The sequence below is a fragment of the Leptodactylus fuscus genome, chromosome 5, assembly GCF_031893055.1.
Source record: "Leptodactylus fuscus isolate aLepFus1 chromosome 5, aLepFus1.hap2, whole genome shotgun sequence".
In the NCBI taxonomy this organism is placed as follows: Eukaryota; Metazoa; Chordata; class Amphibia; order Anura; family Leptodactylidae; genus Leptodactylus; species Leptodactylus fuscus.
This window is the reverse complement of record NC_134269.1, coordinates 196178949-196323127: the sequence shown is the minus strand read 5'-3', so window position 1 is coordinate 196323127 and position 144179 is coordinate 196178949. Positions and strand designations below refer to the sequence as shown.

The 144179-nt window shown below is 41.8% G+C and overlaps 2 protein-coding genes across 2 annotated transcripts; both read left to right on the top strand.

The window, feature by feature from the left end:
* The first annotated feature begins 32493 nt into the window (after positions 1-32493).
* LOC142203087 (phospholipid-transporting ATPase VB-like) lies at positions 32494-37660 on the top strand. Its single transcript, XM_075273547.1, has 3 exons — positions 32494-32756; positions 35414-35597; positions 37655-37660. Exons 1-3 carry the CDS (start codon positions 32494-32496, stop codon positions 37658-37660), a joined length of 453 nt encoding a protein of 150 aa, XP_075129648.1.
* A 13299-nt stretch (positions 37661-50959) lies between these two features.
* Positions 50960-129130, top strand: ATP10B (ATPase phospholipid transporting 10B (putative)). Its single transcript, XM_075275004.1, has 21 exons — positions 50960-51690; positions 76920-77124; positions 86365-86450; positions 89806-89912; positions 95170-95301; positions 96121-96248; positions 96376-96628; positions 97963-98192; positions 106525-106716; positions 109985-110564; positions 111409-111515; positions 112607-112733; positions 113879-114063; positions 117490-117802; positions 118035-118111; positions 118759-118884; positions 123242-123442; positions 124368-124448; positions 125444-125548; positions 126355-126539; positions 128191-129130. Exons 1-21 carry the CDS (start codon positions 51284-51286, stop codon positions 128576-128578), a joined length of 4215 nt encoding a protein of 1404 aa, XP_075131105.1. The 5' UTR covers positions 50960-51283; the 3' UTR covers positions 128579-129130.
* The last annotated feature ends 15049 nt before the right edge of the window (positions 129131-144179 follow it).

Sequence of the window (144179 nt, the reverse complement as noted above, 5' to 3'; positions counted from 1 at the left end):
ACATAGCTCACAGCTGCTGTACATTGTACCATCTCTCGGGCCTTTGTTAGATTTGTTCCAAAAATAAGAACATATTCATGCATGAAGATGCAAGCGCTGAGTGCGGCACGATCCTTTCCACATTCCATAAATAGAGAGAGATTTCTATAACTGGCACATTATGTTACAGATCACTTTATCTAAGAAAGAATACAAGAGGAGAAAATGTCTTAAAGGAAAGGTCATCAATATCATATCGGTGAAGGATTGACACCCGGCACCCCAATTTTTTTCAGTGTTCACAGAAGCTGATGGACAGAGAATAGAATCAGAAGCAAATAACTTTGTTTTCTGTGTAGTGGCCAAATCAGGTACTGCAGATCACTTGAGTAGAAGCTAAGCTGCAGTGACTCACTTCTGCAGAACTGTCTACTTTCTGCTTCATTCCATGTGTATCCGCTGCGGAGAACAGCAGCCGGGTCAACTGTCGGGTCTCCAATTCCCTCAGATATGATATTAGTGACCTAACTGTAGGTCATCACTTCTTTTGCCTGGACAATTCCTTTAAGCTATGTATTAATGGCTACTAATGAAACTGAAGCTATATGGAGGCCATTGCGTCTGGTGCTGTCAAAGTAATACTGTGGTAATTTGCTGGCTGAATTGCTCACAGGGAGGGGTACTGAGTCTGCAAACTAAACTTGCATCTTTTATCATTTGATCCTAAAAAAATGGCCCAAAATAGTACATCTTAGTATTTGATAGACCGTTCAAATAGCCCATTAAAAATTGAATGTGTTAGTAGGCCCCTAGAATCGCATGTACATTTGTTTAGATATGTTGCTTTCTTTTTGTGAAGTTGTGGCTTTAGACGTGACAAGGATAGACCGGGGATACTGTTGGTTTTTTTTTTTTAAATAACTTTAATAACATGAGAACGATTCAGACTTTGCCCTTCAAACACTTTTCTACAAGGGGAATTGTGGCCAAAGGTGTAATTGTCTGTGTTAAAGTTCATTTGGATTTTTATTCACTCTAATAACGTATTGATCTGTGTCACTGAAGGTTTCATTGTAAATAACAAGGGAAAAGAATGGGATCTTACTTTTGACGTGAGCTGCACTTCAGTAGCATGTGACTTTTCTACAGCCTTACCTAGCTATTGTATGTCATTAACTTTATTACTGTGTAATATGACAACTCGGATGACTTTACGTGACCTAGCCAGGAACTTTTTATAAAATTTTTAATTTGTGAACAGGACATAAGGAGAATAACCAATAGTAAATGTTCACTCCCCCAGAGGTCACTGTGGTTTCTTCCTTATCTGTTATGCTAGATTTATACCTGTGTTGGGTTTCCATGCTGACCCGAAAAACGGAAACCCAATCAGCTTAAAAGGCGGTTACCCACGGAAACCCGCGGACGCCGTAGACTATAATAGGGTCTGCTGGGTTTCCACCCAAATGCGTGCAGGACTTTTCTCTCCACATTTTTCAAGCCGAATCCCCGAACGGACACCTAACACGGGTATACCTTAGTAAGTACTGTGATCTGTTGCTTAAAGGGATTCTATCATTAGAATATCTTTTTTGGCTAAATCCACATTGGAATAGCCTTAAGAAAAGCTATTCATCCCCTACCTGTAGATGTCTTCTCCGTGCCGCTGTTCCTTCGATATCCCAGTTTTCATCCATATGCTAATTCGTTGTCTCGCAGCACTGGGGTCGGTCCCCAGCACTTCAACAACTGGGGGCGTCCCCTGTACTGTGAGAAAACTATCCAGCACTGCCTTCTTCTGTTTGCAGTGGAAAATGGCCGACTGTGCCCACTGCGCATGGCCTCTCCTGTTTGGCCGCAGGAAAATGGCGACGGACATGCACTGTTGGGGCTTTTTGAAGAAGACATGATGGGACAAGGAAGAAGAGGCAGAGGAGGTGAACAAGAAGAAGGTGGTATGGATAGTGTTCTCGCAGCACTGGGGATGCCCCCGGTGCTGTTTGAGCGCTGGATACCGCCCCTTTACTGCAAGAAAACTAATTAGCATATGGATGAAAACCGGGATATCTAAAGAACGGCGCCGCGCTAGAAGACATCTAAAGGTAGGAGAAGAATAGCCTTTCTTAAGGCTATTCCAACATGGGTTTATCTTAAAACGGGATTCTAATGATAGAATCCCTTTAAGGAAATGCTTGGGGTAAAACTGCTGATAATCCTGGACCAAGACTACTACTTTCTAACAAAACATTGGTGATGGATCTATCTCCTAAGACACCCATCACCATATTTGATGGTCGTAGACTTGCTATAAAACCATGGAGACTAAAGTCTCCTTTTCAACACCTTAGGATACTTAATAAAATTGCTAAATTGCACCATCTCTATCTAACTAAACTATCTAATAATCTGAAACCATCTTGGAGCCGAGAGTGAAGAATTATAAAATATGTGGTGCAGTAGATCTGGTTCTTACTTGTTGAAGTATGTGACCTGGATGTGAAATGTAAAGAAAGTGTGTGTAGAACTATATGGAGCTATAGATAGCTCTACTTAACGGAGATCTGTCTCAGGATAACACAGATTCTCTGCTTAATCCTCTAACCCTATTATCTATCCGCTGCTATAGGCTTTACCTCATCTTTATCAATGTGGCTCAGCAGGTTAATAGTGCACTTGGTCATGTTAAAGATATTTTGTTTCTGACTCTACCATTGTATATCCCTGAATCTGCAAAGAAGGGCACAGTGTTTGAGAATAGAATAATATCCTAAAATTAGTAATTTACTGTATATTGTTTGAGTATCGGCTGATCTTAAAACTGGCCATACACATAAGATAAATATTTGTAGAACATAGTTACATAGTTACATAGTTGATGAGGTTGGATAAAGACATTAGTCCATCAAGTCCAACCTATAACCCTACAATCCCTACAGTGTTGATCCAGGGGAAGGCAAAAAACCCCATGAGAACTTTGACAGATTCCTCTAAATTTTGCAACCTGTACCAGGAATCTGATGTCGGTGGTGGTCATATATATAAGGTTTACAGCAGATTCTATTACCATAAATTGGATCGGCCAATGGTCGGCAGAGAAATATCTCATGTAGGACTCAAACTTGTTGAAATCCAGGGACTGATCTAGAAACCTACAAGAAGTAAAGCAAGCAATTCCTTATGCATCTGAAAATAAACAGTGATATCACTACAAGGAAATAATAACTATAGTGATGTCACAATACAGAGATAAGAAACAGAGTCACAGAGCCTGGGCGATGACCTGAGGTTACAGAGATAAAGTTCTCTGGTTTAGAGAAAATGGGCACAGAATATCATTTTACAGGAATAGCGCACCAAGTGAATTCACAAAACAGTGACGTATATAGGATATGGTGTAAACTGTGAAACTATAGGAAAGGATTAAGCCCAAGAATGTGTTAGCCATATTCTGTGGTCCAACTATGGCGCCAATGATGAAAGGCGCTATGCAGGACTTCTAAAACATGGCTACTTTCTTAGTCACATGGACATGATGCAGCTCAGTCCTGTCCTATTCATTATAATGGGATGGAGATGTGACATCACCGTGTGACCAACAGACATGATGTCACTTCCTGAGAAGCCTCCATGTTTTGAGTCCTGCACAACCTCTTTAAATGATGTTGTAAATTCAGATCATCGGAGCCACAATCATTCCGGAAACTATATCTGATGCTTAGATTGTTTTTTTGCCTAGATATTGTCATGGGAAAGGTTCCATATATAAAGACACTAGAATTATAAATGTCATGTGGTAGGTGGAGGCCTCTGGCCCAGAGACTTCTAGGTGTAGGTGACAAATTTAGACAGGAGATGTATCTTTTGATTGTTTTAGTCAGGATTGAATCTACCCCATGGACACCTGGTACCATCCTACAACAAATGTGATGCAGTTGTGAACCAATAGTGAGAACCAGCACTAGATACATTGATCAAAATGGTAAATACCAACACCCCCCGGGACGCGACAACTTCAACTCCACAATGATGTTCACCAGAGCCCCAGATGGTGGTGATGGACTTGGCTGCACTGCTGGGCGGAGTGGTATTGGTTGGGAAACGCCAAACACACAGCACACCACAAACCTGACACTGAGAACTTTTACCAGCAAGTTTGTTGGGTAGCAGTGCAGGTCCAAGGATGAAGAAGTCTGTGGCGGGTGGTCAGCAGATGGCAGCAGAGAGTAAAAGCGTAGTCATACAGTCCGTATCATCAACAAGAGGGCAATGCAGTACAGTGGGAAATCTAAAGGGAACATCAGGCAGGCCAAGCTGGTAACAGGAGTGGTAGAGCAATACAAAATGGTGTTCAGGAAGCTGAAGTCTAGAGATAAACTGGGGGTCGTAAACAGGAGCAGGCACAGTACACAAATCAGGAAGCAAAGGCAGGGTCAGAGGTCAAGGCAAGAGGGTCAGAATACAGGAAATCAGGACAGGAGAACACTACCAGGACAAAAGAGTACAACTGAATAGCCAGCGGCGGCCTGGAGCCAGAGCCCTCCTTAAATAGGCTCTGATCTGCTGCTTGGCCGAAAACTGGTAGTCCCTCCTCCGGCTCAGGAGGAGACCGGAACCCCCACACAACTCGGCGGAGGCTCTGGCCCTGTTCCTGACAAACATATGCTATTAACAGATGATGCTTCCTTCTTTTGCCAATTCCATGCTTTTCATGGCCCTGCCATAAGTCTTCTGTTACAGCCTGCTCTCCTGATGTCCTGACTCTTCATCACTTGACTGATCTTATGGCACTTCTGCTGCTTGGCAAGGTGGGTCATATCATGAAGAGCCAGGGTATATGGAGAGTAGGTTCCAATAGAAGGCCTCCATGAAAATTTTGGAATAAGCACGACGGGGGACTAGCATCTCTATTAGTAAGCTGGTTACACTGGCACACTATGTATACTGCCGTAAGGTTTTTTTCTTCCCATAACTCTTGTACATGTGATCTGGTATACGAAATGGAAACAGAAGAGAATGATCCCAAGTTGTATTTTCTAATATGTGTTGCTTTTACATAAAATTTATTTTACTTTAAAGAAACGATTAGAAATAAGAAAAATACATTTAACTATGTAAATTCTCTTTTGTGGATTTGACAGCACATTGACCCGCAGTGTCCATACGCCCGCATCCTACAGAATTTCTTTCTTCCACTCTCTTGATTTCTATTCAGCGTTATTTTAGAACTGCCTTCATGATGACTTTTCTAAGAAAGGAAATAATTGGAAATTCTAACCTTTTGGATTCATGAGTTGCGTCTCATTTGTATGCTCCGGATGCCTGTTGCCACCTATTCATTTAACCTGCTCAGCCTCTCTGGTTTATATTTTCTGATTAAGAAGAATCCTTTTGAGAAACAAGCTTTTTATTCCTTTGTTCTTTCGGCAATTCTCATTTTAAATCCTAAGATCAAAGCAAGTGTGCTCGGTCTAATATCTGTATATTTCCAAATTGTATGAGTGCCTCGGTCTGATTACATTTTACATTGTGAAATGGACCAAATGTTATCTGTGCTGGAGAGTGATCGATGCGGAATAGTAGTTGGATGTGGGATAGATTAAAAATGATCACCTCTGGGAAATTTTTCCAAGCACCTCCTGACTTTATCATTATGACAGTGTAATAATCTTCTCTAGCTCCAATTGAACTTGATTACTTGTTCTCTACCGGGTGTCATTTCTAATATCTATATAATTTTAAGGGGTATTTTGTGACAAATTCTATATATTAAATTATTTCCTGCACCAATTGTGTCTTGATTTATTTGTATGAAAAGTCTACATGTATACATATATCATTATATTAAGAATCATACCATGGTAGTGGAGCTTTTCCATGTAACATACAGCTAAACACTGGAGTTTGTGTGTTCCGGGGTCAACATACTTATTTGGAGATAGATACAGATAGATATGGTATGTTAAATAGGACCTTTCATACCCTCATCGATATGCGGTATTATATACTGCTAGAAAGTCGACGATATGCTGAATTCAGTTCACTGTCAGCTTTCCCAGTGTGCGCCCCAGTGCCATTAATTTCGGTATGCACCCATTTGATTCCGTTAAAGGGATTCTATCATTAGAATCCCGTTTTAATGGGGTTGAGCCGATCTTGAGATTTCAGGATCGATTTTAAAATCCAATTTCCGATCATTTTCCAGCCAATCCTGATTGTGAAATTTGCTCGATCGCCGATCGGAATCCAATCTTTTCCAATCCCGATCGCTTAACCCTAGTCAATGCTTTTCTATGGGAAAAGTCACTTTTAGGGTTGAGCCGATCTTGAGATAACCTCCGACCTCGATCCCGCTGGAAAAGATCGGAATCGGAATTCCGATTGTAATTGTGAAATTTTACTCAATCACCAATCAGAATCCAATCTTTTCCAATCCCGATCACTCAACCCTACGTTTCACGCTAAATCCATGTTGGAATAGCCTTAAAAAAGACTATTCTTCACCTACCTTTAGATGTCTTCTCCACACCTCCCTTCCTTAGTTCCCCAGTTTTCGTCCATATGCTAATTAGTTTTCTTGCAGCACTAGGGGCGGTCCCCAGCGCTCAAACAGCTCTGGCTGTGTCCCCTGTTCTGTGAGAACTATCCAGTGCCGCCGCCTTATTGTTCACCACCTGACACGTGCAGTCGGCGCTTTTTAAAGAAGACGTTACAGGACAAGGAAAAAGAGGCAGAGGAGGCAAATAAGAAAAAGGCAGCACAGGATAGTTTTCTTGCTTAAACCTGAGATATATTGTACTGCAATAGGGATATGCAGTCAACAGACCATTGCTCGGTCTCCTGGCTGCCATGGCAACCCCTTGGAGGACTCAGTCTCATCACAGGGTTCGAAGGGGCGTGGAATGGGGGGCAATCTTGCCCCAAAACCACTCGGATGCCATTATCACTATTGATCTAGCCTTAGTAGTTTAGAGAACCTAAAACACTCTTTTTCTGTTGTATTTCCATGATAAAAATACTCATTTATTTTAAACAAGTGACTGCTTTAATGGTTGACTTCTATAAATCCAGCATGTTTTGGGTTTCAATACGCTCTGTCTGTTTGATATACCATATGAGAATTTTGGTTTTTTTTATCACCTCTTAGGATCCTCTCCTATTTCTAAGTTGATTTGCCTTCCATTACCCCTGATGTGTCTTAAACCCATAATTTTCCTCTTTTACAGGACACACAGCTCATCATGGTGAGACAGTAGATACCACTGCAGACTGCTCAAGTTCAATTGATATGTACCTTTGTAAAGATTTCTGTGAATCACAACATTTTCCAATTGAGAAGTAATAAAGTTTTGGTAAGTTAACTTCCATTAAAATATTCTTCCATCTTTGGTACATTGACTGATTTGATATATTCTGTAAAGTCAATCATGTGAAGCTTTACAATAATATGCAAATCTATTCTCCAGGATGTAATTAGGAGAACAGTGCCTCTGTATGCTGCCCTCTAGGGGCAGCCCCCTTAACATCATGCATGACTCAGTTAATAAGCCTACTGACATGATGCGGGGTTTATTGCCAAACTGGTACTTCTATTCCAAAAGGAACAGAGTCCCAGCTATGGACAGCGCTGTTTCGGTCTTTTGGACCTCCTCAGCATAGCACATACAGAGTGCACTGTTCTCCTAATTACATCCTGGAAAATAGATTTGAATATTTTTACCCAGAATCCCTAGTGGAGCAGGAATGACTTGAAAGTCTCCATACGCCGATGTAGACACACACTCGCCCTAATGTGTACAATTATCCCCTGACCCTAAGCTTTAGAATAGGATTATTATTATTATTATTATTATTATTATTATTATTATTATTATTATTATTATGCATTTTATTTATCTAGCTCCAACATATTCTGTAGCACTGTACAATTTGTAGGGTTACTATAATTAGTCTTTTTTTTTTGCTGTATTAACTAGATGCTTATTATATGACTGTTGGGGGGTAACAAATACACCCCTTTTATGGTACCTGTTTCCCCCTTTAATTGTTATGAGTTGAAGGGCTGCTATTCAATATGGCACCAACAAACTATGATGTGTCTTGGACACATGGGCAGATTTCTGACGACTTTCTAAAAGAAAAAATTTGTTACCTATAGCAACTATCACAGATTCCATTCCAAGAGCAGAGTATGAAATGTAACCTGAGATGTGATTGGATGCGTTGGACAACAAAGACAGTTTTTCTTTTTTTGGCACTTTAAGGGTATGTTCACATGGAATTTATTGGAATCCTCCTCAAAATCCACTGCCAAAAACGGCTCCCATTGCCTTCAATAGGAGCCGCTCGCTTCTTTTTTCTGCTAGCTAGTAGCAGAAAAAAGGAGTGGCATGCCCTATCTTGCTGCGGATTCCACAACTGACTCAGCCGTAGCGTCCGCAGCATGAGACTCCCTCCCAATTAAGCCCATTCATTCAGGCCTAATACAGAGTGGAATGCCGTGACGGGATGCCGGTGCACTGCATCGGCATTCCGTCGTGGCTAGCCTTGCGGTATGTTCACATGCAGAATCCATTTTCCGCTGTGTGAACGTACCCTAATAAATATCCCTTGTCTCTATTATCAGCACATGTCCAAGCAGGACTCAGCACACAATCTGGTGGCACAGCCTATTGTGTGGACCTGCAAAGGATTTGGGCAATTTCTAAAGAAAGTGAATGATGTAACCCTGCAAGTGCTGTTGGGTGGGGCAGACTGTAGTAGAGAGTAACCTCTCAGAAATGCATATCAAAGAGTCACACTCTACTATGAGAATAAAGTTAATTTAATTGTTGCAGCCTTTTGAGAGTCATCCAAAGGGAGCCCCTCTTACATGGTACTACTGTTCTATATTTAAGAAGAGAGTAAATGGAAGCCAAGAGCAGCACAGTTTTATTTCCTGCACCCCCACTACTTTAGACAACTTTGATGGGTTTCAAGAAGACTTTTCACCACCTCTGCCAAGTCAAGCTCTTTGCACTGCGCCACTCACTCTGGCACATTTGGAAGCTTCCTCCAGCTTCTCAAAATTAATATTAAATTAATTCATCACTATACAGTACGTCTTGGTCAAGGAAGGAAAGTGACATCCTCCTTGGAAATTATACATATAATAGTTTTAACGCTTTCCATCAGTGGCGTTACTACCGTGGTAGCATGGCCTGGTACATTAGGGGACCCGGCAACAACCGCTACCCCTGCGGGTTTTTTTTTTTTCTTAACAGGCTGTTACCGACTGGAGTCCAGACGGTAACAGCATAGCTCCCTGCATGGCCTGCATTTATACTGCTGTCCGCACAACTCCCTTTGGTGTTTTACTTATTTAAAAAACTTTTTATAACAGACTAAAGTTGTAACTGCGATACGAGCCGGGGAAAGCTTGTAGGACCTGTAGCTGAAGGACCTTTGTGTGATGTCAGCTGTCACATGACTAGGTGGGCGTGTCTTTAGAGCCTGTGCAGTCCTGGAAGAGATGAAGAGAAGGGGAGATGTGATGCTAGGTACTGAAGGGAAGGGGGGGGGCTATGAGATGCAGGATGGAGAGTATGTCTGTGTGAGTGTGTATGTATGTGTGGTGTGGAGCAATTGAGGAGCAACAGTAGCCTAGGGGCAGAGATGGAGGGAGAACATTATACTGGTGGCAGAGATGGAGGGGAGGACATGAAATGGGGATAAAGATGAGGGGTGCATGAAACTGGGGGTAGATGGAGGGAGGACATGAAAATGGGGGTAGAGATGAGGGGTACATGAAACTGGGGCAGATGAAAGGAGGACATGAAACTGGGGGCAGATGGAGGGAGGACATGAAACTGGGGGCAGATGGAGGGAGGACATTAAACTGGGGGCAGATGGAGGGAGGACATGAAACTGGGGGCAGATTGAGGGAGGGCATGAAATGTCATGTGACATCTGTGTGTTATTAAAGATGGCCAACACCACCAAAGACTGCAGCGGAGCCGGAGACAGGTAACTTTTTTTTTTTTAATGTATGTATCTCCTCTGGGTCTCCAATTATTATACTCTGGGGTCTGAAAAGACCCCAGAGTATAATAATTGTTCATGGGTGTTCATTATGGGGCATAATCCCGTGTGCAGGGGCCACAATGAGGCATAATACTGTATGCAGGAGCCACTGAGGGACATAATACTGTGCAGAGGCCACTATGGGGCATAATACTAATAATAAGTCGATCAAGGTCTCCAGTGTCGGTCAGGAAGGAGGGGGGGGGGAGGCCATGTCAAACGTTCACCACGGGGCCCCGCCATTCTTAGTTACGCCACTGCTTTTCATGCATTTACTGTAAAAGGACCAATATGTCAAATGCTAACATGGATACACAGCATAATAAAACCAACAGAATGCAGTTCATGTAGTTCATTTTTCCAGTACTCTTTTACAATCGAAGAAACAAACAAGATATACAAAAGCAAAAATCACAAATCTTTTTAGGTTTTAAGCCAAAAGAAAAACATTCCAGCTTTTTGAACCAAACATATCGTGTCCTGTTTGGCCATTCTTCAGTAGATAGTCCTTAGTTTCTTAGATTGTGTATTAGGATAGTAACATTTTGTGACCACATTATTTCTGCTTATTTGAGATGTGTGAACATTTTGTATGGACACAAATGGTAAAGACATTTTTATCACCTCTCTGTGACTTATTGCTTACTTTTATATTTCAGACGTAGATGGTGTTTTGCAAATGTTGTCATCAGCTTTATGGCTGCGTAGTTAAACAAAAAGACACTTCAGGTTTCATATAAAACTTTGCATTTTACTTGGTCAAAGTTTAAGGATATGAGCGGCAAAACTTTATGATATTTATGCTTGTCCCATACAATCAAATTACATAAAAAAAGATGCAAAAAGATACTTTAAAACATAACTTAAAGTAAAAAATCTACACATTTATCAAAAATAAATCAAACAAGACTCTGATCCGTGTTTATTACCAGGCTGGCCAACTATCAGATTCATAGAGGATTGCTTTGTGGTTATCTAGATAGGAATCCTCCTAATTTAGGTTAGCATCTGGAGGGAAATCCAATATAGGGGACCACAAACTGGGTAAGCTGGTTCACATTTACTGAACACATTGGCAGTAAATGTGACACATTGGAAAGTGGTGAGCAATGAAAGCACATGGACCCCTGACTCTATATTGACTATAATGGGCTCTGTGTGCTTTTTGCGTGGTTTCCGCACGAGTCATGCGGACGGGAAAGTATATTGTGAACTACTTTTCTGTCCATATGCACACGGAGTCCATTATAACCTATGAGGTCCGTGTGCTTTCATTGCTCACCAATGCGTTCGGTAGTCTGTTTGGGGGGGTCCTCATGTGGAATCCCTCGAACGGATTATCGACACAGATGTGAACCAGGCCTAAGAGACTAGGGCAATTTAGTACAAATTCTAGGAAGAGAAAGTACACTGACTATTTTAGCCAGTGACACGATACTAATGGTCACCATATTGTATCCAGCAATGATCCTTCGTTATTGTCACAGAGAAAACTACTGACTAAGTTCAGAGTGTTAGTAAGAGACTACAATTGTATTCCTTCTATGGGCACTAGAGCAATGTATTACCTAGAGTGGAAAATGTCCATTCTGTAGCCCCTCCTAGCCTAAGGAATGACCTAAGTAAAAAAGGTGAATAGAGTTTCTCGATACAGTGATGTGGTGGTCACTGCAAAGACCCTAAACCTCTGTCTTTGAGAACCCAGACACCTTGGTGGTGTTAAGTTTTCATTCCAATTCTGTTAAATGTCCCATACAATCCATTCATTTAATATTACATTTCTCCTACTGTGGGCAAAATATTCTGGGCACTTTAGTGGTGGGGTTTATTTAGGCCAAAAAATTGGCTATAATTTAACAATTCCCGAATGCAGTACTATTATTATTATCATTCTCTATAGCAAAAAGTACACGTGCAAGAACTGCCTACTTTACAGATCCCTACTGATCCCTATAAATCTATATATAGCCACAGAGAGCGCTAAAACTGCCTGAAGTCCATTTACAGGCTACGTGCTGCCATGTGCAGACGGATTTATAGAGTTACAAGGAACTGGCATTTTCTAAGAATACTTTATGTTGTAAAGGGAATTATTCTTATAAGAACAATGAGTCTAGAGAATTCTAATTAATGTAATTCCCATATTTATTCATTGGGGGGCCTCATAAGAGAACATAGGTTTGGCGGTCTTATTTTAGAGTTTTGCTTAATAGGCTTTTTTTACTATTTAGCTTACAGACGCGACATGACGTGGGTAAGATTTTACTACCTTACAAACCATCTGTGGGTTATAGTTTTATAAGCTGCTGTCAAGGCAAATAAGTCCTTTGAATGATCTATCTGGCCTTTCCTGAAGCTTTTGAGCAGAGCTGTAATATCTGTATCAAATAGATTCTTACTACTAGCACCTCTGGCATAAAGTGGGCAATATACAAGATCAAAAACCCTATTATTCCTTCTTATGTGGGTTACTATAACTTATGTTATGAGGGCACTGTTAACATTTATGACAAATACCTGATGTATTCAGGATGTTCTTCTTTTATCTAGAGGAAAGAATTAGAACGATAAACATCTCTCACTCCAAAGAAATCAAGATGGTCCTTGAGTAGATGATCACCATAGGGTATCTGGAACGGAACAAATACAAAATGTGGAACAAAGGAAAGGGCATAAACAACACCATTAGCTAGTGCATGGATTAACAATCAAGCCCGAGAACAGGTATAGCGAGGGGAAAACAGGCGTGAGAAAAAAGGGAAACAAAAAGGTACTAGGGGATATAGACAACAAAGGAGGAAACAGAAGGAGGGGGTGGGGGAGTGTGCTTGTGGGGGGGAAGGCGGGCAAAAACCGCCAGGGCAGTAAGAGGGGGACTGGGAAAGCTTATGAGAAGAAGCTGGTGAACTCTGAGGATCCCTTAAATACCACCCACGGCTTCCAGAGGGCCTCAAACTTATTGGAGGTGGAGGAATCCTCCGCGACCAGAACCTCCATCCTCCTGATGAGAAGGAACTTCTGTAGCCATTCCATCAATAATAATAATAATACATTTTATTTATATAGCGCCAACATATTCCGCAGTGCTGTACAATTTGTAGGGTTAAAATACAGACAGATACATTACAAAGAGAATCATTTCACACAATGGGACTGAGGGCCCTACTCGCAAGAGCTTACAATCTATGAGGTAGAGGGGGTGACACAAGAGGTAGCAGGGGCAGCATTACTTATACAGGGGTCAGACACTTCTGTAATAGAGGTGACTGTCATTACACAAACATAAAACTTTATGAGCCGTCGACAGTCGTGTCCTTTAACATGTGGATGGAGCTTGGACCTATAAAGTTATCCTGAGATGACATCATATCATGTGGGGTAATGTGGGAGCGGGGACAGAGGACGGTTAAGGGTTTACGTTAGACATTGTGATAGGCTTGTCTGAAAAGATGCGTCTTTAGTTTGCGTTTGAAACTGTAGAAATTGGGAGTTAATCTGATTGTCCGGGGTAGAGCATTCCAGAGAAGTGGTGCAGTTCGGGAGAAGTCTTGTATACGAGCGTGGGAGGTTCTGATAATAGAGGATGTAAGTGTTAGGTCATTGAGTGAGCGGAGAGCACAGGTTGGGCGGTAGACAGAGATGAGGGAGGAAATGTATGGAGGTGCGGCATTATGGAGAGCTTTGAGGGCCAATGAGGGTGTTGTAGTGCTTCCCCAGTGACGTGGGATGACTGTTCTAGTGGCCATGAGAAAGTGGCGTAGGAGGTTGCCGTTGACCTGGGATATCTTGCCCAGGATGAGGCAGAGTTGAGCCAGTTGGAAAGAGGGAACCAAGTGACGACCGCTGACGTTTGTGTATAGAGAGAACACAGAGGACCAAAAGGTCTGGACCTCCCTACACTCCCACCAGATGTGGAAGTAAGAGCCCATAGCCGATCCACAGCACAAGTATCAGAGACAGAAGGGTAGCTCTTGTTGAGGAGGTTTGGCCACCGGTCAGGATTTGAAATTTTTCTCCTGGGCACTACAGGTCAGCAGCAGTTTGTGTGTAAGCAGGAAGGAACAAGCCCAATCAGCAGGAGAAAGACGTAAGTCAAGGTCCACTTCCCAATGTCTGATGTAGGGGAAGAGTCCCAGGGTAACGGCCATCAGTAGAGTACTGTAAAGGAGCAAGAGGATACACGTCGGAGGCCCGGCCCAAAGGAGGACACTCTCCAGGGAAGTGGGAGTAGAAGAGAGCAAAGGCAGCAAGGAGAACGTGGAGGAAGGCAGTAAGTTGGTTGTATTCCAGCCAGGAAAGTGGGGTACCAGGAGAGGACACTTGCAGTTGACTGAGGAAGGTGAACGGTGTCAGCCCTGCATATTGCCCAGCCTAAAGTCATCGCTGGCAGACCAGCAAAGAAACCGGCTGGGTATCGGGCTTTTAGGCATTCATTTTATTAAAGTGAAGACTTGGCAAATGGAACACTATAAAGAGTTGAAAAGAATAAAAAATGTACATGTCCCTAAAAATAAAATGTATTAGAGTAAAATGGAGAACATGGTGATAGACCGACAGCCTATGTCTAATATAAGCAACACTGATGTAAGCTCTCAGTATAGGAGCGCGGCTTGGATTTACACGTGTAATTAGCCATATAAGAAATACCAATGTACTTAATCTAGATTATATGCTGTCACTAAATGATTGGTGTGATAATTGTGCAATTATTTTACTGTTTCTAATTGTGACTGGTGCAAGAGAGGTAAGGTAAAAATGAAAACCAATGCTACGGATATTATCAAAGATTAAGAAGGAACGTGCCATATATTCTTTATTTACATAGCACTATTGGTAATAAAACCGTTGATAAATTGGCATACATCTCCCTCACCCATTCACTAATATGAAAATAATAAATTAATATTTTTAAACATTTTTTATACTAGATCAAGATATGTATAGCTTATTTATATACCGTATATACTTGAGTATAAGCCGACCCGAATATAAGCCGAGGCCCCTAATTTTACCACAAAAAACTGGGAAAACTTATTGACTCGAGTATAAGCCGAAGGGGGAAATGCAGCAGCTACTGGAAAATTTCAAAAATTAAAATGGTCGGAGTGTTTGGGTGCAGTAGATACTGGGGAAGGGGAGGGGGTGTTTTGGATGTCTGTCTGCCCCTTCCCTGAGCTTGAGGACTGAGTTTTTTCTTCCCCCACTTGGAATTCAGTCTGGCTGAATATAGGGTATCTGCAGTGCTCCTATTAACCCCTTCCCGATGGAACAGGAGCACTGCAGATCCCCTATATTCAGTACACCAGGCACTTTCAGACACAGGGCACCTAATGTGTATGTGTGTCACAGTCATTTTCTACTTTTATATGTATTCTAGGGAAAGGAGGGATTTACAACTTTTTTTTTTTTTTTTAAATCTTCTTTTTTTTTTTTTCTTTGCACTGTTTTATGGGAGATTCTATACATTAATATTTTGGCTGGTCATAGACCCCCCCCCCCCCCTCCTCCTTAAAAAATAAAAAAAATAAAAAAATAATTTGCTGACTCGCGTATAAGCCGAGAGGAGCTTTTTCAGCACAAACACTGGGCTGAGAAGTTTGGCTTATACTCCAGTATATACGGTAGCTTATTTGAAAAGATTATTATTATTTTGCCATTTCACCTCGTTAGATGTTACTAGTTTTGTGGACGTTTTTGTTTTAAGGGCTGAACTTTTTCTTTGCTGAGCTAGCAATGTCATGTGTTTCATTTTTAATTACCACTATGGTAGTTTTATATGTTTTTGTTTTATTGAGGATAAATTACGCCAAACGTAAATCCAATCTCTCTCTCTCTCTCTCTCTCTCTCTCTCTGTATATATATATATATATATATGTGTATATATATATATATATATATATATATATATATATATATATATATAAATTTTTTCATTTATTTCAATTTGCAAATCAATATTGCATTAAAATTGGTTTTCTATTGTGTTCCGAATGTTAAGATATGTTTAGTCTTGGATGGAAAATAAACCTTCAACAGCAAATACAACTGTGTGCTTCTATCTGCCTACACATATTTCCCACTGATTTCCTTATTTGACTATATACTAACGTTATTGCTACTTTTTCATTAAAGGCTTATTGCCCTTTAACAGAGTAGCCGGGTATCTGACACACTGTTATCCTAAATCTCATTTACACCAAGGGGAAAGGATTTACTATCAAAAGAGATCAAAGTCTTGTGAAAGGAGGCCCCCCCTCCCTCCACAGGCCCCATAGCTATTGCCTACCATGTCTTCATGGTAGGTACTCCATTGAATATTGGTGAAGTAGCCTTGCATGCTCGACATTCTCCATTGACTACTAGAGGAGTTTCCAGTCAGACAAGTGTACTTGCACAGATGTTCTGACACAACCACCACTTTGTTCACAGCAGTTATAGCATCAGTCGGAATGAAAATAGGTGCAGGTCCTAGAGCTTGAACTTGCATCTATTGGCCATTTATGTCATATTGTGTGATATGATTCTGCAAATAATATTACTTCTCTACTGAATGTGCTAAGAGTTACAGGAAAGAACAGTAAAGGGAATACGATAGCCTGATATTTTATTTCAAGTGGCTGGTTGTCTACCTAACTAGTTGAACCAGTGTAAGAAGTGTATGAGAGGTCTTAGGAATCCCAATTATTGAGCACATAAAGGAAGGATATTGAAAGCACATTGTGGACTGCAGGTAAATAAATCCAACCTTTACATATGATATGTAAGTAAATGAAAAATCTTCTGGGTCCAATGGGGTCACCACTTTAGCATATTTGCACGTCTTATTCTCAGGGTGGTTCCTACATATTGTACATTTACCACAAGTTATTTTATAGAACTAAGTTCATCGGTTCTGTAAACAGATTGTAGTTCTTCATATCAATCCCTGTCCCTTGTGAACCTCAGACACACAAGGGTCCATTGCATGGAAGCCAATTGATTTATCAGTATGTTTCTGGAGTTTGCTTTGTTAAGTGTGTTTTGTTACCTATGGGCAGTCCCACCATGATCTGACCTGCCAAGCTAACAACACAACCCAAGAACTTGTTCTGCATCATTTAATAAGGATGATGGTTAAGGGGCCCATCTGCTCTAATGAGAATGAAATCCTTTCCTGAGGCTATTGACAAGCATAAGCAAAGACATTGAACAGTGTTTTGCACAACAAAGCCATAATTTTAAAGTCAGTCTTCATCCAAAAATGGAAAACTCAGTTTTGGCTCGAGAATAGATATAGCACCACCATCCAAACTGGACTAGTGCTCTGATCTTAGAAGCAATATCTTCCACGTAATACAGTCCAGGGGGATAGATGGTTGGGCCAATTATCCAAATCTAAGTCTTTCTTTACTTGTGGTTTTCTAACTTTCTTGATTCTTTAATTCCCATATTCTGTTAGGTTTCCTACAGTATGTTAATTTGTTAAAATTGGATCAGATTCCGTAATATGAAATGTCAATACCAGATACAGGTCATGGTCACCAAAGAATTTCTTTAGGAGACTTAAAGGATAAGTCATGTGTATGAAAATATAATCTGGGGCAACCGCTTTAAAAAATATACCCTGGGGCTTAATGCGTGAAATACAAATTTGAGTGCAGTTTATCCCATGGACCCACGTGGCAGAGAAGCCGCGGTTTCACTGCAGCATAAATGCCATGAAGAAAAACGCAACATTTTACAGTCACATTTTATAGTCTATCGAATCCCATTCAAAACTGCGGTAAAATATACACAGCAGATATGCTGCGAATTCCAAAACAGTCACGGTTTTGGAAATCGCAGCATGTTAATTATCTGTACGGAAATGCCTGCGGTTCCCATTATAGGTATAATTGAAGCAGAAAGTCTGCAGAGGAAACCTCCATGAATTCAGCACTAAAGACAGGTGAACTTCAGGTTTGTTTTGGCCTGAGTTTGGATGAAGTAAACCCCCACTTTGGACCAAACTTTTTTGAATAGAACCAGAAGGGAAATTATTATACTCTGGGGTCTCTTCAGTCATGTCCCACATTATCCTCTCCAAGTCCCATAGTGGCCTCCATACAGTATAGTGTCCCATAGTGGCCTCCATACAATATAGTGTCCCATAGTGGCCTCCATACAGTATAGTATCCAATAGTGGCCTCCATACAGTATAGTGTCCCATAGTGGGCCCTCTACATAATACAATGTCCTTAGTAGCCTTTATGGTGTTTGTTATGAATTTTCACCATCCGCTAACTATTATTATATTTTCGGGTCCCCTCAGACTATAATGAGTGAAGGCTCAGAGGAGTTGATCAAACGTCAAAACAGGGACCACACGGTGGCTCAGTGGTTAGTGATGCAGCCTTGTGGGGATGGAGTCCTTGGTTCAAATCCTGCCAAGGGCAAAAAACCATCTGCAAGGAGTTTCTATGTTCTCCCCGTGTTTGCATGGATTTCCATCCCATACTCCAAAGACATACTGATAGGGAAAAATGTACATTGTGAGCTCTATGTGGGCTCACAATCTACGTAAAACCTAAAAACAGTGTTACCTCTCCTGTTTCTATATAAAGGTTCTGAACGTAAAACTTTGTCGTTTCCAGATATAATTTACCGGAATGTCTAAACTGTTTTCGAGCGCCCTGTCACACACGTAATTCTCTCCTTTTTTAAGGGAAATATAAATTAGCCGTTTTGGGGGATCATGTGTATAAATAGTACCTTCTGCTTTTATGATTTACTTTCTGCATTGCAAAGATAATATCCTCTCAGGGAGTTACAGGCCGTATCAAAGATAAGCAGGATTTATTTACACACTGCTTTCTCCTATCCAGATTTATGTTACGCCGCAGAATGTTCAATGCGCTATCGAGTTCTTCATTCCTTACGGTTTCTGAGTCGCCCTGATGAATAATAAAGTCAAGGAATTATTTTTGCGAAAAAAAGAGACTTTCTCATTTTTTCCTGTTATATGTCAGAGCTTTCCTAACCAATATTCACATAATAGAAGACACATTTTATAATCTGTTTATTAAAATCTTCACTTCCATATAATGATGAGAAATAAACACGTCCTACAGCCGTCTCGCTTTCACAAGTCAGATTCTTGGGCTGAGAGGCATCATGACAATCCCGATATTACCCCCGCAACTCTAAAATAAGTATCCGCCCCAGCTATTCTCATACTGTACATACAGGACTAGGAGGAAGTGAACTCTTGTTTTCTGTAACAGATTTCTACACACATTTTTGTTTCAGAACATATCTGGAAAAACAGAACATGTCACTAAAAAAAGGACATTGTGTAAGACAGAGAGTTCATTCTCGAAATACTAGACGGTAGTGGTCTCAGGGGTGCTCACACTTTTTGAGCATGTGAGCTACTTTAGAAACTGACCAAGGGATAAGATCTACTCCCCACTTCTTGTGGGCGGGGGTGGGCAGGGCTGGGGCCAGGGCCTGTGAGCGGGGTGGAGCGGGAGAGCAGGAGACAGCTCTCCGGTGCCCTGACTGCGAACGAGTGCAAGGCCCCGGCCTGCCAGTGTCCGGAGATGATTCTCAGCCTGCGCTGTCAACAAGAAGACACCAATCCCGCGATCGACCCATACGTCCTTCGCGATCGACCGGTAGATAGTGATCGATGTATTGGGCACCACTGGCCTAGATGATCCAACAGGTGCAGGGCCCTGTGGTGGACTTGAAAGGGATCTTATATGATCATTGAAGAAATGTGAAGATAGTTGCTGCAAGTGAGGGAGAGCTGACGTGATATACAGCTGAGGGGTCCACAAAGACTGATCTGTAGTCCGCAAAGAAAAAAGATGTCTGCATTACATCAGTATCTTATCACTGCCTCCCAAGCATGGGCCAAAAGAGACAGGGATTAGCCCATAAAATGAAACCAGCTACAATGCCATGGCTGTCACCAGTCACCCTGACACCCTGGGAGTCTGCGACAGGAAAGGTGACCATTATGAAGGCTGAGTAGTGGAGGCAGCAGAGTAGCTGCCATTGCAGCAGGACTGATCAGCTGGAGACATCAACGTGTTCGATGAAAGAGAGAAGGAGACTCCCCTGGCTCAGTCCTGGTGGCAGAAGTTTACATTTTGTTTCCACTGTCAATCTATGTTAAGATAGATTCACACTACTGTTGTTAATGTCCATTGCGCTTATCTGTCACAGGATGAGAACAAAGGGCAATTAAATGACAGATGTTGATGGAGCAACTCCATCGAGAGTCTGTCTACATTCACCCCAATGTAAAAATATGATGAGCGCTTCTTCCGTCATATTTTTTACTTTTATGACAGATGAAAAGTCATGCATTTTCTTCCATTACAGACATAAAAAAACCCATAATGGAAGGAAGCATCCGTCAAAGCCAGGAGTGGCTCAATCAGAAAGGAAAAGTTTAAGAGCTTTCTATATACTGTATAATCATAAATCCATGCAAACACATGCAAACATACAAAGTCCTTGCAGATGTTTTTTTGCCCTTGGCGGGACTTGAACACCAGGACTTCAGCGCTGCAAGGCTGCAGTGCTAACCAGTGAGCCACCGTGTGGCGATAGATAGATAGAGACAGACAGACAGACACGGTGGCTCAGTGGTTATATATATGTCTCTCCTATTCCTTTTATAGCTATTCTTGACTTTGTCTTTAAAAAAAAAAAAACACAGAAGATCTGCAACAACAAAAGCTGCGTTTCCGCAACGTGGGGACTCAGCCTTGAGGCTGAGGCCCCCTTGAGGCTGAGGCTGTGGTTTATTGGCGCGGCTAGCCGCGACCTGACGGCATCCTGATCCTGATTAGGCCTGAATGAATGGGCCTAAACAGAAGCGTGTCTCGAGCCGCGGACACAATGGCTGACTCAACCATGGAATCCACGGCAAGATAGGTCATGTCACTTCTTTTTTCCACTACTAGTTAGGGCTCATTCACACGTCAGCACAGGGGAGGTTTTTGACAGTGGATTTCGCATCAAAAACCTCCCCTTTACAATGGTGGTCTATGCAGACCGCCAGGCTTCTGGCAAAGTGACATGCCCTTTCTTCAGTGCTTCCGCCTCCCGGCAGCACTCTCCTATGTCGGCTCAGGCGGGTTTTAATCAGAGAGAGACGCGGTGTCAAAACCCGCGCGGGCAGTTCACGTGTGAACTAGCCCTAGTGGGGAGGAGGGAGTGAGCAGCTCCCATTGAAATCATGGGAGCCATTTTTGCAGGCGGATTTTGAAGCAGGTTCCACGTCAAAATCTGCCGGAAAAACTCTGTGTGAATATACCCTTAGTGGGGACAGTCTTTTGTCTTGATCAGTTGCCCATGGATATGACCACAAATGCAGGGACTTTCTATGGTCTGGGATGTGTCAGATACCCAGCCATGATGTCCTTAATATGAACAGGTTAATTGGCAGGGACAATGGATGCATGAGAAGGTAACCTGGTCACAATAAGGAAACAATGGCTAGGTTTCTGACATTCGTTATATCCATTGATAGCCTATCGAGATTATCACCGCTAAGAGAAAACCTTTATAACTCTGCAAATATTTTAAATATTTTTATTTGCAAAAAATATTCGTGTGAAAACCCCTTGACTCTCGATTTTCAAGAAAAATAAAGTATGATGGTAGAGTGGTATAGTCACAGGGGTGGCGTGGGTGTTTCACTAAGTGATGGAGTCATGGCTATTACCCCACCCATTCATTTTTGATTGACAACCCCCTGGGTGTGACTTCAGTGAACCTATTGTTGGGGGGATGTTATTTAGGCTGAGGCCCCACATTATGGAAATGCAGCTTTTTTCATTGTTTTTTTTTTTTTTTTTTTTTCTTTAGCCAAAGCCAAGAATGGTTACAAAAGGAATGGGGGATATATAGAAAGTAGAGATGAGCGAGTAGTGTTTGATTGAGTGGGTGTTCGATCGAATACTACGGTATTCGAAATACTCGTACTCGATCGAACACTACTACCTGTTCGAAGTTTAAGGTTCGATGCAGAACCAGCGTTGATTGGCAGAATGCTATACATTCTGCCAATCAACGATGGTTCTTCTCTTACCTTTAGAAGTCTTCTCCGTGCAGTGTCCCCGCGGCGTCTTCCGGTTGGAATTCACTCTGCCAGGCATCGGGCCCGGGCAGAGCCGACTGCGCATGCCCGCACTACAAACGGCTGCGTTTCCGCAACGTGGGGTCTCAGCCTTAAAGAGGAATGGGCATGACAACAGCGATGACTGAGCCTCAGCTATACAGCTATTAAAATGTTTTGGGTTTTTTTGGAAACTGTGTAACTGAGGATTTTAACACTGGCATTGCACAAATTCTGTCTTCAAGCCCTACAGCACAATGTTGTTAGTTGAACATGAAACATCTGATGACAAGTTCCCTTTAATATTATGTATAATAATTTCTTATTTCAAGCACTTAATACTGGCAAGAATCTGGCACAATCAGATAATATTGATAATTATTTTTCTCTCTCTTCTGGTTTGCTACCGATTTAGATGAGAATTTCTCACTGTGTGATTTTCGTGTAACCACATCTCTGCAGGCGGATCCGTTCCTTTATTTATTACATGTAAATAAGGAAAGCAGAGCAAAAATAATAGTATAGCTGTCACCTGAGGCTCTCCCATAGATTTCCAAATAGTCTTATGTTAATAAGAAAATAAGCCCCCTTGTGAATGTAATATAACTTTATTGTGTTTGAGAATCCCTGCTATACTGTGTATTGAATTTCATGTGATTTCTGAGAAATAACACAACGTATTGAGGAGGCTGCAAAATGCAAATGTCCATTTTAGTGATTTGGATTAAAATGTTGGTGATCAGGAAATTTTCAGGTAAAGCTTTTTGACTTTGAACCCATTACAGTATTTCCGTCTCTGAGCACCGGTTACAATTTATAGATAGAAATAATGTGTAAATAGTTTACTATGTAAATACTTTGCAATAGTGATCATGGACTGTGCTGAGTTACTACCAACATGAAGGAGGCCATAAACTCCCCCATAAACATACACACTCGGTGTGACAGTAGTTAGCCTTCTGCTCTTTGGGTGGATGGTAGCCATACTGATCAGCTTGCTCTGGCTCTATGGTTTCATTCTTGTGGGTAAAACATGTTGAGATTTTATGTCAGCATCAATAACAACTAGAGATGTACGAACAGTAAAATGTTTCGAGATTCGATATTTGTTTCGAGTAGCCCCTCAATATTCGACTACTCAAATCGAATATCGAACCCTATTATAGTCTATGGGGGGGAAAATGCTCGTTTCAGGGGTAGGCAACATTCGATCAAATTATACTTACCAAGTCCACGAGTGAGGGTCAGGCTGGATCCTCCGAGAAGTCTTCTCCTTGCAGCGTCCCCGCGGCATTTCCAGCTCTGAATTCACTCTGCCAGGCATCGGGCCTGGGCAGAGCCGAGGAGAGCGTCGGAGGGCTGTATGAGACTTCATTAGCATACCGGTAAGTACCGGTATTTCTAAGGAACGGTGCGACGGAGACCACATCTAAAGGTAGGAGATGAATAGCCTTTCTTGAGGCTATTCCGACATGGTAATTAGAAAAAAAAGTTGCTTAAATGGTAGAATTCCTTTAAGGCTGAGACCCCACGTTGCGGAAACGCAGCTTTTTGTGTTGCAGTTTTTGTTGCGGTTTTTTGAGCCAAAGCCAGGAGTGGATTGAGCAGAAGATAGAAGTATAAGAACTTTCTATATATCCCTCATTCCTTTTGTAACCATTCTTGGCTTTGGCTAAAAAAAAAAAACACAACAAAAACTGCAACAAAAAAAGCTGTGTTTCTGCAATGTGGGGCCTCAGCCTGAATAACATCCCCCAACAATAGGCTCATTGAAGTCACACCCAGGGGGCTGTCAATCAAAAAGGAATGGGTGTGGTAATAGCCATGACTCCATCACTCAGTGAAACACCCATGCCACCCCTGTGACTGTACAACTCTACCATTATACTTTATTTTTCTTGAAAATTGGGAGTCAAGGGGTTTTCACACTAATATAATTATATATAAATTATTAGACAATTAAAAGTTAAATATTTTTTGCAAATAAAAATATTTAAAATATTTGCAGAGTTTGAAAGGTTTTCTCTTAGTGGTGACAATCTTGATAGGCTGTCAATGAATATAACAAATGTCAGAAACCTAGCCATGGTTTCCTTATTGTGACCAGTTTACCCTCTCATGCATCCATTGTCCCTGCCAATTAACCTGGTGCGCATGCCCGCACTACAAGCGGGCACTTCTAAAGGTAGGAGAAGAACCAGCGTTGATTGGCCGACTGTATAGCATTCGGCCAATCAATGCTGGTTCTGCATCAAACTTTTCCATTCGAATAGCGAGTGGTACTCGATCGAGTACGAGTATTTCTAATACCGTAGTATTCGATCGAATACCTACTCGATCGAATACTACTCGCTCACCTCTAATAACAACTTTATAGGTTCATTGTAATTGTTGGAGATTATAGGCTAATATACAGTGGCGTAACTAAGGTCTTGTAGGCTCCGATGCAATCTTTAGTCTGGGGCCCCCTACCTCTTCCCTAAAGAGAATTCTTGATAGTGATGGTTACTCTAATAAAGAGTTTAATCCACCTTAGTGTCGTTAGGGTAATCTGTGGGTCTCCTTGGCTTATGGGCCAGATGGAAGCTGCAATCTCAAAACTGATGCCAGTGCTTATGGGCCCCCTAAGGCTCCTGGGCCCCGGTGCAACTGCACCCTCTGCACCCCCTCAAGTTACACCCCTGTTAATATATCTACAGTACTTCATGTCTACTATATGTCAGGCATTCTGAACAGTGAATGGATTTGTTTTACATACTGTATTTAAAGGGATGTGAAATAAGAAAATGACCTATTATTAGATTTATATATATATATATATGTATATATATATATATATATATATATATATATATATATATATATATATATTAAAAATATTTTTAAACATTTTATCTTTTTTTTCCCTATTTTTTTTTATTTCATAATTTACTCTCATAGTTCATGCTAAAAATTAATCCTAAAATCTTGCAGTTACAGAGCCCTTAAATAGGTTGACACTTCCTGTTCTGGAGAAATCACTTTTCAACAGTCATGTCATTGTCTCCACAGGCAGGACTATAATTAAAAATGTCGTAACACCTTTGTTATAAAGCTGTAGGCAGATAATGCCACGGTCGATAGACAATGGTGATGGCCACGCTTCTTCTCCTCCTTGTACAGGGTTGCAGTGACCTTTGGACAGGTTACAGTGCAAGTCTAGGATAATTTCCATAGAAGTTGATAAGTCTCCAAATTAATGATTTGATACATCCATTCTGGCCAAAAACAGAAAATGGTTGTCAATTACCGGCAATAGTTATGACTACCGATCCTCCCGTCTCTTCCATACAAATTCACATTTGGCTGAAAGGCTCCTCTAGCAGAGGCTTATTTCCTCAAGAACAAGGACTGGGCAATGGAGCAATGCACAGGGCCCCATACACATAAGGTTTTACACAATGTATATTACCCGCTTATGGCATATCCCTGTACTACTGTTAACAGTGCATAGCAGAAGCTCCCTCAAAATAGTTGACCCCATAATTATGTTTTTAATTGAAATAAATAAAATCTAAATGTATTTTTGGTACCAAGATTTTACATTTCAGGCCTGGTTCACATCTGTGTTTGGTATTCAATTCGGGTAGTCCACATGAGGATCCTCCAAATGGAATACCGAATGCATTGACAAGTGGTGACCAATGAAAACACACGGACCCCATAGACTATAATGGGGTCCATGTGGTTTCCACTCGGTGTCCGCACGGGATATGCGGACAGAAATGTACTTCATGAACTACTTTCCTCTCTAGATAACACGTGCGGACACCATGCGGAAAACACACAAAATCCATTATAGTCTATGGGGTCCATGTGCTTTCATTGCTCACCGCTTGTCAATGCGTTCGGTATTTCGTTCAGGGGGTCCCCAAGCAGACTCCCCGAACTGAATACTGAATGCAGAGGTAAACCAGGTCTCACAGTTCGAGTCGGTTAAGAGTTAGTTTTACAGTTTTAAAATTCCGATTGCCTTTTAATGCCTTGTTGTCAGCTGTAACTTGTAGGAAACCATATAAATATTATCATCTCTGATAAATATTATTAATAGAGATGAGTGAACAGTAAAATGTTTGAGGTTCGATATTCGTTTCACGTAGCCCCTCAATATTCGACTACTCGTATCGAATATCGAACCCTATTATAGTCTATGAGGAGAAAATGCTCGTTTCAGGGGTAGGCAATGTTTGATCAAATTATACTTACCAAGTCCATGAGTGAGGGTCGGGCTGGATCCTCCGAGAAGTCTTCTCCTTGCAGCGTCCCCGTGGCGTCTTCCGGCTCTTCATTCACTCTGCCAGACATCGGGCCTGGGCAGAGCAGAATGCGCATGTCCGCACTATAAGCGGGCATGTGCAGTCGGTTCTGCCCAGGCCCAATGCCTGGCAGAGTGAATGCAGAGCCGGAAGACGCCGCGGGGAAGCTGCAAGGAGAAGACTTCTAAAGGTAAGAGAAGAACCAGCATTGATTGACTGACTGTATAGCATTCGGCCAATCAATGCTGGTTGTGCATCGAACTTTTACATTCGAACAGTGAGTGGTACTCGATCGAGTACGAGTATTTTGAATACCATAGTATTCGATCGAATACCTACTCGATCGAGTACTACTCGCTCATCTCTAATTATTAACGTCTCCCAATTTCTTGTTGCGCTGGAAGATCACAGATGAGCTGCGCACTATACATGATGTGTCATCTCCTCAGGAATCCACATGGAAAGCCTCCTGTCCTGTATAAGTAATGATGGAGGAATGTCACTGTGCATAGTCCATATATAAGATGAAAGGATATGAAAAGAAGACAAATACTAATTTCTACAAGCACCCCATACATATTCGTTCACATTCATTGACTATCACATAAGAACTGCATTAAATATTGTACATAGTCAGTAGGTCTATGGGGCAAATATTCTACACTAAAATCACTGTATCACTGAAATGGGTTGTCTGACCCTGACAGGTGATATAAAGAGATTAAGATTACCATCTAGAAGGCATAACCAAAATTTACATTGTAAGTACAACCTGAACTGTGGTGGACCAGGATGGTTCAGGCATTACATATATTCATTCATTTGAATCAACTGGCAAATATTGTTACATTTATCTCTATAGTAACGTCTTAACCTTAGGGGTTAAATACTCTGGATTTAGCACAATGGCTTCTATTAACACAAGGTCTTCTATATGAAACAATTGCCATATAAAAGAGAGATGAGCTTCTATAGCTTTGGTAGATGTTTATAAAGGGCCGCTATAGAGTTTAAGACGCGCCAATGTCAGATCGGTTATTTTTTTTATGTGCAGGTTATGGACAGATATACCAGATGGCCAGCTGTGAATTACATGTATAATAATCACTATTGCGAGGCTTAGGCCTGGTTTCACATCAGCCTTCGGTATTCTGCTTGGGGACCCCACGAATGGAATACCGAACGCATTGACAAGTGGTGAGCAAAGAAAGTACTTGGACCCCATAGACTATAATATATATTTCTCTTTCTTTTTCTTTCTCTCTTTATCTCTCTCTCCCACTTTCTCTCTCCGTCTCACTCTCTCTTCCTTTCAATCTCTCTCTCTCTCTTTCTCTTTCTTTTCCTCTATCTCTTTTCTTTCTTTCTTTCTTTCTTTCTTTCTTTCTTTCTTTCTTTCTTTCTTTCTTTCTTTCTTTCTTTCTTTCTTTCTTTCTTTCTTTCTTTCTTTCTTTCTCTTTCTTTCTCCCACTTTCTCTCTGTCTTACTCTTTCTCTTCCTTTCAATCTCTCTCTTTCTCTCTTTCTTTTCCTCTCTTTTCTTTCTCTATCTTTTTCTTTCTTTCTTTCTTTCTTTCTTTCTTTCTTTCTTTCTTTCTTTCTTTCTTTCTTTTTTTCTCTCTCCTTCTCTTTCTTTCTCTTTCTCTCTCTCTCTTTCTCTCCTTTTTTTATCTCTTTATTTGTTCAGACAGTAAAAATTATTTGGAGAACATCTGAGACTGTTAAATAATAAACTAATAAATGACATAAGAAGTCTCTCTCCTTCTCTTTATTTCTCTTTTTCTTTTTTTCGTTCTCTCTCTTTCTCTCTCTTTCTCTCTTTCTTTCTTTTTTTCTCTTTTTCTTTCTCTCTCTATCTCATTTTTCTTTTTCTTTCTCTTTCTCTCCCTTTTTCTTCTCTCTCTCTATTTGTTCATACATTAAAAATTATTTGGTGAACATCTGAGACTGTTGATAAATGACACAGGACGTTCCACCGCTACTTTCTGCACATGGACAGAGAACCACTGCAGTCAATCACAGGATTAGTGAGTTATCACCGTTGTCAGTGATATATATATAGTCGTTATATGTCCAACATCATAGCTGGAGTAGGAGGTACAGACCGACAGGGGGCCAGAGAGGTGTCCACACCAGTGCAGCGGAGGATTGGTAAGGTGAGTATGAGCATTTTATAACATGCTCAATTGTTTTCTATTTTTTTTTGGTTGGACAACTCCTCTTAATTTGCATCCCCTTTATATAGTGTACAGTATTTTTGTGTTACCAGGAGCAGGGCAATTATGACACGAGGAATAAAATTTCACAAATGCGTATTGTTCCATAATAGCCAGCTAAAGTCTAATTATAGATATTGCATTCATCTGTTCGCTTTTCTGTGGTTAAGTTCTTAATTGATTTGCATAGGTCGGTGAACCCTTAATTATTTCTAAAATGGTTCGTAATGGGAAAATTTGCAAGAGGAGCAGAATATACTCTGATGTTTATATTAAATCCATTGTGACATCAGGTGTATTCACTGAACAATAAATCACGGAACAGCAGAAGACCATGTCGTAAGAGCGTGAAAAGCTATTATTAGTCTACAAATGACAAAAAATGATTTACGAGCTCAGCTGTCACAGATGAAGAAAGGATATTAACTCATGTTTATCTGAAATGAAAAGTTTTATTCTAAATTAAAAAACGGTATAAATTGTCACATATTTAGATCAAAATTTGGGGAAATAGTATCTTTGTTTTGACCTTTTTTAATCAAAATTAGAAAAGCCCTTCTTTTTCGGAAGTTTCGCAGCTACAGATTCCAGAGAGGCAGTCACCCAGCTTTCAATAAAGTCAGATATGGTAAATCTGTGTGGTTATGGAGTAAATATGGGCTGGAGCTATATCCTATATGGCTCAAAAGAGTTGGCATTGAGAAAAAGTTTGGCTAACAGCTCCCATGGTGGTGCAACCCCAATCCCAACCTATATTACCAAGAACAAATATAGCTAATAGTGTGGCTGGATGGAAACTCCAATCATTTCACGAATAGGCTTATAGTATTTGTCCATGATTTCTGGGTTTAAATCCACATAAGATACTATACTCTGGATTCTACACATGTGTATAGTGTGTTCACAAGCCTATTCACATGCATTACAAAATTGGTAGGTAAATATACAGCTGCTATGCTATATTACTTATTTCAGATGGGAACTCCAGGAATTGGCTCCAATGGGTGACAGTGCCAATCCACTGAGGACCTGAAACACATCCATGGCAGAAGCCAATGTCTTCAAACTCAATCATTATATTCTACAACAACCAACATATACAGACGCAACCATGTATTCAGTATCAGCCAATCCAAATGGGCTACAACGTTTTACTCTACAAATTTGTTGTAAGAGAATCTTTAGGGTATGTTCACATGGCAGAAAATGGATTCTGCGTGTGAACATATCATGCGGCTAGCCACGACGGAATGCTGTGCAGTGCACCGGAAACCCATCACGACATTCCGATCCTAATTAGGCCTGAAGGAATGAGCCTAATCGGGAGGGAGTCTCACGCTGTGGAATCCACGGCAAGATAAGGCATCTCGTTTCTTTTTTCTGCTACAGGCTAGTGGAAAAAATAAGTGAGCGGCTCCAATTGACTTCATTTTGATGCGGATTCCACGTCAGAATCCGCTGCCAAAAAACTCAGTATGAACTAGCCCTTAAAGGGATTTTCTCCAGGTGATTCTAAGTTGAATGTATATTTGCAGGGTTTCTTTGGCACTATGTCAAAAAATAAAAACTGAGAAAATGTCAGCTTTGATACCTACCTGTACCCTCTTATGAAGATAAAGTAGATTTTTTCTCTAGGTATATGATTGTAAACAAAAATGGTAGTCACTGCTCTTCTTTAAGTAATAACCTTACCAAGTGAGCTTACTGCTGTTAGTGAGGTGAAGTTCGGGATGGGCTAACACTGAGAGGTGAAGTCAGGATGAATTGGAGACAGGGCTTAACCCTGTAGTTTTGGTTCAGACTGTGTATCAGCCTGATATAATGTTTTGGCAATGGAGAAGAGAGTTTGTGCTGCTCAATCTGCTTCTGGTATTAGTGCAGCTAATACACAGAAAGCACTGTGTTAAAGGGGTATTCCCATGTCGCATACTCACCAGTCTTCACTGCTGTAAAATCTTCTTTCTTCCTGGTTTCTTGCATCATTTGGTGGGCGGGGGTTCACATGCAACCTGCCGTTTAGCTCCACCCCCAAAATTAGCATGTAGCTCCGCCCACCCATATTGGACTATGAAGTACAGGCAGCAGCAACTCCATTCTGTGTTACATATAGAGACTGCCTGTCTCTGCCATAATGAACACAACTGAATTAGCTAGCCTGATAACTGGGAGAACAGAAGAAATGAAAGCAGCTCCTCTCCTCTATCTCATAGCAGGGAGCTAGGTCACGTGGTGCAGACACAGGAATAGCTAGATACACAGGCTCACTCCCTGCACTTAGCCCCTCCTCCCTCCCCCCTGAGAGCAGCAGATACATCACTTGACTTTTGAGCAGATAAGTCAGGGCTGTGGCCACAAAGAATTGAATAAAGTAAGATAGTGGACAAACAAAGCAGTTTTGCTGAAGCAGTGTATTTAGGAAAAGTCTTAAATCCACATTAACAAGCAGTATAGATAGAATCCTTGTGATGGGACAACCCCTTTAAGCTTCACTCCCGCTCCCTGTCCAGGTTTTATATAAAGAATATGTTTTGTTTTGTTTTCTCTAGCCTCCACTGTTCCTGTACAAGAAGTGCAGGTAGTTTTGGTGCCTGATGTGTTATTTAAGCTCTGTAATGTCAGAAGGGCGGTGTCAGGCAGGGGGTGTGATTCCGAGCTCCAATCAGAGGCAGCCAGTGTCAGAGCTTAGAATCACCCCCTAGTCTGATCACTGCTAACTGTACTAGAATCAGTAGAGCAGCTCCTATTAATTGATATAAAGAACTGGACTTGTTGGAGGAGGTGAAAGTCCTCTTTAAGTGATCCAACAGGCACTCAAGCTTGTTATATTCCAAGTTGCCCTCCATACAAGCTATCCTTCAAGCCAGACCATTCCCATTGCATGTAGGAAACAGGCTCTTATGTAGGGAGCTATTGCAGCCATAGGTAACGCATGCAACATCTGACGTCATTGAGTCTCACAATGGGAGAGCAACAAACAACTTAACCTGCGGTGCAAATCTTAGGTGCAACTTTGTTGTACCTCTAAGAAGTCTGCGTGCGATACAGCCTCCAGGAGACACTGCACCAGTTAAAGTGGCGTGAACATATAGCACAATATAAAGTAATTTTCTGATTATTATGTAAAAACATAACAAAAAAACACGAAAACATTCTCTGTGCCAATGGACTGTGCTGCCACCATAACTGCGTGTGCAATCAGGACAGGAATTTAACCTGTCCCATGCAACAAACCTAAAGTTCAAGGTGTGGGCCCACACCACCATGATACCTAAAGAAGAGTGGCGAGCCAAAGCTCAAGAGAGTCAATTAGTTTAATAAAAGGTAAAGAAAAGAGCTAAGGATGCCTGCGACAGAGTCCTGTACAAAGGAGGGGCGGGTATGAACTGAGCTTTGGGATCTTTTTAGCCGTTTTGAGTGACTTAAGCTTATAACTTGACTTTTCAGCAACAGAAAACGTAGTAGGTGGCACCACAGGACTCTTTATTACCTAATACTGCACATGCTGAGACCCGTTTAGGATGGAAAAACTATGTGACAGGTTCCCTTTCATTTTTCATACTTTTTTTTACCTAGGAGTGTTGCCTAACCAATACTTTACACACGTGGAATGATAGAATGTCTACATTATGTTATTGATGGCTGCAACTAGATGTCGGTGCAACACATCGGCTCATTCTCTTACATCTACTAAATCTGCATATCTTGAGATAACTTCTCTATGTCCTGTCTACAACACTAAAAGTGTATGTACCATATAATGGGTAGTCCAATGACCATAAATCTAGACCTTATGTAAGGTTTAAATATTAATTGTGTGCCCCTTTGTATCCTCTAATCCAGCAATTTATCCATGGATTCGAGCTTTTATCGTTGGAAGCCAGTTTTACAAAAAGATTCCTCCTCGTACCCTTCTGAAAGAACTCCTCTCCTTCCACCCAAGAAGAAAGGTCCAGTTTACAACTTGAACAAGCAACGGGTGGTGTATGCCAACAACACAAAATGGGAAGGCGACTGGAAGAGAGTATCCAGGTTTTACGCTGGAAACAAGATTCACACTACGAAATATACTCTCTTAACATTTCTACCAAAGAACCTCTTTGAACAGTTTTACAGGTAAAACCGTTTTGGAGAGTAAAATCCTAATACAGAAAGCACCTCAGTATTTTTTCGGTATAGTTACTGTAACAAAAGAAAAAAAAATTACTAATAGAGATAAACTGTAACTATGATTATAAAATAACATCTTACAGGTATTAAATAATCCTTAGGATGGGGGTAGCAACACGGTGACTCAGTGGTTAGCACTGCAACTCTGCAAGGAGTTTGTATGTTCTCCCTGTGTTTGCGTGGATGTCCTCCCATTCTAGCAAGACATACTTGAAATGGAAAAAAAAAAATCCTTAGGATGGGCTACCAATATTAGATTTGTTGGGGTCCAACACAGAGGACTGCTTCAGATTAAAAGCCTTGAAGCTCAGTCTCTGTACAAACTGTAGTGGCGACTTTAGGTACTGCAGAACTGCTCCAAAGATTTGGGGCAGTGCTGTAGTACCCAAAACGCCACTACACTTTATTTGGCAAGTAACTGGTGTGGCTCCTGGCATGTAAACAATACTTCAAGAACTACTTTCCTCTCCACATGACTCGTGCGGACACAGCATGGAAAACACATGGACCCCATTTTAGTCTATGGGGTCCATGTGCTTTCAATGCTCATCACTTGTCAATGCGTTTCAGTATTTTGTTCGGGGGGTCCCCATGCGGACTCCCCGAATGGAATACTGAACGCAGATGTAAACCAGGCCTAGTGTGTGAAGTCTTCTAAACAACCTCCCAGCAATCCCTTTATTTTATTGTAAATCAAAGAGGTCTTATTTGCTTTTTCCTTAGCCAAAATTCTTAGCAGAGCATTCATGGTCTAGTAACGCCATGTACCATCTGTTCCTAATAAGACATAGTACCCCTTTGAACCCATGTGCCAGCCAGTACCCTGCTCTGCACTGGTGAGAGAAGGCAACCTCAAAACAGCTGTCCGCAGATGGGTCCTGCTTCCTTTTGGAGAAGTGATTCTGGCTTGACTATTATTCCCAAATTATGCAATTAGGTTCTATGAAAACCATGCATTGATCTATAGCAAACTATCTTCCAAAAGGTGGCGCTAGAGCAAGTTCCTCTTTTACCCCAAGGAGGTCTTATTTACAAATTCCTTACCCTTCTTTTGTCAAAACATTCATTACTTAACCAGTTAGATTTATATTAAAGAAATTTGGAGGAGAATTGCCTTGGGAGGGTATAATGGCGGACCTGTTGTTGGCTCCTAGTTTTTCTTTTAAATCTAAGTTTAATTACACTTTGCCAATTTATCATCCCAGAGATTTGAGGCATTTATATTTACCAACGTCTATATTTATAAGGATATACACGTTCATTTTAAAGATCAGAACAGAAACATATTAGTCTTCATCCTACTAATCCATTTTTATGACTTGTGATTATAAAAATTCTTATATTTTCATGGAATTAGTGAAATTCAGTTTTACCAAGTGGTCTTTCTGGCAGAAAGGTTATTTGTTAGAAAAAATCTTCCAATTCCAAGGCTTTAATTCCTTAGTTTTATCAGTATAGATCCGGATTATCTGGAATTATGTTTCATGCATCTTCTGTTATTTTCTTGGCTGATCCCAGGAAGTCATTTGAACATATAATCTGGAATTGTGCGTTATCTGTCTGGTTTCTATATTTTTTTTTTTCTTATAAGAAAATATACTTTTAAACTGAAATATTATTAAATATATGATAGTTGACTGAAAAACTGTAAGTACACAGCGTGAACATATTCCTAGGAGTGAAAGACTTAAAGGGGTTTTCACATGTCAATGATCTGTACTGGTACCTTATGTAAATTGAAGCCTTTTCCTAAATATATTGCTTTAGAAATTCTGCTTTGTTTGCCTGCTATGTGCACATATTCTTCCCATTGTTTACACAGTGTTGCTATAACCACGAACCTGTGAGTTAGGAAAAGTGATATCACTCACTGCTCTTACTGATAGGACAATCGTTCAGTTAATTGCACTTTGCTGATAAAGCCCAATCTGTTATCTCTCTATGTAAACACACAGATAACACTGAGTCTATTCTGTACAAGCATCTGCATATTATCTGACCTGCATAAGTATTGTGTGTTCCATTCAGCCAGAGGGAGGAGGAGGAATGAAATACAGGAAGTGAGAAGCAGACACTGCAGACTTCCTGCTGCGACACTGAGATGGGAAAACCCCTTTAAGTTTATCAAGTTTCAACAAATTTGGCTGTATAAGCAAAACCTTTAACCCAAGTGTTTTGTTTTTTTTAACTCTGTATGTGCTGCAAATTGGGGGAAAACTGTATTTTAAAAATATACTCGTCTCCTCAGTCCCTCAATTTCCAGCAGCAGCTTCTATTTGCTGGTCCTGGCTGGTGCCGTCAATCACAGGTCTTGGTGGTGACCTGATCACAAACTGAATGGGATTGTCTGACCCCTGGTAGTGACATGCAAAAAATTTAGGTAAGGTGTGTGACCATTGCCATAAGGTAACACCGCCAATGAAAAGATCCATTGGTAATATTTCTGGATGAATCCATAGAATTGGCAAATGACTATCAATCTGTAATTCCCATAAGACTATATATATGATATACTGAGATTTCTTTTGATTAAATCCAGTTTTCTATACCCTTATTGGCGTAGTTAAAATCCATGTTGATGGCTTCATCTTTGTCTCACACAGATCTGCAAACCTCTACTTTCTTTTTCTTGCTATCTTGAACTGGATGCCTCAAGTTGAAGTGTTTCATAAGGAGATCACTATGGTGCCTCTTGTCATCGTGATGCTTGTAATTGCATTCAAAGATGGAGTGGAAGATTATAAACGATACCTCAATGACAGGAAGATCAATTTGATGAAAACTTATGTATATAACAAGTAAGGGAGACATTTACAAGTCATTATGCCTATGCTACTTACAGAATATTGATTTTCTTTATACTAAAAGACAAAGACTTTGTATCGTATCGTAGAGGCAGATTATGCAGTTACTATGGGGCTATTGGAAAGAACTGACTCAGCCATGGTTCACCCTTCCAATAGTGACAGCATCCTGTCCATTCTCTGATCAAATAAACAATTATCAGTTATAAGGTATTAAAGGAGTTGTCTATCTATACTATCTACCTATCTATACTGGTAACTTAGGTAAATTGAAGACTTTTCCTAAATATATTGCTTTAGAAATTCTGTTTTGTTCTCCTGCTATGTGACCCCTTATTCCTCCCATTGTTTACACAGTGTTGCCATAAGCATGGACCTATAGGACAATTGACGTCACTTACTCACTGCTCTTGCCGACAGGATAATGTTCACCTAATTGCAGTTTGCTGATAAAGCCTGGTCTGTTATCTCTCTATGTAAACACACAGATAACACTGAGTCCATTCTGTCCAAGCATCTGCATATTATTTGATCTGTATAAGTGTTCTGTGTCCCCTTCAGCAAGAGGGAGGAGGGGCAGAGAAATACAGGAAGTGAGAAGCAGACACTAAAGGCAGCATGCTGAGACACTGGATGGGAAAACCCTTTTAAAGGGGTTGTCCAGGATGACCTGTTTTTGGTAAGGAGACCAGGGAAGGTGAAAAAACTAAAACATATTTATTTGTTCCTGATGCTCTGGTGTCTCCCACCATGGTCCAGTCCTGTAGCTCCTTGGGTCTTGCTTTGGTAGCCACATGTGGTCTAAGGAACATCACAGGGAACGTATGTGAGTGACGTTCCGGTTCCTTTACTTAGGCCACTGAGGCTGCTGATTTGCCTCAGTGGTCACACCAAAACATGACCCCTGGAGCAACAGAACTGGACCATGGTGGGATACACCTTAGCATCATGGACAGGGATGTTTTTGAGGTTTTTTTAACCTTCCCTGGCCTCCTTGCCAAAAACTGGTTATCCTGGACAACCCATGTAACTATTGTTACTATATCCAAAGGAATATGTTCCTTAAAATAAAGAAACCATGAGGACTTAGTAAGGCCAATAGAATATAGCAACTATCTGACCAGAGCAGATGACGGAAAGTGCCATATACATGTTTCTTTAAACGTTGTAAGGTCGCGTTGGACCTTTAATATGTCCATGTATCTTCTGTAGACAGAGCAGTGGGTCAGGGCTTCTGCCACAAATGGTTACAGGTTTGACCTTCGGATTATGAGAAAACAGATTGTCTCGGTCATATATAAAGACAATATAAGAACACGAAGATAGTAACAAAGATGTAACTGCTGAAATGTACTTTTCTCTGTATTTGGTAGAATTAGCATTACTTTAAGAAACTAATATGTTATCTTTTACTATTTGTGATGATTGACAGCAATAGAAGTAACTTGATCTTTTGCTGAAGTGTATTATAGAAACCAGAATGAACATAAAATGTCATTAAATCTCCTCGGGCTATTCATTAACCTGTGCAGGGAATGTGATATTTTAGAAATAACAATTGCTACTTAAAATGCAGGAAGGTGAACGTTTCCCAGCAGTGAGAGTGTCTGTCTGTTTTTTCAGATTTTATCCCTGCGTATGTTTCTCAAACCTTCTCCATATGGTTGTCAAGTTGTGTTCTAGCTGTCTCTTGCTTCATACCAGTTGTTTTTGTTTGCTGGGATCCAAATGACGGGGATCCGGGTGACAATAAAATGAACTGCAAACGTTTTGTACTTGAGTATTGGTTATTCTAGCCAGGCCGACAAATAAAGCTGAGTTTATTCTACGTGCGGTAAACCAATTATCCTCATTTATCCTATATTCACATTGTAAATGGGGTGATAATATATAGGTACAGCAGAAGTCATGGTCCACTCGCTTTAGGTTGTCTCAGCGGCAGCTCTCTCTTGTGTCAATGTGACACTAAAATCGTGATTTGTGAAAATCTGCATAAATGATATGTCTTGTGTTTGTTATAATTCTATGCTTTTTGTTCAGGTTTAATCATTTTCTACTTAACCCCTTCCTGCCGCGGACATGTTTCATTTTTGAGTCCCCTCTTTCCAAACCTCATAACTTTTCTATTTTTTCGCTCTCAGAGCCATATGAGGTCATAGGGAGCCTTCACACTGAGTTTACGCTCGCTCATTCTGAACGTAAAGTCGTTCAGAGTGAGCGGCGTAAAAAACAGATCCCATTGATTTCTAGGGGTGCCGGCATACACGCGCTCCCCATTGAAATCAATGGGAGGCTTTTTTACCTATTGCTTTCAATGTGATACTCGCGTATGTCAGCAACCATTTAAGTCAATGGGATCTGTTTTTTACGCCGCTCACTCTGAACGAGTTTACGTTAAACTCTGTGTGAAGGCTCCCTTATTGTTTGCAGGACAAATATTTCTTCATGATGCTGCCATTAATTATTCTGTACAATGTACTGGGAAGCTGGAGAAAAATGCAAAATGGGGTGGATTTGACGAAAAAGTGAATTTGTGCGACTTTCTTACGGGATTCATTTTTACGGCGTTCACTGTGCAGCCAAAATGACGTGATCTGTATTCTATGTTTCGGTATGATTCTCGGGATACCAAATTTATATGGTTTTATTTACATTTTAACCCTTTAAAAAAAATCCAAAACCAGGCCAAATTTTTATTTTTTTCTAAAAGTCGCCATATTCTGACACCCGCAAATTTTTTAAACTTCTGTTTATGGGGATGCATAGGGCATCTTTTTTTTTTTTTTTTTGCGGGGCCGGGTGTGCTTTTTAGTTATATCATTTTGGGGAAGGTCTATTGCTTTGATCACTTTTTACTCAAATTTTTATCAGAGGCAAAACAGTGAAAAAATGGTGGCTTGGCACTTTTGACTTTTTTTCCCGCTATGGTGTTTACCATACAGGAGAAATATTTTAAAGATTTGTAGAGCGGGTGAATTCGGACACAGGGATACCTAATGTGTATGTGTTTCACAGTATTTAAGTACTTTTATATGTGTTCTAATGAAAGGGGGTGAGTTTAGTTTTTAATACTTTTAAAAAAAAATTCACTATTTTTTTTTTTTTTTTTTTGCATATCTTAGACCCCCCTAGGGGTCTTTAACCCCAAGGAGTCTGATCGTTAATGCAATAGTCAATAGCATTACAATACTACTGCATTGCAAAAATCCAGCATTTCTATTGCAGGCTACATAGAGTAGCTTGCAGTAGAAAGTATAGAATGACAGGCTGGAGATCCTTCACAAGGCTCCTGGCTGTCATAGAAATGGGACGCAGGACGCTTACTCCAGGTGCCTGCGATCCCGGGGAAAATTATGCTTCGGTCGACTTAACTGGCACCGATCGCGGACATTAGCGCCGGATGTCTACTGTATAAAACAGCAACCACCTGGGGGACATGGCAGCCACCCGGCTTCCGGGCAGCCGACTTCTCTAAACAACCAGGAGTATTTTCCAGGAGTAAAAAAAAAAAAAAAACCTCTCAGAAATACTCCTTCAAAAGTTAGGAAACCCCATTTTACAACAAAAACATATGCAAATTTGTAATCCTTAGGGCAGATTTATAAAAAAAAATTGTCTAGTCGCTCTTACCAACCAATCAAAAAAGAGCTTTTATTTTTTTGAAAATACTCAATAACAATCTAATTAAGTAGCCTAATGTAAAAAAAATAAAAATAAAAACAATTCAATATATGTGGTTATAGATTCACATATGAAAGCTATAAGTTAAAAATAGTCATCACTTACACAAATAGTAATCGTCAACCTTTGTACTTACACTAAGGCGTAGGTAATAGATAGCAGTATTGGTACAACATTTATCTACATGTCGATGGTGATTGTTTTATAGTTGTGTGACTACTTTTCTAGTGTCCATCATCATCATCATCATCTGGTTCTTATGTTTTTTTTCTCCTCTTTATCCACTTATGGTTACTCTTTAACTAAGGATCAATCTCTAACATCGAATTTCCAATGTGCTAGGATACTAGGAAGTTGTGACCACTGTTGTAAGAGCACTGCTTATTTATGGCATGAGTCTGGTTGTTATATTGACTATTGGGTTTTGTTTGGTATGGTTGATCATCTGTGTTGGTGTCAGGATCTATATACACTCACCGGCCACTTTATTAGGTACACCTGTCCAACTGCTCGTTAACACTTCATTTCTAATCAGCCAATCACATGGCGGCAACTCAGTGCATTTAGGCATGTAGACATGGTCAAGACAATCTCCTGCAGTTCAAACCGAGCATCAGTATGGGGAAGAAAGGTGATTTGAGTGCCTTTGAACATGGCATGGTTGTTGGTGCCAGAAGGGCTGGTCTGAGTATTTCAGAAACTGCTGATCTACTGGGATTTTCACACACAACCATCTCTAGGGTTTACAGAGAATGGTCCGAAAAAGAAAAAACATCCAGTGAGCGGCAGTTCTGTGGGTGGAAATGCGTTGTTGATGCCAGAGGTCAGAGGAGAATGGCCAGACTGGTTCGAGCTGATAGAAAGGCAACAGTGACTCAAATAGCCACCCGTTACAACCAAGGTAGCCAGAAGAGCATCTCTGAACGCACAATACGTCGAACTTTGAGGCAGATGGGCTACAGCAGCAGAAGACTACACCGGGTGCCACTCCTTTCAGCTAAGAACAGAAAACTGAGGCTACAATTTGCACAAGCTCATCGAAATTGGACAATTGAAGATTGGAAAAACGTTGCCTGGTCTGATGAGTCTCGATTTCTGCTGCGACATTCGGATGGTAGGGTCAGAATTTGGCGTCAACAACATGAAAGCATGGATCCATCCTGCCTTGTATCAACGGTTCAGGCTGGTGGTGGTGGTGTCATGGTGTGGGGAATATTTTCTTGGCACTCTTTGGGCCCCTTGGTACCAATTGAGCATCGTTGCAACGCCAAAGCCTACCTGAGTATTGTTGCTGACCATGTCCATCCCTTTATGACCACAATGTACCCAACATCTGATGGCTACTTTCAGCAGGATAATGCAATGCCATGTCATAAAGCTGGAATCATCTCAGACTGGTTTCTTGAACATGACAATGAGTTCACTGTACTCCAATGGCCTCCACAGTCACCAGATCTCAATCCAATAGAGCATCTTTGGGATGTGGTGGAACGGGAGATTCGCATCATGGATGTGCAGCCGACAAATCTGCGGCAACTGTGTGATGCCATCATGTCAATATGGACCAAAATCTCTGAGGAATGCTTCCAGCACCTTGTTGAATCTATGCCACGAAGAATTGAGGCAGTTCTGAAGGCAAAAGGGGGTCCAACCCGTTACTAGCATGGTGTACCTAATAAAGTGGCCGGTGAGTGTATATACAGTATATAAAATTGCTGTGACTATGAGGTCTTTCCGGGGTCTGTAAGGGCTGACTGCTGGCTTCAATCCTCACTGGTTTTCGTGGTTTCCAGCTAGGATTCTTGGCCCAGTTTGAAAGGAGAGTTTAGTTGGAGTAGTACGGCTTCTGGAGCTGAATTGGAAGTGGTGTGAGTTGGGTTATGTGTGAGAACCTGTTTTCCCTCAAACATTCCTACTCTACCCCTGTGTTAGTGAGTTTCTGTTTTGGGTTTCAGGTTTGTTTTGCCCCTGTCCTGTGATACCCTTTCCTCACTACTCCACTCCTCCTCCCCTCAATTCTTGTTGCGTATTTAGTGGTCATGCTGCACCTGTTAGTTCTCCAGCATGTCCCATCCTAGCTTGTACTGTTTGTTGCTGCACTTGTCCTTTTGCTAGGGGGTGACCGCCTTTATTTTTCAGTCCCTAGCCTCTTTCAGCTCTCATCCAACCTGTCTGTACGTCTTCGCGTTTTGAGAGCCAGTAGTTGTCAGGGCTGAGCTTAGCTCGGGAACAGCTGACCAACACCCTCAGGCAGGAACTAGTTAGCTGACGCAGCACTAGAGACAGCTTTCCTACCCCATTTCCTAATAGTGCAAGCATCATTCAGTACCACGGTTGATGGGCATCTACATAACCGTGACAATTGGGTCCTCTGGCTATCTTGTGCCATATAGAATAGTTGTATATTTTATGTGGCAGAGGGACCTTAGGGATCCCCTCAGGTCCTGGGCTGGAAGCAACTGCTACTGTTGCAACCTCTATAACTAACCTAACACTGTAATGACTTATTTTACACCTTACGGTGAATGCATTAAAAAAAAAAAAAACTAAATCCAAAAATCAGTGGTCATTTTTTACAACCTTGTCCTCATAAATATATAATATAATAGAAGTTATACAATCCTACTAATAGTATAAATATGAAAGTTTGTGTGTTTGTTACTCAATCATGCAAAAACGGCTGAACGGATTTGGATGAAATTTGGCAAGTAGATAGTTTGTAACCTGGATTAACACATAGGCTACTTTTTATCCCAGTAAATGACATGGTTTCACGAGTGTTATGAATTTATGTTCACATACTATATTAAACTATTCTTGCCAGCAGGACCAATCAGCTAATTGTAGTTTGCTGATAAAGCCAGGTCTGTCTAAGTAAATGCACAGATAACACTGAGTCCATTGTGTACAAACATTTGTGTATTATCTGATCTGCTCCAGTGCTGAGACACTGACATGTGAAAACTCCTTTAATCCAACTTGGCAGTTTGCCAATTTTAAACATGCCGGGAAAAAAAAAAAATCTAGTTTGTTGCAAAATTCTAAAACAAAGAGAGCTATGAAGGTAGCCAGAAGTCAACAGAGTTCTCCTCAAATGGAGCTGAGAAGGATTGAGCAAGCTAGGCATCAAACAGCTCTTAGAGCAGCCAAAACACCGGAGCAGGCGGATCATCAACACTCATTATATGACATCCCAGTGAGCTGCTGAGATGCTGGAACAATCACGGGCATGGCGTGAGGAACGAGTTCAGTGGCATGCCAGCTTGACAGCTGACGAAACATGGGAGCAGGCGGATCATCAACACCAACAACACACTCATTATATAGTGTCCCAGCCAGCTGCTGAAATGCCGGACCAATTACAGGCACGATGTGAGGAACAAGTTCAGCAGCTGGACAGCATGTGAGCTGCCGAAACGCCAGAGCAGGAGGATCATCCTGAATGTAGGTGGATCATCGACATCAACAACACAGAGATGAAGTCGCAGGCAGAGGCTAGTACATCATATATCCTTCAAGAAGATGCCTTCAAAAATATAACTCTTCTTGTAAATGCAAGCCCCCATACAGCTACATTGATGAGTAGGTCATAGGTGAGTATGACTTTATTTTGTTTCACCGCCACCCTGGCCATCCCTGAGTTTCCTAGAAATTCCCTTTAAGAGGATGAAATAAGTCCAAGCAGGAAGGGAAGGCTTTGTTAAAGAGATTCTGTTTTAAAATATGCTTATTTTGGCTATAAATATGGATAATAGCGTAAGTTAGTTCCTGCCAAGGCTCCTTGTCCTGTCTCTGCCTTTAGTTAAGTGCCTCTTCTTCCCTGAGCTGAAGATATGAGTAATGTGATTAATATTCAGGCAGACAGCTTAGATCTTATCAATGGCTTCACTGGGGCTTCCTCACATCGCACAGAACTAGAAGACTGCGCAGAGAAAAACAATTACAGAAGACCTTTGATTAAAAGACAGCGGCGTGTTCTATAACGGCATTTTATCATAGGCATTTTATTATATCTCTTTTATACTCTTATGATATATATATATTTATATATATATATATATATATATATATATATATATATGTATTTATAGTGTGTGTCTATATGTGTGTATATTTATAATATATGATGGGGCCCCGTGGCGAACTTTTGACATGCCCCTCCAACCGATGTCAAAGACCTCGACCACCCCACCACTCTATCATACCCCATAGTGGTCCCAGTGCACAATATTATGCCCCATAGTGGCCCCTGCACACAGTATTATGCCCCATAGTGACCCCTGCACACAGTATTATACTCCATAGTGGCCCCTGCACACAGTATTATGCTCCATTGTGGACACTCATGAACAATTTTCAGACCCCTGAGTATAATAATCAGAGACCCAGAGGGGATAAAAACATAAAAAAATTACTATTACTTGCCTATCCCCAGCTCCGCTGCACTCTCCGCCGCTGTCAGCTATCTTCAATGACATCCAGGACGTCATGTGACCGGGGGCCCTGCAAATGGATGCAAGCCTACTTGGAGAGGTAAGTAACACTGCTTTTTATGTTCCGTTACCTCTCCTGGGCCTCCGATCATTATACTCGGGGGGTCTAAAAAGACCCCCGAGTATAATAGTGCTTGTGGGGCCCGTGGCGTCACTTACCGATCCCGGCCCCTGCCAGGATCGGTAAGTAAGTAGGGCCCGTTACTGGCTGGAGTTACTTATGTAGATTGTGAGCCTCATATGTACATTTTTCCTTGTGTGGAAAAATGTGCATATGGGGCTCACAATCTATATTTAAAGAGGACCTTTCACCATATCTGGGCACATGCAGTGTTATATACTGCCAGAAAGCTGACAGTGCGCTGAATTCAGCTCACTGTCGGCTTTCCCGATCTGTGTCCGGTGTGAAGAGCTTACGGTCCGGTACTGTAGCTCTTCTATGGTCAGAGGGGCGTTTCTGACCATTAGCCAGAGACGTCCTTCTGCCTCGCGGAGCCTATCGCGCTGTACTGTGTGAGCGGGGAGGAACGCCCCCTCCCTCTGCTCACACTGCTCGTCCATAGACGAGTATTATCAGGAGAGGGAGGGGACGTTCCTCCCCGCTCCACAGCACAGCACGATAGGCGCCGCGAGGCAGAAGGACGTCTCTGGCTAATGGTCAGAAACGCCCTTCTGACCATAGAAGAGCTACGGTACCGGACCGTAAGCTCTTCACACCGGGCACAGATCGGGAAAGCCGACAGTGTGCTGAACTCAGTGCACTGTCAGCTTTCCGGCAGTATATAACACTGCATGTGCCCGGATATGGTGAAAGGTCCTCTTTAAAAAAAAAATCTTGTGGGCCCAGGTACAAACCTGGATCATGGTCCGCTAGCCCTCCCTATAGTGTATTCTTGGTAGCGATGGTTATGGGTGCTGCGGCTGTAACTCAGATACTTGAAAGAGATACAACCACAGTTCCCACAACTGAGATTATCAAGAATACGGTGAGTGGTGCCCAGCTTGAAAACACAGATGCGTACTCTGGGAAACATCTGATCTGCAGTGGTCCTAACAATGTAATATATCAGTGCGGATCCAACACCCAGGTCCTTGCTTATCAACTGTTTGAAGGTACTGTGGTGCTTTTGTGAGCACTGTAATGTCTTTGCTATTTACATTGCACAGTATCGGTTTGATAATGACCGTGCAATGTAATTACAACCTCTAATAATAGTGTATGGTGGCTATAAAACAGATTTCCTCTGACCTCATGGTAGGTGATTAAAATAACAAACACTTATAACTCACCTTGCCTCACCTCTCTGGGCATCCTCGCTCCATCAGCTCTCTCCAGCTCCCTCTTCAGTCTTCTGTCTATGAGGTCAAACGCCCCAGAGGACCCTGCTGTGATTAGGCCTCAATGGTCACATGTAGCACGCTGATGTCATTAGGCCGATATGCTCCACATCAGTGGTAACTACCGGGGTAGTAGCGGTAGCAGCTGCTACAAGGCCCGGGATATTAGGGGCCCAGTGACACCCGCTACTGCTGCGTGTTTTTTTTTCTTAATAGGCCATTACCGGCTAGAGTTACTACAGCCAGTAACGGGCCCTATTTACTTACCGCTCCTGGCAGTGGCCCAGATTGGTAAATGACCCTGAGGACCCCACAAACACTATTATTATACTCGGGGGTCTTTTCAGAGAGGCCTGGGAGAGGTAAGGGAACATAAAAAACAGCGTTACTTACCTCTGCACTCCAGACAAGTTTTGGGCCTAGTTGTGTGACAGCCCTGACGTCACATGACCGGGGCCTGCGTCCTGGGCCATGTGACGTCCGCATGTCATTGAAGATGGCCAACACCACCGAAGACTGCAGCAGAGCCAGGGATAGGTAAGTAACAGTGTTTTTTTATGTTGGTTTCCCCTTTCGGTTTCCGATTATTATACTCAAGGGTCTGAAAAGACCCCAGGGTATAATGGTTGTTTATAAGTGTCCATAGTGGAGCATAATACAGTGTGCAGGGGCCATTATGGGGCATAATACCGTGTGCAGGGTCTACTATGGGGCATAATACTATGTGTAGTGGCCACTATGGGGCATAATACTGTGCGCAGGGGCCTCTATGGGGCATAATACAATGTGCAGGGGCCACTATGGGGCATAATACCGTGTGCAGGGTCTACTATGGGGCATAATACTATGTGAAGTGGCCACTATGGGGCATAATACTGTGCGCAGGGGACACTATGGGGGATAATACTGTGTGCAGGGGCCACTATGGGGCATAATACTGTGTGCAGGGGCCACTATGGGGCATAATACAGTGTGCAAGGGCCACTATGGGGCATAATACTGTGTGTCAGGGCCACTATGGGGCATAATACTTTGTGCTGGGGCCACTAAAGGGCATAATACTGTGTGCAGGGGCCACTATGGGGCATAATAAAGAGCGCAGGAATGCGGTGGGGTCGTGGGTAGATCGAGGTCATCGGTGTCATTCGGAAGGGGGGCCATGTCCAAAGTTCGCCACAGAGCCCCACCATTCCTAGTTAAGCCACTGTTCCACATGACCTCAATCACATGCCAGAATAGTCTAATAGTGTATGGTGGGGATCTTTAGAAGCCCAGGAGAGGAGAGTATAAGCATTTGTTACTTTTATTCACCACCTCTGGGCAGGCTACTAATGGAAATGGACCCGACATCATGTATAAACATCACATAAAGCCAGGCCAGTTTCCATTAAGGAAATGTATAGCGGTCAGGGAAAGAAGCTTCCACCAACCACTGTCATAGTGCCTCGGGCCCCATCCCCCTCCGTTACGAATAGACGGTAGAGTATATTGTATAGCACTCCATATTTCTCACAGGGCCTCAAATTAATGTATTGAAAACTCCGGTTTGTAAGTATTTGGCTTAGGGAACCACAGATCCTTGTAATAATCTGGACCATGAGCTAAAGCGCTAAAATAAACAAATGTAAGAGTGTAATGATATAAAGTGCAGGGTATTATATGGTGTCATTATAAATCATTTATCCTGCAAAAAATAACCCGTCATATGGTGTTATAGGAGAAAAAAATAAAATGGATTATGGATTTGGGGAGTAAAAAAAAAAAAAAATTAAAAAAACACTGTACTTAAATGTAATCTGTTCCCAAAAATCCTATTGGTCTATAGTTTTGTTTTTTTTTTTCGTTTTTTTTTTAAACTAAGTTTGTGTGAGACATTTTGTAAGAATGTTTGATGATTTTATTTTTAATTTTCCATGTAACTATGTATGTCTTTTATTTAAGTACAACGTCCTACAATTTTCACTCCATCCACTAAGCCTAATAACTAGAGATGAGCGAGTACTGTTCGGATCAGCCGATCCGAACAGTACTCGCTCATCTCTATTAATAACCTTACACTTTCTAATTGTATAAGGGTTTTCCTTGAAGCAGTGACCTCATATACCAAAAAATAATTTTAGGCTTTTTTTTTTTTTTTTTATACTTGTACATGTCATACGTTAGTCTTCCCTTCGGCATCATTACTTGAGTAAATTTTTCTTGCCCGTTTATGACCGTGACTAACCCACTTGCTTTGCGACCATGACTAACCATGTTTAACCCACTTACTTGAAAAAAAAAAAAAAAAAAAAAGTTTTAGGCATGTGATGAGCAAAATGTGTGCACAGCATACAGTAAGACCAGATTAGTAGGCATTAAGATACTTATCATCTTAAGATTCTGAATTGTATCAAGGTGTTAATTAGGGCTCTCATGACTGTCTCAGAATATGAAGCCCAGTTATCTAGGATGAGGTGCACCATATCTTTGTGTTGCTCTCTATAAACATACAGAGATGATGGCCCAGAATAATATAGATAAGCAATGTCGGCCTCTCCCTCTTGCTCAGAATGAAACTTCATGCTGAGAGACGAAACAGAAAGGAAAGGATTCCTGATCTGCACAATGTTAATGGCTGGCCTGCTTAGACATTATTGAGCTAACCCCCTGATTTTTATTTTTAGAAAAGTTAAGTGGGATACCCTGCTCATTTTAGCTCCTGCTCTGCTCCAGGTTAGAGGTTAGCAGAAGATGAGGGGTTGTCTGATGGTCCAATATATTGTAGTGTTGATATTGGTGAGAGGTGTAATGGTGTATTGCTGGTGTAATGGTGGGACTAAAAGAGGTTGTCCGGGCTAAACGATATTTTGTAATTAGGCCAGGGAAGGTGAAAAAAACATTTGGTGTCCACCCAGTTTGGTCCAGTCTAGTCAGCTGCCTTCTTACTGATACATTTCTTGACGGCTGTGTCGTCCCGGTTCACTTCTTGATTGGCCTCCACTGTCACGTGTGTAAGTTCTTATCCCGGAAGAAAACAACGGAGAAGCAGGACCAGACTCGCGGGGAGGGAGTACTGGGGACAGGTATGTTTTTTTATTTATATATTTCCCCTCCCCGGTCTGACTAATAGATAAAATTTTAGTACTGACAACCCATTTAAAAAATTGGTCTTAATATTACGTAATTTGAGGACTTTTGTCAATTTTTGAAATATGTGGTACAACCCATTTAAAGTTAACTTGTCACCTTAATTTCTCCACCTCATCGATCACTTGTCCACAGGTATCTTTTAAACATACTCTGCAAACCTCTCTAAACCACCTCTCCGTGCTGCCTGGTGCTGGTATAGTTTTTACCTGAACATTTCCCATGTCGGTGAAACATTGAATCCACGATTGCATTCTTTTTGTAAGTTTTTACCTAAATATATTCAGTAACTTAGACCTGGTTCACATCTACTTTTGGTATGCCGCTCGGGGAGTCCGCTTGGGGTTCCCCAAACGGAATACCAAATGCGTTGAAAAGTGGTGAGTAATGAAATCACACATACCCCATAGATTATAATGGGGTCCGTGTGTTTTCTGCACGGTGTCCGCACGAATCATACGGAGAGAAAAGTGCTGCAACACAGTAATGACTCTGTACGTTACGGCTCTCTTCTGATCAGGGACCACTCTTTATTCTGACTTTGGTTCCTGCAGGTTCATCTCATTTACCATAAGGTACCCACTTTCATAGGTGGTGGCAGTTAGGCTTGCCCCATTCTTCCCATCATTTGTATCTGCCATGGGACCTGAACGAAGGAGAGCCCACCCGCTAAACCAGTGGTAACTGGTGGACACCCACAGACCCCATAGACTATGATGGGGCCTCCAGTTTTATATCGAAACCATTTATATGGAGACGTCCATGCAGGACTTGATTTTCAGCGGAATCTGTGACAAAGTCTCTTATAGAAACTCCTATGCAGATGTGAATAAAGTCTTACCAAACCCTAAACAACAGTGTTAAAAAACAAATAAACAAAAATATTTTTCATTACGATCTGAATATTTTTGGTTTTTGTTTCCAGATTTTTGTTTTCAGTTTCTGTATAAAGTCATGTACTCCAGTAAACAGACTACAGAACAGTTTAAGCGCAGTGTCTCACAATACCATTCATGGTGTGTCATTTATGCACCATAGACAGTGTCTAGGGAGTATACCTCTACTCGGGATTTTTTATGCTCATATATTAATAGTTTTTTTGGGGAATTTTTTGATAAGTGGAATTTTTTTAACGTCTGTTTTACTGGTGTTGGCGTTGTTGTAATTTGTGCTCGCTTTATCAAATAATGTTGATGTATATTTGAGGCTGAGGTCACAGGTCGCAGAAAAGCTGCTTTTTTTTCTTCATTTGTTTGAGCCAAAGCCAAGAGAGTGTTCATAAAGAATGGGAAATATAAAGGAAACCCTTATACTTTACCCTGCTGCTATATATGCAATAAAAATTGTAGTATTTTTCTAGTGTATGACCTTAGCCTAAAGGGTTATATAGGGCATTAAAAATTGATGTTAAATATCGAAGTATCCAGGGCCACCACAGATCAGCTACTAGAAGAGATGGCGAATCTGAGTTCCAGTGAGCCCTGCAACATCTTCATACCAGGCACAGCATCATCATACATTGCTCGGTGTTGCAGCTCAGCCCCTATCACTTGAATGGGACTGAGCTGTAAGCAGACAATGTGACAAATATGCATAATGTTAGTGACCTGTGTGGTGCGGGTGATAATCTATGTCAGAAAAGAGACTGCTGCAATTTATTATTATTATTATTATTATTATTATTAGAGATGAGCGAACACTGTTCGGATCAGCCGATCCGAACAGCACGCTCCCATAGAAATGAATGGAAGCACCTGTGACGCCGGCCGGCCGCCGGCAAAGTCAGCATCACAGGTGCTTCCATTCATTTCTATGGGTGCGTGCTGTTTGGATCGGCTGATCCGAACAGTGTTCGCTCATCTCTAATTATTATTATTATTATTATTATTATTATTATTATTTTTATTTTTTTTATAATTTTATTTAATAAAATCATATTTCATAAATGTACATCAACTGACTTGCTAAACAGACCAACAACATTGGAATGAGTGGCAAAAAAAAAAATACAAAATATTGGTAAATTTTTGTGGAAATGAGCCTATAAAGTTGCAATTTTTTTTTTTTTTATTAAGAATTCTCCACGCCCAAAGTATGTTTTTTTTTTTGGGGGGGGGGGGGGTTTGAAGAGAAAGAACAGCATGGACCGAATAAAAAAAAAACAAAAAAAAAACAAAAAACAGAAACATAATTATTTTATATATTTTCACTTTAGCAAAAATCTGGCTACAATGTATAAAAAAAAATGGACAAAATGCCCAGAAAAATGCTGCAAAAGGTGCTGCATTTTCTCCAAATAACCTTAATCCTAATCCTATCTATTTCTATCATAGATGTATACATGTAATATATCTATATTAGAGAGAGAGAGAGAGAGAGAGAGAGAGAGAGAGAGAATTATCTTATCTTTTGAAAGGCACACAACCTATATCTGTAATCTGATTTGAGATTGTACAGAGGATGATTGTACTGAGAATCTCAGTTTCTATTAATATACAATCCTTGGTACAAAGTGCACAGTCACCAGTACCGTCTTCCAATATCCTGCCCAGTAAATACAGATTTCCCAGACTTCCTTGTATTGGTGTTGATTGTAAGCAGGCACATGGCTCGCTGCCACACCATTGTCTTAAATGCAAGTGAGCTGTGACTACTTCTCAGCATACCAGTCAGGTGAGCAGGTCATGGCTGTGACTAAGGTAACTGGCTGTAGGACCCAGAGGTAGCTGTCCTGCCTTAGGAATAACTGGTTTATAGTGTGACACACAAGGAGCCGGTGTGACGTCTGCATTCAACAGGTGCACTTTGAAAGAAGTGAAAAAGGAACTAGTCTGCCGGAGTTCACCACACACGAAGGACCTGCTCAGCCGTCTTGGGATTTTTCAGTAGAATTCTTGTGATAACCAACCCAAGGAACCAGGATTACAGAACCATTATGCTGACCAAGGATTCTGCTTGCTATCCCAATCTAGGAAGTCCTTGAGTAACTTTTTATTTCTTCACTTCTCATCTTGACTATACATGTAGAACAATGGCGTCAATTGTCACCGAGATCTGGGAGAGAGTCATCAGAGGTAGACGGAAAAAGGACGACGGCAAGCGAATTATTAAATCCAACTTGCTCTTCGAAGGCTCGAGATGGAAGGAGAATCCCAACAGTATTTATCAGACTAATGAAATTAAGACTACGAAGTATACGTTCCTTTCTTTTCTTCCCAAGAACCTCTTCGAACAATTTCATCGCTTTGCAAATTTGTACTTTGTGTTGCTGGCGGCTCTTAATTTTGTACCAGTGGTCAACGCCTTTCAACCTGCGATCGCCATTATTCCAATTTGTATCATTTTGGCTATCACCGCGATTAAGGATATATGGGAAGACTTCAGGAGATACAAGTCAGACAAGGAGATTAATAACATGCTATGCATGGTATACTGCAGGTAAATATTGGCTGTGGGAGTCTTTGATGTCTAGAAGATATGATATTTTACGTTGTACGGCGAGAAATTGTAGGGTTATTGGAATGGGCTTGAGTTTTTTTTAGTTTATAATGGCCGTTTCATACCTGGCGGAACTTGCTTTAGTGTACATAGAGGACACCTGCTTCTCAAATCTAAAAAATGAGACCCTTCAGATGCTGTGTGACGCTACGATATGCCTAACCAGATGGGCTGGGACTGGTAGATTTCCTATGTAAGTTGTCATCACCTTTTAGAAATCGAGATTTCCAATTTGAACTCGTTCTGAACTTTCAAGGCTCGCCATAAGAGCCGTGTGGTTACCCCGTATATAAAGAGGACTTGACATGTGTAGGCCCTAGTTTTTATTCGTCCGTCAACGTTGCCCATAATGGAATTGGTTGATGCTATAAAGGAGTCCGGTCTAGAATGGGACCTGTTCTATTATTTGCTCGCCTTGCAGTTTTTTCCCTTCTACTAAGATTCCAGGTATACAGTAGGATGACCCATGGTGCATTGTCTGGCCCAGAATTCCTTGATTTTAATTATTTTGTGAATTTCACGGATACATAATGTAGTAGAAATGGTTAATATCTTCATATCTACAGTATCCCTGCTCAATGCCGGGTTTGGTTGTTGTGCTCTTACAGAGAAGCTGTTGCTAAATGACACATAACACAAACATATATACCCGTGCGAGTCATAGCAGTTTGTCCAGTAACTGCACGGTCTGGTTTATTCCATACTTCATCATAAACGTAAGCTATTAGCAGGAATATTTCAAGAATTTCAGGTAAACACCTGTAACTACTAGACAACAAGGCATCTTGATGTTCATGGACAGGCACACATGGCTGGTGTGTAGCTGGTTAGTTAAAGGGGGGGTTCTACAATACTTGATACTAATTCTGTCAATTGGCTTATTTCAGGGTTCAGCAATACAATAACATTTTCACATTCATGTTACAATGAAAACATTCCCCAACTCCCCCCCAGCTCTACTGAACCAAAGGGTCTTTTTCCTAATGCCAACATGACCCGAGTGATCATTAGCTCAGATTATCTCCAATCCTTTTACGGTGTAAAGGACCAGAGATATCCCCTTGTTCTTCTGTATGAGCCCATACCTATAAGCCCATATCTACCTGCCATGCGTAATAGATACAGTATCAGAGGAGGGAATATAAATGCTTGTGTGAACAATCGCCGCCATGAAGAAAAGCGATATTAATTTAACATATGGATGGAAGTCTATGAACGTTAGAGATTTGCTAATATTGTTATCGGTGCTCATTGTACCAAAATATTTCATATAAAAGAAAATAATAATCGATACTCACGACTTCTGATCTAAGTCTGGATCTATAGTGCTATGGGGGGTTCTTAGGTCTTGTAGGAAATGAAATAGCCAAGACCAGTTGCCTGTCATTTGATCATTCCCATTGCATAGAAAGGCCTTCCATGACAAGCTACAGGATCCCTCCATGTATATACCCCTGGACCTCCACCAATATCATTTTTTCAATATATAATGGGATAGGAACGGGATGGCAACTAATTTCATTTTTTTTTTTTAATCTTTTTTTTTTTCTTGGACAAGTTGTACAAAAATCTCAGCCGCCATTTTTTTTCTGGGCAGTTTAGAAAACCACAATGAGTCGCTAAGATATGTGACGTACCGTAAGTACGTAGTCTAAACAGCAACTTAAAAACAGCAGTAATATCAACCCACACCGGCTCCAGCCTTTTTATATATATATATATATATATATATATATATATATATATATATATATATATGTTTGTAATTTATAATATATTAAAATGTATTATATTTTATATAATATATATTATATTTCCAGTTATTTAGTAATAATTGTGTACTTGTGGTTTTCTATCTATTTATGAACTTTCTATTCATGTTACATATTATATAGAACAATACATGTCCATCAAAATCTAAAAGCCCATATAAAAATGATCCTACAATGTAGTAACTGGATACAGGTTTAATAGTGTACCTTGAATAACCTCTTGACAGTCAGCCGCCCCTCTATATGAACCTTGTTAATGTTATAGGGACCTAATAAGTTCATATTAATAAGGTTGACTCAGTCCGTCCCTGACTAGTGTATCATCTTAGGCCATTGCTGAGTATTATAGGAGCTTTACAGAACACTCTATCAGGCGACGTTAGTCCCTACTTAAGACATTGTGTGGTCACCTTGTAAGTATATAATCTATTGACTACAAGAAATAATTGTGCAATGAGTGTAGCCTGGCAGAGCATGCTGAGTTACCCTACATCTGGTGACTCGTACTCGTACGATATTACGCGAGGAAGTATGTACAACGGCAATAGTCATCTTGAGCAATATTATCCTTACAGGCACTCCACAATTACAGAGCGAGCTATTAATACATATATATATTCTGTAAGTGGAATAGGAAATGATCCAGGCAAATCATCATCGATTTTAATAGTTCATAATTGCTCATTCATTTGCTTCCCTGTAGATGTGGAATATTGTCATCCCGGTTGCTTCATTGTTGGGTGAACATGTCATAGAAATGAATGTCTGAATTACTGCGGTGCCACTTAGGGATCTCCACATTAACCACTTGATTTCTCTGTAATTTAACTTTGATATGTTGAGTTTTCTGCTCCATTTCTCAATATTGTATTTTCTATGCAAGAGTAAGGCCTGGTTCACATCTGCTTTTGGGTTTCCGTTTGGGGACCCCCTGAACGAAAACCTATACTCCGATAAACCTATACACCTATACCGTACGGAAACCACACGGACCCCATTATAATTCTATAAACTAAATAAATAAAATGTTACCCTCAAAAAAGTGAGCCATACCTATAGCGGTTGGTAATCGACCATTGACAAGTCTGGCTCATCATCGATGGCCGATTACCAACCGCTATAGGTATGGCTCACTTGCATATAGCTATGTATGGACATGTCTATATTCATGGACTCCTACATAAAGATTAGAAGGTGGTCCATGAGTAAACAAACACAAAGCCACCATATAGTAGGGTCCTCGAAATCCCGTTCCAAGGATTACCTTGTAATGTAGTGCGCATTGCGTTTCTGCGGTCTCCCATCTGAAATGAATTAGCTTTCTTCATTAACCCCGACAAACCCCTTTAATCATAATTAAAAATATGACTCCATATAAATCATTGAAATGTTGTTTACCGATGTTTATCAGGGTTGATTTACAGCTTCATTAATACGTAATTATAGATATAAGCCCTCAAGGTCTGTGTACACATTCCAAAAATAAAACGTTCGTGTCTTTCCACCAGCTGCACTTCAATATATATTACCGATAAATACCTGAAAAAAGAGGCCGATTACTGAGAAATGCTCAGGGAAAATAAATAGGAAATTTGATAAGAACCTGCAAGTAACATTTCTGCTTTCCCACGTCTCAAGCTGCAAGGGTGTGTGTTACTTTGAGCGGAGCAGGTATTATTAGACTCCACAGAGAGTGCGCCATTTCTCAAGCTTTTCTCTACATTGCTTTTTACGACACCGTACAACATGACTAGAGGGAATTGCTACTAATGCTAAACCTAATATATGAAGTTAGGGGTGATTTGTGTTCTTCTAAGCCGCCAGTGTCTTATTAGGACTGCACTGTGTATAATATATGCTGTACGAGTGTGTGTGTGTGTGTATATATATATATATATATATATATATATATATATATATATATATATATATATATATATATATATTATGCTTGTTAGACAGATTTTGTTATGCCCTTGTCTACAATGAAAAATTACAAAAAACCACCAGGTAAACAAGTTTAAGCAAAAATAGAAAAAGGTTTTATTACATAAAATCCACATATAACAATACAACATATAACATACAAAATATATAGAAAAAATGGAGGAGGCAACGGAGTTACCCAATGAAATAGGAGTGAGATTGTGCCCCTATTATCACATGCACTATGTTTATATTTATATATATTTTTAAAAAATATACATCACATTTTGGCTATTTATACTACTATCAGGCATATGCACTAAGATTCTATATACATGTGAACTGAGTAGTATTACTTCAGTGTGCATCTTGTATTAAGATCTACATACACGTATTTGTCATTTGTATCGAGTTGGTTGCTCAGTTTGTATGCAAGTGTTTACTTAGTGGCCATTTTGTTTGAGTCTTTACTCATAACATTTTGGCCTCTTGGGGATTAAACAGTCTGCTGACAAATCTTTCCAGTAAACATACCTATTGTTATCCTATGTGCATACAAGCGCAGTGGTGGTGTTTTAGTGTGGCCTGTATATTCAGCTTTATATATACGCTTCAATCGCTATAGGTTTGGCTGGTCGCGCATCGATTTTTTGATTGTGCGCATGCGCAAATTTGGCGGCCATTTTGCTTGAGTCTTTATATGAACATTTTTTCCTCTTGTGGATTGTATTACCTATTTGCGCATGCGCATTTGCTAGCGACGCGGCCGTCTCATGAAGACGCTACTAATTAGGTATGTGGCCTGATGTATGGACCATACAGGTTTATGGAACACAGCTGAATGTCATTTTTTAAACTATATATATCCCATGATATCTAGCTTTAGTATCCCTTGACAAAGCCCTAGCGGGCGAAACGCGCGTCGGGTGTGGAGTGGTCTGGGACATTTGGCCTTGTGGCCTACACGGTCTGTATGCTAATACCATTGCAGTAAAGTATTTTTTGCATCACTCATGGGCCTATATGTTTACCATATCTCTGTAGGAGGGTTACAATTGTGGCATGTCATTTCTGCTATTATAGCTACATATTTAGTCTTGTTACGCTACATTTGTTATATATCCACTGCTCTATATATATCTTTGGGCCTATGATCCTGCTAAATATATTCATTTATCTTTTATGGGCATACTTTCCACCTTTCCCATTCTCACTCCTATTTCATTGGGTAACTCCGTTGCCTCCTCCATTTTTTCTATATATTTTGTATGTTATATGTTGTATTGTTATATGTGGATTTTATGTAATAAAACCTTTTTCTATTTTTGCTTAAACTTGTTTACCTGGTGGTTTTTTGTAATTTTTCACTTAACTACACCAGAGATTGTACCTATTCATGGTATATGTTTACTTAGCTTGTCTACAATGAACTGCACATAGACCCACAGTGATGTTACATATTATATATCAGGTTCTATACATGATCTGAGTGAAAAAAAAAAAAAATGCAGCATGTACTATATCAGTCTTGCAGAGGACTTGGAGACCACCTCCAAGATGGTCTCCTCTGCTGAAATACAGACCTCAGATGAAAAAATATCTCATTGTAGACTCCTCTGTAAACTTCATGTACTCAGGGGAGGGCATGGGCAAGGTGGTGTAGCCGTCACTCTAGGCCCTGGACATTGAAGGCACCCCATAAACTTCATACACTCTGGGTAGGGCATGGCCAAGGTGGTGTCGTAGTCACTACTAGGCCCTAAACATTGAAGGCACCTCATAAACTTCATTTACTTAGGGAAGGGCAAGGCCAAGGTGGTGTAACCATCACTACAAGACCCTGGACATTGAAGGCACCCCAAAAATTTCATATACTTAAAGGAGGGCATGGCCAAGGTGGTGTAGCTGTCACTACTAGGCCCTGGACATTGAAGCCACCCCATAAACTTCATATACTCAGGGTAGGGTATGGCCAAGGTGGTGTCGCAGTCACTACTACGCCCTAGACATTGAAGGCACCCCATAAACTTCATTTACTCAAGGGAGGGCATGGCCAAGGTGGTGTAGCCATCACTACTAGGCCCTGGACATAAAAGCCACCCCATAACCTATACCACTATTCTAAGGGGGAGTGGAGCGCAATCTGGCACGTATACACATGCCGGCAGATGATGTGCTCAGAATACTCCCGCGTTATTTTGCGGCCGTGATTTTGCCGCAAAATAACACGGCGTATATGATCCAGGCTCCCATGAAATGAATGGGAACATTTTGAGTGCATCATCTGCCGGCACATGTATATGTGCCAGATTGCGCTCCACTTTCCTCCGTGTGAACTTACCCTAAGGACACAAAGTAGGTAGAGACCCCATACTGAGTTTGTATTCGGTAGCAGGAACTTCAAGTTATGCTTCTGATTATACTGTAATGGGGCACTGCCTCCATAAGATTACCACTTTCAAGCATTCTTACAAAATATATGGTGAAATATCTTAGAACACAAGCTCATTTCAAGTTAAGGAATGGAGTGTATTTACAAAGTTGCTCAACATTTATCTTGACTACTTCCTTATGTAAACTGCTAAGATATGTTCACCTTTGAACACTACTTATCTTAGTAGAAGCCAGGAAGAGTTTGATAAAGATATATATATATATATATATATATATATATATATATATATATATATATATATATATATATATATATGGCCTCCAGAGCATTGAAGCCTGGACTAAAGAGTCTCTGTCCAAGAGAGACAAGAGACCCTTTGTATTTATGTAGAGTCTTGTCTTTTCAGAGACTTTGAAGAACCATCTCCACCTTCTAAATACTGATAGTTAAAACTACCCTAACATAAGTCCAAGTCCTAAATTAAGTGATTTTTATTCCGTACATCTTTGGTTCGAGGTATATGGAGTACAGGTAACACTTAAACAGTTAAAGGCAAAGAATTTCTAGGAGAGTTCATATGTCTATAGGTAATCCTTCTATATGATGACATGAATATCCATGCTAAACACTCTTAATAAAAGCCAGGATTAGCCTACAAAGGCTTCCTTTAAAAGACCTACTGTCTGCAAGTAGTTGTCAGCAAGGACCAGCCAGACAAGAAAAATAGAGTCAAGATTAGTGGTCATCCAACAAAACTTGCTCTATTTATATATCAACAGTATGTAGGGAATTCTCCAGTAAATAGTCTATTTACAGATAACAATCCATGGGATTCCTAATGCTGGCATTCCCACAGTGTCATCGACCATGACTGGTTCAATAAACTTTAAGGCCAGGGCTCTACGTTGCAACAAAGCCATGATTTGACTGCAAAAAATGAAGCATTGTTTCGTCACTGCAAAGTGGTTGGGAATCTGGCTAAATCCATCCACACATTGCAGAAAAATATCTGCAGCGGAAATGCTGCGATTTCAAAAACAGTCACGTTTTTGTAAATCGCAGCATGTCTATTATACCTATTGTTTTCCATATAAACCTCTGCAGACTACAAGGTGAAAAGTGCTGTGGAAAAAAATGTGATGTGTTTCTGCTGCGGTCTTTTCCACAGCGCTCTTTGGCTGCAGCTCTCTATGTGGGACTTTAGCCTAAAACCTGTTTTTGTTTTTTAAACCTATTCTGAGACCAGAATAACTACAAATAACCACTGTGGGGATGGTAGCTCAGTAGCAGTGGTGGTGCAGAGCCAACCAGTCAGAGACAGGGACACAAAACTGTAACCAAACAGGTTTATTTAGATGAACAGCAAAAATAAATAAACCTTTACTTCAGGTAAAAGAATGAGAAACCAAGACCCTGCTCGTCCGAGCTCTCAGTAAACAATAGTACTAACTGTACGTGGGTCTTACTATCAACCACACGAGTAAACAAAAATGGCGCAATACATTCTCAGCAGACTTCAAATATAACAGGACAGACCTAGGCACCTCCTTTCGCTCCCAGGATCTGCCCTGAAGTGTAGGCTCTGCAGTATTTTATGGGCCAGGAATGAGCCCAGGACCCATATCTGTGGCTGAGGCCTTCTCAAGATCTACCCTAAACCACACATAAGTCAGGGAGCTTGGGGATATATATTGTGACACCAGTAGGGTTGAGCCGATCCTGACTTTTCAGGATCGATTTTAAAATCCAATTTCCGATCATTTTTCATTCGAACCCGATCTCGATCTCAATTTCAATCCCTATGCAAGTCAATGGGATTTTTTTTTATTAATCGGAGATCGGATTTTAAAAGCAATCCTATTCACTATACAGCATGAAATCTAAGAATTGTCAGAATCCACGCTGTGTAGTGAATCACTAAGTAGCCAGAGGATTTTTTTTTTAATTCTCTGGCTACTTAGTCCCCCCTGGTGTCCACTTACCTCTAGAGATGGCTGCTCCTCCTTCTTCTTGTCCTCGCTGCCGGTCCTCGCTGCAGTCTTCTTGACGTGACGTCTCCCCGCCCTGTACCCGCCCACACTCTCCTAACCTGACAGGGAGGGGGCCGCGAGGCAAAGAAGACTGCAGCTGGACCGGCAGCGAGGACAAGAAGAAGGAGGAGCAGCCATCTCTAGAGGTAAGTAGCTACGAGACATGTTAGTTTAGCCTCCCATTAGAATGAATGAAAGTGTGAAGGCATTGTGGGAAATACTACCGATCCCACATAAAAAGATCGTGTTCGGAATTCTGAACACGATCGCTCAACTCTAGACACCAGCACTCTGCCTGTCCCCTTCTCACACCACCCACAGTTATTAGTAGGTAGTTTTACAATAATACAGTCGCTGAGTCTGGATGATAAATCTGGTGTATCTTTCGATTATCTATTCGTTTGTTCCACCTATCAGTTAGTTTGATTTTGGCCAAAATTTTTGGTCTAAATGCTGGCACACTACTGAAAAGAATCATTATGAAAATGCAGTCTCTAACGTTTTGGCAAATTCTTATCAAGGTCGAGAGTTACAGCCACAAAAGTTGATCTTCCCCTATGTATGTTTTTGTGGCCAGGCTGGATTAACACCTATGCCCGGTTTCCGTTTGGGAATTCCATCCCCCATTCCGCTCGACAAATGCAGAGAAAAAAGTCCTGCTTTTTTTCGGGCAGGTAACCGGTTTTTAATTGGATTGGGTTTCCATTTTACGGGTCCCCAAGTCAGGTGTGAACGTAGTGTCACTTGGTTGCAATGTTGTTAAAAAAGTTGGATTTCCAGTTGGCATGGTGTAATTTGAGTCCGCTTACCTAAACATTGTTGAGTGTTCTACTGACGTGCCTATGAGGATTGGTTATTAATGTTTTACATGTACAGCACTATAGAATTAAAAGTGCTCAAAGATTAATTAAAAATTAATAAATAGAGATGAGCGAACAGTGTTCTATCGAACACATGTTCGATCGGATATCAGGGTGTTCGCCATGTTCGAATCGAATCGAACACCACGTGGTAAAGTGCGCCAAAATTCGATTCCCCTCCCACCTTCCCTGGCGCCTTTTTTGCACCAATAACAGCGCAGGGGAGGTGGGACAGGAACTACGACACTGGGGGCATTGAAAAAAATTGGAAAAAGTCATTGGCTGCCGAAATCAGGTGACCTCCATTTTAGACGAATAGTGGATTTCAAATCCGGGTCATATGAGAATGTGAACTTTGTGACTATGAGACAGGGATAGCTGTACAGGCAGGGATAGCTAGGGATAACCTTTATTTAGGGGGGAATGTTATTAAAAATAACTTTTTGGGGCTCTATCGGGTGTGTAATTGTGATTTTTGTGAGATAAACTTTTTCCCATAGGGATGCATTGGCCAGCGCTGATTGGCCGAATTCCGTACTCTGGCCAATCAGTGCTGGCCAATGCATTCTATTAGCTTGATGAAGCAGAGTGTGCACAAGGGTTCAAGCGCACCCTCGGCTCTGATGTAGCAGAGCCGAGGCTGCACAAGGGTTCAAGCGCACCCTCGGCTCTGATGTAGGAGAGCCGAGGGTGCACTTGAACCCTTGTGCAGCCTCGGCTCTGCTACATCAGAGCCGAGGGTGCGCTTGAACCCTTGTGCACACTCTGCTTCATCAAGCTAATAGAATGCATTGGCCAGCGCTGATTGGCCAATGTATTCTATTAGCCTGATGAAGTAGAGCTGAATGTGTGTGCTAAGCACACACATTCAGCTCTACTTCATCGGGCTAATAGAATGCATTGGCCAGCGCTGATTGGCCAGAGTACGGAACTCGACCAATCAGCGCTGGCTCTGCTGGAGGAGGCGGAGTCTAAGATCGCTCCACACCAGTCTCCATTCAGGTCCGACCTTAGACTCCGCCTCCTCCGGCAGAGCCAGCGCTGATTGGCCGAAGGCTGGCCAATGCATTCCTATGCGAATGCAGAGACTTAGCAGTGCTGAGTCAGTTTTGCTCAACTACACATCTGATGCACACTCGGCACTGCTACATCAGATGTAGCAATCTGATGTAGCAGAGCCGAGGGTGCACTAGAACCCCTGTGCAAACTCAGTTCACGCTAATAGAATGCATTGGCCAGCGCTGATTGGCCAATGCATTCTATTAGCCCGATGAAGTAGAGCTGAATGTGTGTGCTAAGCACACACATTCAGCACTGCTTCATCACGCCAATACAATGCATTAGCCAGTGCTGATTGGCCAGAGTACGGAATTCGGCCAATCAGCGCTGGCTCTGCTGGAGGAGGCGGAGTCTAAGGTCGGACCTGAATGGAGACTGGTGTGGAGCGATCTTAGACTCCGCCTCCTCCAGCAGAGCCAGCGCTGATTGGTCGAGTTCCGTACTCTGGCCAATCAGCGCTGGCCAATGCATTCTATTAGCCCGATGAAGTAGAGCTGAATGTGTGTGCTTAGCACACACATTCAGCTCTACTTCATCAGGCTAATAGAATACATTGGCCAATCAGCGCTGGCCAATGCATTCTATTAGCTTGATGAAGCAGAGTGTGCACAAGGGTTCAAGCGCACCCTCGGCTCTGATGTAGCAGAGCCGAGGCTGCACAAGGGTTCAAGTGCACCCTCGGCTCTCCTACATCAGAGCCGAGGGTGCGCTTGAACCCTTGTGCAGCCTCGGCTCTGCTACATCAGAGCCGAGGGTGCGCTTGAACCCTTGTGCACACTCTGCTTCATCAAGCTAATAGAATGCATTGGCCAGCACTGATTGGCCAGAGTACGGAACTCGACCAATCAGCGCTGGCTCTGCTGGAGGAGGCGGAGTCTAAGATCGCTCCACACCAGTCTCCATTCAGGTCCGACCTTAGACTCCGCCTCCTCCAGCAGAGCCAGCGCTGATTGGCCGAATTCCGTACTCTGGCCAATCAGCACTGGCTAATGCATTGTATTGGCTTGATGAAGCAGTGCTGAATGTGTGTGCTTAGCACACACATTCAGCTCTACTTCATCGGGCTAATAGAATGCATTGGCCAATCAGCGCTGGCCAATGCATTCTATTAGCGTGAACTGAGTTTGCACAGGGGTTCTAGTGCACCCTCGGCTCTGCTACATCAGATTGCTACATCTGATGTAGCAGTGCCGAGTGTGCATCAGATGTGTAGTTGAGCAAAACTGACTCAGCACTGCTAAGTCTGCATTCGCATAGGAATGCATTGGCCAGCCTTCGGCCAATCAGCGCTGGCTCTGCCGGAGGAGGCGGAGTCTAAGGTCGGACCTGAATGGAAACTGGTGTGGAGCGATCTTAGACTCCGCCTCCTCCAGCAGAGCCAGCGCTGATTGGCCGAATTCCGTACTCTGGCCAATCAGCACTGGCTAATGCATTGTATTGGCTTGATGAAGCAGTGCTGAATGTGTGTGCTTAGCACACACATTCAGCTCTACTTCATCGGGCTAATAGAATGCATTGGCCAATCAGCGCTGGCCAATGCATTCTATTAGCGTGAACTGAGTTTGCACAGGGGTTCTAGTGCACCCTCGGCTCTGCTACATCAGATTGCTACATCTGATGTAGCAGTGCCGAGTGTGCATCAGATGTGTAGTTGAGCAAAACTGACTCAGCACTGCTAAGTCTGCATTCGCATAGGAATGCATTGGCCAGCCTTCGGCCAATCAGCGCTGGCTCTGCCGGAGGAGGCGGAGTCTAAGGTCGGACCTGAATGGAGACTGGTGTGGAGCTATCTTAGACTCCGCCTCCTCCAGCAGAGCCAGCGCTGATTGGTCGAGTTCCGTACTCTGGCCAATCAGCACTGGCCAATGCATTTCTATGGGGAAAAGTTAGCTTGCGAAAATCGCAAACTGACAGGGATTTCCATGAAATAAAGTGACTTTTATGCCCCCAGACATGCTTCCCCTGCTGTCCCAGTGTCATTCCAGGGTGTTGGTATCATTTCCTGGGGTGTCATAGTGGACTTGGTGACCCTCCAGACACGAATTTGGGTTTCCCCCTTAACGAGTTTATGTTCCCCATAGACTATAATGGGGTTCGAAACCCATTCGAACACTCGAACAGTGAGCGGCTGTTCGAATCGAATTTCGAACCTCGAACATTTTAGTGTTCGCTCATCTCTATTAATAAATTAATAAAAAATTGCCCTATTAACGAACAGGAGCTAATGAATGAACAGGACAATATTTACAGTGATGACATCACATGTCCACTAATCTGTTTGGATAAGTTTTAATGTTATTTTATTTGTATTTTATTTAGTGTTTTTTTTTTTATTTTAATAATTTCAATAGAGAGACCTCCAGTAAATTAACTAGTTTCTTAACGTTACAAAAATACAGAGAATCTTATTAACTAGGGAGAACTTGTCTCCTCGCAGGCACTCGGCAATGCATCAAAACTATCATGGCCACTTTGCTAAATACAGGATATAAATCACATCTGAAAACCCTTGTAGATCTTCACATTTCGTCAGTCAATCCTCGGTTTTTAACACATTTGAATTGACAACTTAATAGGTATTAAAGAGATGAGGCAGATTTTAGGTGCTGTTTTCCCACATTTGTAACTTGTAAGTTTAGTTAGTCGCACCACGGAGCCTCCGATACGTTCGAATTAATAATGCTCTGGTGTAAATGGAAAATGAAGCCGAGAGTGTGACATTATGCTGAGTAGCATTAGAGCAGACACAAATCCGTTGCAGATTTAAAGGGGTTGTCCAGGTTGGAGGTGGGAAAAAAATACTCACCTGTCCCTGGTGCTCTGGTGCCTCCCCACACAGTCCAGTCCTGCAGCTCTGTTCCTGTCTTCTGGGAGACGTACCCACCATAAGTGACCTCTGAGGCCAATCAGTGGCCTCACCAGAAGGGAACGGGGATGCCACAGCTGATGAAAATTTCTGTAGCAATAAGGTAACCAAGCTGCAGGACCAGATAAACCTGGGAGGACATATGGAGTAGTGGGACAGGTTGAGTATATTTTTTGTTTTTTGGGCAAGCCGCCTCAAATCCGGCCCAAAAAAACGACTAGCCATGACTGGATGCTGGTGCAGTGCATACAGTACATTGGCATCCAGTCATGGCATTCCGCTCTGGATTAGGCCCAAATGAATGGACCTAGTCAGGAGGGAGTGTCGAGCCATGGATGTCCGCCTGAAGAAAGGGCATGTTGCTTCAAACAACCAATTGAATTCAATGGGAGGCGTTTTTTTGAGCCGGATTTTGCCACGGAATCCGTGTCAAAATCCAGGCCAAAAACACCTGTGTGAACGCAGCCTTAGGGTATGTTCACATAGTTTTTTGCAGACAGAATTTGATGCGGAATCTGCCTCAAAATCTGCCTGAAAAAAGGCTCCCATTCATTTCAATCGGAGCCGCTCGCTATTTTTTTCAGCTAGCGGGAAAAAGAAGTGACATGCCCTATCTTCCTGAGGATTCTGATCTGACTCAGCCACGGTGTCCGCGGAGCGAGACTCACTCCCAAATAGGCCAACTCATTTGGGCCTAATCAGGAGCAGGAGTTTTTGCCGTGTGAACTAGCCCTTATGGTAAGGCTGTATGCAGTGAAAAACACAACAAAAAACACATTGGGAAAATGATGTTGAGGTACACACTTGGTGCAAGGCCGTTTCTTGAGCCAAATATGCTCCTCATGCCCCTATCCGCAGCTTACTCTCCACATTCTGGAAAATGTAGAGCGGGCCACACCAACTTGAATTAATTTACTAAATTCATTTGGTGGTGTGAGATAGAATGGAAATCTATGCCAGTTCTTACCTGGTTCCGGAGCTTCCAACAGATTAACGAAGAGGCCACAGCCCCTGTGCAATTTTGGCTATTTATTAAGACTGGTGTACCATATGCCAGTCTTAATAAATTTGCCCCACTGAGTCTTTGTCCAGGGTATTTTCATTCCTCTTTGGTTTTTCCCACTATTAAATCTATAGGTAAAATGGTATTGTAAAACTAAGGGTAAGTTCAGATGGAGTTTTTTGGTCAGGATTTTGAGGCCATATTCGTATTCAATGGGAGCCGCTCAGGAGTTTTTTCCGGGAGCCGGCTTATTCCGGAAAAAGAATTGTGATGCTCATTTTTCAGGTTGTTTCACCTCGCGATTCGGCCTGAAGACACTCCCTCCTCCAGACTAAGCCCATTCATTGGGCCTAATCCGGAGCGGAGTGCGCGGCTGGATGCCGGTGCAGTGCTCCGGCTTTCAGTCGCAGCTACACAGCTTTTGGTCCGGAACCTGAGGTGGCCTCCACTTCAGGTTCCGGACCAAAAAACTTGGTCTGAACTTACCCTCGGTGTTCTTTGCACTGCACTTCTGCAACATAGGGCTTTAGCCTGAGACATATTTTCATGTACTAGAAGCAAACAATGAAAATTCCCATTAATTGACTGTAAGCACAAACCCTGAACACCATGCAAAAGGTATATTAGAAAATTGTACAACGTGTCATCGCGCAAAGAATGACCTTTGTTAAAACTTTAAAATCACGTTAAATAATTGCATGTATAATATTTATGGAACGGCTTGTTCCCTTAGTACTCTTTAATCTGGTATTTTATTATAAATGTATTTAATTCTGTGCAGAACAGCCTGGATAATTAAAAAAAAAAAAAAAATGAAGGAAGTCCTAGAAAAATTACCATAGAAAAGATCATCTTTACATGGGGGGACGTTCTAAATGGAAGCAAAGTTTAAACACTCCCAAGAAGTCTCCATAGGATTAATTAAAGGAACGAGACGTTTGCTTGGGCTAAAAACACAGGAAAGACATGGAAATCTCAGTGGAAGTGAAATGAGGCATAGAGGAGATCAAAAATAGGGCGATGTACGAATGTATTGTTCTGATTAAAAAAAAGCTTTCAGTTTTTCTAAGATCATTATTACAGATCATTAAGGAAATGCTTTGAATTAACTCATTTTATCAGTTTTTTTATATTAATCGGAGCACAAAATATTCGGCAATTGGGTTAGTCAATTTTAATTTATGTATTTTTCTAGTTTACCTTTTATCGTGAATTTTCAATTGGTTGTCTCTAGAGATGAGCGAGTAGTATTCGATGGAATACCTCCCCGCATAGGAATGCGTGTAATTGACCGAACACCAAGGGGTTACACGCATCGAATCCTCAAATTGTTTAACCCCTTGGTGTTCGGCCGATTACACGCATTCCTATGCCGGTGAGGTATTCAATTGAATACTACTCGCTCATCACTAGTTGTCTCATCTTGTCAACTCCAAGGGGTTAAACGCATTGAATCTTTGAAGCGTTTAACCCCTTGGTGTTTGGTTTGGCCGATTATACGCATTCCTATGCCGGAGAGGTATTCGATGAATACTATTCACTCAACACTAGTTGCAGTACAAAATCTGGAGCTGGGCCCTCACCTATTGTGCGTGATTTATATTACTGATGTCTTCTTAGGCCAGCTGCAGATGACCGTGCTGAAACCAGACTGCCATGATTTAAAAGCATGGGCTGCACATGGGTACATGGGATGGCAGCTGTGTGCGGCCCGTGCACGGGCCGTGCTCCTTTCATTAACTGATTAGGAGCCACGGAAGCACGAGCCACAAAAAAGGACAGGAACAGGATCTGTCTAGAGATGAGCGAACACTGTTCGGAACAGCCGTTCCGAACAGCACGCTCACAGCAAGCTCCCATAGAAATGAATGGAAGCGGCCGGCATGCGGGGGGTTAAGCGGCCGGCCGCCGGCAAAGTCTGCGTGCCAGGTGCTTCCATTCATTTCTATGGGAGCGTGCTGTTCGTATCGACTGATCCGAACAGTGTTCACTCATCTCTAGATCTGTCCTATCTGTTGCGGTCCGGACCGTCACCCACACACGGGATTGTGAAAATTATGATCTTGTGTACGGACCCATAGAAAACAATGGGTCAGTGTTCTATCCATGAAATACACAGATAGCACACTGACCCACGCCACGGTCATCTGCAACCGGCCTTACGTGGTAGCCCCTTTCATCATCCATACATTTTTTTTCTAATTTTTTTTGTTTCACTCTGCATTACGAGTTACACAATGGTATCATTGTATGTGAAGGTATGTGTATTATTTTATGTGTAACGTACATGTGCAGATTGATATATGTGTGTCTTTGGGATTAATGTCTTCACATAAAAAGAGAATCCTTTGTTACATTTTGGCTACTTTGTAACAAGAATAATAATTTCCTTTAATAATGATATATTGCGGTAACCACATACGCTGCAAATTAAACTTAAGTGAATGTCATAGAAAATCTTTGTTTGCAATTATTCTGTGCTATCCCTGCCAGGTAGTAGAGCAATATACGGAATAATTGGCCTCGGGGTGACACAACTAGATAATACATTTAGTTGCCTCAGCAATACACATGCTTGGGCTCTTACTAATATATGCCAATATGTTAAAAATGGATTTTAGTGCATAATAATCATCTAAGAAGAGGTCTTTAAATGTGATATCATTTGTGTTGCCATCCTTGTTAGCTGTGTAATTTGTCGTAATATGGGATTTACATTCTATGCTATGGGATTATTAGATTACCAGCAGTGACATACATGCTTAATCATATATACAATGCTGTATTACAGATAAGCACCACTGTACATGTTTCTGTTTGACAATATGCACAATGTACACTGGATTTGCCATTAGCATTGACATGGGGTACTGTTGCCTCTGCCAAAAAAAATATGAAATAACATTTTATAAATCTACCATTCTCCAGGGCGTGTATAATGTGGATTTCCTTCGGATTTTCCAAAAAAAAGTGGAAATATTTAAGAAAATTAATCAACCCACCATTTAAAGGGGTTGTTGGACATATGGACACCTTAGGGCTAGTTCACACGGAGTTTTTTGGCAGCGGATTTTGATGCGGAATTCGCCTTAAAATCCGGTGCCAAAAATAGCTCCCATAGACTTCAGTGGGAGGCACTCGCTTCTTTTTTTTGCTAGCTAGTAGCGGAAAAAAGAAGCAACATGCCCCTTCTTCCTGCTGACTCAGCTGCGACGTCTGCGGCGTGAGAATCCCTCCCGATTAGGCCCATTCATTCGGGCATAGTCCGGAGCAGAATGCCGGGACGGGATGCCAGTGCACAGTATCGGCATTCCGTCTCGGCTAGCCATGCGATATGTTCACATGTGGAATCCAGTTTCCAACGTGTGAACATACCCTTAGAGGGAGATCCCGTGCTCTGGCAGTTCTGATCTGTTCATACGTTTCACACAAGACCAAATAAATGGGAGTCCAGTGGGCTGTGTCACTCAGAGACTGGTAGTCGTTCTTGTGTGAGACCACTGCCAGTCACAGACAAAGTCAGTAAGCCGGATGACTAGGGTCCTAAACTCAGAAACCTCAAGGGCTTCAGTCAGTAGATAAGAGGTTATTCTGACTTTCTTGTTTTCTGGCCAGTGGGCTAGAAAGTCTTGTGGGCCCGGTGCAATCTTTTGTCCAGGGCCCCCCTACCTCATCCCTACAGCAAATTCTTGATAGTGATGGTTACTGTGTTAAGGAGTTTAATCACCCTTAGTGTGGTTAGGGTAATCTGTGGGTCTCCTTGGCTTATGGGCCAAATAGAAGCTGCAATCTCAATACTGAAGCTAGTGCTTATGGGCCCACTAAGGCTCCTGGGTCCCGATGCAACTGCACCCTCTGCATCCCCTCAAGTTACGCCCCTGCTATTCAGACAAATCATAGGCTTCTGCTCATTGGTGTGATCCTTAACTTGTAACTCTGTAAAATCTGTAGACCTGAACCCTACCATATACCATTTAGAACACTGAGGTCTTACCATGTGAACCTCCGTCCCAATCACCACTTCTTCTGTCCATGAGCATCTGCCAAGTGGAACCTCGATAGCACTTGTTCTTGTGTGATCCATTTGTTTCTTACCCATTAAATAACCACATTTTACAATTTAATCATCAAACGCCCTGATCTTTCTTAACTTGGTAACATAACATCTGTGATCATTGCCTCCTATTAGTATAATATTAGGACATGATTGTAACTTAGGAGTCTCTACAATTAGTGTCTCTTATCAGAGTAATAGAGAAATGCTTTGACCTTTTCAGAACTAATGGCTGTGACATGTGTCTGATAACAAATCTACATATATTACCTTTCTGTGCCGCGTTTCAGCAGATAACATGAATAAGGTTAAAAGTGTAATAGATGGGGGCCACACGGTGGCTCAGTGGTTAGCACTGCAGCCTTGCAGCGCTGGAGTCCTGGTGTTCAAATCCCGCCAAGGGCATAAAACCATCTGCAAGGAGTTTGTATGTTCTCCCCGTGTTTGCATGGATTTCCATCCCATATTCCAAAAAAGACATACTGATAGGAAAAAATGTACATTGTGAGCTCTATGTGGGGCTCACAATCTACATTTAAAAAAAAAAAAAAAAAAAAAAAAAGTGTAATAGATGGTACAAACAAATCCAAAGTCCTGGTGGCGGGAATATATTTTTCTTATATTATTTGATATACGTTCTTTTCTGATTTCTCCTACTAAGATGTTATTCCCATACATCTGGTAATCCCCCACTAATTTAGTAACAAAACTCCATAAGCAGAACTGATTCTTGTGTATGGGATCATATCTGGTATCTGGAATACCAGTTTTTATGCCATATATCTCCCTATATGTGAATCTGATATTGTGTCCAACTCGAGTATAAAACAACTTGACGGACATAATTTATATAGAATAGATGGACAAAAGTATTGGGACACCCTAAAACCGCTCCCACTTGTCGGTGAAGGTTTTGTTTGGAGTGTGTCTGTAGGAACGTTGGCCCTATTTCATCCAGAAGAACATTTCTGAGGCCAGGTACTAATGTTAAAAAGAGAAAGTCTATCTTCAATCTCCATTCTTGTTCATCCCAAAGGTGTTTGATGGGGGTGAGGTCAGTGCTCTGTGCAGGTCAGTCAAGTTGTACCACACCAAATTGACCCACTCATGTCTTTATGGATCTTGCTTTGTACCCTGGGGCACAGCCATGTTGATACAGAAAAGTTCCCACAAAGTTGAAATCTTACAATTGTCTAAAATGAGTTTGTAGTCTTACGGTATTAAGACTTCTCGTCACATCAGGTCTTAAGCCAAACTTTACAGATGGCATAATACATTAAGCAGACAACATTCTTGCATTGTCTAAACCTAGACTCATCCATCATGCAGCCTGATAGAGACGCGTGGTTCAGCACTCCACGGAACATATTCCCACCGCTCCAGAGTCTGGTCATCGTGTGCTTTACACCACTCCATTCACCAGCCATTTTGCTTCATGATGTAAGGTTTGCATCTGCTTTGCCAAGGAAACCTATGCCATGAAGTTCCTGGTGCATGGTTCTTGTGTTCATGTTAATTTCAGAAAAGATTTGGAACTCTGCCATCATTCTGTTACCCGAGCTCTGTAACTTTATCCTGTAGATTGGTTATTAATTATTAGCCATTTCTTCCATCTTGTACCCATGGAGGCCTACCTCACCAGCCAATGTTCCCAACCAGATGGGTGGATTCTCCATATCAGCCCATAGTTCAAATGCTGGGCACCTAGGGGGTAATTCTCATTGTAGGATACAGTTTTTGATTCATAATGTCAGTCATATAACATTTGTTATGGTGGATAACAATCCTGTTTCCAAGGTCACATGCTTCACCTTGATACATTATACTAATTTTATCTCTTCTCAGTAGCCAAAAAAGTGATAATATTCCCAACAATATATTTCCCTATTGTGCTATATGCCCTCTTAACCCCCAACCCCAGACATCTTGGGGCTTAAAACACATGATCAAGATGCATCCTTTACTGCTATGATTATCATTGCCTGTATATTCATCCTTAGGCTAGGTTCACATTTGTCTCTGCTAGAGACTTCACTGCACCAGTTTCAATATAAATACCACGGAAGGCCAACAGACACCCAGTGGACCCCATTATAGTCTATTGGATCTGTGAGTGTCCGCAGGTGACCTATGTTTTAGCAGTCTGGCTCTCCATTGGTTAGGTCCTCCAGGGGACCTGTGCGCAGATGTTAACCTAGCCTTAAGCACTCATTTCATAGAAAGACACAGTGAACGTGATCATTGGGTTGAAAAAGCATTTTGCCCTTAGTGTTGGTTTTCATGTAAATATAGCATTACATGGAATTCTAAAATGCTGACTCTATTGTAAATTGGCACCCAAAGGTATAATCACTATTTATAACACACCCCCACTACCTCCTTACATACATTGCTATGAGTAGACGCACAAGTATGTGAATAGGAATGTTCCCTTCAAGGAGTTATTTCTCATTGTGAGCCATGTGCCTCCGTATATGTCAGATAGAATAATGAACTTAAATTAAAGCTTATTCTCGGGTGTGGTCTGTTTTGTGTGTGTAACATAAGGATTTCTTGATGGCTCTTCTATTAAGGCAATATTCTTCAGGCCATTCACGTGAACACTTGAGCACTGAATAAGTCATTGGAATGTTTCCGAGATGACAGCAATGATGTCATAGCTCACAAGTCACACCATTCGATCGGCAATTAATTATGTCTATGGGATAAATGTCATGCTTATGTATACATGCTGTTTTGGTATAATGTATGCAACGTCTTCTGAGTTTTGTTTATTGCTACATTGCTATGACCAAGTAATATCTTATAGCATGGGTAATATTATAGTAATAGTATAGTGTGTGTGTATATATATATATATATATATATATATATATATATATATATATATATATATATATATACACACACACTGTCTACCAATTAATATTTGGACATCCAGTAAAGTTCAGCAGAGGTGGAGTTATGGTCTGGGGGTGTTTCTCCCTTGGTCCCAGTACATGGTAAACTCAACGTCGCCGCCTATTGCACTATTTTAGATAACTGTGCTTCCTACATTATGGCGGTTCTATGGGTTGGACCAATGTTACTTCCAGGATGACAACGCCAGCTGTCATGTAGCGAGGTCTACCATGGCTTGGTACAGTGACAATCACGTTAACTGACTGGACTGGCCTGTCCAGAGCCCAGACTTGAACCCTATCGAGCACCTCTGGGACAAGTTGGATCGCCGAATTAAGGGGTGCAGTAGCCGTCCAAAATAAGTGAAAGAACCTACCTGTCTTCTCCAAGCTGAATGGAATAAAATAGCACTAGCCGTCATACAAGGACTTGTGGAAAGCCCCGGAGGGTTGAGGCTGTGATTGTCACTTGTGTCGCTCGGACCACAGGTGTCCAAATACTTATTGATAGACAGTGTATATATATATATATATATATATATATATATATATATATATATATATATATATATATTTGTCTTCTTTTTGTCCATTACTAACATATTTTTACTGCATGTCGATTATTCGCCAATACCTTTTCATTTTGATGTTCACCTTTCTGTGCTTAGAGGTTAAAACCAAAGAAAAGCGGATAAGTTGTCATTTGCCTTTTATGCCGTCAGGTAATTGTACTTTATTATAGCAGTTCAGCAATTACATAAAATGGAGGGTTACTTTACTCTTATACTCCCTTATAGGCAAGCAAAGTAATTAAAGTGAGAGTTCACTTCTGTTCTTTGTCTTATCTCCTTCCAGAGATACAGTATGTTCTTTGCCTTGTGTCTTTCTTCTCTAGTTCACAATAGAGCTCTATCCTAGCGACTATCTCTACGTCGTCTTCCTATTCACTCTCACTATACTGCTAGACGAGTGACATTAGAAACGCGTCAGCTTCAGCTGCTGGCTACGAGCGTTTGGACAAGGCTGTCTCTTCTCCTTTGTATCCTGCATTACTTCAGGATAATAGCTATATTGTGTCTTATTTATTTCTGACACACTGCTGACTGTCATCTTGATAAGCCGAGAAAATAAGTAAGAAAATATAAAGATTGTGTTTTTTCATGTCATGTTGATGGCGCAGATATAGAAGAAAATTCACTTGTCAACCGCCTCATTTTTCAACTAAAACTTATAACATGGCTATCTGACCATTATATATCATTTACTTATCTTGTGCTGTAAATTTAATGCTGCTATCCCATGTCATAAAACTAATAACCCACCAGGGTAACCATATAGATAACCGGCAAACAGGAAGGACAACAGGTTGTATTTAGGGAACCATGTCATTTGTAAATTTGGTTCCCAATTCTTTGTTGTATTCAGATTATTGTTACATGGACTACGAGACCTAAAGTAGTTATGTGAGGTTTATTTATTTGTATAAGTAGTGCCAGTGGTGTAAGTAAGAATGGCGGGGACCCGTGGTGAACTTTTGACATGGCCCCCCAAAGGTATAATCACTATTTATAACACACCCTCACTACCTCCTTACATACATTGTTATGAGTAGATGTACAAGTATGTGACCCCCACTGAAGACCGCGACGGAGCAACTTCCCCCCTACATTGCTGCATGCACTATTATGTCCCATAGTGGCCCCTGTACTCAGTATTATGCCCCATAGTGGCTTCTGCACACAGTGTTATGCCCCATAGTGGCTCCTGCACACAGTGTTATGCCCCATAGTGGCTTTTGCACACAGTGTTATGCCCCATAGTGGCTCCTGCACATAGTATTATGCCCCATAGTGGCCCTTGCACACAGTATTATGCCCCATAGTGGCTTCTGCACACAGTGTTATGCCCCATAGTGGCTCCTGCACACAGTGTTATGCCCCATAGTGGCCCCTGCACACAGTATTATGCCCCATAGTGGCCCCTGCACACAATGTTATGCCCCATAGTGGCCCCTGCACACAGTATTATGCCCCATAGTGGCCCCTGCACACAGTATTATGCCCCATAGTGGCCCCTTCACACAGTATTATCCCCCATAGTGGCCCCTTCACACAGTATTATCCCCCATAGTGGCCCATTGTGGACACTCATGAACAATTATTAAACAATGCGGTCTTTTCAGACCCCAGAGTATAATAATCAGAGATCCAGGGGACGATACAAACATAAAAAACACTGTTTATTACCTCTCCCTGACTCTGGTGCAGTCCCTGCTGATGTGAGCCATCTTTAGTAACGTACAGGAAGTCACTTGAGCCGGGACTTGCGTCGCGACACATAATGACGCAAGCCCCGGACCATGTGACATCAGAGATGTCACACAAGTAGGCCTGAAGCCTGCCTGGAGTCAGGAGACATAAGTAACAGTGTTTTTTATGTTCCCTCACCTCCCCTGGGCCTCCGATCATTATACTGGGGGTCTGAAAAGAGCCCCCAAGTATAATTATAGTGTTTGTGGGGTCTGCCGCCTCACTTATGGATCCTGGCTCCTGTTCACAGCAGCCTCCGCAGAAGGAGAAGCTATGGCGGCCATGAGCAGGAGCGGTAAGTAAATAGGGCCCGTTACTAGCTGGAGTTACTCCAGCAGGTAATGGCTTATTAAAAAAAAACAAAAACTACCCCGGTAGTTAAGCCCCTGAATAGTGTCATGCTTCTTCATAGTCTGGTGTAGTTTATGGCATTGCAGTTCAGCTACTTTCATGTAGAAGGGGCAAAATTGCAATATCAAAGAACAGAACTCTATAAATGTCCCTTAGTCATAGCATATCAGCCTGAAGAAGCATGGAGTAATGAGAATTGAGAGAGCAATAATGCTCTTTGCCATATAACTCACAATTCATTGTCTGTGTGTAGGGAGCATTATATAATGTGCATAGGTGCTGACACTCCCGTATTACAGTCTGCACAGCATTGAGAAACTTGAAGTTCTCAGAACTTGTTCTGCTATTGTTCTTTTCCTTTCCTCTAAGATGGTTAAGTTGTCCTGACCCAAGAAAAAGAATTCTACAAGTTACCGGTATATAAGCGGATTTTGTGCACTGTTCTGTGTTCTCTTCTCAATGCCTGAGAATATTTTCTCCTTTTGTTGTGATTTATGCTTTTGGCATAAATTTCCTATATATCCTCATTGAGCACTAAAACCTTATTACTGTCTATGTGTAAATACGACACTTGTGGTTAGTCTATTATTATAGGTTATAGATTTAGGGGGTGCAGAGGTAGCAGTCACACCAGGGAGGAGACTCAAAGACCCCCTGCAAAATGAATCGTTATATATGGCATATCCCTACTGGTGGCCGCCTTACAGTGGCTTGGGGCTCAAGCAGTGTTGGACTAGCCCACCAGAGTACCCGGGAATCCTAGAGTGGACCCAGTTTCTAACATTGTAATGGTCCAGTGGAAGGAACTCAAATTTGAAGGGTACTGTGGTCTATTTCCTAAGGGTTTTTGAAGGGTAGGCCCCCAGAATTATGTAATCTGATGGGTCCAAGGAACCTCAGTCCAACAATGGGTTCAATTTATGCCTCTGCAATGACAATTTTATTTTAAAACAGTTACGGTGACAATTGGAAGAACCCAACACTATCCTTATGGCACTACTGTAGGGCAATGTGACTATTACACACTACTGGATTAAACCAATGGAATATGTGTGTGACATTAGGTCCATCTGTGTGATATATTAGGTCCACATTAGGTCCATGGCTTTGTAAGGAAACTAGAGATTTGTGATTCTTGTGGTGATGATGAGTGTAAAGAGTATATAGCCGTATACATTAGAGCCAATAAACTTGAAATATCAGTTTGACTGGTTTTACTACGTGCACAAGGCTTGTAAACTGACAAGATCATACAGTTTATAAGATAAAGAGCAATACCATAGATGGCGACTCAAGCTCTGTAATAAGTAAGATGGACATTACAGTACTGGCTACGATCCCCTATAAATCCCCTATAAATCTTCTTTATAGTTTCTTTGACTTCTCCTATATAGATAATATATCAATATATTTTTATAAAAAATATTTTATTAACATTTATTTTTTGCCATCGGTACTAGGGTTGAGTGATCAGGATCGGGAAAGATCGGATCCCGATCGGCGATCCAGCAAATTTCACGATCGGGATCGGCTGGAAAATGATCAAAATTTGGATTTTAAAATTGATCCTGAAATCTCAAGATCGGCTCAACCCTAGTGTATAATAATCTGGAAATAATTTCTGTTTTCTTTATGTTTTTGAAGGAAAGACAGGAACTATGTGGACAAGTGCTGGAAGGATGTCCGCGTTGGAGACTTTGTGAAGCTGTTCAGCAATGAGATCATCCCAGCAGACATATTACTTCTCTATTCATCTGACCAGAATGGGATATGTCACATAGAGACTGCGAATTTGGATGGAGAAACAAATCTAAAGCAAAGACGAGTGGTGAAAGGTTTTTCAAACCCGGTAAGTATGCTAAAGAGTTTTGTCTTATCTAGAATATATTTGTAGGTGGAGAGATAGAGTAATTCAGTATTCTTCAGTCCCTATTCACAGTTTTGTAGGACTTCACTGGTCAGTATGTTTTTGTAAAATGGGAAAAAAACTTAACATGGAAATTTCAGTAGTAGTTCCCCTGGTTAAATTATGCTAGTGCCACATAGTATGATCTGATGCTGCTTTGGGACATAATAGGAGGTGCCCCCTGGAGGCTTAAGTAGAGGTGACTTTGGCAAGAGTGGGATTAGGTAAGTGAAATTGGCCATTTGCCGGAGTACCTCTGTTAGGGCCTCTACTGGGGGGCACTATATTGTGTGGGTCCTATAATGGGAGAATGACCTATAGTGGGGCCCTGTAACAGGAACCCTTTCTGTCTGGGGGCTGTAATGGGTACCATATACTGCATGGGAGGCAATATACCAAGGCGCTGTTATACCATTTGGATGCCAGTAAAGGGGGCATAATGCAATGAGGGGCCTTAGTCAAAAGCTGGGTATGGGGCCTCATTTTTCAGAGTTACCTGTCTTGTTTTGTCTGCAGAATAATCCCAATCCTAATCTGAAACGTTCATCAAATTCGCCACTAGGGAATGCGGTAGACCAGGGATCCTCAAACTATGGCCCGCGGGCCACATGCGGCCCACCGAGGACATTTTTCTGGCCCGCGCGCTGTCACCCGGATCGTTAGAGAGCAATCACTGCTTTCAGTTGTATGTACAAATGTGGCCTACACTGACTGCAGAGTGTGACCTCTGCCCTGACGCAGGCGCAATGACGTAAGTCATCAGCTCCTGCAGTTAGTAGAAGGAGGATGCCCGGCGGCTCTTCAAGTATAATACTGTTGGGGGGGGGAGTGTACTGAGGAGCATATAATACTGTGTGTGTGTGGGGGGGCGTACTGAGGACCATATGATACTGTGTGGGGGGGATGTACTGAGGAGCATATAATACTGTGTGTGTGGGGGGGCGTACTGAGGACCATATGATACTGTGTGGGGGGGACGTACTGAGGAGCATATAATACTGTGTGTGGGGGGGGCGTACTGAGAAGCATATAATACTGTGTATGTGGGGGGATGTACTGAGGAGCATATAATACTGTGTGTGTGGGGATGTACTGAGGAGCATATAATACTGTGTGTGGGGGGATGTACTGAGGAGCATATAATACTGTGTGGGGGGTGTACTGGGGAGCATATACTACTGTGAGTGGAGCAGCCTGCTGTGGAGCATATTATACTGTGGGGGTCTGCTGTGGAGCGTATAATACTGTGGGAGGAGCTACCGTGAAGCATATAATCTTAACTTTTTTAAAACTATTTTGGCCCTCCAATGGTCTGAGGGACAGTGAACTGTCCCCTTATTTAAAAAGTTTGAAGACCCCTGCTGTAAACCCTTGCCTTAATCAGTTTTGCACATTGGTAATATTAAGTATATGAAATATAGACCATTTCTTTAGCATTTTGTGTAAAGCCTTTTAGTAAAGCTGTCATGTAAATTACAATTCCTCCTTGTGACGACTGCAGAATAGGTCGATCTACTTTGCATGCATTGTCACATACGATTCAGCTAACGTACATCCAAGTGCATTGCTACCAGGTGCTAATAACTTGTCCTTGTAATTCCCTTGTGTAGAATAATATTACACGTAACATAGAAAAACAATTCCATTAAATTGGTTTAATGAAAATTGAAATTGGACCTGCAAAGCTTTAAGATTAGTTTTTGCCCATCACAATGCCCCTTATTCATTTCGGATACAACTGTGCTCTGTTAATGTACTCCAGCCACTCTTCCATAGAAGTTTAATACTTACTTAATAAGATAAGCTCTTTGTGTCTTTCGATGCAGAAGGTTAAAAGAGTTTGAAGGTAGCTTCTCCGCTTGCTATAAGGGTATCTTTGAGGTGACCGAGAGATTAACTTTTCCTCTGACATTTTGGAAATTTTCTCCTGAGCTGTGAATATAAAATAGGCTCTAATTGAATCTACACTTTCAATACTGTTTAACTTTGGAGGAGTTCTGTTATTTGGCAGATAAATGCCACCTTCAACATCTTACAGACAAATGTCACTTCGGAGAGGGAGAGAGAAAGAAAAGAAGACTTCGTAGGAGTTGAACTTTGCGTTCAAAAGGCGTCGTCATTACCATTGTGCTATAATTACACTTCAGAATGGAAGTCACGAACGGAATTGTAAAACCACCCAGGCTGAAGCAACATTCCTCCCTGACAACCGCAAAGAATCAATGTCCTATCATTAGTGATTGTACAACACGGTTAAATAGATGTCAGCAGTGTACAGTACTTGCTGTTATTCATCTCTAGATGGTGGATAGTAATGGTAAAAGTTTCGAGAAATAGTGTCACGCTTGTTCCGGTATACTTACGTCTGTAGATCTCAGAATTCTTTTGCATAGCACAATGTGTCCCAGGTGTCAAAGGTAGCAAATTTTTTTCAATATATTTTTTTTCTCCATGAATCCCTTTTCGGAAGAAAATAAACTAAATACAGGGTGTTCCGACTGCAGCGTTAGTCATCTATAGGGAAACCCAGCAATAAATCAGGTCACCTGCAGCGCCACCTAAAGGGTAATGAATAGGGTTGAGCCGATCTTGAGATTTCAGGATCGATTTTAAAATCTGATTTCCAATCATTTTCCAGCCAATCCCGATCATGAAATTTGTTGGATCACCGATCGTGATTCGATCTTTCCCAATCGCTCAACCCTAGTCAATGCTTCTCTATGGGAAAAGTCACTTATAGGGTTGAGCCGATCTTGAGATTTCAGGATCGATTTAAAAATCTGATTTCTGATAATTTCCAGCCTATCCCGATTGCGATTGTGAAATTTGGTCGATCGCTGATTAGGATCCGATCTTTTCCAGACCCGATCGCTCAACCCTAGAAATGAAGCATTACATGATGGGCCCTGAAATTACACCTACTAGGTCCTTCAACAACAGCTATGTCTAGTTATTCTCTGCTATAGCTAATAGATAAAGACTGGCTGAGCCCTAACCTGCACTTCACCTATGACATTATCAAGAGCTATAGGTAAAACTTACATCAGGGCCTACCCAGGCTGCAGGGTATTATGTATTCTAGCACGCTTATTACTGAAGGCCCTGTTTGCTATTCCTTATCATAGTAACTCAAATAAACCCCTTGGTCTAATTTACACTTAATTATATCAATTTATTATATATTTGGAATGAAATGTAGCTGTCCTTATATCTATTGTAGTGTCGATAGGAGCCCATAGGTTGTATCATGAGTTGTAGCTGACTTAACTTATGATTTTACTTGTGCTTCAAGGCTCCTTCATCAGATCTTACTAACAACTACTAAGGGCTCGTTCACATCTGCGCCCGGTCTCCGTTCATACAGGTTTCCATTTCCTGCACAAAACAGAGCAGGAAACGGAAGCCTGCAGGACTCTTTCATACCCATTCATTTGAATGGGTTTGAAAGATGTCCGGCCATGAGCACCAGTGAGCGTTTTATGCTCTCCGCCGCAAAGCCGGTTTCTTTTAAACCGGACACAGAGTCGGACATGCAGTATTCTGTGTCCAGTTTAAAAAAAACGGTTATGCGGTGGAGAGCATAAATCGCCCACCAGCGCTCACGGCCAGACCTGGTCTGACAGCTTTCTGTCTTCTGCATGCAGAAGACGGAAAGCTCAGAACGGAGTCCAGGCGCTGGTGTTAACCCAGCGTAAAGGTTCTTTTTAATGACTTCTAGTCTGGCTTTCCATCGATCTGGGATGTCCTTCTTTTATAGAAGTTGTATTGATTTAGCTATTATTCCCAGATTATGCATTAATCTATAGGGGTACACCTAAGGGTATGTTCACATGGAAGAAAAGGTCACACAAACCTTTTCTGCTTTGTGAACATTCTGCGGGGCTCGCTGCAACTGAATGCCGATGCAGCACTGGTCCGTCGCAGCATCCCGCTCCTGTGTAGGCCCAAATGAATGGGTCTACACTGGAGCATGTCTCGCACCATGGACACTGCGGTGGATTCAGCCGTGGAATCCGTGGCAAGAAGGGTCATTTGGCTTGTTTTTTTCACTACTAGCTAGCGGAAAAAAGAAGCGAGCAGCTCCCATTGAAGTCAAAGGGAGCTGTTTTTGGCAACGGATTTTGAGGCGGATTCTGCGCCAAAATCCGCTTCCAAAAAACCCCATATGAACAGACCCTTAGAAACGGCGGCTATAGGAGCAAGTTCCTCTTTTCCAACAAGGAGATCTTATTAGCATATTCCTTACCCAGAATTCTTAGCAAGGCATACATGGTCTAAGGGCCCCTTCTCATGGCGTAAGCGCTCGGCTCATTCCGAGCTGTACACACAAGCGCTTCTAAACACTTCCCATTCACTTCAATGGAAGCGCGCGTCGAGCCGGCTTTATGAGCGCTCCCATTGAAGTGAATGGGAAGTGTTTAGAAGCGCTCACGTGTACGGCTCGGAATGAGCCGAGCGCTTACGCCGTGTGAAGGGGCCCTAATGAGACCCCTTATGACTTTTTCAGATCTAATTCTTACTTTTCATCCAAATTTGACTTTTCCCTATCAAAAATACTTAATGTTCTTCTGTAAATGCATTATATAAGTAAAGATTGCAAAATGATAAAACCCACAGACGTCTCAGAATGACGGAGTGGACCAGATAGATAACCATCCATCACATGAACAATCCTTTTAACCACTACATAGACGTAATCCATGCCGGAGCCGCGCCGTGTGATTTATTTATATTTACCATGGGTGTGATTCATTAACAGATACAAGTGAATTAATTTGCACTTGTGGTGTCTAAGACTTAACTTGGTGAAAACGTTGAAGTGTGGAACCAATTTACTGTTTTCTCAGTCACTCACATTCTCTTTTTTTTTTTCCTTTTTATTTATTCCACATTCGCTGATCTGCTGACAACCCACGCAGATATATACTTGTCCTTCGCTGACACCGGTTGCTATGCAGAGTGAGATGTTTGTTTTTTTGTTTAACATGTACCTATGGTTTTACATAGTGTTAGGAACTTGCATGCAAACAATTTGCTAATATATCATTCACTGACACGGTGTCGTGCGCTGGTTATCACTTTTTTTATTATTCATTTGGATAGATTTGTATGCATTTGCTAATTGTATAGAGATGTTGCCGCTATGACTTGTATATAGAGGAATCTGTATTCTAGTGTATAATGTGACGCTCTTCATGCATCAGGGTTGGAATACAGTTCTGCAAATACTGGAAGATAAAATACTTATTTCCACCAGTCTGTCTTTCAAAAGTCACATCTCCTCCTCCCAAATATCCACATTTGACTAAGCTGACATGTCTGTAACAAGGTGATGTTGCCGGTGGTGCATTGTGCATTTTTCTCCTTGCGTTTTAATGCTTCAAATGCTGTCATTACGGAGGACATCACCAGAAGAAAATCTAATTAGTTTTATGTGGATAAGATTTCTCACTTGTGAATTATGTGTTGGATCTCTTTGTTGTTCGCCTGTTCTGTCTGTGCCAATAAGGACATGTCTTTGCTTCTGATGCTTTGTAAATGATTTTCGTTGCGAGTATTACATTGAGATACAGCTAATTAGATGCTTCCTATTGGATTAGTATGCTACATTTAACCTTCCTCGCGCTCCCAGGGTGTAGTAATTCTTTTAGAAAAAAAAATCAGGTAACAGGCTGTAAAATTGTTCCTGTGTCAGAAATCTGAAATTATATTATGCAAGGGAATGATAGGAGCTGTCTGCGCGCTAAGGAGAAATAAGAGAATTTCTGGAGATGTCTTACTGGTGTGCGTCAGACCTTCCCATATAGTAAGATATCATCAGGACTTAGCTAGCTTCATTGGTGAGTACATGACACGCAACAAATGGAGAAAAGTATAGGTAAGGCTTAAAAAATTCATATCCTTCAATCAGTGGCGTAACTAGGAATGGCAAGGCCCCGTGGCGAACTTTTGACATGGCCCCCCCCAACCGACGCCAAAGACCTCGACCGACCCCCTCCTACACATTCCTGTATGCTCTATTATGCTCCATAGTGGCCCCTGCACACAGTATTATCCCCCATAGTGACCCCTGCACACAGTATTATCCCCCATAGTGGCCCCTGCACACAGTGTTATACCCCATAGTGGCCCCTGCAAACAGTATTATCCCCCATAGTGGCCCCTGCACACAGTATTATGCCCCATAGTGGCCGCTGCACACAGTATTATCCCCCATAGTGGCCCCTGCACACAGTATTATCCCCCATAGTGGCCCCTGCACACAGTATTATACCCCATAGTGGCCCCTGCACACAGTATTATCCCCCATAGTGGCCCCTGCACACAGTATTATCCCCCATAGTGGCCCCTGCACACAGTATTATACCCCATAGTGGCCCCTGCACACAGTATTATCCCCCATAGTGGCTCCTGCACACAGTATTATCCCCCATAGTGGCCCCTGCACACAGTATTAACCCCCATAGTGGCCTCTGCACACAGAATTATCCCCCATAGTGGCCCCTGCACATAGTATTATCCCCCATAGTGGCACCTGCACACAGTATTATGTCCCATAGTGACCCCTGCACACAGTATTATAGCCCATAGTGGACACCCATAAACAATTATTATACTCTGGGGTCTTTTCAGACTCCAGAGTATAATAATCGGAGATCCTGGGAATAAAAACATAAAAAACACTGTTTCTTACCTGTCCCCCAGCTCCTACGCTGTCTTCTCTGCTGCCGTCCTTCTTCTATGACATCGGACGTCACATGACCCGGGATGCAGGCCAGGTTCATGTGATGTCAGAAAGGACGTCAGGAAGGAGGCCCTATTTAAAAGCCACCCATACAGTCGGCCCCAAAGGTCCCTTATAAAATATACTATTATCCTGAATGGCATACGTTAGATATAGGCCTCCATTACAGATGTTCATCTCAAGATCTGGTCTCGGATGAGTTTTGCTGAGGTAGTGGGGAAGAAGGAGCTAGAAGTTGCGAAATACGTTTTCTGGAATACTATTATTAAAGAATAATTGGGCTTTTAAGTATCTTGTATAAGGCCCGGTTCACATCTGCGTTCGGTTAATTCCGTTCCCCTCTCCGCATGAAAACTGCAAACAGCACTTTACTCTCCGCAATTTTCATACAGAAATTGAGCAGAAACCACACTGACCCCAATGTAGTCTATGGAGTCTGAGGGTTTCCTAAGGTAACCACTTTTTCATGTGGATTAGGTTTCCGTCCAGCAGGTCCTCAAGCGGATTTCCCCAAAGGAAACCCATCTGCAGATGTAAACCAGGCCTAATATTTGGAAAATCCCTTTACCTATGGTCCCAACCAAACTGATCAACCCTACCTGTATGTGAATGACACCCGAGTCTATAAGGTAGTAGTTGTTCAGACTAAAAGTAGTGGGCCATATACAGATTTCAAGGCTCCTGCAATGTTTGTGTACATTGGTGGGACGTTGCTAATATTTTCTACAATATGATTATGGAAAATATTATTCATTGTTTTGTCATGGGTTTTTCTTATGTGTTAATGAACATTTCTAAACTAAAAATAATAATAAAAGTAATAATATAGTATTCTTGCTGAATTGAGGTTTTCGGAACAGAACTGAACTTTCGTACCTGGGCAACTATCATAGTAAAAAAAAAAATTATCAACACTTCTATTCCAAATCATGTTTGATGAAGTCATGCGCTCAAGATCATACCCTACTTTCTACACTTGCAGACACAGACAGAACATAGACATGTAGTTGTAACTTTGCTTTTTGATTTTACTCCAGTACAAGGCTCCAGTCCATCAATGCAGAAGCACAGTATGATGGTTACTATCTGTCGTAGTCTTACATGGTTGACGATTGAGGCCATTTTGTCCAAACCAGCCTTGCACCCTTACATACCTACTTATGTTAGTCTCATATTCTGCCAATGTAACCCACCTATAACATGAGGGGAGGAGGCCAGTGTCTGGAGATGGACGTTTGCACTCTCTGGTCCACAGATTGAAGTGTTGAAAAGGTTACCTACCTGGCAAGAAATTCTTAGCCTGAAGAAGAGCTTGTGGAGCTCGAAATGTGTTGTGAAGTACGTTTTTGTATAATAAAAGTCATATATTTTATTCACCTTGTCAACACTCCAATCTGTGGACCAGAGAGCGTAGACTTCCATCTCCAGCCGCTGGCCTCCTTCCTTTCCTTTACCGTCTGGTCCTCTGTGACCAGTCTGTGGATTCTGCAGCCACCTCAACCTCTTTGCTTCCATCGGTGTTGTGACTCATCCACAACACCTGAAGGTGAGGGACCAACGGGTCCATTTCTCGGGTACATTTTTAATTCCAACATCCATTGCAAACTCATCTACACTATAAGCACGCTCAGTGTTCTCCCCCTCTTTGTTCATCTATAACATGAGGTCACTCAGATTTTTTTCCTTGGACCACCTTAAGTTCCCAATTTATCCCTGCTTGGTAAAGTAACTCTTATTTCCTTGTGATCGGGTCCATGTTGTTTCAACCACAGGCAGTTTCAGTAGATCAGAGCTGGACCGAGGGAGGGCACGGATACAAATCTGCTTTATGGCTTCTAGGCTTTATTGATTAGTCTATCCCTGTTTGCATGTATGGAGAAGCCACACAGTGGACTCGTACACCTATGTAAGTCTCCCAAGTATGTGCACATGGCACAATACAAGGGCTCGTCTGGGAAACTGCGGTAAATATTTTATCAAGAATAAGCAGGATATTGCAACATTTCAGGTCAAAGTCCAGTTCAAGGCTTTCTAATGACAATTAGAATAACAAACAGTCTGGTTATCTGATGGGACCATGAAGGGGCCAAATAACAGAAAATGCCAAAAACAAGGAAATTACCTTTGCGGGTGGACACTTTAGCAAGGAAGCTTGCCAGATCTTAAGAGCAGGACTTCTTCAGTTCTTGTATTAGCAGGATCGCCACTTATCTCTGCAAGAAGATTAGTAGTAGAATTTCTTGGCAATAGATATTTAGCTCTTGTTTACAAGGACTTGTAGTTATTAGTATTACCTTTTCAATGAATAGAGTTAAAACTGTGTGGATTTGTCCACAGAAATGTAATGCCCATAACCAGCTTTAGTCTACAGCGACATATCACGCTATGACGATAAATAAACTATTTTTATTGAATATGAATCTTTTTTTTAATTCTAGGAATCTTCGTTTGATCCGGAGGCCTTTAAATATACCATTGTATGTGAGAAGCCAAATAACAATCTGGGCAAATTCAAAGGTTACATGTGAGTATAATATGTCGGTATTACAATGTAAAGCAAATATCCGTTTCCAGGATTCTCCTTTACATCTTCTCATTAGGCCCAAAGGTTACGAGTTGAATTTTATTCAAGGAGGCAATACAGAAGAAGGGAAGGATGAATTACGGTGGTGGTAGACAACGTGTTAGATATTTAGTTAACTTATAGAGATGAGCGAACACTAAAATGTTCGAGGTTCGAAATTCGATTCGAACAGCCGCTCACTGTTCGAGTGTTCGAATGGGTTTCGAACCCCATTATAGTCTATGGGGAACATAAACTCGTTAAGGGGGAAACCCAAATTCGTGTCTGGAGGGTCACCAAGTCCACTATGACACCCCAGGAAATGATACCAACACCCTGGAATGACACTGGGACAGCAGGGGAAGCATGTCTGGGGGCATAAAAGTCACTTTATTTCATGGAAATCCCTGTCAGTTTGCGATTTTCGCAAGCTAACTTTTCCCCATAGAAATGCATTGGCCAGTGCTGATTGGCCAGAGTACGGAACTCGACCAATCAGCGCTGGCTCTGCTGGAGGAGGTGGAGTCTAAGATCGCTCCACACCAGTCTCCATTCAGGTCCGACCTTAGACTCCGCCTCCTCCGGCAGAGCCAGCGCTGATTGGCCGAAGGCTGGCCAATGCATTCCTATGCGAATGCAGAGACTTAGCAGTGCTGAGTCAGTTTTGCTCAACTACACATCTGATGCACACTCGGCACTGCTACATCAGATGTAGCAATCTGATGTAGCAGAGCCGAGGGTGCACTAGAACCCCTGTGCAAACTCAGTTCACGCTAATAGAATGCATTGGCCAGCGCTGATTGGCCAATGCATTCTATTAGCCCGATGAAGTAGAGCTGAATGTGTGTGTTAAGCACACACATTCAGCACTGCTTCATCACGCCAATACAATGCATTAGCCAGTGCTGATTGGCCAGAGTACGGAATTCGGCCAATCAGCGCTGGCTCTGCTGGAGGAGGCGGAGTCTAAGGTCGGACCTGAATGGAGACTGGTGTGGAGCGATCTTAGACTCCGCCTCCTCCAGCAGAGCCAGCGCTGATTGGCCGAATTCCGTACTCTGGCCAATCAGCGCTGGCCAATGCATTCTATTAGCCCGATGAAGTAGAGCTGAATGTGTGTGCTAAGCACACACATTCAGCACTGCTTCATCACGCCAATACAATGCATTAGCCAGTGCTGATTGGCCAGAGTACGGAATTCGGCCAATCAGCGCTGGCTCTGCTGGAGGAGGCGGAGTCTAAGGTCGGACCTGAATGGAGACTGGTGTGGAGCGATCTTAGACTCCGCCTCCTCCAGCAGAGCCAGCGCTGATTGGCCGAATTCCGTACTCTGGCCAATCAGCGCTGGCCAATGCATTCTATTAGCCCGATGAAGTAGAGCTGAATGTGTGTGCTTAGCACACACATTCAGCTCTACTTCATCGGGCTAATAGAATGCATTGGCCAATCAGCGCTGGCCAATGCATTCTATTAACTTGATGAAGCAGAGTGTGCACAAGGGTTCAAGCGCACCCTCGGCTCTGATGTAGCAGAGCCGAGGGTGCACAAGGGTTCAAGTGCACCCTCGGCTCTCCTACATCAGAGCCGAGGGTGCGCTTGAACCCTTGTGCAGCCTCAGCTCTGCTACATCAGAGCCGAGGGTGCGCTTGAACCCTTGTGCACACTCTGCTTCATCAAGCTAATAGAATGCATTGGCCAGCACTGATTGGCCAGAGTACGGAATTCGGCCAATCAGCGCTGGCCAATGCATCCCTATGGGAAAAAGTTTATCTCACAAAAATCACAATTACACACCCGATAGAGCCCCAAAAAGTTATTTTTAATAACATTCCCCCCTAAATAAAGGTTATCCCTAGCTATCCCTGCCTGTACAGCTATCCCTGTCTCATAGTCACAAAGTTCACATTCTCATATGACCCGGATTTGAAATCCACTATTCATCTAAAATGGAGGTCACCTGATTTCGGCAGCCAATGACTTTTTCCAATTTTTTTCAATGCCCCCAGTGTCGTAGTTCCTGTCCCACCTCCCCTGCGCTGTTATTGGTGCAAAAAAGGCGCCAGGGAAGGTGGGAGGGGAATCGAATTTTGGCGCACTTTACCACGCGGTGTTCGATTCGATTCGAACATGGCGAACACCCTGATATCCGATCGAACATGTGTTCGATAGAACACTGTTCGCTCATCTCTATTAACTTACTATCCATACCCTTAGGACTGATTCACATCTATGATCAGTATTCTAACTTGGGGACCCCCCCAAATGGAATACCTAATGCATTGACAAGCGGTGAGCACTGAAAGCACACAGACCCCATAGACTATAATGGGATCCGTGTGTTTTCCGCGCGGTCTCCACACGAGTCATGCAGAGAGGAAAGTCGATCGTACAGTACTTTTCTCTCCGCATGACTCGTGCGGAAAACACACAGATCCCATCATAGTCCATGGGGTCCGTAGGCTTTCATAAGCTCACTGCTTGTCAATGTGATCGGTATTCCATATGAGGGGTCCCCAGGTGGACTCCCTGAACAGCATACCAAACGCAGATGTGAACCAGTCCTAACAGTGCATTAAAAGCCTCTGTCCTATTAGTTACTGTTGTATAAAAATAGGGATTTCTGTTCAATGTGTTCTGCTGTACATCTAACGGAGTGTAAATGCAAAGCTCCAGCTGATTCTTCCATATCGATCTTTCATTCTCTTAGCAATATAATAGACAAATGAAGAAGCTGCAGTACAAGTCTTATTGTTCCGAGCTCTAACTTTATTTGTTTCTATGTTTGATCATTAATTTTCCTTGTGTATTGATGTCAATGTTATTTATCTGAGAAGACTTTGTACCTTCCTTATTACCTTTCAATACTATGCCAGGCACCAATTGTTGTTTTGCTCTCCTCCTAATGCCTCACACAATGAGAAAGCCATAAAACATATCAAGTATGTTAAAGGCCATGTCTATAAACAGGTCTTTATCAGTTGCTGCGTTTTAAAGCAATGCACTGGGATCCATGGCGAGAATTTATAAAGTGTTTCCCCGCAGGCAAGGATAGGGAGCAAGTTCATGTCTCCATGTGCATATAATATTTCATATATAATATAAAAAGATAGATAGATAGATAGATAGATAGATAGATAGATAGATAGATATAATATATCTGAGTCACCTTGGGGAAGTAGGTTCTTTCGACATAACCCATGACCGTCCAGGATTTAGGCTTCAGCTTAGACTACTACAATAAAATGGAAACTCATTTCGATTCAATGAAATTATTATTAGAATTTCCCACTTTAGCTATCTTTATGTTTATTTGCAGGGATCAGAACAATGGACAACGCACAGGTTTTGGTACTGAAAGTCTTCTACTACGGGGATGCACAGTGCGAAATACAGAAGAAGCCATCGGAGTTGTTGTCTATGCAGGTGATTACAAATACGGTTGTCCAAGTTGCAAACCCATTTTATATACGATATTGGGGAAGTTTGAGTTATAGTAATAGAGGAGAGTTAAGATCTTCATCTCTTGGTCAAAGGAAATGTGATCACAAGGAGTGACTATCATTCTGGAATTACTCATATTATTCATTTGTAATACTAAATCTCGCCTGCGGGGGCAGTGTAGGAAAATTGAGCACTTTGCAATGTTTCTTCACACATTAGACCTGGTTGCTGGGGGTCCTCACACTGGGACACTTGGTGATCAGCCCATTGTCCAGTTCACCAGTAAAAAAAAAAAAAATTTCAATATCATTCCTATTTGTTGGTAATATACTGTAGAAGATGATAACAAGCACATTAGCCAACATGGCAATTTTTTAAATTACTATGATGAAAAACTCCAACAAAAGAAAGTATGCACTTAATACATTTCCTGACGCTTGACGTTCCAGATACATTTATCTTCTATTGTGAAATGGGTGCAGCAAGTCACTTACTGACAATTTCAACACCCTTCCCATAGACAAATACTTCCTCATATTTCCTTCAGTGCTTTTTTTAACGTCACTGCGAACATGTTAAGAAATAGGTTATTAAGCATATTACGAACTTTCCCAAAATATACTTGTACAAAGTTCAATTACATCAACAGATTCCCATGGAGAAATTGTGTCATTTATTAGTGGGAGGCATCGAGTCAATACAATGGCCAGATAGACCTACGGGAATTGGACATGTTCTATCTATTACTGTATAAATCTGACTCTGACAGTTCGCTTTTCACAGCTGTCAAAAAAAAAACGATATGCTCTATTTTTGGCCACTTTGATAGACATAAAAATAGCCATGTGAATAGACCCGTAGACAGTCTTAGGTTTTAAAACTACCATGCTGTGGCGGTTTGAGAACTGGACTTTACACAGTGGTTATTCATTGTTGTGTGAATAAGCCCTTTCAATCGATTGACTTGCCAAATTTTCATTGAGGTAGGTGTGTGACAAGTGGCAAAGTCGTGTGAATCTTGCCTAAGGCCTCTTGTAGACAACCGTGGGCTAGTTCAAGGCCACAGCAGGCTCTACCTGCTCAGGAGGCTGAGGGCCTTCAGAGTCCAGGGGCCACTTCTTAGGGCCTTCTTCAACTCTGTGGTTGCTTCAGCCATCTTTTTCAGTGTGGCCTGCTGGAGGAGCAGTATATCAACCAGGGACAGAAATAGACTTGACAGGCTGATGAGAAGGGCCAGCTCTGTCCTGGGGAGCCCCCTGGACCCTGTACAGGTTGTGGGTGACAGAAGGATACTGTTTGTGGTGACCTCCATGCGGGAGAACAAATCCCACCCCATGTATGGGACCTTGATGGCACTTGGCAGCACTGTAAGTGGCCTTCTGCTTCACCCCAAGTGTGAGAAGGAGCGCTATCGCAGGACCTTCCTTCCAACCGCGACCAGGCTGTATAATCTACATCAGTCCAAGAGAAGATCACTCCGCACAGAGAACTAATGATTATGATCCTGAAGTCTTCCTTCTTTCTTCTTCTGTTCATTAGCTGCTATGGACTCCTAGTATATCTTCTCTTCTCAGCATATGTGTGTCTACGTCTTTAATATATTACTGTGTACTATCCTGTATCTGGATCCCCACATAGAGCTCACAATGTACATTTTTCTCTATCAGTATGTCTTTGGAATATGGGATGGAAATCCATGCAAACACGGGGAGAACATACAAACTCCTTGCAGATGGTTTTATGCCCTTGGCGGGATTTGAACACCAGGACTCCAGCGCTGCAAGGCTGCAGTGCTAACCACTGAGCCACCGTGTGGCCCCTTGTATCTGTATTATTATGCTGCTGTAACATACTGAAATTTCCCCACTGTGGGACTATTAAAGGATTATCTTATCTTATATCCGGGTTTTTCCCAAATACTATACTGACCCATTCATTTCTGACGGCCCACGCACACGACCATGTATTACATGGTTCCATGTGCGGGCCAACATTTCGAGCCACAAAACTCAGGACAGGTCGTATTCCTGTCCGGATTTGTGGTTGTGCTTCCACGATTGGATGAATGGGGCCGCGGAAGCATGGCTAGTACAATAAAGGCCAGCGGCCTGCCTATGGTCATGTCAAATAGCCTAACTGTTGGATGGTCCCTTTAGTGGATAGCACCACATGTTCCTGTGACGCACTATACATAAATTCCTATCTGCGTTCCTGATTATAGGGTTAATAGTCGGCCCTGTCACTGACTTTATTGTAGCATTTTATGTTGGGAATTGTGCCATATGACCCATCTCTGAACCTTGGAATGGCACTCAGGAACTTGAACCAAAGGGGAATTGCAGCAAACTTTCCCGCACCATCCTGAACTCTTCTGGCCACAGCTCAGTCAGTATCTTACTTTATCTCCTGTCCCTATTTTTTTTAGATTTCCAGTTAAGGAGGGAAATCTGATATTTAGTAATACAGACACTCAAGCTGTAGTCTCCAGTGTCCCAATTACTTTTTGGCGGTGACATTTAGCACTTATACGTGACATAACCAGATAAGTGCAGTGAACAGTCTCCTCCATAGACGCCACGCTCCCTATCTGAACACGTGTAATGTATACGTTCATTTCCTAATCGTTGTTTTATTTTTATAACTGTGGCTTATCTCGCTCTCCTATATTCAGGCCTGCTCGGTGGCTGATATCATTATTTCATGATAGTTCCTATCGGCGTCCATAGTATTTATTCCTGCTGTAGGGAAGCAGCTAAATGTATTTCTAGTGCCAAGTGAAAATGGTTCATGACTGAAATTAGAGGTAGATAAATGACGCTGCTATACCTTGCTGAGATCAAGCAGAGGGCATCGCATAGGCAGTAATGATCACATTTAGTCCACTTGATGAAGCGCTGCAGCAATGTCCAGCTGCCGCCACCCACACCGAAGACTCTCGAGGTCACGTCTTTTTCTAGCTTACTTACCAATGACCTATTAATGCGTGAACCAATTATAAAAAAGAGAAAATGTTAGCTTTAAAAATTCCATTTTTACGGAATTAAAAAAAAAAAAAAAAACATTTATTTAATTTCACTTTATTAATAAATACACTAGTGAAAGTTATACCAGCAGCTTTCTTTAAGGAGCGCTGCCACTCATGTTGGAAAAGCACTATGGTGAGTTACTATAGGCAGTGAAGACTGCAAGAAACAGCGTGTTTGTCCCTCAGGCCTCTTCTTTACTCCAGAGTTAAATTTTTCAAAAAAAAAAAACAGGGTAAATGCACAGTACAGAATACAGGCAATGGTGCGAACAAGAGGGTGCTAGTGGACATGCAAGTCCAAAAACAGGCAAGGAAGGAGAAGAACAGGGGTAAGAGAAAGAGGGAGAGGGGAGACAAAAAGACATCGGGAGGCACACAGACATCGAGGGAGGAAACGAGAAGAAAGGGCAGCGGTTGCCAGGGCAGAGGGGAGGGGGGACCAAAGAGAATCATGAGAATAGATTAGAGAACTTGGATGACACCGAAACACTACCCATGGCCGCCACAGGGTCCCAAACTGACCTGCTCATATTAGATACTAGTCTATAACTACTCATTCTAGTCACATTCCTCAAAAGCCAAGCAGGGACCCTAAAATAGTTTTTTAGAATTTATAAGAATTTACCCAATAGTAGGGTAAAAAAGACCCATATTCCCCTCTTCTTTCTTTTCTCATTTTGGTGGTCTCTGCTGGTCGTTGCTTAAGTGCAATATATTATTCATGTGACCCCTATGGTCAGCCACCGGTCACTTGCCAAACATGGAGTCATTACAGGTCTCCCAGGTGAACCCTTTTGAATTGCTAGGGGCACACACAGAAAGGTAGCACATATATGACAATTAGGGCTGAGCCGATCTTGAGATTTCAGGATCGATTTTAAAATCCGATTTCCAATCATTTTCCAGCCGATCCCGATCTTGAAATTTGCTCGATCGGATCCCGATCGCTCAACCCTATTTATGGTATATACATGATTATGGTTGAGCCGATCTTGAGATAACCTCTGACCTCAATTCCGCCGGAGAAGATCGGGATTGGAATTCCGATCGCGATCGTGAAATTTACTCGATCGGTGATCGGAATTCAATCTTTTCCGATCCCAATCGCTCAACCCTAATGACAATAGGCTCCTACTTGCCACTTTGTAAGTGCAATACTCTATATAGCGGGATTAAGAACCATTCTAGTGACAGGTTCCCCTTGGATTCTATGAGACAGACTAATCATATAGCATTGGTGAGCTAATGATGACTAACTTAGGGCAAGTTAATATTTACAATGGTATGCTATGAGTAATGTATAGCCCTGTAGCCTGAGTTATACATGTGCGAAGATTTCATCATACAGGTAAACCAGACTAATGAATGTTTGTCAAAAACATGTACAAAATACACAAACAATGGAGATCAGGTCATCACTCCCTGGCGGTGCAAACGCAGAGTAACATCAGAAGCATGGCATCCAAGAACTGGGTCACTCTCCAGGCATCATGAATGCACAGTAAAAAGTTGCTCCAGTTTCTCAATCTAGTGAAAACATAGGGGCCAATTCTCAAAGCCACTCTGTTTTTTTTCCCATTTCCAAAAAGGAAGCGTAGTGCTGAATCAGCAAAAATTATGTCTGAAAAGATGGACAGCATAGCCCTGCATAATGGGTAGAAATGGTTCCAATTTCAACAAGCCCGATCTTCTTTCTCTGAGGTGTCTGGCCACGTCTTGTCCTTACCCTTGTCCATTGAGGACATATAGACAGCGTGCATGGTGGGATGGTGGAAGGAACACAGTGGCTGTGGGTTGAATATTTACTAAACACCTAGTTTTTCCTACAATAATTTAGGTAAATTAGGCAAAATCAGAAGTTTCTTTTTAGAGTTTCTTTTTTGTAGCCCATTCTTATATAGCATATTATTGTAAAATCTGGGTTGAATGTGTAATGAATTCTAACATAATTTTCATTAGTCTTAAATCCACAATAGTTATGTTATAATTAGACAAGTAATCTAGATCTGAAGAAGAAAAAGTCTTAAAAAAGGCGACATGCAAATCTTGCCATAAAAAGTTGCTTTATTGGGTCAAAATGGTTAATTAAAACACTTGATTGTTCTTGATTGCTAAGAATCAGCAGGCGGCTCCATGCTGAGCCCGCTATGTAAAATGCATCCATATAGAAAGATAGTTATTAAAATCCTGCTATTTGTATCTTTTCTTCCCAAGGGCATGAGACCAAGGCGATGCTGAACAACAGCGGTCCACGTTACAAGCGTAGCAAACTGGAAAGACGGATGAACATCAATGTATTCTTCTGTGTCGCCATCCTCATCATCATGTGCCTCATTGGAGCGATAGGTTAATATTTTACAACTTTTTTTTTACATTTAGCCTGTTTTCTGTTTAGTCATACAGCTTTTTAATTATTCTATATTCTAATTAGGGCTGAGCGATCGGGATCTTTTCCGGTGGGATCGAGGTCAGAGGTTATATCAAGATCGGCTCAACCGTATTCATGTATATATCATTGATAGGGTTGAGCGATCAGGATCGGAAAAGATCGGATTCCGATCGTCGATCAAGCGACTTTCACGATCGGGATCGGCTGGAAAATGATCGGAAATTGGATTTTAAAATCGATCCTGAAATCTCAAGATTGGCTCAACCCTAATTCTGATATAAATACATTTCTGGACAGATTATGGCAGAAGCATCTCGTGTTCCTAGCAAAGACGGACTATGAAGCAATATCCGCTTTGTGAAAACGCAGCTTTTTTTGTTGCAGATTTTGTTGCAATTTTTCAAACCAAAGTCAGGAGTGGATTGAGCAGAAGGAAGAAGTATAATTTCCTATATATTACCCATTCCTTTTGTAGACATACTTGGTTTTGGCTACAAAGAACGCAACAAAATCTGCAACAAAAAGAAAAAAGCTGGGTTTTCGCAACGTGGGGTCTCAGCCTTAAAGCCGGTTCTGGCTTTGGCTCAAAAAACTGCACCAAAAATTTAATATGTGATTTTAGCCTTACAAGTCATGCAAAAATATTTATCCTGTATCCATCGTATAGAGAATAAATAGCTGATCAATGGGGGTCTGACCACTGAGAACGGGTGTTTTTTGCCCCCCGTTGTAAATGCAAAAATGTAAAATTTACTAAAATTGTATTTGTTTTTCAGGTCATGGCCTTTGGTATCGTAAGTTTGTAATACATCCTTTATTTGATGTTCCAAATCCTGATGGAAGTTATACTGCTCCGGCTCTTGCTGCTTTTTACATGTTCCTTACTATGATTATCCTGCTGCAGGTAAGTCGAGTTTATTCAATTGTAAACCACCTTCAACAGTATAATCCCCATTATGGCTCATTCCTCAAAATTCTCACATACAATGATACATTGCATTTTAATGAGATAAAGCCATGTTTTCTTACAGATCTTGATTCCAATTTCTCTATATGTATCGATTGAACTGGTGAAACTTGGCCAGATCTTCTTTATACATAATGACCTTGATTTATATGATGAAGAAATTGACTTATCCGTGCAGTGTCGGGCATTAAACATCACAGAGGATCTTGGACAAATCCAGTACATCTTCTCAGACAAAACTGGTACTTTGACGGAAAATAAAATGGTGTTCCGCAGATGCACAATTGTAGGAAATGAGTTTTCACATCAGGAAAACGGTGAGTTATTGCTGTCATTGCAAGGGATAAACAACCTAACCCGGCCTTAAGAAATTTATGGAGAATCTGCATTGCTTTACTTGGGGTTCGAGAGAGGAATAGTATAGAAAATTATTGGTGCATGTGGTTTGGGATAGACCCCTTATCTGCTTTTCCTTTTACTCTACACCATTTCCTATCCATTACTATGTTGTCTTTTACTGGGAATTGTCTTACCCTTAGTTCACATCTGAGTTCGGTATTCCGTTCGGGGAGTCCGAATGGGGACCCCTCCCTGAAGGGAATACCAAACGCAACTGCAAGCGGGGTCCGTGTGCTTGCTGCGCACTGCCCGCATGAATCATGTGGGCAGGAAAGTAGGTTGTGAACTATTTTCCTGTCCGCATGATCCCTGTGGAGATCTGGTGGTAAGCACACAGACCTCATTATAGTCTGTGGGGTCTGTGTGCTTTTACTGGCACACCACTTGCACTTGCGATAGGTATTCCGGTAGTCCTCATTCGGACTCCCCCGGACAGAGGCCTTAGTTTTCTTAAGGAGGATCATGTCATCCCTCCAGGTTGTCTTAGTTCATACTTGTAGTTCCAATAAAATTATTTTTGAGTATCTTTTATTAGAACTCTAGAGTTTTGCCATTCCTTTACTATTTCTTCTGAAAATCTATGAAAAACATACTGGGTGTTACAATTCCATTTGTCAAGGGGGTGTGTCCAGCATCGGCAGCACTGATTGGACAGTGTCAGCGTGTAGGAACACAACCGGATCTGGTAGCATGCACTTGGCAATTTTTCCTATAAATTTCTAGAAGGAATAGCACAATGCACGGTTCAAAGAAAAGATTCTTCAGAATTGTTACATTATAGCGAACAAGTACTTATTATATATTCGGAGAGATGACAGATTCTCTTGAATGTAATCTTTTTCTGCTTCATTAATTTCTTGTAATACTTTACTTTTATACCATATCCTTAACAACTGCGGCCATCAGCTTTTCCATTCTTTAGTTTGCTGGAGGATCTAGCATAAAAGACACATCGTCTGCGTTCTCGATATCGGGTGGTAGATAAATATACCAAATCCAAATAGACAAAAGTATAACAGATGTTTTAAGTGTTTGCAATAGCTCTGCCACCCTTACTGTGAGACACAGTCGAGCAGAAGTTTTCTACGATCACAATGTGTCTCTTGTCATAAAACAAACTCAAGAGATTATCAAGAAATTCTGTTTTGCTTGTTTTTTTCTTAACAAGTCAGCCATACAGAGAGGACAAGTCCACATTTCCAGCCATGATTTTAATTAGCAAATGAATATTCCGTTCATTTCTTATTCACAGCAAAACGTCTGGAAACTTACACAGAAGAAGAATTTGAAGATGAAGATCTGACCCGATTCAGAAACTTTCCAATAGACACCAGAGCTGAAGATAACCAGTCCACCGTGAGGCATAAAGGCACCAGAGCTCTGAGACGGTGCCAGAGCGCAAGACCAAATATCCAAGGACACTTCAGGAAAAAATCAGAAGGACGTTTTGACATTTCCCAAGTGGCTTTTAGCAGTCCCATTGTAAGTTTTTTGTTTTTTCTTAAACATATCATGCATTTTTCGAAAGCTGGTAACATGTTTGGGTCACAGATATTCCTCCTAACTTCCCCTATACACGTGCACACTTAGATTAACTTAGCTTGCACATGATTTTCAACGGGCAAGAAAAATGAATCCTTGTTTCATCCTAAAAGAGCAAGGCTTAGTACTAGTTACCCCTAAGTTTATATTGTAACCTATTTGTGTAAGAGGCGAACATAGGCAGCATGGTAGATAACCAATTGTGTAAGGGGCAGACATAGGCAGCATGGTAGATAACCAATTGTGTAAGGATCAAACACAGGGACATGGTATCTAACCAATTGTGTAAGATGCAAACATAGACAGCATGGTAGCTAACCAATTGTGTAAGGGGCAGACATAGGCAGCATGGAAGCTAACCAACTGTATTAGGGTTAGTTCACATCTATGTTTGGTAATCTGTTCGGAGAGTCCGCGTGGGGACCCCCGAATGGAATACCAAGCGCTCTGGCAACCGTTGTGCAGTGAAAGCACATGAACTCCATAGACTATGATAGGGTCCGTGTGCTCTCTGCGCGGTGTCCGCATGGAGCACGCGGACAGAAAAGTAGATCATGATCTACTTTCCTGTCCACATGTTTCGTGCGGAGACCGTGTGGAAAGCACACGGACCCCATTATAGTCTATGGACTCCGTGTGCTTTCACTGCACACCACTTGCAAATGCATTTGGTAGTCCATTCGGGGGGTCCCCATGTGGACTCCCCCAAATGGATTACCGACAAAGATTTGGCATAAGGGGAAAATGTAGACAGAATGGTGGCTAACCAATTGTGTAAGGGGTAAACATTGACAGCATGGTAGCTAACCAATTGTGTGAGGAGTAAACATACAGTAGGCAGCATGGCGGCTAACTGGTTAGCACTATGTTCTTGCAGGGCTGGAGTCCTGGGTCTTTCCTCTATCCATTAGTATCAGCAGTAGTCAGAAGCTTCACTGTGACACTATGAATGGCATCATCTCCACCACGCTAACTAAGCTGGCATGCATAGGATTCTGTGTATGTAGATTGGGTTAGCCAGTAGGGTAGTCATGTAATATGTGACTTTACAGCTAAAGTTTTTTGTTTTTTGAAAATAGAATATAAATAGCAGTGAAGACAACCAGAGCTTTCTTGATGCAACATTTAACAGCATAGCCGATATCTATTGAATATATAATGCAGCTTCTCTCAAAACTTGTCGTCTTTACGAGTTTCTTGAGCACTATCAAGGAAGCGTAAATATTCTTATAATGCATTATGGAAGTCAAAGGTAAAAGTAACACAAAAAAGTAAAATCTACAGCTAGACTAGACCCATAGCACTTGTAAATGTAGTTTGTACATAAAAGCGTCACAACTTCTTCTTTCATTAATATTGTATAACTGGGGTGTATGCCAAAAACAGCAGCAGCCAAACCACAATGCAAGTAACCTGCCTTTAAAGCGTAACTAAACTTTCGAACAACTTTTGATTTTCTGCCAGCATTTGTGTAATTAATACATTTTGTAATATTTTGGCTCCTTTCCATGAAGTTCTGGGCTGAAATCCACTTTCTGTCCCCTCTGTATTCTTTCTGCTGTTACTGGCAGTAGAAATCCTTACTTCTTCTGACTGTAAGTATGGTGGGTACAGGTATAATACATAGAAGGTGCGGCTGGAGGGAGATGACTTCGGACATATATCTCGAGCATGATATGACATGGAACTGTGGTTCTGGTGTCATATGAAAGATGAGATTCTCACCAAGATATACCAAGGACAGGTGAGACTGAGATATTTATATGCAGCTACTTCCAATCCTAAGGGAACCTTCACTCAGAGTTAAGCTCCGTTCATTCTGAACGTAAAACGCGTTCAGAATGAGCGCGTAAAAAACAGATCCCATTGATTTCTATGGGTGCGGCATACGCACGCTCACCATTGAAATCAATGGGAGGCTTTTTTACCTATTGCTTTCAATGTGATATGTGCGTATGCCGGCACCCATAGAAATCAATGGATTCTGGTTTTTACGCGTTCATTCTGAACGAGTTTTATGTTCAGAATGAGCGGAGCGTAACTCTGTGTGAAGGTTCCCTGTGGGCGGGATCACATCTGTGCCCCGGCCTCCGCTTTCAGGTTCCCGTTTCTGACGACAAAAGATGGAAACTTGGCAGACAGTGTATGGCAGTGAGTGCCGGTGAGCGTTTTGTGGTCTCCACAGCGAAACCGTTTTTTTTTGTAACCGGACAAAAAGCTCTGCATGTCCGACTTTGTGTCTGGTTTAAAAAAAACGGTTTCACCATGGAGACCACAAAACACTCACCGGCGCTCACGGCCGGACACTTTCCAAACCCATTCAAAATGGGTTTGAAAACTGACTGCCGGTTTCTGTCTCCTGTCCAGTTTCTTGGGCAGGAAATGGAAACCTGCAAAACGGAGATCGGGCACTGGTGTGAACCTGCCCTTACTGTGTTTTTAACTGGGAAATAATAAAAATAGAAGTGCAAGAATGTCATCTTTCATATCTCCATTTCATAATGGCTGAGATATAAGTGTTTGTCCCATCCTTTACCAGCCTCAGCTTCTCTATATTACACCCATTCTCCCCTTTACTCGCAGGGGGGAAAGGAGCCAAAATCCATTAATAATGAATATTACAAAATGTACTAATGACACAAATGCTGTCAGAAAATTAAAGTTTAGGTCCACTTTAAATGGCCTTTAAGGGCTAGTTCACATGGGGCTAGTGACTGCGTATGTTGGTCCTGATTTTGACACAGGAAGCACATCAGAATCAGAATGTCGCAGCTTCCGACAGTCGCGGCTTGCTGCTCCAGAGTTGGCCCAAATGAATGGACCTAGTGCGGAGGGATTGTCTTGATGCAGACGCATCGCGGCAGTTTCCGCCGTGGCATTTGCCTCAAGAAAGGGCAGCTCGCTTCTTTTTTCCGTGAGCGGGAACAAACTGCTAGTGGAAAAAGATCGCTCAAGGTCTGCATAGACCTCTATTGTGATGGGGCGGAATTTGACGTGGATTCTGCACCAAAATCTGCCCTATCTTGCCCCATGTGAACTAGCCCTTAGATAGCCTTCGCCTCTCCTAATCCCCCCCATGCAGGCTTGAATAATCCCAAGATTATCTGTTTATGGGGCCTGGTTCACATCTGCATTCGGTATTCCAAGCAGCACTTTCCACATGATTTGTGCAGACACTGCGCAGAAAACACTCAGACCCCATTATAGTTTAGGGGTCCATGTGGTTTATTTGCTAACCTCTTTTTAATGCGTTTGGTATTCGTCCAGGGGGTGCCCAAGTGGACTCCCTGAACGGAATACCAAATGGAGATGTGAACCAGGCCTAACCCTTCTGAAAAATTCACCAGAAATCATAATAAATGAATCAATATTTTTATTTAGTATTCATTGTATAGTTCACAATTTTCTGCTTGGCTCCTCTCCCGTGTATGAATCCAGCTGTAGACTGGGTTCACCCAATGTGGTGGCAAACATGCAAGTACTTTACTGTGACTTACCAAAGTTTTGTGATGCATTTATTGGCCCTCGGCCAAAAACCGCATTACAAGACCGCAGTAATTGCCTGTGTGACGCACAACGTGTAAACTCAGCCAAAAGCAGAAAAGTTTCTAGGAGTCAGATCTTAGCAATTTGCAAGAAACACCTGGTATCGGAGACAATGCCGTTCTTCTTAAGCAATCGCCTGTTTAGTCCTCATTACTTTTGTAATTAACAACAAAGGACTTCTGTCAAGACTTTCTAAAATGCGAAGCCGGCTGCAGTAATGACACATTTTAATTAAAACAAACTTCGTCTTCTCGGGCACAGTCTGTAAGTGTATAGTCTGTACGCACACGACTGCCTTCACAAGATCACTTCTATCTCCATTATGTAATTAAAAGGCATTCTATGAATGAACCGCGCATTGCTAAATGAAGTGTTTCCAAGTCAACAAGCCAAAGCCTAACACTTTACTAGTCAGTCTGTCTAAGTGCTATATGATGGACTGCAGCATCTTAGCGTGATGAATCGCATGAGCCCTCGGTACGGTTTGACCCTATTTACAAATTGCTTTGATCCAATGCTCGGTAATTTCTTTAATTATGTTATGGATCTCTGCTGGGTTTTGGAAGAGATCCATAGATTATCTAATGGAAGCATTAGGACAATCCTCATTTTCTATTATTACTATAAAATCTTGCTTGAAACTCCAATACTAGTGTTATCTTATCTTAAGAAATATTGTAGAGTCTCTGGAGACTTCGTTCCATGATCACGTTACTATATGTTCCAGGTATCAGAACTTTAATGATCATGACACTACTACTGTGTCCTATAGAGATTATCCCTAGACCTATGGGTAGCAAATGTACCCCTTTATATAGTTAAGAGTGGGCGAAACTATAGTCATAGCATGTGCCATGGGGCTCAATGGCTATACATGGTTATAGTTGCAATATGGTGGCCTATTGTATTAAATGGGCTCAACTGTGTGCAGAATAACATCTGATAGAAGATGCTACCATCTATCCTATGGTTGTTGCTCAAGGAAAATCATTTATTCTCCTATATAGTAATACAGTTCAGATTACCGTCATCAAGGTGAGGGGCCATTTGTATGGCCCCATGAATCAATGTCCAGCTGCTATATCTCTACATTACTATTGCTTAGCCATGCTAGTTACATAGTAGATGAGCTTGGATGAAGACACAATCCATCAAGTCAACCTATAACCCTACAGTGTTGGTCCAGAGGAAGGCAAAAATACCCATGAGGGTTTTGCCAATTGTCTCATTTCAGGGGAAAAAATCCTTCACAGGCTCCTTAAAAACAGATGAATAAGAACTAGGGAGGAGCCGATCTTGAGATTTCAGGATCAATTTTAAAATCCGATTCCCGATCATTTTCCAGCCGATCCTGATCGTGCAATTTGCTCAATCACTGATTGGAATCCGATCTTTTGCGATCCCGATCGCTCAACCCTATTAATGATATATACATGAATGGGGTTGAGCCGATCTTGAGATAACCGCTCACCTCGATCCCGTCGGAAAAGAACGGGATCGTGATTCCGATCGCGATCGTGAAATTTAGTCGATCAACTATCAGAATCCGACTTTTTCCGATCCCGATCACTGAACCCTAATAAGAACAAAATTAATTTGTTTGACTGACGAGGATAATAGTGCTATTGCTTGTGTATAGAGTTGGTCATGAGCATTAGATAGCTACTAAAGCTTGTTTGGCAGACAGCTAGCCCCTCCCCCTCAATCTTTCCCATCCACAAATATTGTAAATTCAGGGAGGGGACAAAACCACTACCAGACACCTCTGGGGGCAGCTTATCTTCTGATTAAAAAATGATTGAAGGGCTACAGCCTCTTTATAGTTTACTTGTTGGAGGCATTTTTACTTGACACCCCATATTCTTTATTATAGCTCTTTTGAGTATTACAGTGTGGTGCCATTTAAGTCATGGGGAAAGCGCCAACATACATACAACAATATGGCGGCCTTGTAAGCAAAGCAGCTCACAGCTTGTAAACCATGAAGAGGCTGCAAAAACTGGTCAAAAATTGATGGATTATTTTAAGGTCAGGCCATCAAATTTAAGAATCCGGAACAATCCCTTAAACATAACCACAGCTATCCATGTATGTATGAACAATCATACCTGCCCATCATCCTCTACCTATGTATAACATCTTAAAGTTAGTTTGGGAACTTTATTGCCTCTATTATGTAGTATTCTACTTATTTTTCTATTCAAAGTAAAATATAAATTTGAGCAATGAAGGAGCGGGTGAAATGTTTTTTTACATTATGATTAGTTCTGAGTAACTGCATTTCCCATCTGCTGAATGCAAATCGCTATAATACAGCTGAGAGATTATTCTTGAGGCTTCATTGCTTTGCAATGTTTAGTTTTTCTTTTTACTAACAACATTTATATCTCCGGTGCCATTAAATGTTTAATTTTGGGGCCTTTGAGAAACTTCATCCTTCACCAAACTTCAGACTTCACTTGTAAAGAAATAAAACCACCTTAAGATAAAATGTATAAAAAAAAGTTAAAGCATATCGATGCTGAAATATTAAAATGTTTGCTATGCTTCAGTCTCGATGGTATTTCACTTAGAGTATTGTGAGAGCTGTAAATGGTAACCATGGTTAGCCATCTTGAAGCCCTTGGGCCTTTGTTTTTTGTTCACCAAGCACCAACCTATCTATATATGATTGAAGTCCAAGAAGTGTTCCTTAGAAATAATCTAAGTAGAGTACCCTACTGAGCGGGCATTCACACTTGTGCTTGCTGTCCGCCCTGTGGGGGCATTCACACTTGTGTCCGGTGTCTGCCCTGTGGCACTCCACCTGATTTCCATCCTGAGCCCCGAGAAATTGGACTGGGGGATGGTGTTAAATGGTTCCGCGGGGGAACCATTTTTTTTGGCCGGACACAAAGTCTTGCATGTCCGACTTTGTGTCTGGCTGAAAAAAACGGTTTCCCCACTGGCGGACACCGGCAGTCACCTTTAAAAACCCATTCAAAGCCATCCCTGGTCCAGTTTCTCGGGGCTGAGGATGGAAACCCAGCAGAGTGGCACATTGCGGACACTGGGCCAAAGTGTGAACGCCCCCTAAGTGGGATAAGTTAATACCATTGTACACCTATAACCTCATTAAGTAACTAGCCCCGTTCATTTGGAGGAGACAATAGCAATGTGACCCATTTTTGTTGGGTAGTCGTAGACAGTCTGTCCATTGATAGTAGAAGTAGGATAATATGGGCTCGTTCCCTTCCTCCTAAACCACCTATACACCTTTAATGGTTATATGTGTACTTGGCCAATAACTATTCCTCATACATAGACCAATGGTGTATGTTCTATGGGGATATGGGAATAAATTACTGATCAACATCTAAGGAGTCATCTTATCTCCTGGAGAACTAAGGATCGGACATGATGAAGTTCTACATGCCCAGTTCTTCTTTTTTTGTTGGAGGAGAGATAGGAGGCTATATACCATAAGTTAGTCAACTAGTCCCACAGAAATATATACTCGAGTATAAGCCGAATTTTTAACCATTAGGTCTCCCTGTGTCTGAAAGTGCCGGTCTACTGAATATAGAGTATCTGCAGTGCTCCTATTCCGTCGGGAAGGGGTTAATAGGAGCACTGCAGATCCCCTATATTCAGCCAGGCTGAATTCCAAGTGGGAGAAAAAAAAAAAACAGTCCTCAAGCTCAGGGAAGGGGCAGACAGACAACCAAAACACCCCCTCCCCTTTCCTAGCACTCAGCAACTACTGTACCCAAAAAACATTTACATTTTTGAAGTTTTCCAATAGCTGCTACATTTCCCCCCCTAGGCTTATACTCGAGTCAATAAGTTTTCCCAGTTTTTTGTGGTAAAATTAGGGGGGTCGGCTTATACTCGAATCCTTTGCTGTTATGTGTATGGGGGGTCTTTACAGTAGCTTCTAGTAGGATGTAGACCTATAAAGTCCTTTCATTCTTCAATAGAAGGTGCAGTCTAAAAAAAAATGTGACAAAAAATTTGCAAAAAGGGTATTTAACAGTGTATCCGGAGATCCATCTCTAGGAAATTTTACTGAAAACATTCATTTGACTTGATTTTTTCATTAAAATTTCTCTCTTTCATGAGATGGAGTGGGCTCTTCAAAAATAATATATACATTATAATATTGTATATAGATGCACATATGTAAAAAAAAAAAAAAAAAAAAAGCACAATAACATCGGAACAAAAAAAAAAAACATCCTATTCCGGAAATTTCTTTTCTTTGGTCCAACATGCCCGATTTTGCTATAGCCAAAGTAGATGAGACCATGTCATTCCGTTAATTATCGACTATATAAAAATAACATCTGTTCTAAAAACAAACTGTGAATGCTGGACAAGTTCCAGAGAACAAGTAATGAAATCTACTCTATCCAGATGCCAGCGACAAGACAAATGCTGCTAATTGGGATAGAGTCAAGCAGAGAAAAATGGAGAAAATAAAGGGAAGCTGCACACTATTACAATCCTAAGGCCTAAAAATACCCATTCTCCCCCTACCATGTTTATGTTTCGGCCTAGCACTTCATCGTAACACTAACTTTTGAGCAGTCAAATTGTCGTCACGTTGAGACATCTTGTCGGCACCGTTGGGGAATAAGAGGTCTCTGATTATGTGTGCTTGAGTCTATGAATGCCTAAGTCTGTTTGTGAAGGATGTAAAAAAAAAAACAACAATAATAATTGGAGTTTTCGATTCCGTTTTCAGGAAAAAGACGTAACCCCTGATCAGATGCTGTTAAAGAAGGTCAGAGAAGCGTCATGCCACATTGAAATGCTGTCTCCATTTAAAGCACAAAGCAGCGCCAGACCTTCAAGTTCTCCATATATTGATTTCTTCCTGGCTTTGGCCATCTGCAATACAGTCGTGGTCTCCACAGCAACTGAGCCAAGGCAAAGGGTAGGCCCGATGGACATTTAGAGGATTGCACTTTATCCTCTATTCATAATCAGCACAAGACTGACGTTGAACTGCATTGTTCTGTACATCTATATCCTCTTATCCCAGAATTGTAATAGTTAGACTTTATTACGTTAAAGAAAAATGTGATAAGCACACCTCAAATACACACAATACAATACACACTATACAATACACACAATACAATACAATACACACAATACAATACAATACACACAATACAATACATACAATCAGGGGTGAACCTGCCTGTTTCGTCGTCCGAGGCGGACGACACAGGCGGAGGGGGCGGAGCGGAGGGGGCGGGGCAGAGCAGAGGGGCGGGGCAGAGCGAAGAGGGCATGGCGGAGCGGCGTTAGCAGGCAGAGAGCATGCACGGAGAGGACCTGCTCTCTGCCTGAGTGTGAGGGGAGGCTGCTGGAGCAGCACTGCTCCAGCGGCCTCCCCAATCCACCGCTTGGTGACGCTAAGTCAGTCCAGGACAGCTTGTCCTGGACTGGCTTAGGAGGAAAAATGCCGCCCTCCCCGGGGCTCTGGCATAGCTCCGCCTGAAGCGGTCGCTTCAGGTCGCCTCATGAGAGGTGCGGCGCTGCATACAATACAATACACACAATACAATACATACAATACAATACACACAATACAATACAATACACACAATACAATACAATGCACACAATACACTACATACAATACAATACACACAATACAATACAATACAATACACACAATACAATACTTTACATTACCATACATAGTAATACACAATCGAAAGCTAGTCTGAAATGTGTATATGTGTATATTTCTGTTTTTTTTTATATAGAAATGTAGCAGAGTTAACGCAGACTTCTGCAGATGGTTAAACTGCGGCAACATTATATCACAGAAGACAAAAAAAAAAAAAAGTCATTGAAAATGTTTTTGTCTTCTGTGATGAGAGATGAAGCAGCAGCAGTAGTTTAACCAATTGCAGAATTTCAGGTTAAGGGTGAATTCACACTGAGTAAACGCTAGCTTATTCTGAACGTAAAACACGTTCAGAATAAGCGGCATCTAAAGCAGCTCCATTCATTTCTATGGGAGCGGGGATACGAGCGCTCCCCATAGAAATGAATGGGCTGCTTCTTTCACTCCGTGCAGTCCCATTGAAGTGAATGGGGAGTGCCGGCGTGTACGCTCTGGCATGAGCAGAGCTTGCCGTATACGCCGGCACTCCCCATTCACTTCAATGGGACTGCACGGAGTGAAAGAAGCAGCCCATTCATTTCTATGGGGAGCGCTCGTTTCCCCGCTCCCATAGAAATGAATGGAGCTGCTTTAGACGCCGCTTATTCTGAACGTGTTTTACGTTCAGAATAAGCTAGCGTTTACTCAGTGTGAATGCACCCTAACTCTGCTACATGTATATACATATATTGTATGTATGTATATTTACAATCTCTGTTATATGCAGTGCTTAATTTGTGAAAAATTTTTAGGGGGATTCTGAAAAAATTAACCCCCCCTTCTTTCCAACCGGCTTCCTCTAAATACCCTGACCGATTGACTAACCCCCCTTCCCCCTGCACACAGTATTATGCCCCATAGTGGCTCCTGCTCACACTATTATGCCCCATAGTGGCTCCTGCTCACACTATTATGCCCCATAGTGGTCCCTGCACACAGTATTATGCCCCATAGTGGCCCCTGTACACAATATTATGCCCCATAGTGGCCTGCACAAAGTATTATGCCCCATAGTGGCCCCTGCACACAGTATTATGCCCCATAGTGGCCCCTGCACACAGTATTATGTCCAATAGTGGCCCCTGCACACAGTATTATGTCCAATAGTGGCCCCTGCACACAGTATTATGCCCCATAGTGGCCCCTGCACACAGTATTATGCCCCATAGTGGCCCCTGCACACAGTATTATGCCCCATAGTGGCCCCTGCATACAGTATTATCCCCCATAGTGGCCCCTGCACACAGTATTATCCCCCATACTGGCCCCTGCACACAGTATTATGTCTCCATAGTGGCCCCTGCACACAGTATTATGCCCCATAGTGGCCTGCACAAAGTATTATGCCCCATAGTGGCCCCTGCACACAGTATTATGCCCCATAGTGGCCCCTGCATACAGTATTATCCCCCATAGTGGCCCCTGCACACAGTATTATCCCCCATACTGGCCCCTGCACACAGTATTATGTCTCCATAGTGGCCCCTGCACACAGTATTATGCCCCATAGTGGCCTGCACAAAGTATTATGCCCCATAGTGGCCCCTGCACACAGTATTATGCCCCATAGTGGCCCCTGCACACAGTATTATGTCCAATAGTGGCCCCTGCACACAGTATTATGTCCAATAGTGGCCCCTGCACACAGTATTATGCCCCATAGTGGCCCCTACACACAGTATTATGCCCCATAGTGGCCCCTGCACACAGTATTATGCCCCATAGTGGCCCCTGCACACAGTATTATGCCCAATAGTGGCCCATACACACAGTATTTTTCCCCATTGTGGACCACCTGTGTACAATTATTATACTTCGGAGTCTTTACAGACCCAAAAGTATAATAATCGGAGACCCAGGGGAGGATACAAACATAAAAAAAACCCTGTTGCTTACCTCTCCTGGCCTCCAGCGCACTTCTCATTTTTTTGGCCATCTTCAATGATGGAAGAAACGCCACTTGAGCCGGGCTTACGTCGCAACACATAAGGACGCAAGCCCTGTTCACGTGAAGTTTGTGATGTCACCAGGTAGGTCTGAAGCCTTCTGGAGCCAGGAGAGGTAAGTAACTGTGTTTTTTTTTTATGTTCCGCTTCAGACATAGTTTTACTGGAACACTGAAAGACAGTTTGCAATTATGCCAGGAACTGAGTTCCGGCACGTTCGGGATCAATGTAACCACTGGTAACTAGTATGCTTGCTGGCTGTCTCCATACAGCAACAGGGGCCTGTCTGAAAAGTCCTCAGAATATGATGATAGCGGTGTTTGTGGGGTTTGAGGGCCTTCGGCCTTACATACCAATCCTGGCTTTATACCGGAGTGCTGAAAGACAGTTTGTAATTTTGCTGGAACTGAGTCCCGGCATGTTACGGCCCAATTTAAGCACTGGCTGTATCTCTGTATATTTATGTATATAAAAAATGCGCTATATCTGTGTCTTGCACTTGGCCTTTCTCTAGTTTCTTGTTTCATATTTCTGTTTTTAGCTATTAACAGTACTTCTATGTGTTGCATTTTAAGGTTACCTTGCCTCCATTGCTTAAGCCATCAGCATCATCTTTGGAGAAGTTTCAGCATTTGTTCCAAAGGCTAAAGATGTTGCGGGTCAGCCAGTCGCCATCTTCTACTCCCCCTAGCTCTGACCCTGCAACTCCATGCAGTACAAAGAAAAACAAAGTCAGTCCAGATGGCACCTCTCGGTCTAGTTCAGGTGAAGCCGAAAATCAAAGCAACGGGAGAGAAGATTCTTCAGGAAGCGGGAACAGCAATGACAACTGTATTGATGAAATGATTCCCACTGTTGGTACATTCCATATAGAAGATGAGTTCCTCTATGAGGCAGAGAGTCCTGATGAAGCTGCATTGGTCCATGCTGCAAGAGCATATAGCTTCACCCTTATGTCGCGTACCCCAGAACAGGTAACCATACGACTACCGCAAGGCACCCTTCTCACCTTTGAACTTCTCTACACCTTGGGATTTGACTCTGTGAGGAAAAGAATGTCCGTGGTTGTCCGTCACCCAATAACAAGAGAGATCATTGTATACACGAAAGGAGCTGACTCTGTGATCATGGATTTATTAGATGACCCAGCCAAAGGTAAATACCACGAAAATATTGTCTTACACTACTGTACTTATACCTCTGAGGGGGCTTCACACATGCGCCCAGTGTCCACCCTGTGCCATTCTACCGGGTTTCTGTCCTCAGCTCCGAGAAACTGGACCGGGGACAGAAACCTGGTGGTCAGCTTTAAAATCCATTCTTTTGAATGGGTTTTTAAAGGTGACCACCAGTGTCTGCCTGTGGCCTCTCTTCAGGAAAAAATGGTTTCCCGGCAGAGAGACTGCAGGCAGACACTGGTGGTCACCTTTAAAAACCCATTCGAATGAATGGGTTTTACAGATGACCGGCGGGTCCGTCCCCTATGCAGTTTCTCGGGGCTGAGGACAGAAACCCGGTGGAGTGACAAAACTGGGCAGACACCGGTCACAAGTGTGAACGCCCCCTAATATGGCTGAAGTGGTTTTGTTAGTTTTTTGTTAGTCCTATCCTAGATTTCTGAAAGGTTGGTCATCTTAGTCATGCAGCCGTCACAGAGATGGGGCTGCACAGTATAACATTGGAAATATCCAATATCCAGTATGTCTCATTCCAAATAATCAACTGTATTAAAGAAGTTTTCCCATGGAGACAACCCATATCCAAATGGTATGTGACCTACTATGGCATTTTGACATTACAGATACGATCACCAGCTCAGGAACCCCATCCATACAAATGGCTCCTCTTTTGGTAGACTTAAATGGTACTTGTATTATAAGTACAGTTGATTGATGTGCTTCTCCGTAGGATCAGTTTATAGATGACTCTTCTAGTCCATAGCAGACTAAACCCTAAATAAGCATAAATAGAAGTAAAATGTATTTGTGTTCTCTTTCAGCTAATATAAGCGAGGGGAAAAATTTACGCAGAATCCAGTCAAGAACTCAGAGGCATCTCGATTGGTATGCCAGAGATGGTCTAAGAACGCTGTGCATAGCAAAAAAGGTAAGGCTGCTACCTAGCCTTGATTCATGTTACGTACTGTGTTTCTAATGTCTGATCACATGAATAAAATATAGGAAATAGGTAATAATCTTTGAGTCAAGGCAAAACCAACCTGATTGTTCTGAGTTATAGCTGCATGTTGGGCGTATAAATCAGCAATAAATTCCTCAATGCTGTTAAGTGGAGAATCAAAGATTTCCATGGCTTTAGTTCAAGGACGCATGACGTTAAAGACACATAGGGTGCTCCATGACCGATAAGGCTTAAGAGCAATAGAAGAAAGTGCAATAGATGTATTGGATAAATTGCACATAAATCTATACAGATGACTCAGATGACAAGTGGAGTTGAGTTTGTCATTTAAAAGATGTAATTGTCCACATAAGATTCCATTCATATCCATTAATACGTTTGGGCTGTTCCTGCCATTGCTGGCCATTCATAAACTGAACATATATACTGTCTACCAATAAGTATTTGGACACCTGTGGAGAATAGAAAAACAAGATGTATTCATATTCAATAGTTGGTAAAGCCTCCATGAGCAGCAATTACATCCTCAACCCTCCGGGGCATGCTTTCCACAAGTCCTTGTATGACGACTAGTGCTATTTTATTCCATTCGGCTTGGAGAAGACAGAGAAGTTTTTTCACCGATTTTGGACGCTGAAAAACTCAACTTGATAGGGTTCAAGCCTGGGCTCTGGGCAGGCCAGTCCAGTTGGGTAACCTGATTGTCACTGCACCAAGCCATGATCGACCTCGCTACATGACAGCTGGCGTTGTCATCCTGGAAGTAACATTGGTCTGACCCATAGAACTACCATAATGTAGGAAGCACACCATTATCTAAAATAGTGCTATAGGCATCGGCGTTGAGTTTACCCTGCACAGGGACCAAGGCGTGACGTACATCATGCATGCATGGGTGTTCAAATACTTATTGGTAGACAGTTTACACATGGTGGGACTCATTCATGCATAGGCAGTATATCAATGCTATATATATATGTATGTATGTATAATATGTACTCTCCATCATTGAAATGAGCTTTATGATTAAATTATCATCAATTTCTATCTGGTCTCAGGTTTTGAGTGAAGAAGATTTTGAACGTTGGTCAAACTTCCGTGAAGAAGCTGAAGCGGCCATTGATAATAGAGAGGAATTGCTTATGGAAACTGCTGAGCATCTGGAAACGAATCTTACTCTGCTCGGTAAATTACATATCCTGTACCTTAAGAAGTATTCAGAATGACTGAGTACAACCCTTAACTGGTCCAGTGATCCACCCAAGTATTGACTACAAAGCAGGACAAATACACATTATTTTTTCCATCCATTAAGTACGTTGAGCGTAGCTATAGGGGGGGCCAAAATCTCGGAGAACAAAAAGATCAGGCAGTTGAAATCCATCTTATCCTCTCTGCCATTGGGGAAGAGCCTGGAGACCCCATACCCATTAGATAGGTTGGAGCCAATACACCTCTATTATGTATGGCTGGCTTTATAGAACTCACCTATAAAAGCATTAGCTTTGTAATGGCATATACACCAACCGAAGAGCCAAAGTTGAAGGTGGAGGAAGAAAGGGGCAGCCTCAAGCAATGTATGACTGAGATTACCAGACTCCATAGGCACACTGGCTATGCCATAGTCACAAGTCACGTTTCTGTCCATATGGAGTTGAGCTGATGAAAAACAAAGTAGCAGGTGAATATTCACTGTAGGTATTTTCACATTATTTTAAGACTTTCTTTGATGAGCAACACAAGAAAAATGTTGTATGATCCCAAAGATCGGACAATTTTCAGATGCATTGCAGCATTTGTGACAAGGCCTCAAACACCTGATCTAGTGCAATGCAGTATTTTTGGCATAGCAGACTAACCCTCCTTACCCTAGAGCCAAGCATTTTTATCCAGGCCTACGTGGATGTGCCTTATTCTGGAAGGCATTGTGGGAGATATGTTTGCTGTACGACCTTAGTGACACCAGACATATTTTGGCCTCCATTACAAGAATGTGACATATTACAAATTGCTAGGAGCTATTTGCACAAATAAGAGAAAACTCCCCCGACCAGTTTCCAATCTATAGATGTCTGATCTCCAGTAAATGCTCCTCTCCCTACAGAGGCATGTCTGCTATAAGTCAATACCAGGCGAAATCATATGATCCATAGGTAAGGGACACGTAGGTATAAGAACCTCAGACCTATGGGAACTAGTGCTTACAGAACGCATATGCTAGTACATGGTGGAAGTGGGGGGGGGGATTGCAAATCTTATTCCAAATATTACTATTTATAGTAAATTTATATTAAGTATATAAGTTTGTGAAAATTTTTGTCATTCTTAAGGTGCAACTGGTATAGAAGATCGTCTTCAGGATGGCGTTCCAGACACCATTGCTGCCTTGAGAGAAGCTGGCATCAATATCTGGGTGCTGACTGGTGACAAACAAGAGACTGCTGTTAATATTGCCTACTCTTGCCAACTTCTTGATCAAAGCGACATGGTCTTTACAATCAATACTGAGAGTAAGGTATGTTATAACATGGTTACAAGTATATTCAGGACTGGATTATAGCATCTGCATAGGGGTAATGGTCAGAAACTACAACCAATAAGTGAGTCTCCACCATGTCAACCCCAACTTGTACAGTCTACTCTTAACTCTCTCCCTGAAAGGTTATCTTATATCTACAATGAGGTGTAAGTTATGGTATTATATCGGCATTGTGATATATATATATATTGTGTCCCTAAGTTACAGTAAAATATGTGTATATACTGGGTAGGACGGTAGAACTGGACTTGTGCCAAGATCCTCTTCCTTTGCTAACGAGCAAGCTGCTCTGTACTGATGGGTAAGAGCCGTAACACAGACGTCTGGGGATGGGTTCCTATTCCTTATATGTTCTGGTTAGGGTTGAGCGATCAGGATCGGAAAAGATTGGATTCCGATCGGTGATTGAGTAAATTTCAAGATCGCGATCGGAATTCCGATCCCAATCTTTTCTGGCGGGATCAAGGTAGGAGGTCATCTCAAGATCGGCTTAACCGTATTCATGTATATATCATTAATAGGGTTGAGGGATCAGGAAAGATCAGATCCCGATCGTCGATCGAACAAATTTCACGATCGGGATCGGCTGGAAGATGATTGAAAATCGGATTTTAAAAACGATCCTGAAATGTCAAGATCGGCTCAATCCTAGTCTGGTTCGGCTTATATTCTACATCATCTACATGGTTGAACACTGACCTATGGGGTATCAATCTCCAATAAGCAGAATAGACGGGGCAGTTTCCTTCTCCTGGATAGCATGTCATTTGTCTACTACATACTAAGTACACATATAGATTGTACAGTGTCTTTTATCTGTATGGGCTTTAGTTGGAACGTATGTCACTATAAAGATTTGTAGCATGCAGGCTCAGCACCTTGGCTTGTAATACTTACAGTTAAACTTTTATGGCATAGAATATTATTACACTGAGTTTTTACAGCGAGTGACTATTTATTTAAAGTCATTAAAACAGCGGTAACAGAAACATGGTAAAATAGTAAAGGCAACATTTTCATTTTAAATACCGGTAAATGTATTTTAGAATATTTTCTTTCAATCTATAAATGACATTGTCTGTCCAGTAAGTCGCTTGCAGAACCTGTTTGTACATATGTTTATGCGGGAAAGTGACAGGGATGCGTGCACCATGAGACGCCATATTTTGTTAGTTTCAAAAACACAAGTATAATGTTGCATACTTAAGATTCCTGTGGGATTTTTTTTGCTTTTGTTTTGACTGAATTTGATAGAATTTGTCTTCACTGTCTACTATTGAAATCATAAATGTTAGGACGGAAGTGATCAAATTTCACATTGTATCCGGGATGCTATTCTTCAGGGCTGCCTCCCATTGTATTTGATAACAGAGACTCAGTGGACTCCCTGTTACATAGATACATAGTAGATGAGGTTGGGTTCAGACATTAGTCCATCAAGTCCAATCTATAACCCTACAATCCCCTACAGTGTTGATCCAGAGGAAGGCAAAAAAAACCCAAAACATGAGGATTATGCCAATTGCCCCATTTCAGGGGTAAAAAATTCTTTCCCGACTCCAATCTGGCAGTCAGTATAAAAACCTGGGTCAACGTGTCCTTAAAATCCTGTTCACTCTACACATATGCATGTTTACCCATGCTGCCATGGGCTGCCCACAACCAGTGAGCCTGAAATTTTACCGATATGTGCCCGATGCAGGCGCCAGCCTTTGCATCAATAGGAGTCTTTAAATCGAATGTATCATGCTCAAAATGCCTCCCAAACCAATGCTAGCCTTTAATATGCCTTAAAAACATGCCTTTTTGGCCACCAAATCATAAACTATTGCAGAGATAATTATCTTTTATGGATAGGCAAGTCAGCCTGCAAGTGCTTCATTGGTTGTCTGCCAAGTCAGTTTTCCCTACGCAGTGCTGAGGAGATCCAGCCAGATCAAAACAGCGCTGTCCACAGCTGGGATACTGACTTGGCAAAATCCTGCATCATTGCAGCAAAGGCTTGTTGGAAAGTTGGGCATGATATTCAAAGGAGCTACCCCTAGAGGGCAGCAAACAGAGGCACTGTTTCCCTATTTACATCTTGGGAAACAGATTTTCAGATTTTCCCATAATCCCCCTAGTTGAGCTAAAATGGCTTTAGGAAAGACTCCGCATGTCTGAGAAGGTGGTCTCTCCTTAGGGAGTGACATTATCCCCATAATCTGGTTGTCTTTAGGCATATGAAGCCATGATAGTGCAGAAGTTGAATAGTCACTCTTGTCTTATAGAGTCCAAAGACGAGACAGATCACTTGCAACTTTCTGAAGGCAAGTCTGACAAATCAGGCCCTGCTTTGGTGCATCTGCAGGCTAAAATATGCACCTTGCTATATTGGTTTGTGGCTATGAAGATATGTTGGTGTCCTATGACAGGCCCCTAAACTGAATTATTACTGGATTGGGAGACATTTTGGATCTGAGCGACTCCTTTAACTCCTAGACCCCACCACAGCAAATTTCTGACTATGAAGGCTGAGAATATATTTTTCCTCTTACTTTTATGAGTACCTACTGTAACCTTTACAAGTTTAGCAGAGCACAGCCCAATCCTCAGCATAGTGCATGTTCTTAAATACATAAGTGACACCCACAGATCTCTGGAAAGTATCCCTTGCAAACACCTAGGTGCGGACATGCAAGAGTCCTGTGGCCAACAGCTTAAATAAATAGCGATAACTGGAAGACACAAAGTGCTTGACAAACTTGGGCGCGACTCAGGCATGCCTCACCTTTTCGATGTAATGATATTTTATGCTTCGGGCCAATTGTTAAGGGAGTTGTTGGTACAGATGTCAATTGACGTCATCACATTTTTATTGTTGAGAGCTGTGATAATTCACTGATATGATACAAGGTGTATTCGAAGTCCAAGGGGAAAAACAAAACAAAAGCTCAGATTTACAGCTGTACAGTGAGCGGCGCTTCATCTGCACTGCCAATTCTGTTGTACCCCATGAGACTTATGGTACGTTTCCACGTTGTAACAGCTTGATGCGCCAAAACTACACCCATATTCAAATACTTAGGTTTGTGATCACTGTAATGTACCATAAAGCTGTTTTTTGCAACTTGATAGTGTAACACTAGGTTTACCAGGTCACCGTTACTTGGGTCCACTTGGGTACCTGAAAGACTGAGACCCTATCTGCTTAAAAAGTGGTTACCCGTAGATTCCATCGACTATAGTGGGTTTCCACCGATTTCCTCTTTGGAAGACTTTTCTCTCTACCGATTATAAGTGGAATCTCTTACGGTGACAGCCCTAGGTGTAGTAGTAACGTTGACCATGGAGTGGCCGTTCATAAATTCAACTTTTTTTTCCAACTTCACATAATTGTGCCTTTTGTATTTGGTGTCACAGGAAACCTGTGAGTCTATCTTGGACTGCACTCTTGAAGAAGTCAAAAAGTTTTCCCCTAAGAAAAAGAAGAGGTTTTTCTTTCAAAGACAAAAGACAGAAGATGCTTGTGAAGCAACAATACCTCGCCCTGAGGTCGGACTGGTGATTGATGGGATTACATTGAGTGTTATCTTTCAAGGCGGCTTAGAGGCCAAATTTTTGGAATTGACTAAGTATTGTCGCTCTGTCCTGTGCTGTCGTGCTACACCTCTGCAGAAAAGTATGGTGGTCAAACTGGTGCGAGACAAGCTGAATGTCATGACACTCGCTATAGGTAACGCTAACCGTTTTGTTATAAGTAAATGCAGTCCTTCCTAAACTTTATATACTTTAAGTAAAAAATAGCAAAAGCCTCCATTGAAGCTGCGCCATGTTAGTAGTTATGATAACTTATATCATTACAATAATCCATCACTAGATATTGTATACCTCAATAAGAATGTCTCAGGTGTAAAATACTGCTTAAGAAGACCTCTAACTGCATTATTTTTCCAAATCCTTCTTAGGTGACGGTGCCAATGACGTCAGCATGATTCAGTGCGCAGATATTGGGATTGGGATTTCTGGCCAAGAAGGCATGCAGGTAAATCCCTAGGCCGTAGAATCGTCCATTGTACATTCTCTACTGGTTTCTGCACCTATTTCATGGATGACCAATTGTACTAATATTGCTTTTTATCCACATAATCTCGGTTTCTTTCTGTTATTGAACTATTATCCATATGGAACATTACAGTAACTGGATCTATGGACCCACAGAGAATAATATTACTAAGGTCAACAGGGTTACACACAAGCATTCTTCTTCATTTCCACATGGGCATGTGTAACAACCCTCACATACCATGTGCCATTCATGATACTGATGACCTCTTATGTGGTATGGGGTCTTTGGGTCCCTCGAATACCAGGCCCTGTATGTGATGGCTTCCTCTCCAAGTCATGTGGAGAGGAAAGTAGATCATGAAGTACTTTCCTCTCTGCATGATTTGTGCGGACACCGCACGGAAAACACACGGACCCCATTATAGTCTATGGGGTCCGTGTGCTTTCATAAATTCACTGCTTGCCAATGCGTTTGGTATTGCGTTCATAGGAGTCTCCATGTGAACTTCCTGAACAGAATACCAAACACAGATGTGAACCAGGCCTAAGCCTAAATGTTGATTTTCATATTTATCCTCAGTTCTGACTTACTTATGGACATAAAATATCTCCTTGTCTCTCCAGGCTGTTATGTCAAGTGACTTCGCCATATCTCGTTTCAAGCATCTGAAGAAACTGTTACTTGTCCACGGTCACTGGTGCTATACTCGACTGGCGAAAATGGTCATCTACTTCTTCTATAAAAATGTGGTATGTTTTATTCTATATGATGAAGATGTGTTATGGCTGTTACTGTAAAAATTCCATACATTCCATGCCAAAAATAAAATGGAGACTGGCCAAGTAACAGAGTAGGACAATATATATGACATTGCTCTGTACAAAATATGCAAATCTATTCTCCAGGATGTAATTAGGAGAACAGTGCACTCTAGAGGGCAGCATCCTTAACATCATGCATAACTCAGTTAAAAAGTCTAATTAATCATGATGCGGATTTAATTGCCAAATTAGTATTTCTATTCCAAAAGGAACAGATTCCCAGCTATGGACAGCGCTGTTTCAGCCTATTGGGCCTTCCTCACTTCCTTGCACTGTTCTCCTAATTACATCCTGGAGAAAGATTTGCATATTTTTTACCCAGAATCCCTAGCGGAGCAGGAATGACTTGTAAGTCTCCGTACTGCCTATGTAGGCACACACTCTCCCTGATGTGTATGATTATCCCCTGACATTGCTCTATACTTCAGAGAGGCGCTTAGAGACTGTTTCGGTATTACAGTACCTGTAAGATCAATTGTGAGTTGAAAGAAGTTACGATGGTTCAGGAAAGACCATTGTGATTTTTAAATATAATAATCTTAGGCCATAAAAACTGAAAAATTTGTAGAGCAGAAATAATTCTTATTGTAAACTGCGTGTGCACAACCTGGGCAACTGCCTAGGGACCTACTAGATAAAGGGGGTATCGCCATCTTAAGGCTGAGGTCCCATGTTGCAGTAATGCAGCTTTTTTTGTTGCAGATTTTGTTGTGGTTTTTGGAGCCAAAGCCCAGAATGGTTACAAAAGGAATGGAAAATATATAGGAAGTTCTTATACTTCTACCTTCTGCTCAATCCACTCCTGGCTTTGGCTCAAAAAAAAAAAACGCAGCAAAATCTGCAACAAAAAAAGCTGCGTTTCCGCAAAGTGGGGCTCCAGCCTAAAGAAGCTTTCTTTTGCCTGTTAAATTAACAAGGAACATGCTAAAGAAATCCACTGTTCCTAACAACTGGTGAATTCTCAGTGAGGCATAAGAGTGGTAATCTATAGATAGTCATTGAAGAGCAAACAGCCCATATCCAATCCTTGCATGGGGACCCTCTGCTACTTCTGTGACCTCCCCAGAGCTTTATCATATTCTATGGACGCGTCTATTTATGTTTTAGGGGGAGTTCACACGGAGTAACGTGCTGCGTGATGTGGCACGTATACGGCATGTGACACTTTGAAATCAATGGGAGCGTATACAGCGCTCAAAGTCTCACACGCCATATATGTGCCACATCACGCGGCACGTTACTCCGTGTGAACTCCCCCTTATACTGTAAAAATGGAGAATTTCTTAGTTTTGTCTGTGATCGAAACCTATCCCCTCCCGTGTTTTGACAGTAACGTAACGTTGTAGTCCTGGAATAGGAAATACGGGACAGAGACACCTGTATGAAAGTGATGTACAGCTGTCTCGAGCAACGAAAGATGATTTTTATTTATTTTTTTATTTTTTTTGAGAGCTCCTTTTATGAGTAATCTATGTATAGTCAGAAATTGATTATGGCATCCATCAAATTAAATTAGTGCTAACCATTTGCATACACAACGCATAATTTATGATGGTGATAGTCTCAGACAATGCTAATGTAAGAAAATCTGTGAAGATGTAACACAAAATTATATTAGCTTTTAGTTGTCCTGGCAACCATTTTTTCTAAAAAAAAAAAAAAATTCTGCCGAAGATCAAATTAAGCACTTTTTTTAATTTTTTTTTTTTTTTTGGTTCAAGTTTAATAATGCAAATGATGTGATTACTGAAAATGAACCTAATTTGAATAAATGAGTTGCACCCAGATAAAACTCCGACATCTTTAGATTCAAAGCAAAAAAAATGAAAAAGAAACGCAAGTCAAAATAAAGACATATTTCATATTTAATGAGGGATAAAGACTTAAAGCCAAGTAAAATCTTTAAACCGTTTTTTCTCCTTCCGGTATTATTACCGCTCAATAGAAGACAAACTCATTAATCTAAAAGGCTTGCCACCAACATAAAAGCGCCACTATCCTGCCCATTAACTTATGAATACGTTAATCATGTTTATAAATGAATGGGATTCTTCTACTGGGATAATGGATCTGCAGAACTGAGATCAATTCTTCTCAGTCGCTACTGAGTCCTGGTTATGAATTTAGTTTTAGTAGAAGACCTTTCGGTATTGGAACCCACAAGATAAATGGTTTCCCACAATGTAGGTGGGTGGAATCAAAATACCAAAGAAGGAGAGTATTGTCTGTTTAGCTCATTTGGACATTAGCACATTTAGTCCTCCTGCTGGGGGCCACAGCAGTGGACGGACTGGCGTCTGCCATTAAAGAAGACCTTTCATGTCCTCCTGCAGATACGGTGTTATATACCACTAGACTGAATTGAGTGCACTGTCGCCTTTCCCGTTACATGCTGTTAGTTTTGGCACTGATCTCTCCCCACGGTCAGAAGAGCAATCCTGACAATCTGTCTGGGCTATGAGGAACGCACACTGACTATATTCATCCATAGCCCTGTACTGTCAGAGGGGGGCGTTCCTTACCGCCCAGTGATAACGTTGAGCTATGAGGAATGCCCCCAACCAGTACAAAGCTATGGACGAGTACTGTCAGGAGGGGTGTTCCTCACAGCCCAGCTAGACTGTCAGGAACGCCCTTCTGATGGTGGGCAGAGTTTGGTGCCCAAACTAACAGCACCGATATCTCTAGACCCGGGCACATAACAGGACAGCCAACAGTGCACTGAATTCAGCAACTGTTGGCTTTCTAGCGGAATATAAAACCGCAAGTGCAGGAGGACATGAAAGGTCCTCTTTAGGGACTGAACTGTCAGTTTATTTCTACTGCCCTAAATATGGGCTACATACGATGGAGTCGACCTCTTATATCTAAGTTTAAGTGATTTGGAGCAAAATTAAATTCACACCAGACTCCTAGACAGACAATGAGAGTCCTGGTTATGTCACCTACATTGGATGACTTACAGCCTTCTATATATACACACTGATCCAGGAAGAGCTGTCAATCACTGTGTGTGGGAGGAGTAAGAAGGACTCCCACTGTCTCTCCTTGGAGTCCAGTCAAGATATATTTTGCTTTTTACTGAGAAATCCTACTATAAATTATATAAACTTCTCTCAAAGAGCTCATCTTTTCTGCCTTTATCATATCTCGCTCTCAGATAGCACATGAATGAGTGCCATGTAATACTACAGGTCATTGGTAATAACAGCTGGCCATAGCTTATTACCACTGGTTTGGCGCCCGAAAGGCGCCAACAGAGTGCCATTCAAAGAAGTCCAAATGTTGTGTCAGAAAAGACTCGGATATTATAAGCCCCCAATGTCCTATTGGCTTTGTTGGAAGTTATCTCATCTTTTGGTAGCTCTGCTTGCTCTTGTAGCCACATGGTAAGTTATTCTTTATATTGGACCCACCTTGTGGCTTCTGGAGAAGACTAGGTTAATCCCATAGAAGCCTCAAAGTCTCACCTGCCTTAAAAGTGTTATATAACTTACCGTATATACTCAAGTATAAGCCAAATTTTTCAGCACAGTTTTTGTGCTGAAGAAGCCCCCCTCGGCTTATACTCGAGTCAGCAAAGAATCTCACATAAAATAGTGGGGGAAAAAAGAAGCTTTACAAAAAATATTAAAAACAAGTTCTAAATCACTCCTTTCCCTAGAATACATACAAAAGTAGAAAATTACTGTGAAACACAAACACATTGGGTATCCCTGTGTCTGAAAGTGCCCGGTCTACTGAATATAAGGTATCTGCAGTGCTCCTGTTCCGTCAGGAAGGGGTTAATAGGAGCACTGCAGATACCCTATATTCAGCCAGGCTGAATTCCAAGTGGTGGTGGTGGTGGGGAAACAGTCCTCAAGCTCAGGGAAGGGGCAGACAGACAACCAAAACACCCCCTCCCCTCCCCTTCCCCTTTCCGGGCATCTACTGCACCCAAAAATTCCGACCATTTTAATTTTTGAAATTTTCTAGTAGTTGCTGCATCTCCCCCCCCCCCCCCACACACACCTAGGCTTATACTCGAGTCAATAAGTTTTCCCAGTTTTTGTGGTAAAATTAGGGGCCTCGGCTTATATTCTTGTTGGCTTATACTCGAGTGTATACGGTACTATGATGATCAAAAGTTGGTCTTTGCAGACGATGTGGATGTGTAGCAGAAGGAACATGTATATATTAGAACAATAGCTACCATTCAAATTCACCATGTTTCTTCCAAAAATTTTTTTCTACTTTTTCGTACTTGCATCTATTAAATACTGTTGCGTTTTCTTTTGGCCAGGCTTACGTCAACCTCCTGTTCTGGTTCCAGTTCTTCTGTGGTTTCTCCGGTACCACCATGATTGACTATTGGCAGTTGATATTCTTCAATCTCTTCTTCACATCTGTGCCTCCACTTGTCTTTGGAATAATGGACAAGGATGTATCAGCAGAAACACTTATGAGTCTGCCCGAGCTTTACAAAAGTGGTCAGCGGTCTGAGGTACGCTATGTCAACGTTTAATAAAGCTCCAGTTTTAATGCACATCCGAGGCTGTCAGAATGATGATATTTTCCTTTCGTTCTGATTACCTTTGGCAAATACTATCCCTGAAGAAGCAGATTAATTTTACATAGCCAGGCAAATTGCTTTTGTTCTCTATTTGAACAACCGTGTTAATATTTAATTGAATAAATTATATACTTTTTCGGAGATATCAAGTAGCAACATATAGACTTTGAGTGACTTGTCGGAAAATGTTTTTAGTATATTAAATGTATTTCATAAATGATACAAAATAGTCACCCTTCCACTCTATTTCCCTATAGTCTTCATACTATCCAATGTCCACACATAAGCCACAGACAGATCCTCTTACATATCTAGTAGTAAATGGTTCCAAACGTCAAGTTCTATAAATGTGTCCATCATACTCTTTGATAACAAGGGCGTAGTTTTAGAGGTAGCTGTCATACCCAGGCCCTAAAGCCCAAAGCTCCTCCTGCCTCACAAGTCACCAGTATTATAAATGACAATTTTAGGTGTGAACCCTGTTACATATCTTCAAGTTACGCCTCCACTTAATAAACAGAATTAACCCATTTATGCCGGAGTTTGAAATTTTTGAGTTGTGTGCTATTAGGTTGCCGTTCCAATAATGGAACTCTAGACATAAATGGGTTAAGATGCCCTGGATGCCAGATTGAAGTTGGGAAGGAATTTTTTCCCCTGAAATGGGGAAATTGGCATGAGCCTCATGGGTTTTTTTTGGCCTTCCTCTGGATCAACACTGTAGGGGATTGTAGGGTTATAAGTTGGACTTGATGGTCTGATGTCTTCATCCAACCTCATCTACTATGTAACTATGAATTAATGTTCATTTTTAGTGATTTTTAGTGTAATGTTTCTTGTATGTTTCCTATTATAGTCATACAAGATGTCTACATTTTGGATAGCTATTCTGGACGCCTTCTATCAAAGCCTTATCTGCTTCTTTGTTCCTTTTCTGGTAAGTACTTATTGTCTTACTTATGTTTGGCCCATGGTGTGGTTCGTGTCTGTGGATGGCTGAAAGAATGGATGGAGTCAGTCAAAGCTAAAAGAATATATGAAGTAAATCAATGGATGAAAACTGGAGGATATTCTTTGTTTGGGACATATAAGAAATCCTCTTATTGGAACAGTCCTACCAGGATACTAAGTGAACATTTTTATAAACTCAGACCATATGTTCTCATGAGGTATCGCCATATTACGAATGGGTGTTATCAGATTTGTTTTGGAGATGTATACGGTATATGTATATAGATATATGTATACAAAGTATTTACAAAGGTGTATCTGCTTATGGGTATTGCTAAAGGTATAGAGGTATATACGTTCTACATGGGAAGGAAACACCTACACAAGGCTATACCTCCAGCATGGATGTACATGAACCTATAATTATGCATGTGTGTTCCTGGAGGTATAGATATCAATGGGTGTTGGCTATGCCTTGGTTCATACTAGTATTCGGGTCTCAGTTTTTTGTCCTTGTGGGTACCCAAAAAACAGAAACTCTATCCACTTACAAAGCAGTTACATAGACTTTAATGGGGTCCGTTGGGTTTCCACCTGAAATCGGTGGAGAGTAAAGTCCTACTTGCAGAACTTATCTCTTCACATATTTAAAGAGGAATGGGGGATGGAGTCCCCGAACGGTTACTGAACGCTAGTGTGACTGCAACCTAAGTGGTGCCATAGGCGTGTTGACTACTTACTGTACACACTGTAAAGTCACTTAGGATGTCCAATAGAAAGTAAGTATAGTGGGTTTGTTCAAGTACTGACCACAATGCCTTCCACCATTTAGGGTGGAAGAAACTTTGCAAGGGCTACATTGGTTGGCTCCTATACTATATATATACTTGAATATAGATATATAAGATATATAACGTGTACAATTTTCTTTTTACTTGCCACAATTAACAAATTCTTTTTGCACGTTTGCTTCTTTTCTAGACATACTATAAATCTGGGATTGATCTTTTTTCATTTGGCGTTCCCGTGAACACTTCGGCCCTCTTTACTATACTCTTCCATCTTGCTATTGAGATTAAGAATTGGGTAAGTTTGATGTAGCGCTTGTTTTCCTCTTTTTGTTTCCTATAATTAGTAATGAGAAAGATTTCTGTTGGGAAATAAGAGACTAGTGAAGTAAACATCGAGCCACCAGCCAGTGTATTTCAGTCAATGCCAACATTGATGTTTATTCCACTGCTGACAAAATCCAATACCCTGTTTGTACCACGTAGAGATTTTACATTGGGACACTGCTCTTTTCAACACTGGGTTCGGAAACATGAATCTACGCAAAAAATCATCAGAAAGTGCAGAACCTTCAACTGTACGTAAGGTGACCCCAAAATAACGTTTAGGTCTTAAGATCGGCTGTTCACCTTGGATGGTTGTGAAGACACAACTAAACCACCACTGCTCCATTATCTTTGATAATGTGTTTTGGGTATCAACAAAACTGCTTTGTCAGGTCAATGACCCATATCAGATGGATATGTGTGTATATATGTTTATACGTTCTTTATCCTACTCTCTAAACCCATCCAATGTGGAGAGGACAGGGCTCTAGTAAGAGAAATCTAAAAATATACATTAAACTTTTTTCTCTTAAAGGAATTTAGGGGGCAAAACTAATAGTATAAGGCCATGTGAGGTTGAAAGATCACTAAGATCACCTTTCCTTTGTCATAGACCACCATATAAAAATGTCTTATGTATATAGTGTCCTATTGTCCTACTTTTAATGGAAACCACAGACCTGGCTTCATTGAACAAGCTAACATCCTGTGATTTACTACTATTAACCACATACAGTTTCAGTATATATCAATGATCACGTCTTGTTTTTATTACAGACCATAGTACATTGGGTCACTATGATTGGAAGCATAGTGGCCTATTTTATTGTTGCGTTGGCATACAGTGCCATATGTGTTTCTTGTGAAGTGCCATCTCCATACTGGATCATGGAAAAGCAGATGTCAGACCCTGCTTTCTATTTTGTCTGTCTTTTTACGACAATTCTTGCCCTCCTGCCACGGTGAGTATATTTACATTAATCTATTTGTTGTGACCTTACAAGCTCCAAGTAGTTGACAAGAACATGAGTCATAAGACAGAGAGGACATTGGAAAAGTGGTCAGAAAAGAGAAAGGGCAAACACATGAAAAGGGACCTTTATCACCTTCATTAATTTGCTGAATCGTGTAGGTTTAGGTTCTGGTGGTTTTACTGTATGTTTTTGCTCTATTGTAGTTGTGGTTTATGCATTAATATAATTTTTGATGTTCTCTTTAATGAGGACCTTTCCTGTCCTCAGAGATCAGCATTTATTGGCATCGATATCCCTCCACTGTCAGAATGGAGGGCCTTATAGCCTAGAGTCATTGCTGGGCTGGAAGAAACAACCCAACCAACCTCATCAGTGGAGTAACTAGGAATGGCGAGGCCCCGTGGCGAACTTTTGACATGCCCCCCCCCCCCGACCGACACCGAAGACCGACCCACTCCTACGCATTCCTGCGCATTCTATTATGCCCCTTAGTGGCCCCTTCACACAGTATTATCCCCCATAGTGGCCCCTGCACACAGTATTATCCCCCATAGTGACCTCTGCACACAGTATTATCCCCCATAGTGGCCCCTGCACACAGTATTATGTCCCATAGTGGCCCCTGCACACAGTATTATCCCCAATAGTGGCCCCTGCACACAGTATTATCCCCAATAGTGGCCCCTGCACACAGTATTATGTCCCATAGTGGCCCCTGCACACAGTATTATCCCCAATAGTGGCCCTTGCACACAGTATTATGTCCCATAGTGGCCCCTGCACACAGTATTATCCCCAATAGTGGCCCCTGCACACAGTATTATGTCCCATAGTGGACACCCATAAACAATTATTATACTCTGGGGTCTTTTCAGACCCCAGAGTATAATAGTCGGAGACCAGGGGGAATAAAAACATAAAAAAACTACTGTTTCTTACCTGTCCCTGGCTCCTACGCTGTCTTCTCCGCTGCCGTCCCTCGTCAATGACGTCGGACGTCACATGACCCAGGACGCAGGCCAGGTTCATGTGATGTCAGAGACGTCAGTCAACTAGGAAGGAGGCCTGGCAGGATCGTGGAGAGGTAAGTAACAGTGTTTTTTATGTTTCTTACCTCTCCCGGTCCGCCAATAATTATACTCGGGGGTCCAAAAAGACTCCCGAGTATAATGATAGCAGCAGTAGCGGCTGTCACTAGGCCCCTAATATCCCGGGCCCTGTGACAGCTGCCTCTGCTGCTATGGCGGTAGTTACGCCACTGAACCTCATCTTTACTATGGCAGTCAGTGGAGGGATGTCAGTGCTAAAACTAATGGCACCAATATCTACGGCGTCCGAGCACGTACCACCAAAGCTGACGCTGAATTCAATGTACTGTCAGTTTTCTAGCGGTATATACTACCGCCAGTCTCCAAGGACACGTAAGGTTCTCTTTTATGTTTTTTCTTATCATTCAAGGATTAGTGTATATGGAATTTCTATAGGGATTTAAGAGTTCTCCAGTCTCTCTGTTCTTTTGGGGGTTCCAGGTTAGCCATCAATTTCCTGAAAATCTCAATAAAATTTCTGTCATTATGATTTGGCGCAGGAGTCCGGCACATCATATACTCAGCGTAAATGTTTGTATCTTATTGAACAGGTATTTCATCAAAGCCCTACGAGGGACATGTGGCGTAGCCCCTACAACAGAAGCTCACAAGTTGGATAAACTGAGCAAAGATGAAAGAGAGTTCCGGATACAGGAATGGAGGGACAAGCGTAAGAACGAAACGATTTCCAACCTTCACAACTCCAGCATAAACTCCGCAAATGGTTTACCTGCCACTCCGGAGAGAGTGCTTCACAATGTTTGTTCGCCAAGTCACGGGGACAGCAGTTACAATACTCCCAGAGATGTGGATAATCCAAGAGCACCTCTTCCACGGTCTGTGGCACCATCTAAAGTGGTTACAGATCTCTTAAGAGACAACACAGAAGACTTCAGCAGATCTAACCATCGCAGGTCTATTAGTACGGTCACTGTTTAGTGACAGATGTTATTGGGAGGTTACATATTATCTCCTGATATTGTTCAGCTGCTGCGTAACCCATATTGGGAAAAAAAGAGGTCAACGCTGCCTCCATCTTCTCAACTGTGAAGTTGTTATATACACTAGAATCTAATTTGATAAATTTAGGTGACTGGTGCAATACAGACTTTGTGTGTGAAGGAAAATTAAGTATCGGTATCTGTGGACCTCTCTACATGGACTGTACAGATATACTCTAGTTCCCCAACATGATGAGCTGCTGGCAGACATTAGAATTGCACTGCTTTCTGCCCAAGTTTCTGCTCGGTCGATGCAACATGGAGCCTTTTCGGGATCGTGTATGACTATCTGTATCACAAGTTTACAGTTTAAAATGTTTTACCAATGAGCCATTTGTCATTTTGCATTACACGTAGGTTACAGCTAACAATGAGCCACCAATCCCATAATCCATAGCCAGATGATGGCTGCGAGTAATGACAGTAGTCCGTGCAAGGAATCTGCTCAAAGTCCAGTGACATGAATCACGTTCTCATTCATTTGTCTTACTTATTTTAACAATTTATCTCACGTTCCAGAATCATCCGTTAATTTAGAAATAAAATCCGAATTCGTCCCGGGACAGGTTTCCTTTAATTTGTACCAGCCATTTATATGTTGTCCTTGGAAACAACACTTATATGCTATCCACAGGATAGACGATAAGGACCTGAATTCTGGGACCCTCACTGAGGACCACAAGGGGACAACCCCTAAAGGACCTCAAAGAAGTTTGTCATATACAATGGGCGGGTGTGTGGCCCATGGCTGTCCCTTCAGTCCAAGTTAGAGTTTGGGTCTTCAGGTATGGAGCGCTCTACTGTGCTTGGTACTATTTATTTATTGGATGAATTTGCGCCCCCTAGTGTTGACATCATAAAGATGCACTAGTATAAAGAGGACCCGTCTTGGTGAAATATTCTTCTTATATTAGGCCGTGTTTTGTATGGCGGTCCGGCAGCAACAGTCTTGGATCTCATTCCTTTATGCCAAATGTACGTGCCAAATGAATTAAATGTTTATCTCCCTGCATATCAGCAATGCCAGTTTCCATTGTGACAAAATTTTCTGAAAATATTCTTGATTTGAGCTGCCATGAACAACAAAATATCCTATATAGAATATTTTATAACATTACGCTTTGACATTTATTTTTAGCTTTGCTTTTGTGGCACGATAGAGATCAATACTTGAAATCCTGCCTGTAACGTGTGAAAAAACACAAAACGTGAAAATATACCTCTAATGAAGAACATGTAGGGAATGTGTGGTCGGCTTCCTTCCCCAAATACTCAAAATAAGGCATAGAAAATTTCATGCAATTGTACAGTAATTGTCCAGATTGGTTTACTAATGGTGGGTTTTGCACAACTGTGTGTTTATTTTTAATTTATTTTTTTAGAATTTTTAAATTTAATATCTAGATTATTATCGCCATTCACTGTAAGACGCTTTTTAGTACCTTGAAAATATGATAGAACTGCACATTGCTCAATAAGTAGATGCATTACTTTTTAAATTCGGCTTTGTTCACATTGGCAGTTTTTTCCCTCTGTCGGACGTTATGGTGTCCTCGATGGCAGGACGATGGCTGTAGTGTTCTTGCCATCCATTAGCATCAGTCTCATTCATTTAAAATCACTGATGGCTGAAGTCGAGATGTCAGTGTGAACAGAACCAAAGCCAGTACAAATAGGTGAACAAAAAGTGCTGCTATATATTTTTATAAATCGTATCTATGAACCTTCAAACATATAGTAAAGCCCAGCGCTGTTTACAGTCCATAGCTTCGTTGTGAATAGTAAAAAATCATTGATGTTGCCCATAGCAACTGGCATGATACAAGCGGCGTCTACTGTTGCACAGGTAAACATCCATACAAGAAAATAGTTGGTAGCTATGGCAACACTACTACTATGGCTGCACTAGGCCTTAAAGGGAGTCTGTCACCCTAAGGGTAAGTTCACATGGGATTTTTTGGTCAAGAACCTGAGGTGGAGTCCGCCACAAGTTCTGGACTAAAATACAGGTAGCTGCGACTGGATGCCGGTGCACAGTCGCGCACTCCGCTCCGGATTAGGCCCAAATGAATGGGCCTAGTCAGGAGGAGGGAGTGTCTTCAGGCGGATGTCGCGAGGCGATGACGCCTGAAGAATGAGCATGTCGCTTCTTTTTTCCGGGAGCCAAGACAAACAGGTCCCGGAAAAAGGAACTGACCGGCTCCCATTGATTTCAATGGGAGCTGTCTTTTTGGTCAGGATTTTGTGGCAGATACGGCCTCAAAATCCAGCCCAGAATACCCCGTGTGAAGTTACCCTAAATCAGCATGACAACAGGTTAGGATCACCTGAATCGGGCTAGGTTCACACCTGCGCCTATATACCATTCAGAGTTTCTGTCCCCGAACCCACTTAAAAAGTGGAGAGCAGGACTTTTTTTTTTTTTTGCATTTTCTGGATGGAAACCCAGCAGACCCCTTTATACGCTATGGGATCCGCAGTTTTCTGTGGGTAGCCACTTTTTAAGTGTATTAGGTTTCCATTTTTCCCCAAGTGGATCTGAAGAAAGGAAACCTAGGCACGGGTGTGAACCTAGCGTCAAACTGTATTCTCTCCTTGTGAATGGCTGCCTCCATTGCTGAGATATTGCTGTTTTTGTCAATATGTAAATGATCTCTTTGGAGCAACAAGGGTGTTGTTGTTGCTCCAAAGTGCCTATTTGCATATTGACAAAGAATATGATATCTCAGCAATGGAAGCGCCGATTCACAAGAGGAAAACTCTATCTTGCCAACCTATCATTCTGTGAAGACAGACTCCCTTTAAGATGCCGATGTAAGACATATTTAAGTCCTAAACACGATATTACCTATAAAATAAATAAAAACCGCACTTTAAATGCTTATAGAAAGAAATAAACTTGCATTGATCTAATGTGCAATCCTGAATGGGATCAATTCATTTACTAAACCAAAGCCAAACTGCTTGCTAGGGACAGTGTTTTCCTTGCAACCGGTTAGTACTATACGATTCAGATGGTCGGAGACACTTTGGGTTCTGCTCAGGTTTTTCGCTGGACGATAAAACCTTGTGTTGAAGTAGCAATATATGAATTTTGATTTAATAGAAAAGAATGTAATATTTTTTCATGACCTCTAGATAATATAGTTTCAATAAATCTATGTACAAAAATTCCGATTACGATGGTAAATGGCATCTCTTACATACACTGTTTCTGCAGAGTCTTGTTTACGGTATATTGGTTGACTGTATGTGTGAATTGTGAAGATGTCTGCAAGGTAACAAGGCGCGATGTGTGTACAGTAAACCAGTTGTACTGTATCTATGACATGTATTATAGGTTATGTTTGAACATCCAATAGTGCACAGCGTATGTCCTCGTGTACCATATTGAAGATTTGATTGTTATATGTATCTGTCTAGTCTATAATGTATTGGGATAATGTTGGGTGATTACAAGTATAGCGGTGTATGTAAAGATTTGTGTAAAGTTTAACTTGACACTTAATGTGCTAAATTTACTCTTGGAAATGCTGGCGGTTTCCCTATAGGTATAATTGAAGCAGAAAGTTTGCAGTGGAGATATCTGTGGAAAAAACCGCCATGTGTTTCCGATGCAGTTTTTCCCGGCCTGCTACAAGGTGCCTTAGCCTTAAAGGTATTTCTCAGTATAGGTAAGTTATGTCCTATGCAATGGAAAGGCCATAACTTCCAGATCTGTAGGGATCCAACCAACAAGACCCTCACCAATAAGTTTTGTCTGAAAGGAAGGGAGCCCGGTAGTCAGACAGCATGTGCACCCCTCCCCTGACTACCGTGCGCCCCTCCTTTCAGACAAAACTTATTGCCCCACTTGGTGAGGGTCTTGTTGGTTGGATCCCTTCAGATTTGGAAGTTATGCCCTATCCATTGCACAGGGCATAACTTGCCCATACCGAGAAATAACTTTTAGGATAAGGCACCATGTAGCGGGCCGATGCGGGAAAAACTGCGTTTTTTCCACCTTTCAATGGTAGTGCTACAGATCAGTGGGGTCTAAACTGATCAGTGGGGGTCTCAGGAGTTGGACTCCGACTGATCTGCAGTTAGTCCTGTGTATACGGCATAACTTGACCCCTTTAAAGTTTGCTACAACAGTGTCTTTAACTCTTTATTAAGTGTCAAGTTAAACTTTGCCATGTCGGTACGCAGTTGTATTCCATGTATAATACTGTATGTATCTAGTATGGAATATATGATGTATATAAACAGTGTATAACGGTGAATGTAGTCCTTGCATCGCAGCAGGAAGCTGTATTGTGTAGTGAGGAACATGTCTTATCTGCAGGTCAGTGTTGGTCACCATTAAGAGATAATTTTTTCAGGGTCAGAGCTGGGGTGTAGGTTGAGCCTCTTTCATTGAATCCAGTGAGGAACACTTCAGCATAGATGAAATTCTTTTGAAACAGATCAGTAAATCTGTTACCTATTGCCTGACATATCAGCATCTGTCTCAGAATATTAATCTTGACGTTCCTTCACGGTCCAGTCACTGTAATCTGTACGCACCATCCACGCCATGTAACACCCATCCATACATCTCTCACGACAACTCGTACTCATTGAACACATGATTAGTTACCAAAATTTTACATTAAGGTGACACTTGGTTGTCGCAAAATTATAACGGATACAAGATGATAGGAGTTGTAGTCCTGGAGGAATACAGGTCGGTTAGTTCTTCTCACCATGTGTATACGATATTGCCGGTGATAATACGCTCCTTAAAGAGGCTCCGTGTGTAAGGATCAACCTTAAGATATTTCCTCATCTTCCTCTGACATTTACTATAGTTCTCCTGAGGTTTGGGTAAATATTCATCAAAATGCCAATTTAACATATAGAAATTAGGAAATAAAATGTCTGCGTTCTTACAGATACAGGATAGTGTCCAGTACTGCCCATCAGTCCTATTGTAAAGTCGGCCAATGTGGCGCGCTTTCCTGAAGAAGGCAGCCATAGATTTCTAATCTCATATAGGGTTGAGCTGATCTTGAGACTTCAGTACCGATTTTAAAATCTGATTTCCAATCATTTTCCTGCTGATCTCAATCGCGATCATGAAATTTGCTCGATCGCCAATCGGGATCCGATTTTTCCCAATTGCTTAACCCTATTAATGATATATACATGAATAGGGTTGAGCCGATCTTGAGATAACCTCTGACCTCGATCCTGCTGGAAAAGATCGGGATCGGAATTCTGATCGCAATCGTGAAATTTACTTGATCGCCAATCGGAATCTTTTCAACCCTTTTAATCTTGCTATGGTCTTTCTGGGCATCACTTTCTATAGTTATAAAATGCAGGTATTGTATATTCATGTTGTATGAACCAATCCAACCATTATGAAAAGAGAATCCATCAGAAAAAAATAAAAATGAAGAATATGAAATAATTCTAACATCTAGATATTGTTCTACATCCCTAATATCATGTTGTTATTGTCAATGCTCCCATAACCAGCACTTCAATAATTACTTGATGGCGGGCTACCAAGATCTTTCCTCCCCTTGCCTTGCCTTGCAAACCCTCCAGCTGTCCGAGAACATCTTGTATTCTGCTGGTCACAGGAAACTTTCTTGGGAGCCACGATACACATTTCACAAGCCTTCCTTATGACGAACGTTTACATTCAGTATATTGTGCTGCACGTTTGTAGGTTTTGTATATCATGTGGCTTCTCTCCATTTACCGTACTCACCTTCTGTCCATGAATCATAAGAGGCTCACACTCCGATAAAAAAAAACTTTGTGGTATGGTTTTAAATTTTTTTCCTTCTCAATGAATGTGGGAAACTCAGGGAAATATACTGTATGTATTTATTAGTATTTTTATTTAACAGGTTAATAAAAAATCTGGTGCTTTTTTAACAGGGGGGATATCTGTCCCACATCACGTGATCACTGTTGTCATATGTGAAATGTTCATGATATTAAAGATTTTGTTTTAAAAGTATCATGGCTGTAATTGTATAGATTATATTATGCGACTTTACATAGCAATAATCGGAGTGACCCTTCCCTGGTCCTTTATCATTGTAGGGTCTATGTCCTGGGATGACTACACTTGATAATGTATTTGGTGTATATGGAGTAACAGAGAATACATGGAAATTAAAGGTGGACTTCCATATGTTATGTATAGATGAATGGTGGTATTGAGAATGATTTCTTCTAGTACTATAAGTCCAACAAACTTCAGGAACCCAATATCACTTTAGGCCCAAAGGAAACCTCAATGTTTTCTAGCCAGTGGTGTAACTAAAGTCTTGTGGGCCCCGGTGCAATCTTTTGTCTACCTCATCCCTACAGCGAATTCTTGATCGTGATGGGTACGGGTTCTAAGACGTTTAATCCACCTTAGTGTGGTTAGGGTAATCTGTGGGTCTCCTTGGTTTATGGGCCAGATGGAAGCTGCAATCTCAATACTGATGCCAGTGCTTATGGGCCCCCTAAGGCTCCTGGGCTACTGTACCCTCTGCACCCCCTCAAGTTACACCCCTGCTTCTGGCACTGTTTATGGGGGTAGTCTGCTGGCCCTACTAGTTAAGGTACTCAGGGCTCTGTAGATGTAAGTTACTTTTATTCTAAAGATTAACTTTCTATTACTCTGTACTATAATGTCACGCTTGCCTTATAGTTAACAGTCAGATTACTTACCCAATAACCAGCTTATCACCAGGTAACTCCCCCACTGAACCCCGATAAAGACTCGTACTACCGACTGTATTTAATTTGGCCTATTCAGACCAATTTATTAATACATAAATACATACATGTAAATACCGTATAAATAACACCGCCATAAACCGGGCGGTGTATAAATACCAATCCACTAATGATAACCATACTAACGGTACCAAATTAACCCCTTATAAAGTACTTAACATCCAACATATCCCACCGTGGGGATAGGATCTGCCCAGGTGCCAAAACCCCACCTCGGGCAAGCCTTATAACTATTTGTAAGAACATAAGCCTGAGACCCCAAAGGGACCCAAGCCCAAATAGAGGACACTCCAGAGTTCAACCCTCCCCACCAGGAACCCCATACCACAGATGAGGTCCTACAAAACTGCACACTAGGCCTCTAACCCCCACCAACCCCAGGCTAACTGCCCGTAAACAAACCAAAACATCAAGGGCGGGCTGGTGGGCCACTTCCTACACTGCACTTGTCACACTGACCTCAGACTCCCCCTACCCCTCCTTAAATCACCTCTGACTCCACCTCCAATCTTCCCACTCTTCTCTCTATATATTTAACCCTTTCGTTCCCTAATCCTCCCCTCTGTCATGGCGTCCCTATTCCCCAGGGCCTAGGGCCTTTTCTGTAATCAGTCATTGTTCACTCCTGGATTATGGCTGTATAATATAGCAGAACCCAGGACCAGTGCCGTAACTAGGAATGGCGGGGCCCCGTGGCAAACCTTTGACAAGGACCCCCCTTGACCGACGCCGAAGACCCCGACCAACACCCCCCCTCCCCCCGCATTGCTGCCCTATTATGCCCCATAGTTGCCCCTGCACACAGCATTATACCCCATAGTGGCCCCTTCACTCAGTATTATGCCCCATACTGGCACCATCACACAGCATTATACCACATAGTTGCCCCTGCACACAGTATTATGCCCCATAGTGGCCCCTTCACTCAGTATTATGCCCCATACTGGCCCTATCACACAGTATTATGCCCCATATTGGCCCCTGCACACAGCATTATACCCCATAGTGGCCCCATCACCCAGTATTATGCTCCATTGTGGACACCCATTAACAATTATTATACTCTGGGGTCTTTTCAGACCGCAGAGTATAATAGTCGAAGACCAAGAGGGGGATACAAACATAAACACTGTTACTTACCTATCCCTTGACCGGGGGCCTGCATTGCGACGCATAAGGACACAGGCCCCAGTCATGTGACATCTGAGACGTCACAAAAGTAGTCCCTGAAGCCTTCGTGGAGCGTGGAGAGGTAAGTAACACTGTTTGTTATGTTCGCTTACCTCTCCCGGGCCTCTTATCATTATACTGGGGGGTCTGAAAAGACCCCTGAGTATAATAATGATGTTTGTGGGGCCCATGGTGTCACTTACAGATCCCGGCCCCTGCCAGGATAGGAATAACTCCAGCCGGTAACGGACTATTAAAAAAAACAAATATGCTGCGGCAGCGGCTGTCGCCGAGCCCCCTAATGTCCCGGGCCCTGTGGCAGCTGCCTCCGCTGCTTCCCCGGTAGTTACGCCACTGCCCAGGACTAACTGCTGGAGTTAGTAAACTGTCTGGCAGGTTATCCCCTTAGATAGCATGATCCGTAACAGAATTATTGCAGTGCACTGTACACTGGGTCAACAATCCACAATCCCAGGTTCAAGGACAGTACAAAAAAGTGAATTTTTCAATCTCCGTACCACTTGATGTCCTACCCTTGGGGCTCTGGGTCTGTGTGGGTAAAGACTATGCTACTGTTCCTCCCTCCCGTAACAGTTTTTGCATGACTTCATGACACTATCTGCACAACACGAACCTCTTCTCAAGAAGGAACCTTACCCCCCTTTGGGTAATAGTGATTTCCCTCAGGCCTGGCTCAACGCTTTCTTTCCAGACATCTACAAACAGACCCTCTCCTCTTTTATCAAGTTCTAATGCAAGATGGCTTGAAGCCTTTACATATAACGCTTCAGGATATCACCCCTCATCTGGTGGGGATCTATTTACCAAGCCCATAAGTGTCATCTAAATCTTCTCTACTCCTGACCCCTTTTGAGCAACTCCTCTACTCCGATCAATGGCATATCTTATCATTCTGGAGACAAATCCCCACTCCATCGTCCATAGCTGGTACAAATGGCAGAAGGCCTTTCATTTGTCCCATGAGTTTTTTTTTACCTCTGCAGGATAAGAGACCAAACTCCCTTCTCTTCTGCACACCTGGTGCCCCAGTCCATCTGACCCATGTTGATGCTGCCTTTACTCTATTACAGTGATTACAGTATAATAATTTTGCTTCTGGGCTTCAGACAAACACAAATCTGGATAAAATAATAAGTAGTAATAACTAGAGATGGGAGAACCTCTCAAAACTAGAGATGGGCAAAGCAGTTCCTATCGAGCAAGGTTCAGGACAAGGACACCAGGACAAGGGCAGCAGGGAGATGCTCCTTATCATAAACCTGGGCAGGGGGCAACAATTTTAGCGTATATTAAGCAAGTGTTGAGGAAGCCCTTCACTCAACAAACACTTGACTGAACTATTCTTTGGAACTCTAAACTTTTCTACAAATGCTATCACTTATACATTGATGGTAACCATTCTAAGATGACTGTATGTGCCAAGACAATGATGTTCGGGCGACCAACCATCGCCCACAGCTCTCTAGTCTTGTCCTATTGAAAGTAATGCACTTTCTTCATTATCATTCCCTGTCACTGACCTCCTGACTCTCCACCTAAGCCTTGTAATGGATATGTATTCTACGCCTTCCCTATTTAATATTCCTGAATTTGCTTGGCTAGGACAAATTTAAATTCAGGTTTAGAAAGGAGATTTTTACCAAGGTGTTCTGCTGCCACCTCCTGTTCAGATTCGGTACTTGTCATCATTAGCAAACTTACATTCCCCAAGAATGAGGCAGCACATAATACATCAAAGAAGGAGAAAACATTTCCATATTATGATAATCACTGATCTGTGGACAGTCATTAAAAATGAGCAGTAATTGCTTTTAAATCCAGAAGGATTCTGCATATGATATATTCCCACATATTAACATTTTATGTTTTCTGTATATTCCCAAATCCAGAATTTTACATTTCTAAAGTGTTTCAAGATTAAATACTTATTAATAGAAGGAAAAAAAATGGGGAAGGGATCATTGATGCAGTTCATACATATAAATCTCTGCAATGATGATCATTTACCTTGATGCTAAAGTTCTCAAATTATTGGTTTTAGTCCTAAAGTCAGAGGTAAAGATTTCTATAAGTGCAATCCATATAGAAAAATAGTCATCAATGTGTTTTTTTGGTGCTTCATTTATAGGTATGACGGCAGTAAAGGCAGAGCAAGGAGGCTCGACTGGCGGAGTAGGTATAGGGGTGCAGCGACAACAACTGTCACCAGTTCTTGGACCCATAGGGGGCGCAAAAGGACACTCCCCTAAATAAAATATGCCACTATTCTAAATGGAACACATACTACTATACATATGGGGCATGCTGATGTCATGACACTGTGTCAAAGTACCATGATGCCAGGGGAACCCTGGACGTTGCAGAGATGCCCAGGAAAGGCGAGGCAATGTGAGTTTGTTCTTAGTGACCATCCCATTTTTTTTTATCCCTAACACATAGGAATAGTCTTAAGAAAGGCTATTCTACTCCTACATTTAGATGTCTTCTCCGTGCCGCCATTCGGTAGATATCTTGGTTTTCTTCGGTATGCAAATAAGTGTTCTTACAGCACTGGGGGCGTCCCCATGTGCTGCTTGAAAAATCTCCAGCGCCGCCTTATCTTCTTCTGGCACGTCTTTCCGTTGTGTCCTCTGCCATGATTCTTCTTCCAGCGTCTTCTGGATCTAAATCCCAGGCATGCACAGTCGGCTCTGCCATCAGCCCTCAGACAGAGCTGACTGTGCATTTCTTGTGGCCGCTTACACGAGCATACTGCGCATGCGCAAGAAGAGGTGGAGAGGTGTGCCAGAAGAAAATGAGCTGGAGAGTTCTGTTCCCACTGCTGTTTGATCGCTGGGGACCGCCCCCAGTGTTGCGAGAGAACTCATTTGCAAAACCTGAATTTCTACCGAATGGTGGCGCGGAAAAGACATCTAAAGGTAGGAGAAGAATAGGCTTTCTTAAGGCTATTCCTATATGTTAGGGAGAAAAAAATGGGATTCTAAGGATAGAATCCCTTTAAGGTATAACTAAGCTTTTAAAACTTTTTTGACATTTCATAAACTAACAGACAAGGTGATATTAGTAAATATATTGTAATATATATTATTTAAAAAAAATGCTTCTTTATCTAGAATTTTTCTCTTTCCCTCCCCCCCTGCAAAAATCTGAAGACACTGATGAAACAATACTTCAGCAGTCCATCCAGAGAGCGGACAGATGAGAGGTGCCTAAGCCTTTATGTGGCAGTCTTATCTTTCTACAAGTTTTAGCCACTTTTCCTTATTGGAGTGCGGAGGTGAAGTTTATTTAAAGATGGTGCAGGGGAGGAAGGAGGGAACTAACTGGAGAAAGGAGCATTTTCCTTTCCTAAATACATTTTACTAAGTTGACTATTATCACCTGCACTTTTGACTTGTGACATTGGAAAAAAATTCTTAGACCGAAAGAACACCAAAAAGAGAACCTAAGTTTTTGATACCAAGGAAATACATGTGCCCATTTATCGCCCAGTTAACTTCTTCTCCACCCATATGTTGTCTGGATGTGGTGCAGAATGGTTTATTGTTATATTATCTATTGTGAGATGTTGATATTGCGTCACGTGTTGTAGTATATGCTCATGTCGCTATAAATGGTGCAGGTCAGCACGCAGCCAGTGTTATTGGTATTTTCTGGAAGCTGACTTCTTAGAGGTAGAACAAAGGTGTGCCTATGGGATGCACCACAAAAGCTGTAAAAGGAATGCTTGGCGGAGTGTGACAAGATTGTTGGACAGCTAGAGGAGCCAAAGAGACCCCAATCAGTTTCTAGAATCCAATGCACCTTAGAGGTACTTGTCCAGTAGTGAGAAATGCATCAACCGGTGACAGGGGAAGCGCAGTGCTCATTGCTTTGTCATCTGCGTTCTTCTGAAGCATTCCATCTGTTCTCTATGAGTGAGAAGCGAAAGTCTGGGTGTCCTTCACACCAGTATTTTGGTGGCAGCTTAGGGGATAGCCAGCTGAGTGCAGCAGTGTATTGTCCATAGAGGAGTACTGTAATGTCTTTGCGTATTCGGGTCTCTGCGTCACCCTCGTGGTGCAGGATGTATGTTCAGCTATGATTCCTTGCTTTAGGTTCTTTTTGATTTTTCTGAAATCTGCTCTACTCCCTCATCTCTGGAATTGATTTTCCACCACACCCATCTCTTACACCATATTTCCCTCTGCTCCTCAAATAGTTAATCTTTGCCTTACCTGTGTGATTGACAGCCTTTCTGCCAATCAAGCCTGGGGCGGGTTCTGGACTTCCTATATATAGGTCATCAGCCCACACAGGCTGGCTGGCTATTGTGGCTCTGTTCTCACAAAGCTGGTCTCTTTGCTATTGTATTACAATTGTGTACTGCTTTGTCTCTCTGGCTTGCTGACTCCTCTTCTGTGTTGTGTTGTCTTGTCCGTGTTCTATGTTTACACTTATTTAGAGAAGGGACTGTCACTAAGTTGCCCCTGTCATTAGGACCGTTGAGGCAAGTAGGTAGGGACAGGCGCTGAGTCAAGCTTAGGACTCACTGTCTCTGGCTTTCCCTTCTCCCAGGTTTCAGCAGCAGCACTGGGGAAATGCGCAACTAAAAATTTCCTTACAAGTTCAATGCCGGCTGCAGTGGCGCATCTATATTGCCATTAACCTGGTGAAGTTCAGCTACTTGGTGCAAAATTGTGACTCTAAAAGCTGAATGGTGAACATTAAAGTGGTTGTTCAGGTGATTAATAAAAACAGACTGTAAATGTTAGGTTTTTTAAAATGCTGTTTTTTGGAAATTCTGTATTTTTTAAAAGTCATACTCACCTGCATCTTGAAAAGGATCAGAAAGTATTGACAGCTAGAAGACAAAAGGAGTGTCAGAACGGGAGTACCATGTGAGTTATTTTGGAGCATTCTGAATCCACGCAAACACGGGGAGAACATACAAACTCCTTGCAGATGTTGTCCTTGGCAGGGTTCGAACCCAGGACTCAAACTCTTTAAGGCTGTAGTGCTAACCACTGAGCCACCATGTTGCCCCTGCGTTCTGCAATTATAAATACTCTGCATATTATCTGCAGACACAAAACAAAGGGACTTTGCCATTAGAACTATTTGCATTGCAAAATCACACCATGACAGCAGTGATATAAGGAAAAAAGTAGCGCACAACCTTATGACCATTGCAATAGCCTGACTGATCAGACCCGAAGAGCACAGGGTGCTAATAAACCAAAAAGGAAGCTTCTACATAACAATACTGGGGGAATACACATAGTATACACTTATATGAGATCTGTACCTCTAAGTATTAGCTATTTCTTCAGCAGGTTAAAGTGTTGAGCGCAAGGTTTGTCCAGGTCATTTCTTCAAATAAACCTCAGCTAAACTTCTTATAGTATGTGAAGTGCAGCTGCTAACTCAGCAAGTAATTACCGCAAGAGCAGTTTCTCAGAAAATTGTGCAATATTTTAATATTTAATCTCATTATTTGTTTATACCAGGCTGATAAATTATGTAACAGTAAAGAGAAATACTGACGTGCTCAGAGGTTTTACAAGCCTTCATCATTTCTGACCTATATACAAGGCGGATGTTTGGAAAGGGTTAAACCCATATGTTTAGAACACCCTTATCCTCTAAAAGGGAAAACAATTTTTGGGACCCCCTGTTTTCAAGGAATATGTCTTGGATCTTTCAATTGACCCCCTCCCAGATGCTCAGTTAGATACTAGGGTTCCTCCGAACCACTCAGGAATCATTATGATTGAGTTGTATACAAGCCAAAGCATTAACTCCCTCTAGTGGTGGCTGCAGGTACATGGAATTTTATCATATATCTGGAAGTGGATGGTTGTCTCAAGAAAAGCAAGTGATTTGGAGCCGTGTCAAAAAAACAAATAGAGCTCTGTTTCCAATAAATAATGTCTAGACATTTAGATTAGATTATTCGTGCCAAAGCTATAGGTACCATTTCACCATTAAAGAGGTTGTCACAGCTTGGTGGTGGTTATTTATTATTTTTTTTTTATGCGATTGTGAGTCCCTTATAGGGCTAACAATGTACATTTTTTTCCTATCAGTATGTCTTTGGAGTATGGGAGGAAATCCACAGAAACACGGGGAGAACATACAAACTCCTTGCGGGATTCGAACCCAGGACTCCAGCATTGCAAGACTGCAGTGCTAGCCACTGAGCCGCTGTGTTGCCCCTTGGTGGTGGTTATTTCTAACGTGTATGATCATATAATGTCCCCCAAATACCTTTTTTCAAGTTCCCCCATGTCTTTATGTTGTTTACCGTCCTTTCCGCTTGTGTACATGCATCTCTTCTGGCGCCAGTTCAATACTCTATTTCCCAGATATATATATATTTTTTCTAATTTTTCTCTCTATTTTTCCCCCCATTGGCTTTCTGTCTATTTTCCTCATTACACACCCCATGTAGACAATATACAGTCCTATGAAAAAGTTTGGGCACCCCTATTAATCTTAATCATTTTTAGTTCTAAATATTTTGGTGTTTATAACAGCCATTTCAGTTTGATATATCTAATAACTGATGGAAACAGTAATATTTCAGGATTGAAATGAGGTTTATTGTACTAACAGAAAATGTGCAATATGCATTAAACCAAAATTTGACCGGTGCAAAAGTATGGGCACCTCAACAGAAAAGTGACATTAATATTTAGTAGATCCTCCTTTTGCAAAGATAACAGCCTCTAGTCGCTTCCTGTAGCTTTTAATCAGTTCCTGGATCCTGGATAAAGGTATTTTGGACAAACAATTCAAGTTCAGTTAAGTTAGATGGTCGCCGAGCATGGACAGCCCGCTTCAAATCATCCCACAGATGTTCAATGATATTCAGGTCTGGGGACTGGGATGGCCATTCCAGAACATTGTAATTGTTCCTCTGCATGAATGCCTGAGGATTTGGAGCGGTGTTTTGGATCATTGTCTTGCTGAAATATCCATCCCCGGCGTAACTTCAACTTCGTCACTGATTCTTGTACATTATTCTCAAGAATCTGCTGATACTGAGTGGAATCCATGCGACTCTCAACTTTAACAAGATTCCCGATGCCGGCATTGGCCACACAGCCCCAAAGCATGATCGAACCTCCACCAAATTTTACAGTGGGTAGCATGTGTTTTTCTTGGAATGCTGTTTCTTTTTGGACGCCATGCATAACGCCTTTTTTTTTATAACCAAACAACTCAATTTTTGTTTCCAAAATGAAGCTGCCTTGTCCAAATGTGCTTTTGCATACCTCAGGTAACTCTATTTGTGGCGTACGTGCAGAAACGGCTTCTTTCTCATCACTCTCCATACAGCTTCTATTTGTGCAAAGTGCGCTGTATAGTTGACCGATGCACAGTGACACCATCGGCAGCAAGATGATGCTGCAGCTCTTTGGAGGTGGTCTGTGGATTGTCCTTGACTGTTCTCACCATTCTTCTTCTCTGCCTTTCTGATATTTTTCTTGGCCTGCCACTTCTGGGCTTAACAAGAACTGTCCCTGTGGTCTTCCATTTCCTTACTATGTTCCTCACAGTGGAAACTGACAGGTTAAATCTCTGAGACAACT

Excerpts from the sequence above, each read along its gene's own strand:
- LOC142203087 (XM_075273547.1), top strand. The coding sequence starts at position 32,494 with ATGGATTCGAGCTTTTATCGTTGGAAGCCAGTTTTACAAAAAGATTCC. Across the intron at positions 32,757-35,413 it reads CTCTTTGAACAGTTTTACAG|ATCTGCAAACCTCTACTTTC; the intron begins GTAAAACCGTTT and ends TGTCTCACACAG.
- ATP10B (XM_075275004.1), top strand. The coding sequence starts at position 51,284 with ATGGCGTCAATTGTCACCGAGATCTGGGAGAGAGTCATCAGAGGTAGA. Across the intron at positions 118,885-123,241 it reads ACTTCTTCTATAAAAATGTG|GCTTACGTCAACCTCCTGTT; the intron begins GTATGTTTTATT and ends TCTTTTGGCCAG. Across the intron at positions 126,540-128,190 it reads ATTCTTGCCCTCCTGCCACG|GTATTTCATCAAAGCCCTAC; the intron begins GTGAGTATATTT and ends CTTATTGAACAG.